The 125,629-nt window shown below is 37.4% G+C and overlaps 1 protein-coding gene across 1 annotated transcript; it reads right to left on the minus strand.

Moving 5' to 3' along the window:
• Nucleotides 1-57,639: 57,639 nt before the first annotated feature.
• Nucleotides 57,640-114,553, minus strand: LOC140236823 (uncharacterized). The gene is made up of 4 exons (XM_072316760.1): nucleotides 114,460-114,553; nucleotides 86,490-86,570; nucleotides 59,908-60,032; nucleotides 57,640-57,762 (listed from the first exon to the last, which is right to left on the minus strand). The coding sequence occupies exons 1-4, from the start codon at nucleotides 114,551-114,553 to the stop codon at nucleotides 57,640-57,642; spliced, it is 423 nt and encodes a 140-aa protein (XP_072172861.1).
• Between the last annotated feature and the right edge of the window lie 11,076 nt (nucleotides 114,554-125,629).

The raw sequence follows: 125,629 nt of genomic DNA on the forward strand, positions 1-125,629 counted from the left end.
AGCATTGGATAAAATTTGTGTAAAAATCCGAGAGTATTAGTCAATTAATGTCAATGATGTTTTACTACTTTGCAGGAAAAAAGCTACTCAAATGCCATATGTCCCACTTACTTACATCTATGTTAGTCTTTAACGAGGTGCATTTTCTTCAGTAACTTCTGCAGTATGTAATTGTTTACCTGTGGCTGGTCCAGTAGCATTTATAACTAATTCCAGATTAAATTCTTTGCACGGCCGATCTTTTAAAACAAATCAAAGGCAGTTTTCCCCTTATGTGTTTTTATGCCTCCGCCACGAAGTGGTGCCGAAGGCATTATGTTTTCGGGTTGTCCGTCCGTCCGTCCGTCCGTAATGAATTTTGTGGACAAGGTAACTATTGAAACCTGTTGAGGTATCCTAATGAAACTTGGCATGTATGTGTATTAGGGGGTGAAGTTGTGCCTATCAACTTTTGGGTGCACATGCTCAAGGTCAAAGGTCAAAAGGTCAAGTTCAAATACATAAAATTTCACTATTTCCACCATATCTATTGAATGCCTGAAGATATTTTCTTGAAACTTAGTGTATACATGTATTATCCGATTAAGATTCTTTGGTGAAAGTTTGGGTCATGAGGTCAAAGGTCAAAAGGTCAGGGTCAAATACATAAAATTTCACTATTTCCACCATATCTATTGAATGCCTGAAGAGATTTTCTTGAAACTTAGTGTATACATGTATTACCCAATTAAGATTCTCTGGTGAAAGTTTGGGTCATGAGGTCAAAGGTCAAAAGGTCAGGGTCAAATACATACAATTTCACTATTTCCACCATATCTATTGAATGCCTGAAGATATTTTCTTGAAACTTAGTGTATACATGTATTACCCAATTAAGATTCTCTGGTGGAAGTTTGGGTCATGAGGTCAAAGGTCAAAGGTCAAAAGGTCAAGTAAAAATATTAAAACTTCTTTTTTTTTTCTCCGTACCTTAGAAAATTGTTCAAGGTATCTTCATGGAACATAGTATATACATGTACTGACTGGAAGTGATTATCTAGAGAATGTAGGGTTCATGGGGTCAAAGGTCAGGGGTCAAAGGTCAAGTGCAAGACTTCAAAATTTTACTATTACCCTCATATTTATGCAATGCCAGCAGGGTTATTTTTTTACACTTGGTGTATGCGTGTGTAACCTAATAGAAATTCTCTGGAAAGTTTTTTTTTTCTTTCTTTTTTTGCCTCAAAGGTCAAAAGGTCAAAGATCAAGTGAAAGTGCTGACCTAACTTTTTCCTCCATATCTCGGAAGTGGCTCAAGTTACCTTGAAACTTAGTACATATTATGCATGTTCTACCTGAAAGTAATTATCTTATGAATTTTAGGGTCAAGGGCCAGATGAAAATGGTAACAATTTACTATTCAATTCAGAAATTGCACTTTTTCTCCACACCTGTACCTTGAAAATTACTCAATGCCTAAATGTATGAATGGGTCAAAGTCAAGTTAAAGTCCTTAAATCCCTAGATACATGCTCTCTTATTCATCCAATTAAACCTACGTCAAGGAAGGTGAACATTCAACACATTTGTGACAAACTTGTCATTCCAATATTTTGCCAATTTTGTGAAAATGTAATCACACAGTGTCCACATGTACTATCTAGACCTATTGGGAAAATCATGCATTATGGCGGAGGCATACCAGTCGCCAAAGCGACATTTCTAGTTGTCATGATGTGTTTCAACAGAAATTAAGGAATCAATTTTTCAGTGTTTATTTATGCCAAGTTCCACATTCACCGGGGCAATTGACAAGAAAAATTATGCGAACTTACCAAAATTTATGTGATATCGCTTTATATTATGCTACACATATTCCGACATTGATATGGGTTAGTTGGACTACAACAATAATTTTTTATATGCATATGAGAAATATGCATTCAACGTTTTTGTAAGAAATCTTATCTATAGACAACCTCTGTGGTAAACGCGACCTTCACATTATTGCATATGTCATATATTTTATGTTGTTTTTATTTTTGCAAATTTGGCTTGTCAGGTGATATTTGCATAAGAAACAGCTTGCGAAAATGTCGCCTCCCAGGACAAAAATAGGCTAAATATTGTCCCAAAAGGTGGGAAACTTCCAACTGGAATAGTGATATTTTTATTTCTTATATCTGTCGCTATGTTGCCTGATCCCAAGTTCAACCTCTCACAATGGTAATCCCTTCAGGTCAAGATTTGTGAAATATATGGCATGTATGTTCTACCAGCCAATTTTGCCCATAAATGTGTAGCATTGGGACAATTTTTCATTAACTTTCCAAGTGATTTTCCTACCTGCCCTTGATTTTTAATCCAATAACTAATAGCATTAATTGATGTCAGTCAGAAGTCCTGTTTTGCAGTTATTCCTGTGGAAATCTTAAGTTGCGATTTAAGAATATTTAAGTTAACAAGAAGAATTAGGAGGATACTCGTCTTCTGACATGTTTGAACAGCTATACATTCAGGCATGTGTGACAATCTGGATTCATCTTGCAGGCAATTTGTGAGTACGAAATAAGTAAAGGCATAATTGATAATATCGTAGGTATTCATTGTGTAACCAGTATCATCAAATGATGTCTAAAGCGTGGCAATAATATAAAACTAACACACTAGTATGTACCATATTAACAACCGAATTCATCAGTGAAATGTAGTCCTTGCATTTATACCTGGAGTTCCTTAAGTGCTAATCACAGGCCCAATTGATTTTTAAGCCCACAGCCCAGAAATTGTCATACTCAAAAAACTCATGTTACATCAGAATTATACAATGCTAGAATTCACGAAATTCTTGTAAAGCCAATTGGAAAAAAAAAAGTGTATTGCATAATTGTTTAAGCGAGCAATGCAAGAACAAGACACTTTAATCTGAAATAGTTGTTGAATATACTTAAAAAGTTCAAATGACAACTTACAGAATTGGTTTAACCTTCATCAGCAGCATGATACTGTGCCAGTCAGTGAATTCAGTATTGTATCAAAGACCAATTGAAGTAAAGCCTTTATGGAGCCGTGGAATGATTATCAAAATAAATTTTGAAAAGATAAATTACATTGATAGACCAAGTCCCCCAGCATCAAATAAAATACTGAGAGCATCTCATAATGGGCTGGATATTGACACAGACTTTTCAACCATTCTGATTTTAGAGGAAAGAATCTGAATTCTGTCCATTCTCCGCTTTTGTTTCAAGAAGAGTTTCCTAGTTTTCTTGATAATTTCACTAGAGACTCCTATGGGAACTGCTCATTCCAAACTTTCTTTCTTCTTTCATTCTTCTTAGTTTTGAGCCAGATCATCCCTATTTTTCAGTCAGATACAGTAGGTTGCGAGGTCTGTCGATAGCTTCATTACATCTGGCAGACTTGAGTGTCTGTAGACTGAAAAACAAAAGTAGGTCATAAGTGGTAAAATGTAGGTGATACAAGTTCACTATAACTCCACAGATCTACACTGAGTATTGAACTACGTTGGGGGGATTCCCTTCCCAAACTAGGGAAGGCAGTTCCAAACAGCGTAACTATAATGTATGCATCTACTTAAAGTCTATTGCATTTGTAGGGCCGTGGCAAAGCAGGTGAATTTATTGGACACATGGCCGCAGGTTTGCTCATGCAATATGAAAGAGAAGGATCCTGGGGTTATGGTGGGTAATTGGAAATGGAAATGGATTGTGGAAAGGATGGTGTCAGATTAGGGGCTTCTGAATGTTTTATGGTCAGTGTGCTGCTATTTATGAACTGAGGGAAGCACCATAATACATCAAATCGAATTGAATTTCAAACTCTGCACAGTGTATTTCAGATGTTAACACTCCTTTTGTTTTCTGTTTCAAGGTATCTTTCTGACTTTATACAGATGCATTTACCATTTGAAGTGATAAAAAAATCCATTATCATTGTTGACTCTGTAGTGTACAAGCATGTGTTTTAAAGGAGTATTCACAAATACTTTGTACTCATGATGGCAAAAATGAATAATCATTGCAATGCTCAGTTTCATAACTAAGAGTTAAAGAAAAGGTCTTAAATAAGGAAAATTGGATTAATATTAAGGTTATTCTTCTGATTGATGACTCTGTATTGATTTTGATTAAATAAGTGCACATGATTAAGTATAACGTGATTATTTTGTATGCACTTGGATTTGGAAGAATGGTTCTTTTTTTTTCTTACCATCCCAATATCTTTAGACAGGAAAGCCATGTGTCCCATGCATAAATATTTATTAATTTCTTCTTTTTCTTTCAGTGTTAATTGAAGTAGAATTTGTTCCAAAGAGAAAGTTACTATAACAAAAACTGAGTTATTAAATCAACAGATATGCAACAAAGAAAACTGAGCAAATGGTCAGAATTATTTATAAGAACTTTATGATTGAATTAATGTCACTGCTCGGGTGTTTTATTGTGATGATGTTAAAGGTAAGAAACAACACAAGAAGCAAAACAAAGTCACTGTTTAGTAGCTTGGTCGCATGACTGTCCCAAGGTAGATGTAAACATTTCCCCTCTGTCATTCACGTAAATGCGTTTCGATGCGTTTTACGCTTTGTTTTACGCTTTGAGTTCTTTCGGGGAAACATGCTATATATTAAATCTAGGCAGTGTAGGGTCGCACTTATTCACATGATTTGGGTGCTTTTTCAATAAGACTATTCTCCTAATTATGTGTGCATTATACCAATTTGAGACTGTCTTAAATTGAATTGAAACAAAGAAACGAGGGACAGTCCTTTATTGGAGTCGGCCAAATGACGGCATCTGAAATCATGCGCAGAGAATCGCGCATGACTTTGTAATGTGCACTTGCAATTTAACTCTGTGTATGCTCGCCTCTTGAGTGTTAACCTCTTCTTGGTGACCCTCAACATTTTTACTTTCAATAATTGCTTCACGTGCCGTCACTATTGTGAGTTTCGTAACCCAACACTTCTTAGATCAGAATGCAGCGTCTTCCTACGAAAGTACTCAAAACGTGATGAGGCTGTTTCACCCTGAGTGGACGTTCAAAGTCGAAGGCTTTAAGATATCAGTACTGGCGGGTGGAGTTTTGTCCAGGCCATAAATGACTTTCCATACTTGGAGGCACAACAGAAGGATCATCAACAATACCTTTTTGCTTCTTTTGTGGATCATTTTATTCACACACTTCTTACCCTAAGAGCTGATCCAGTATAATTTTACGGTATGCGTACTTCTCTGAAGAGAACTAGGTGATTGCCTTTATGTTTATTATGTAAAAAGTGATGTTTTAAAAGTTCATTATACATTGTATGATATGTAAAGTTATCGGAGTTAAAAAGTTGATGTTCACACAAACAAGAAAAAAAAAACAGTGTTCTGTATTCTTCTTTCGTAGTAAAACTGTTGCTGTATTATGACTTGCGGTATGTTGGAAGTTCGAGAAAATGTTTGCTGCTTCCTAACTTTTCTTCCTCCATTGCCAAGCAGCTGTATCCATGATGTGCATAAAGCTATTATTTCAATGTGAATACACAGTGATCACGCTGTTCAAGTTATACACGAATGTGAATTTGAGAAGCATGTTACTCAAACATCAGTTTAATAGGTTGAAAAGCGCTTGGATGGCCATGGTGCAGCATGGTGCTAAAAAGGATGGGTTATAGGGGATAAGGGAATGAAACACAAATATATATGTAGATCTACTGAATGCAGCAATACAAGTGTATATTTGTAGAACACATCATTGAAACACAAGAGAGCGATACAGTATAAAGTAAAATATATATCATTTTTCTTTTAAGTAATTTTCATGAAAAGTATGAATTCCTTGGACTTGTTACTGACATATTTTTAGGGTATATCATTCCCCCTGCATTCTGAAAGAGGTGGATCAAGTGCGCTTTCATTATGCTAAAGAATGGGTATGTGTTGACTTCCTTTAATTTTCTTTATATCGTCATGTGGTGATGTTACAAACTTTTATAGTCTTCTCATCCAGCTTTTGCGGCCGTGATACTTATAAAAGTTCTTGACTTTTGAACGGATTATCTGATTTTCCTTTAATATAAACTCTAACTGATGTGTTCTAATATTGCTGCATTCACTTCTCGTATTGAAACTGATGCCTCCTCTGCAAGGATCAGTGCCATCACGTTGCATGTAAGGTTGTCCATCAGTATAGGCCGCACGTCATAATAAGTTTCCATCCATGTGTGTATACCAGTCATACAGAATAAAACAAACAAAAGATAAACATTATTCTCATAAAATAAGGTGTTAAAGTAGGGCCTACAAACTAGAGTGAGGTCGAAGGAGAGATGTTTGACAAGCCCCCATCATGTAATAAAGAAGTGTGTATGTGTGCGCAAGCTTGTGTGTTAGTCTATGAGAATGTTTGTGGGGTCTGAGTGTGTGTGTGTGTATGTGTGTATGTGTGTGTGTGACAGAGGAATAATGATGGCAAGTCAGAGGAGTGTACTAGTGCTGTTGTTTCTATGTAGGTTGCAATTTATTTTCTAGCTTGGTCCGTTGTGTTCCTTTGAGAACATTGAGAACACCATTGATTTAATCCTTTAAAGTTTAAGGCGAGGGAGGGGGCATTGTGCCCCCCCCCCCCACCATAATTTTCAGTTGCCACTCCTTTGCCCTAATCCAATTTCAACCAAATTTAGTGACTTTTCCTGAAATCCTATTTTGAAAATTTTGATATATGACTAAGCTATGTTTGATATTGCTAGTTGCCATGACAACAGTAAACTGACAACCATGTCAGTCAGATTTTGCATAATTTTTCTGTTCCAATTCCAATTAACAATGTAATTGTGGGTGGAATGAGTATTTCTTGGCTGTGATTTGCTGAAGAAGCAAAATGTCAGGTATTTATGGTTGTGAATGGCTCTGAATTCTTTTTCTTAATATTTCCTCTGTTTTTTATGTGACATAGGCATCGAACAAAATACATATAATAGAGATAATTGACAAAAGAAAATTTTCCAAAGATGAAACAATAAAGTATGTAAATGTTGGACAAAGATAGCATGTAAAAATCTTGTACAATGGGTTTAAGACATACAAAAAATACAGACCTGTGGTCTACACTTTATTTCCTTCTCTAGTGCAGTTTATAGTGTGAACTGCTGATCAAAGCAATCCCGTAGAAACTCACATATGAAAGTTTGCATGATGATGCTGACTCAATGAAGAAGAAAGAAGCAACAATGGGACATCATTTTCATCGAAAGAGCTGCAACCCTACGTGACACAAGTGATGAGATCGAGGCAAAAATGTTTGAAGAGTTTGAGCCTAAGTATTCAGTTATCCTCTTGTATATATGATATCTTCAATAGACAATAGGCGCTAGCATTTCAGTTCGAAACGGAGAGTGCGAGTGTGTGGGGTTTTTTTTCAAAAGATATAAAAGAGGTTACAATCAAATGTAGGTTGAGAAAGAAAGGGTTTGCGGTATCATCATGTGTATTTCAAAAGAACTGCTGTTTAGTGAAAGAAGATCCTAGGAGATAGGACAGGGGAGGATGGAAGCGAACGCAGGGAGAGTGTATGGAAGGATAGTGGCAGTCCTAGGGCAGCGGCGAGCTGGAATTTGAGGTTGACTTAATGGAGATGGGATCGGACAGGAGACAGGGACCTTTGTGGTTGTAAGGATGAGAATAGAGTGAGAGTCAGTTGGAGGGTATGGAATTCGATGGAAGGAGAAAGATGAACCTGAAGGGAGGAGGATGGGGAGAAGAGAAGGTTGGAAAATCGTCGAGATAAGAGAAGGAAGTGATGTGAATTTCGAACAATGTGCTTGTATCACGAAATGAAGCGAGAGGAAAAATGCAGCCAGTACTAAAGCTGTGGAGAATGCGGACTATGGAACGCGGAAACGAAAGTACGAAAACGTACGAAAAGGGATTGGTTCTACCGGACTCCTTTGGGGAAAGGGCTGTGGCAGAAAAAAAAAAAAAAGAATAATTAAAAGTGTAGTCTTGACGAGGACTCTTTTGGAAGACGGAATGTGGGCGAGAACCAAAAAAGAAAAATATGTCCTGGGTTTATGAAAGATAGGAACTCAGCAGTTGGATAGTCCCTTCTTTGTAGATAATTGTAGCTAGGTAGTTGGTGTGTTCCTGAATAGACAGATAGATCCGTCTGTCCGGAGGAGTCCTTTATTTTTATTGACGATAACACTATTCCGTAGACATAGGTATAGGGGGATCTGTGAAGCCAGACGCAGTCTCCGCGGAACATATCCCCGACGACCAGATAAGATACAGACCGATCTTTCGGTCAAGGTCCTGAAAGGACCACGGGGCTGTGAAGAAAGAAGGAAATAGAAGACAAAAGGAAAGAGGAAGTCGAAAAGAAGTTAGATATGAGAAAGAAGTCCTGAAAGTAGGCTGATGGGTGATCTTCCTGGGAAGTCTTGAAAATAACTGAGCAAAACATCTAGAGATCTAGTGCGCAGGATATAAGATACTCTAAGGACTTGACGTTTCGATGACCCCTTCGTCAGACTTCAGCGAGGCATAACCTTAGTGCAGGCTAGCTATTTCCGGAGGGTGCGGACTAGAAGGGGGAAGGGAGGCGAGTGCAATTTTACTAGTACTATAGTATTCTAAAACTTTTTGGGCGGACCTGGGTACTGCGCGTCGATGGTGGCGTCTTCTTTGGCACCAAAGATGGCTATAGTTACCATCTCTCTCGCTTCGTTCGTGATTGTCATACGATCATTCGCAATCCACATCTTCATCATTTCTCTCTTTTTATCTCCTTGATTTTCCAACCTTCTCCCTCTCTGTTTTATGTTTCCCCTCCCACCGACTTCCGCACCGTTTGCTTGATTCTCATTCATTCTTCCATACAAAAATTCCTGTCTCCCATATCATCCCGTCTCCATTAGTAGTGCAACTTCAACTTCCAGCTTTGTTTCGTTTCCATCCCAGAAGATGGCTGGATAGCCCCTATTCAGCTGCAGTAACTGGTCTTTCATGGCAGTGGCGTAACTACGGGGGGGGGGGGGCACGTGCCCCCCCCCCCCCCATCCGCTGGTTAAAAAAAAAAAAAGAAAATAGAAAAAAAAAGAAAAAAAAACCTACCAAATGGTAATTCAAGGGTTAGTTAACTACTTTTGAAATCGGCATGAAAGGATGATCAAGAAAAAAGATATTTTTCTAAGATTTCTTTTAACCATATAATTAAAGAGGTATTATAGTGAAACATTGTTCAAAAAGCCCGGAGACGTCAAAAGATTGTGATTCAGTGTGATTCCTGGTTGGCAATTTGAATACAAGCAGGATGTGCGCAGTGTGCTCAGAACATCGGAATGACAAAAAGAGTCGCTGCAATGTTGCGCAATGTGATGTTTGATAGGTTGTACACATTTGCTATCAAAGCTTGATCATTGATTTTGCAGTGTTGCTTTACATACTAGTCTATATCAAAATGCCTTGCATTGCCAATAATAAGACTTGACCTTGGCTATTTCCTAACTTTTCCATCTATATGAAACACACACACTCACAAACACAAACAAATTAGGGGATGCTCTATATAAAGCGCAGATTTTGGACATCCTTCTCCCGCTTGGTCACTTCGACGCCCCCTCGCTGGTCATACCTCCCCCAATCATGAACATAAACCGACACCCTTGACTACCAGTGGCGGATCCAGGGGGCGCAAAAGCACCGGGCGCCCCCTCCCTCCAAAGCGAAAACATATATAATGTAGCTTCAAAAGACAGTTTTTGGACTGTAAAATGTCAAAATTTTCAAGCTCGCTCGCTTCGCTCGCATTTAATCGTTATGCAATTCTCCTGATGTTACTGTCAGTAATTGCCAGCAGTTGTGCCCGGTGCGCCCAGGCCCTCTCCATAATTTCCAAAGCGAAAAAATATAGCTAAAAACGGCAGTTTTGGGACTGTAAAATGTCAAAATTTTCTACTTCTCCTGATGTTGTTGTCAGTAATTGCCAGCAGTTGCGCCCGGTGCGCCCCCTCCCCTTAATTTCCAAAGCGAAAAAATATAGTTAATAACGGCAGTTTTGGGAACATAAAATGTCAAAATTTTCAAGCTCGCTCGCTTCGCTCGCTCGCATTTAATCGTTATGCAATTCTCCTGATGTTGCTGTCAGTAATTGCCAGCAGTTGCGCCCGGTGCGCCCCCTCTCCTTAATTTCCAAAGCGAAAAAATATAGCTACAAACGGCAGTTTGGGGACTGTAAAATGTCAAAATTTTCAAGCTCGCTCGCTTTGCTCGCTCGCATTTAATCGCTATGCAGTTCTCCTGATGTTGCTGTCAGTAATTGCCAGCAGTTGCGCCCGGCGCGCCCCCTCTCCTTAATTTCCAAAGCGAAAAAATATAGCTACAAACGGCAGTTTTGGGACTGTAAAATGTCAAAATTTTCAAGCTCGCTCGCTCCGCTCGCTCGCATTTAATCGCTATGCAGTTCTCCTAATGTTGCTGTCAGTAATTGCCGGCAGTTGCGCCCGATGCGCCCCCTCCCCTTAATTTCCAAAGCGAAAAAAATATACCTAAAAACGGCAGTTTTGGGAACATAAAATGTCAAAATTTTCAAGCTCGCTCGATTCGCTCGCTCGCATTTAACCGTTATATGCCATTCTCCTTATATTACTGCCAGTAATTGCCAGCAGTTGCACCCGGTGCGCCCCCCCCCCCCCCATGAATTTCCAAAGCGAAAAAATATAGCTACAAACGGCAGTTTGGGGACTGTAAAATGTCAAAATTTTCAAGCTCGCTCGCTTCGCTCGCTCGCATTTAATCGTTATGCCATTCTCGTGATGTTACTGCCAGCAACTGCCAGCAGTTGCGCCCGGTGCAACCCCCTTAATTTCCAAAGCAAATATATATATATATATATATATATATATATTTGTATATATATACATACATATATTATTATATATAGCTACAAACGGCAGTTTGGGGACTGTAAAATGTCAAAATTTTCAAGCTCGCTCGCTCCGCTCGCTCGCATTTAATTGTTACGTTATGCAATTCTGATGTTGCTGCCATGAGGTGCCCCCCCCCCCAATGTCTTGACCCACGGTACGCCACTGTTTCATGGGGTCCAGTTGGATGTAAGGCGGGACCCATTCTTCGGGTTCAACACCCTGCTCTTTGCGATGAATGAATGAGGCGGGATCTTTTACGTGCATGAGTTGTTACTCTCTCACACACGGGACCTCCATTTGTCCTATCCGAGGGACAGAGTGTCTTGCCTCTTGCTAGAGAGGACGGTATGACATGGTATGATTACACACAACATTGCTCGGTGGGACTCGGGAATCGAACCCGGGACCTTTGGATGGTAAGGCAGACACGCTTTGTTAACTCACCGCCCTCATCACTCATACACTCTAAAAACATCCTGGTCAGAACTGACCCGGAAAAGGGTTCGTTGGGGTCACACTCCGTTCCAGGTCAAAAATGACTTGGAATTTGGTCATGAAGACCCAGAATGGGGTCACCCTGATCCAATATGGCTCTGAATGGGGTCATATATTATGATCCCATTCCTTGTCATTTCTGACCCGGAACGGAGTGTGGCCCCAACAGACCCTTTTTTCCGGGTCAGACTGACCCGGATGTTTTTAGAGTGTATCTCATACCACTCACTGCTCATCGTTGTCATTCGACTATCACTACATTATTAATCTCCTTTACACTCTCCCTATGTCGATTGACTCCTACACTCTCCTCTTTGTAGTGTCTTCTTTCGCCAAACAACAGTCCTTTTCAAACACACACATAATGTTACCGCAAACTTCTCTTTCTCAAAGCGTACATTTTGTGTGTGACATCTTGTACATCTTTTGTCACACGAAAGCACTCGCACTTCTTGTTTCGAACTGAATGCTAACGGGTATTGTTTATTGAAAATATCATACCAGGACATCATAAAAACAACTCGAATGCTCACACCCTTAATCAGACATCTTGCTATTTGTCGCTTGCGTTACTCGTGGGATTGTACAGCTCTTCTAATGAAAATAAGGCCAGCATCAAAGTTTCTCAAAATGCCACCGTTCGGTGCCGTGAGCTTAGCAGATAGTGGACGGTGGACGTTCTGTGTCGCCTTCCTTGCAGTATGTTCCTCGCTTTTTATGCCCTGTGTTGGTGAGTATAGTTTCTTGATGATATAGTAATCAAATACATGTATGTGTTAGCTGGGCTGTTTTTGTTAGTTTGTGTGTGTGTGTTTTTGTTTTCTGTTTTTGCATGCCTTTCAAGGATCTTTAAATAGGAACACGCCATTACATCCACTCCTTCAATTGCCAAGTATCAAGTTATACACCGTGGCCAGAGGAATTAAAGGATAAAACATCTTGTACAAAGGGTATTATGCACGAGGCACGTCTCGAACACGTCAAACTCGATCCATATCTATTCTGGATTCTTGCACACGAACAGATCTTCACAGTGGGGCCACTGTGCACCGGCATCAATCAGGACGTTGACTGTCAGTCGGAGGTCTCGAGTTCGAAGGCCGTCAAGTGCCTATATGCACTTGAACAAGATTTTTTTTTTTTACCCACCCTTTCCCTCTCGACCCCGGCGAATGGGTACTTGACAATGCCACAGGGTAACGATAAAGACAGGGCCCCTCTTGTAGCGCAATGTCTATACTGAGGAAGTTATTATCAAGTGGGTAAAAAAAAGACCATAATAATGTTGTTAGTGTCGAAAGACACATAGAGTTGTTTGACGCTGTCCTGCCAGAGAAAGAAATTATACTCTTTCATTGATTAAATGTTGTGCTTTCAAAAAACAAGGGTCAAGGAGGAGATTTTTTTGTAACCTTTAAGAAAGCACCATCGTTGATAATAGCACAGACAATACAATTAAATATCTCAAAGGATGTTAATAACAATTACCCCTTTCATTGTCATTGCCGTGATTATCATGACAGTAATATGTACGGATATACTATAGTTAATAATGTCGAGGTAATCGCAAACATTTGCAAGTAATGTTGTCGGTATCATCATGTTGTTGCTTTCCAGGTAAGCAGGCTGCGGTTACAGTTTTAGCGAAAGGATTTTCCTCAGTTGAGATTGGCTCACTTCCATACATGTACCGGTGCTACAAAAGCTTCCCCGATCGGGGTGCCGAGCTTCAGTTTGGAGTAATATCGCTTGCCACATCCAACAATCTTTCCACCGCACCTGTGAATTCTACCCCCTACGCCAGAGAGTTCGCGCCCTCATCCTTTCGGAATGTTAGTGGAGCATTCTACTGTCGCGCTCACACGGAGGGGAGTGACGTCACGACCGTGTACACATTCTTCAGAAGAAGCGATGGTATACAGTACTTCTACATAGTACGTCCCTCTCCCTGTTCCCGTATGTATGGGGCGCCAAGTGTCGCATGGCCTATTTCGTTACGTAATCAGTCATTTCGTCGACGAAATTACCATTTCGTTACAAAATGACTGCATTTCGTTATGAAGTTATCCTTTCGTTTCGAAATGTTGTTTTTTTTTCGTTAAAAATGTTGTCATTTCATAACGAAATGAACATTTCGTCAACAAATTATCATTTCGTGGCGAAATACAGTCATTCCATCACGAAATGAACATTTCGTTAACAAAATGGTCATTTGGTCAACGAAATGACTGGTTTCGTAACGAAATAGGCCATGCGACACTTGGCGTCCCATACGTTTGCCACTTTCTCCAGCAACGAATGCCTTGCCCTTAGGCCTACTAGGAACATTCACGGCATCGCACCTTATCCCCCTTTTTTTTTTTCTTACCTGCAGACACCAGTCGATCTTCGGAAAGTTCGTTTTTTGACCCTTCGTTTGATTTCTTATGTTCTTATTATTATCATCATTATAAAAATATGATGAAGCAAATCCTAACCAAATAATTGGTTAAGAGCGTATACGTGACCAGGCATTTATTTTGCCCTACACGTAATTTTGCATTTTGATTAGCAAAGTAATAATGACCGTCATTCAAGGTTGTTTTGTTTTGTTTTACTTTATTTTGTTTTTGTCTTTCTAAATTGATATTACCTGGTACTTTTTTTTCATAAGATGTAGAGCGATTCCCAAGGTCTTCAGGTAAAAATATGACCTAATTTAAAGCCCAACAGTTAGGGGAAATGTATCCCACAGATCAGTCCATTCAGTGGACTCGGCATATAAAGCAAGAGAAACTATCGGAAAAAAAAAAATCTGTTACAAATCGAGATTGACACTCCACATATCAATTTTGTAATTCATACTGACCTTCATCCTTTCAAATTCATGAAATTTTTGCGTCGACAAATTGCTCTACAGGGAGTCAACAAGCATCGAATTCAACACTTTTTATATAGTAGAAGCCATGATTTAAAAAAAAAAAAAAAAAAAAAATCACAAGCATGCATACTAGGACAGAATTCCTCCTGATCACACCGGACAGGCGTTTTACCCACTGTTTCCACTGTAACATTGTTTACGTCGATGTAGGACAATTTGTCAATTAGTCTCGACAAAAACAACTCGACGAAAGAATTTCATGAATTTGAATAATTTAACATTACCCGCTGCATGCTATCAAGGTTTAGAACCAGCACCGGCTGTCGGACAAAAGTGGTCTAGCGACGTTCAATAAATTCTTATATTTTCACAACAGCTTTTTTCAACTCCAGAGATGGGCGTGTCACTCGTACGGTCAACATCGGAGATACGGGAGTGACCATCGAGATGGTAGAAACGACAGAATGTCCGAAAAACTTGATCACATGGAGAAAGGATGGCAGGTTGCTGACGAAAGCAGTCAGCAATGTTCTTCTCTTTCCTAAGCCAATTGTTCCAGCAGACGAGGGTTTATACGAAATCAACTGTAAAGACCCGCGGGAGAGTGGCAGAGGAACATTTTATAGGCTCATTGTCCGAGGTATACAGCGTACGTGTACTTCTCTCGCTCCCCTTTCAGAGCAATTTTTTGTATAGATTTAAATCTTGATGATGCACGAGTTATGTATGGGGTGCCAAGTGTCGCATGGTCCCTTTCGTTACGAAATCAATCATCCTGGACCGTATTTGACAATTTACATTTTGTAGTAAAATGACAACATTTCGTTTAAATACGAAATTATCATTTTGTCGACGAAATGAACATTACGTCGACGAAATGATCATTTCGTAACTAAATGACTACATTTCGTCGACGAAATGACTGATTTCGTACGAAAAGGACCATGCAACACTTGGCGCCCCATAGGTATGGATATATGACACGGGACTGTACTTTACTGATCTGACCTCTCACTACAGCGCAGTGTAACTAAACGATAGGTAATGACCATAGACTTGTACGATTACTGACGACATTTTTTCTATATTCAAAACGTTAGCATAATTGACGTAGATACAATCACCTTCAGAACTAGATAACGTGCCCTATGAGAATTGAAAAAAAAAAATTCAAAGTAATATGTATGCGTCTAAAAAAGAAAATAACTAACAAGGATCACTCCTCTGTCGTAAACTTTCTTACTGCGGTATAGTCAATGCTTCTCAATGAAGCCAGTGTAGTATGGACCCGATTGCGTATATATATATATATATATATATATATATATATATATATATATACATACATATATATCTATATATATATATATGGATATATATATACATGTTTTATATTCCATTTGATTTCACAAAAAAGAGAGAATTCGTTTAATAAAACAGCCAATTTGAGATAAAAGTACACAAATGTATAAATACATATATTAACTTTTAGAATATGAGACCCGTACTATAAAGCAAAGCTTATGATTTATATTGTAAGTAAAGCGCTTTCGACATTCATTATGAAATATATATATGTCAAAACTCTGAAGTCAAATGCCTAATGTTTTCATTTAAAGCTACATCGATTATGTAATGGCTCTCAAGTCCACGTGAACTCTCTCTAAAGGCCCGGTCCCACTGGCCGACGGACACAAAGCGTATGCAGAAAGGACACAGCGGACGAGCAAAATTTCGGGGATGCCTTCATCCGCTTTCATCCGCTCCAGAAATTGACAAAATTGGCGAAAATTGGCGGTAACAGAACGGAAATAGAACGGACGTGGGTAGTATGTAGCGGGGATGTTAAACGGATGTTCATCGGAAGCCTAGCGGATGAAAGAGGATGGAAGGGGATGACAGCTCCGAAGGGGTTACCGGAGATAATTGCGAAACGGACGCATAGCAGAAAAAGCGGATGCAGAGTGGATGCAGAGCGGATGCAGAGCGGATGCAGAGGGGATGCTTTCGAAATGCTTTATATACGAGATGCATACGCTTACATCCTTTCTATTAACGTGCTATTAACGATGTAAAGACGTTCCACGTACCATATCTTTCCTCCCTCTTTCCGTTTTTAGCTGCAGCGGATGTGAGTTGCGAGGATGCCCAGAGGATGCAGAGAGGATGCAGCGGACGTTTAAGGGATGCCGCGCGGACATACAACGTTTGTTGCTCGTATGTCGCGGATTTACATCGTACACAGCGGAAAGTTCATCCGTTCTAAAAGTTTTAAGCAGCTTAAAACTTTTTGCGCGGATGAAATCACAGTGGACGGATGCTCGATGGATAGAGCGGATGAAACACGTATGCGATGGGTACACAGCGGATTCGTAGCGTTTTCCAACGGATGGCAAGATTTTTGGTACGCTTTGCATCCTCTTTGCATCCGTAAGTGCACTGGGACCGGGCCTTTAACAGATTTATTATCGGGAGCAGCATTCAGATAAAAGTTAAAACGACAAAAGTGACCACAGAAATGTTTGTATGTGAACACAAGAATAAATATACGCATGAACATACATGTATGATTATGTTCATGAACTTAGGCAAAGAGACAGACATACAGACATTCAGATAAAGATACAGACCTTTCATACTCCTAGATTGCCCCGCCGGTAAATGGGGCCCGCCCCTCTGTCACGGGGTCTGTGATAAATGCTACAACGGAGGAATATGCGACGACAAGTCTGGTCTCTGTATATGCCCGAACTCTTTCCTGGGACCCAACTGCCTATACAGTAAGTGCTTAATATTTGTCTTCCATTAGGAAATAGTCATCCAACATAAAAGATCAGCTAAATATTTCTTTTAAGTATCTGGTAGCTGTGACAACCAATAGGCTACCTCGCTTGGAAAACAGTTTCGTTGAGTAGGAGGGGAAATCCAGACAAGATGCTAATTTTAGTCTGAACAGAAAAAGTTATCAGCTTTGCAAGCACAACAGTGAAAATCTGATCTAAATTCCATTCACATCAGGAAAGTCATGGCACTATAAAATGTTGCTAATTTGGGCAAGGCAGTTTTGAACAATTCAACTGATATCAAATTGCAAATTGACGAAGATTTTATTTTCAATGATAAAAGTGAGATCTACAATGTTATTCCTTGTTTATTAACTTCAATAATAACTATATTTGATTCTCTCCTACTGGAAAGAACACATTGTTACACAGTGTGAATCAACATTCCAGCGTTGGTAGCCTAGATCTGCTGTAGTAAGTCGCATGAGAGAGAGAGGCCTTCGTGTTCTCCACTGAATCTGATGTCAGAAATCTTATACCCGTTTCTCATCACATTCTGCATGTTTAGTTAATATTTTGTGGAAGCATTCATTTCTTTACTTATTTGCTTATTTGTTTGTTGTTTGTTGTGTTCGTTGTTATTGTTGTTTGTTTGTTTTGCATTGTATGCTTTAGCAAACGTTTTCTGTTAATCTTTCCCAAATACTAAGCCTACTGTCAGGTCGATGTGCTGGCAAAGCACCATTTATAGGGATAATTGTGAATAATCATTCCATCACCGATGCTTATTTCAGTGAATTTAGGGAAAAAATCATGCCTGTAGGAGTTGATACAAAATTCGGCCGCTCATGCAGAGTGGAGCTTCGAACTGGAATAATGCTTTTTCTTCCTAGCGAAAGCTTTTGCTCACAAGCAATTGTTTATTTTCATGCTTACAGATTCAAACGAAAGGCCACCACACGCCATTACTACTTTATATGCATACGGTCCATGTTCCATGGGTGTTAAAAGTATGGGAGAGAAAGGCTCTAAAACATTCGAAGACACAAAAATAGATATTGTTGACCTTTTACCATAATTTACATGGTAGTTTCACATCCGATCAAGAGGTCGTTATTTAACAAAATTGATAATTAATTAATTGATTATGGTCTCTACGTATTCAAAATATGGGGGCGATACGGCATTACAATATTTAACAAGGTTTTATAAATGAGATACTGCTCAGTGGCTGAAGGGGCCTAGAGCAATCATTACCCCTGAGCAATTACTCCGGACCCTTCCCCTGGCCCTAATCCTAATCCTAATCCTAATCCTAACCCAAACTCCTAACCCTAAACCTAACCCTAACTCTAATCTTTACTCTAATGTTTCCATTTACCAGAATTTAGCCGGGGGGGGGGGGTAATTGCCCTCGGGGGGTAATTGCCCTAATACGGGCTGAAGTCATGACAATTAGGAAAAAATGGACAGCTATACCCCTTTCCACACCCCCCCCCCCCACACACACACACCTTTGGCAAACTTCCAAATATTTCATAAAAAGTGAGCATCCTGCCTCATCCCCCCCCCCCCCGCGCCCACCTCCACAGAAGAAGTACACAGCGATGACGTACACACGGTATACAAGACGTAAGATATCGAGTTTTAGCCATTCACATTTCCCTGTTTATTTTTTCCTATTTTTTTAATGAAAAAGAGAGAGAGAGAGAGACAAGCATCTCACAAAAAGTGTGCACCAATTTGCTAAAGTTCAGATTTAAAAATGAAAACTCTCCCTCGTGTGGAAGGGGAAATCCCCCTCCCACACCCTCTCCCTGCTCGGTCGCTCCGCACCCTGTCACGAATGCTCAAAGTTTTGCACCCACCCCCCCCCCCCCCCCTCCCCCAAATCACGAAAACAGATCGACGCCCAATAGCTACTTCATTAGATTTGGTGGTAAAGCAAAGATTTTAGGCTAGCTTGATTTTTGTGCGTTAGTTTTATTGCACATACAGGTGTAACTATACGCTCTTAAAATATTGGGTAAATTTAGTTGGGTAATAATTGTTGGTTGGTATAAAAAAAAAATCATCATTCTGGGCAATTATCGCCCAATTGACATTGATTGAGCTCTTAGGTGATTAAACTAACATTGGGCAATTATTTTTCATTGAATATTGGGCGAATATTTACCAACAGAATTGGTAATGGAGAGTTGGGTACCTAAAGCATTACAACTAAATGGCCCTATATATGTGAATGAAATATCCCTGGTACTAACTAGGTCTAGGATGTAGGCTAAGCCTAGATGTTCTTGTAGGTATAGGCTTTACAACTAGCTGTAAGATTATGATAGGTTAGATGTGAACAATGTCTTGACATACACATGTTCTGGTAAACACCCATACATCAAATAATTCAACACAAAATTTTTGATTAACCGAAATTCAACTTACTAAACAGTTGGGCAATATCTAATTGGGTATAATTGGTTGGGCAAATGATTACCCAACTCAAAATATAACCAACGGTTGAGAAATTGCAAAGTTGGATAAAGTCTGATTGATCAACAGGTGATGGGCAATTTAATTTGCCCAACCACATAGCAAACTCATTACCCAAATTCAGTTGGGCAGATTTTAACCAATAGTTGTGTGGACAGTATGTTGCCCAGTGTTGGTTAAAAGTTGGGCATTTTTTTTTTTGCCCAATTATTTTAAGAATGTAGTTTCTATGTTTCGAACCGTATTTTGATGTATTTTGATTATTTTGATATTGTATGATTCAGCGATACGGCTTGTATTTTCTTGATGTGAATTATATGAAATAGATTTAATTCAAATACATACATACAGGGCATCAATTAGCCTTAACTGTGGGTAGGGAAATGATAGGACATTGTCCATCACCTACAAGTCATGTAACACTTTTAATATACAATTTTTCTAATATCCCATGCTGTGACGCACAACTTATTCTCTGTTGCTTCTCTTCTCTGTTGCTTCTCTTCCCTTCAAGTTGCTGATTTGTTTTACATAACATAGGCACATTTATGTATCAATTATCTGCCAACGACTTGCCTGACAATTTACGCATATGTTTCAGGGGGAAAAAACCCTATGCAATCCATGCTTACTCCGCGAGACAAAAAGATTCATTTTACCTTCCACGTTCTCGCACACTCTTAAGTCAGAATACGATTGTTTTCACAGGACCCAAATTCTGGAGACATCTTCCTGGAGATTTGATCACAAAAATTATCTTCTGTGTTCATTTTCAAATCTTCAAGGAGTTGGCACAGAAAAAAAAAAGTAAGGGGTTTGCAGGTCCACTCAAAGCTTTTAGCCTGAAAATATCACAACATATCCAATAAAAATGAAAATGAAAATGTGATTCTGCAATGACGTTCAAGATGTGCGAGAGCATGTCCACTGGAGGGGTAAGCATGCAGTTACGGGTGATGCTTTAAAACCATCAGAAAAAAAAAAGTTGCGAGGATTCTTACAACTCGGTAAAGGGGGGCATTGTTGCGAGTGTTCCTTTCTAAACTGTGTTGTGATTAAATATATAGATATAATGTACCACATCATCTGTCATCAAGTACAGTATTATTTTCTCGTTTTAAGTCTGTAGGTCTAGAAACCGCTTTGGCCCAAGGTGCGAGTTCAAATGCAATGACACCAGTGATTGGCGGGACAGCTGCAGTGAAAAGATGTTGTGCCTTCCAGACCCTTACGGATGCACGTGCCCCGTTGGCGTTCATGGTCCGCTCTGCAATACTCGTGAGTTGTACTGTAACGTCCCTCTTTATTTTGTTCCGGTGAAATTGTATCAAAATATAACTGCATTTTACACAACTGTATACACAACAAACGGAAAAGGTGAAGTAATTGGTATTATTACGCAGTGCTTGAAATAGAAATAATGGAACTATGAAACTTTGCCTTCAAACCAATTAGCATCAAAGATGACGTTTGTATTGTTTTGTTAGTACTCTGGGGCGTTTTTTTTTTTATTAATCAATACTGGAGCAACTTACGGGTTTGCTGTGTTTATACTCTTCAATGCACAGGCGTAAAATGCACCAATCTAAAGAATGGCACATTGTGACTTGATAGCCTGCGTTCAGGTTTAGCTCTGACTCTTATTCATGAATGTATTCTATTAATGCATAATATATATTTTATGATGACATACAGCATGTTCTCCCGGTACGTATGGTCCAGGATGCTCCCAAACGTGCCACTGCCAGTCGGGGACCTGCAGTCGTCATGTGGGGATGTGTAAAGGCGAGAATACTGACTGTCAGGCGGGATGGACCGGCGACAACTGTCAGAGTGAGTGATTATTGATCTCCACGTGTACACGTACATCACTTTCACTTGCCATTGAACTGTTCTTTCTGTAAAGTAGACTTAGATTTTAATATGTAATATAGTCTGCAGGATACAAGCACTCCGATGTAGGGGCCGAAGTCGGCAGCGTAGCAGCACGCTGACTGATGTCGAGCCTTAAGTCAGCGGCGTATTAACAGCACTGGCCGATGTCAGGGCTGAGGTATAACCAGGCTCCTATAATTAGCTGTCGAGAGCAAAGCACCGTACCGGGCGTATGCTCCCCAATGTAAAAACGGTGAGCAATGTCAGGTGTGGAGTTGAGATGTACTGCAGTTTTGTGTTTTTGTGTTTTTTGTTTTTTTGGTGTTTTTTGTTTTTTTTTTTGGGGGGGGGCGGGGGCGGTGTCTCCCAAGCCCATTTATTTCACAAAAAATGCATCAGTCTTATAAGATCAGTGGTCGCCATGCCAATACCTTCCATCTATCTTTACCGAAGATCAGTGGTCGTCTTTACTGCTTGTTACATCCATGGTCTTCGCTTGCGCATCTGTTCGGACCTACTAGTAGTATCTTGCACTGTGTGTTTTCTGTGAGGTGTGGTGTGTTCGTCGTATAAAACGTACATGCCATGCTAACATTCAAGCGACCTTAATCATGTCGCATCATGCGAAATTTCTTTTTTTTTTTTTTTGAAAAGATTTTATTTTCTGCATTTCATATTTTCTTTCAGAATAACAAAAATAACAAAGGCAGGTTCAATTACACAAATACAATTCTGAAAATTATTGACATATTACATAGTAAGTCATATTTTGTATGTAAAGACAAATGAAACGTTAAATAACATACAAAATGTTTATATGGCCAATAATGACTTAATTCACAGTACAATATATAATATATACATATGATGCAGAGGGCCGCCGTTATAAGCCGTGCTTGAACAGACGGACAGCCAGAGTTAAATTACCATTTTTTATTGTAGTACTTGAACACTAATACAGATGGGCCATGTTAAAGTGCGTGTAAATCCAGTTTTATACAATTACTTGGTAAACAGGAGTGGTGCCTGTGAGTGCGTGTGCAGGTGATGAAGCGCGAAAGTGTTGATGGTCAGCACTTCTAAGAAAATGATTGGATATGTTATAATATGGGCGAAGGGTCAAGCAGCAAAGTAAAAGAAAAGGAAAAGGGAGTGGACCAAATATTGCCTTGTTGTTGAGTATAAGAGGTACATGTTTAATGATTACTGTACCGTATGATATTGTGCCAAGAAATATTTCTTTGTATTTGCCTTAAAGGAATAGAGAGATGTGCACTGTTTTATGTGGAGAGGGAGTGAATTCCAAATATCAGGCCCGTTATGCCGAATTGATTTTTGAGCTAATAGGAGTTTAGGGTTATTCAAATGGAAATCATTACGATGGCGCGTGGGGTAAGCATGGACATCCCTGTTAAGGGAAAATGCGTTGTGGAAGAGTGGGAGTAGATTTTGCGTGTATTTGAACATAAATATTGCTGTTTGAAATTTGTGTATATCGTCAACTTTAAGAACTTTTAAAACTTTAAGAACTTTAAGAACTTTAAGAACTTTAAGAACTTTCTCGTATGAGCAACGTGTTGTTAGCTGTGATCGCATCAGGGAGGTGGGCAACCTCCCTGATAGCATCGTTTATTTCACATACATCATGCGAGCGCTGATCTCACGTAACAATAGCCCTTTGACAAGGCCCTCTTGCTGTAACCGCGGCGAGCGAAGCGATCCCAGCCGAGCGCCACCTGTGTGGTCCAATGGCCACAGCGCGAGGTACCCCCACAGAGTTCTGTGGGTACCCCACCCTGCTTGGCTGTCTTCACCAAACAGCGAGAGGGCCTTGACAAAAGGCTCATGTATAACAGCGCAGCTTCGTTTGCGTCTGTGTTTTGCCGTGGTCTTTTTCGTATCATTTCGGAGCGTCGTTCATTCCCATCACTCCGCAAATAATGGCGATCGCCATAGAGAGTGTACTGTAGTCTTGTCATTGCCACCCTTGTTCGCAATCTGCTTTATTTTTATAATTATCAGTTACCCTCTTTTCAAGATAGAAATCTGCTGATCTCTACACGATAATGAATATGCCTTCATATGATATAGATATTCAAATATTTGTTTCGTACTTTTTAAAGAGTGTTCTGAGAAGGGAGGCAGTTTGCTCCGAGAGGGGGTGTCCAGCACGAGCAGGGGCGGGCGTGCAGCTCTGGAGGCACTTTCCACTGCTACACCTGCAGCGGAATTGACAAATTGGTGACATAGCCTATCCAATGTATAGTATATCATGCAATTGTTCCTTCATTGCCTGTTATCACGTAATCAATCTCTCCAGCTCATTAACCTACTATATTAATGAGGCTCAAGTATTTGCATCGTTTAGATACAAGTGTGAATTCAAGTTTACTATTTCACTGTCTTAAAACCGCGACTTGAAATGGCATTAGCAATGATGCAAAATTATCATGCCATTTTGGTGGACTATACAACTTTTTTTCTCTTTTTTTTTATTCAAATAGATCTGTCCATTTTTATCTTCTTGCATAGTCCCAGAGGAGTGTGACAAAGGCTACCACGGGCCTCAGTGTACCGACAAGTGCATTTGCTCGAAGGGAACACCTTGCAACAAGACAACGGGGCAGTGCATTTCTGATCAACAAACTTCTGATCAAGGTTGATTTATACGAACACTATTCATTTACAGCTACATGCCCTAGTAGATAAGTTTTGATTCCTCTATTTCTGTGTCTACAATAGGCAATATATTCTGCTGTCGTACACTTCTGTGTGTACATGTATGTTTTATTATATCCATATATGTCTGATATTTACATATAAACATACATGTTTATTTACTAACATAATTTCGTACTGCTAAGAACCTGCCTCACAGTACAGTACTCCAGTCTCAATGGTACTTTGCGATCAAGGTATAAAGTTCTCTAAATTTTGACGATGAGCACTGACTCTACACTTTGCTAACGCTGGCCATTTCCACTGTGCGAAGTGAATGGTGAACAGTTCCACATTAAATTATGTGAATGAATGATTGGTGAAAACAGGTGGTGATTTAATACTGTTCACCCTCACTGTCCGAGTGTTGCCCAGTGTGGCATTGTCAATGCTGAAGTTATACTTTGTAGAATGGTGAATAAATTCACACTGCGATAGATTATGATCAATGCAGCACTAGCGTAGTGGTAGTCACGTTTGCAAGCTGTTTCGATGGAGAACAGTGCCTTGGTGTGCATATTCAAAGTATCCATGCAATGTAGATGGATGCCCCTACCCCCACCCCCCTCCCCCCCCCCCAAAAAAAAAAAAAAAACTTTCCAAGCCAAGATTCTGTCGATGACATTTTGTGAATTATTGCCAAAGTGCAAAATTATGTGATTAAAGGGATGGAACAGTATTGGTGGAGATGAGAATTGGGCTTTTAAATTTTTGTGAGATACCAAGAATACATTTTTGATATAGTACAGAGCATACCATTTTAAGAGGAATTCAAAGTTTATTTGATGAAAATCGGGTTTGGAATTACTGAAACATCCAAATATAAAGTAAAACAAAGCGATCGTAATAAAGTGTGGGTCCCACACTTTATTGGAATCGCTCTTTTTTGGATATCTCAGCCATTTCAAAACTAACTTTCATCAAATTATTTCCTCATAGAATTACATGCTCTTTCATATTTGATAAGATATTTCTCATTGTCTCACCCAAAAATGTTAGAAACCTGAAATTAGGTCTCAACCAAAACTAAACTATCGCTTTAACGAAAGAGAATGGAATGCGCTTTCCCCCTAGACTCAGAGTGCATGTTTTCCTGCCAAGTCTATGGTTAATCAGATTAAACATGACAATGTTATATACTGGAAAAAACGCAAAGGGTGATGTTTGAACGACTTGTAGTTCGACTGCTGGCTAAAATGTGTTGCGTAACTCTTTGCGAATGGCTAAACAGGAAGGAAAGAAGGGCATTCATTGTTATATCCATTCATTATGACGAGTTCGTATGGACTCACTTATGTGTAGGTATCCCAAACTTAATTAATACCGACAAGAGAAAATAATCAGATCATACTCGGAAGAGACTAATGAAGATATTCGCTCCGTATTCAAAATGATATGAATAAAGTATTAGTATAGTCAGTTTATTAAGGCGTAAATGTTTATGTTATGAGGTTTTCTCACCTTGACCTGCAGGAGTTAATTATATGTGGTTTCACATCTACTACGGCATCGGTTTGGCGATTGCTGTCACAGGGAGTCTCGTTGTCATGACATGCGCATGGTAAGTTATCATGCAATGATAATGTGAGTATATATATGTATATATATATATATATATATATATATATATATATGTTGCGAATTCACGTATTGGCTCCAATATAACGAAGAATCAAGAAATAAACTAGTAATGCATTATTTCGCCAATAAAGAATGAGTTAATTGTACTAAAGATGTGTATATTAACAAAGATGTAATTGCATTTTTTTCATCTACTTCTCATTCGTCAAATTCTCTTGTCAAATTACATTCTGCAAGTATTACAAATATCCTGTACATATGCAATGTATATAATTTCTTTGTTCATTTGATGGAAGTGAAAATAAAGTTGAATCTTGAATCTTGAATCCAGTTTATTTCTAGATTCTTCGTTATATATATGTATATATATATATATATATATTATATAAAATAAATATATATATATATATATATGCATATATATATGTGATATATACACACACATATATATAAATATATATATATATACATATATATATATATATACATATATATATATATATATATATATATATATATACAACGCAAAATCACTCTGTTCAAATGCATGTAAATTGGTTGCTTTTCTGCTTTTGTGTTTACGTTCCAAGCCCTTGAAAGAGACCGGTAACTCGGTCGAAAGCTCGGGAGAATAAAAGGCTATTAGTGAATATATTGCAACGTCTTCGAGCAGTCATTCCTCCGTCACAACTATATATAATATATATATATATATATATATATATATATATATATATATATATATATACATATATATATATATATATATATAGAGAGAGAGAGAGAGAGAAAGACAGACAGAGAGAGATACATATATAAAAGAAACGTATCCACTCAAAATAAAGGTATTATCTTAATAAAAACATAAGGTATGGGTCGTGATAACAATGTGTATACGTATAGAAAGTAAACACTATAAAGCATGAATTGTCTTATGGTTTGTTTGTGCTTTCCCTTCTATCATTTCCTTTCATTTCTTGTTTTCCTTCCTTGCTACATCCTTGCGGGACACATAATTTTGCGTGGCTATCGTCCGTTTTGGAAACAAAACAAAACGAAAATGTCGCCGAAGTTGTAGGAAGAAGGCCAGGGAGCCGCACATCAGAGCGATAGCTCTGAAAGTGATACCGCGTCGAGATGAATGCACCGATGTCCACTACAAGGTATCCAATTTCCCCCCAGAGGAGGAGGATGCGGACAAAGTCTACGAAAACGTCTGCGATGCGTCCTACTCAATGCAGTGAAGTTGAGTACGCCCGCCTACATCGTTACGCGGATCCGTTTGCGCAAAGTCGACGCCTGATGTAGCACGCTGTGTTGTGGAGTTTCAACGAATGGCTCATGATGGACAGGACTGGTGTACATAGGCCTAAAGCTAGCTATTCTCCTCACATTCCTTATTTTGAATCATTCTCTGATCTCAAACGTAGGTAGTCCTGTCTTGTATGCACACAAAAAAGTCTAGAATATATGACGCGGTAGTTACAAATTGTAGTTATTGATATTACAACTGACGAGTTTGAATGCAAAAAGAGATAAACGCCATTTTTTTCAGTGGTATACTACACTCGTTGCATGACAAGAAAAATGTTTGAACATATTGTCAAAATTATTACATTTGTCTTTCAGCAGATTCAACGTCGAATATCTCACATTGATGAAATGGCTATATCGGTTTTTGCATTCAAACACTTTTACTTTAAGAAACTTAGCGTAGATTACTCTTCTTAATATGCTGAGGTTATTCTAATTCCATTTTATTTTCTAATTATTCTAAGTTGTATGTACTATGAAACTGATTTATTTAAGTAACGGAAATTCAGATTACAGTGTGTATATATTCCAACTTTTTTTTATGTCCATGGCTACTGTTCAGCCCCACAAGCGTCGATTTTCGTATACATACGTTTTCTTTAATGTATACAAATTAGATATGAAAGTTAAAGCTTAAAACCCGTTTGATACGTAGAAATATTAACCTATGGATGATGAGGTTTTTGATGAGTTTTTTTTTTTTGTTGTTGTTGTTGTTGTTGTTCTTTTTTGTAAGTTTCCAGAATCATTAGCAAGCATAATGATAATAATCACAATGAGCAATGCAATTATTTCTTCATATTATGTATTATGTGTTAATCAAAGTATGTGTCGTTGCTGGGGCGGCAGGACCTCGTATCTGCAATGTCAAAATGTTCGGGAGAGCAAAGGGGACATGGCGGCTGGGGCACCCACATCCAGTGGGATGGCCTTTCCTTTGGCATGCCGTGGTGGCCTTATTTTTGGGGTGGGGCAGCTGGGACTTCGATGGGACGTCGCTTGACTAATTGTCTGACCAATGGTCTGAGAAGGTAATTTTCACCAGAATTTGAGTTATGGGGTCTTGTCGCCCTAGCGAAAACATAGTATTGTGAAGTATTTTCAAATATAACACAATCTGAATTTTAAACGCAGAATGGATGTTTATTCTTCAGTTGGTAGATTTTTAGTATATTTTTAGATAGATGGCTACTTTATATCATTGTCATTTGAATTATAATGTAAATAATAGTGCATTGATTATTCCGAGCGTGATAATTGTCGATAGGCATACAATCCTCAATTTCATTCGGAAGTTTGTTTCAGGTCTCATTTTAGTTTTGAATTTCGCTATGAAACCGATTTCTCTCTCTCTCTCTCTCTCTCTCTCTCTCTCTCTCCCTCTCCCTCTCCTTCTCTCTATCCCACTCTCCTTCTCTTTCACACACACACACACACACACACACACACACACAGACACACACACACACACACTCTCTCTCTCCCTCTCTCTCATCCAACTTTGCACTCGGTCCTGCAGCTTTCATAGGCATTATGTGCGCTACATGTATATAGAATGAGCAAAATGTGTTATATGCATCTGATTTCAGTACTGGCGTTGGTTTATTTTGATTTGTTTGTTTTTGTACGTTTCCAATCAAAAATTGTAAGATGTACATTGGAATATATACATGTGTAGTGGTATATGTCATGTTCATTCTTTTTATAAAGGTCAATAAATTGGTCAATATTAAACATTGATATTTTCTCTTCTCCTTTTTTTTTACTCTAAGCATCTTGTATTTTTTGTAGGCCCTATATATTTCAATGTTCTCATACTGACTCGTGTAAAGTATCTGTAATAAATTCAGCCTGCGGGCTGCTATGGATGTTACCCAATAAAAATATCTTTTCATTCATACAGTGTCATTCATGTTTTCATTCATTCATCCTAATTGACGCATTCAAGCGATGGAGGAAAGATATCTGAAGAGTTATAAGTGTTCATTAGAAAAGCATAAGTGTTCAGTTTTATGTCCTCTTGTATGATTACTAGGACTATCTTCAATATACAATACTCGTTTGGATTCTGTTCGAAACAGAGAGTGTGAGTACTTTTTGTGACAAAAGATATATAAGAGGTTACAATCAGAATTGTAGGCTGGGAAGGAGAGGGTTTGCGGTATCATCATGCGTATTTTAGAAGAACTGTTGTTTGACGAAAGAAGACCCTATACACAGAGGAGAGTGAAGGAGCGAGATAGGGAGAGTAGAAAGAAGGATAGTGACAATAAAAGTGCAGCGGTTAGCTGGAATTTAAAGTCACACTCGAGTGGATTCCAGCGGATAGGAGACAGGGACTTGTGATTGTAAGGAAGAATAGAATGAGAATCGGGTAGAGGGTTTGGAAGTCCAGAAAGGAAGGAGGATAGAGGGGATAGAAGGTTGGAAAATCGTGGAGATAAGAGAGAGAAGTAATAAAGATGTAAATTTCGAACGATGTGTAGGCGTACATTGATTCACGAAACGAAGAGAGGGGAAAAACAGCCATACAGTATTATGCTGTGGAGAACGTAAACTATGGAAAGCGGAAACGAAAGTACGAAAAAGTAAGAATTTTAAAGTGGATGGATCCTGTCTGTACCCTAGGAAAGGGCTGTGGCAGAGGAAGAAGAATAGTTTAGTGTAGGACTCCTGTGGAAGATGGTATGTGTGAGAGAGACAAACATGTCCTAAAATGTAAGAACTGAGAAGTTCGTCCCTTCTCATGTAAACCACTGTAGATAGTCGGGAGCTAGGAACTCGGGTGTTGGGGGTCGTGATAGGATTGTGGAACCTAGTCTTGTTACCAGAGTACGCTTTCAAGATTACTGACGCTCTCTTAATTACAATGAAAGAAGGTCTTGCAGACTTTCGGCAAGGGCAGCAACTTCGTCGAAGCGGAGGAGGCATTTTCTGGAAGGACTTCAGCTGGCAAAGAGTCTGGAGACCAGACTATGTCTGTAGATGTAATTAGTGCTATACGTGCTTGAGATTCTACATGTAAAAAAAAAAAATGTACTAGTTTCTGGCACCAACAATCAGTGCCGTATATACGACACTGCCAACGATGACTGTAGAGTGGGCGTCGTGGGTGAGGTGGGATTGCTGCCGTGGGAAGTGGGGTTTGGATATGAGAAACAGACCCCCCCCCCCCCCCGCCCGCCTTTCTTGCTTTTTCGTATTTTCGATCCCGCGTTCCTTAGTCCGCGTTCTCCATCACTTAACATCAGCGGTTTTCTCTCGCTTCGTTTCGTGATATGATATAGGAAAACCTACTTTATTATTATAGTATTGTCATACGATTGGTCGATTTCCACATCTTCATCATTCCTCTCTTTTATCTCCATGATTTTCCAACCTTCCCCTCCCTCCTCTCCGGTTCATCTTTCCCCTCCCACAGACTTTCGAACCCTTTGCTTCATTCTCATTCATTCTTCCATACAAAAGTCCCTGGCTCCTATATAATTCCGTCTCTATTAGTGCAATCTCAACTTCCAGCTAATCGTTGGCCTTCGACTGTCACAATACATCCTCCTTTACACTCTCCCGATGTCGATTACCTCCTACACTCTCCTCTTTGTAGGGTCTTCTTTCGCCAAACAACAGTCCTTTTAAAATACGCATTATTGTTCCTGCAAACTTCAATATTGCTCAACCATCAACCTGCATTTGTTTGTGATCTCTCATTATCATCATATCTTTTGTCACGAGAAAGTACTCGCACCCCCTGTTTCGAACTGAATCCTAACGCCTATTGTTTATTGAACATTTCACAGAAAGATATTATAAAACAGCACGAATGCTCAAACTCTTCAGACATTGTGTCATTCGTCACTTGCGTCACTTAAAATTGTAGCTCTCTCCATGAAAGTACTTTCGGCATCAAAGTTTCTCAAAATGCCGTCGGTCGATACTGGTATCTTAGCAGAAAGTGAACGATGGCCCTTCAGCGTCGCCTTTATTGCCCTGTGCTCCTCGTTTTTTATGCCCTGTGTCGGTGAGTATAGTCTCCTGATGATAGTAATCAATTAATACTGCATTAAAGATAGCACAGTTAGTGTTTAATGGACAGTGTCTTTATTATTGTTCAAAAAAGTTGTCTTTGATGAAGGCATAACTTTTGATACAACACATTCAGCGTTGTTCAGATTAACTTATCTTTTACATGTTATAGGAATCGGGATATCGATGGCAGCATAAATAGCAGAAATCTGGAGACATTTTGAGAGGTTTTATAAATGAATATGATGCTTCAATGAAAACTTCAATTCTTATAATTATTAACCAAGTATTATTGGCACACAATAGTAGTAGTTGTCATTTTTTTCTACTTTTCAATCATCGATCTACAAGTAGAGAATGCATCGGAGTTAATTGTTCCTAGCTTTATTTCAAAACTCCTACCTGTTTGATTTGTCATAAACAGAATATCACATACCTTTTGATTCGGTTTGGTTTGGTTTCAGAAAAAAAAAAAAATATTTGACATACCTTGTCTGTTTAGATAAAATAGCTCGTTCTTCTGATCATTCATCAAAATCCACAGGTATATTTTTAAACCTTTTGCTGTTCTCTTGGCTTCTAATTGTATTAATTGTCGCGTTCTGGGATGTGTGAATAGGCCTTAGACTGACTCAGAATCTGCCCTGCTGACAGTAAGCAATTCTGACCATGTGTCATAAAAATCACTTTGTCACTTTGGTATATTTTCCTGAAAGCATGCATTAATGTGTATGTACTTCGGGTCAGGGATGTTCGGCTATTTTATAAGGAGTCGATTATCTTCCCTCTATCTAATTATGAAGCTTTGAATTACAATAATTAGGTTTTTGTAGCCTGTTTTATACCTTCTGCACAATCATGATTTGGACTGTTTTGAATCAATGCTACATGTTGCATGAAAATGTGCACATAAACCAGCGATAACACCTACATGTACAACTGTACTTTGAAGCTTATATTGATAACTCTTGCTTAGGTGAGGTGATTATTGCAAGAGGAGAGATAATCCGACAATTTCTAACAGTGGCTGCTAAACGAGATTATGTAGTTTTGGTTGAGAAGGGGTTGCAGGTTTTCAACTTTTTTGTGTGTGAGATCACGAGAAGCCGCGTATGAAATATGAAATATTCATATCTTATTTGATGAAATTTGGTTTTGAAATGGCTGAGATATCCAGAAACAAAGAGGTCCTAATAAATAGTGGGACCCACCTTTTATCATACTCTTTATTAAGACCACTTTGTTTTACTTTGTTTGGGGATATCTCAGCCATTTCAAAACCGATCTTTATCAAATAGAATTCGAATACCTCTTAGAATTGTATGCCCTTTAATATTTCATAAGTGGTTTCTTATATCATCTCGCAAAGAGTTGAAACCTGAATCCCCATACATTTTAACCAAAACTGTATCATCCCTGAAAGAGTTAGAAGTGAACTTGAACAGACTTCTACTGTGCATGAATTTCTGGATATCAGTTGCTATAAGGAATCTCCTACTCTAAATATTGCGAAGTCTTGAACACGAAATTCTGAATGAGTCTATTGCATATATTTGTTATCAACTCTTCCATGGGGGTTATTTTCCCCCGCTTAGATTTTTGCTTTTATCAAAAAGTTTACAAGATTTTTTACGAAACGTCAGAAATGGACAACGAAATAAGTGAGTAGAATTTTGGTCGTGATCCGGATCATTATTTTTGAGAGGATTCTCTGCATGGGGTCAGTTGTAACATTTTACTGAGAAGTAAAACCTCAAAGAAAAAAAAAACAAGATTGTACAAATATATTTTTTTCCAAAAAAAAGTTCTTCGTTGTTTTTACATTCTAATCTTCTTGAAAAAAAGTATGCTCAGATTTCACCCAACTTGACAGGTGTTATCGCTGGAGTGTTGAATTATATTCAGACAAATGGGCACAATTCCACACTTTAGGCAAAAATCCCTTAGATTAAGGAATCTTTTCAAATCTTTCTCTTTATGTGAGAACCAGAATTGATGAGCCAATTTAGTGCTATCAGTAAGTACATTGGTGACTGCAATTTTAAGTCTGTTCATAGCATTTCTGGGGATAGGTGGGCAGCGACCAAAGTTTGGAGTGATTTTAATTGTAATTGTATTTTTACCAGTGTAATAGGATATAAAGCTGTCCCCTGCCCCCTCCCCCAAGTTTGCTATGTTCTCAGCATAATTATTATAGTCTGCAAGAATGCTTGGAAGGGGAATTTGCGATATCTTAAGCTCTATAAGAAAGCACCATTGTATCTAATAGCACACGTAGCACAGGTACCTCAAAGTATTGTTCATAACAACCAATTATCCTTTCATTGGCATTACCGTGGGCTATCATGACAGTAATATGTTTGCATAAAATAATTCTATAAATACTTTGTGAAGGTCGGTCAACGTTTGCAAGTAATGTTATCTGTATCAATCATCTTGTTGCTCTCCAGGTAAGCAGGCTGCGATTACAGTATTAGCAAGAGGGTTTTCTTCAGTTGAGATTGGCTCACTTCCATACATGTACCGGTGCTACAAAAGCTTCCCCGATCGGGGTGCCAAGCTGGAGTTTGGACTGATATCGCCTGTCTTATCCAACAATCTTTCAACTGGGCCTGTGAATTCCATCCTTACAGCCAGAGAGTTCGCGCCCTCACCCGTTCAGAATGTTAGTGGAGCATTCTACTGTCGCGCTCACACAGACGGAAGTGACGTCACGACTGTGTACACGTTCTTCAGAAGGAGTGATGGTACTTTTTTTTTCAATTCAATTCAATTCAATAGTGTATTTATTTCCATCATCAAAAAAGAAAAGAAACGGGGAACATGATCCAAAGTGGTACAATTTTTCAGTTTGTCTTACATTCGCCTGATAAGGGCATTTTTTTTTTTTTCAAATACAATATATGCTTTCTTCACTGTGTTCCCGTTTGCAACTTTCTCCAGCAATGAATGATTTCCCCTCAGGCGTAGTGAAATGGTCATGGCGATGCATCTTATCCACCAAATTGCTGATTGGAGTTCCTCTTAAGAATTCAATTCTTGTCCCCTTCAAGACCCAGAATCCACAATTCGCTGACTTCGTACTGTGCATTTTTAAAACTGTTATCTACTATAAATTGCTAGTAATTCGCTAGTTAGAGTAAAAATTTTTCTCATTGAGGCTTTTGATTTTCATATTATAATCGTGCCTCTCAGAATTTCCAAAAGCCTTGGAAAGACATTATGCGTACATGTTTATTATAAACCTAATATATCATATATATATATATATATATATATATATATATATACATGTATATATATATACATGTATATATAGGCCACAAATGGCTAATATATAATTGTATAATATTATAACATGTGTAATATATAATATATAAATATATATGTATCCTTATGCTGTAATTTATGTCAATGAATGGTTTAAGTGTAAAACAACTTCTAGCATGCATAAAACAAATATTCAGGGTACTTCCTTATACATGTCTATTTTGTTAACATATCTTAAGCAATTAAATCTCAGTTTCTAAGTCATATATCATTTATACTCTTCTCCTACAGGGTCTGATTGTACTTGCGTGAATGCACTCTTCATCTTGCATCTTGTGTACAGTCTCCTAGCCATCTGTGTTGTGTTTTTAATTTCCCGTTCTTCAATATTTTATTCCACAGTTCCGTATTATGTAGTAACGATCATTACAACTTCAATGTATACAACGACATTCAAGTCATTCTAATTTTGTTTTGCCCATCTAAATCAATATTACCTGGTACTTTTTTTACTTAAGATGTCGAGGGATCCACAAGGTCTTCAGATGAAAATATAACCCGATTTAAAGCATAACAGATTAAGGGAAAATATAGCCTAAGATGAAATGTCCAATCAGTAGTATAGACTCGGCATAACAAGAAAAAAAAAAACTGGCATTCCACATTTCAATGTCATAATTTCTTTTTGACCTTAATCATCAAATTTCTTTTAAATGGTTCTAATATTTTCACAACAGCTTTCTTCAACTCTAGAGATGGGCGTGTCACTCGTACGGTCAACATCGGAGACACGGGAGTGACCATCGAGATGGTAGAATCAAGAGAATGTCCGAAAAACTTGACCACCTGGAGAAAGGATGGCAGTTTCCTGACGACAACAGTCAACAATGCCGTTCTCTTTCCTGAGCCAGTTGTTCCAGCAGACGAGGGTCTATACGAAATCAACTGTAGAGGCACGCGAAAGAGTGGCAGAGGAACATATTATAGGCTCATTGTCCGAGGTATTTCTCCCTATTCATACATTAAACAGTAATGTCGACTACATCGTGATGATGCACGAGTTATGGATATATGACGCAAGACTCTTCTAGGATGCTGTCGCAGTAACTTTTGCTTTTCGCTTTTGCAGTTTCCTTCTGTTTTGTTTTCCGAAGAATTTTGTTCTCCGGACGTTGTCGCGACGTTGCCGCGGTAGGGTCTCTTAAAACAGTGCTACTGAGAACACAGCTTGCAAGAAGTCCATGCTGCACAAGGCTATAACTCATAATGAGCTACCGCTGCTATAGGGTTTCGCATAATTTCGCTCAATTATTGTATTACAAGACAGTTCGCGTATTCCTCTCATGTGAACACGTCGTAAAAATTATTTATTGTCGTCTAGTCATATCCATTCCCTACATCTGTGAAAACGTTCTCATTTTTATGCCATCAGTTGTTTCGTAGAAAGTAATATCAGTATGAACAAATTGAGCTCAAAGTTTTTCTTCAATTACTTCTTATATTTTCCTTTGCGGTAGGCTAGATAATATGGCTCTTTATAAAATTCCCCAAGAAATTACCGCCCGACTAAGTTCTTGTCCTGTAAATGAAAGAGCCCATTTGCCTCCTTGCGAAAATAGTCGCTTCAAATGCAAGTAGAAATCACAAAGCTTACATTAACAGGTGACCCGTGAAGAAAAAGAAAACTCTCTCCTACGGAGACATCAATGAGCTACTGAATTACATAAGGTGCTCCTAGAAAAAAAAAAAAGGTCAAAGGAAAGATTATGCGTCTAAAAAAAGAAAACTAACAATGATCACACCCCTCTCGTAAATTTTCTTACTGCGGTATAGTCAATGCAAGTCAATGAACCTAACGCATGCATGGGCCCTATTGGATATGTCGTAAGTTGAGCACTCTCAACATTTAATTTTGTGAAGAAAATTTGCTATGGGTTAAAGATTAGTCACAACTGTCAAAGGCAAATGCCTCTTGTTTTCTTTGAAGGTAAATGGATGCTGGCTCTCAATTCCGCATGAAGTTTCTCTAGACAAACACTGCGTGTATCGTTATATTATACAAATGATGCACAGGATAGAGTGTGTTAGTGAAGGTGCGGCGCGCTCGAGAGTATTGACAATGGTGCGACATGCACGAGGCGCAGCCGAGTGTATGTTTGCAACCGTTGTCAATACTCGAGAGTGCGCCGCACCTTCACTAACGCCACGAAATAATCCTGTGCATCATTTGTTTTATAAAATGGGTCGAAAACTAACAGCATTATTCACGTACCTTTGTGGGTCAATACCAGTCAGCTACATGTAGCACTCGCTCAAAAGTCAAGATGTCCGAAGATGTTCGTCCCAAACATTTACGCACGTCGCACTCGGAAATCCCGCACATAAGTACTGTACGTACGTAAGAATATACGTACGCCACGTACTGTTACGCACAAGAAAGGCCGCCGGCTGTTGTGGCAGCCCGCGGCCTGAACTAGAAGTTGTTTACAGGATTGACAGCGCGTATAGTAGCGCGTGACGCACTTGTAACAACTGATTGAGTGCGCACTACGAGTGTAAACATTGTGACGTACGTCAGGCCAGGGAGGTGGAAGAGAGACTCTTCTTAGTGCATACCTGAAGAAATTAATGCACGCACACGTGACTCATTTCAGCGCTTCCAATTGGCTACATTCTTGAACCCATTTTATAATGCCTTTTATTATTTGATACGCAATAAGGATGCACTACCTACGAATTAAGACCAATATCTATAAACTAAAACACAATGTTATGATCACATGTAACTACGAATTCCACTGCGTAAATTGTGTTATTTCCAACTCAAAAACATGACGTGTTTATGACTTTGGGAGCCTCTATTTCATTTTATTTTATTTTGTTTAATTTTATTTCTTTTTTTTTATTCTATTTTATTCTATTCTACTTTACTTTATTTCATCTTATTGCACAAAATTTTGTTATAACAGATGATGCAAAAGCAACATATGGAGTATTTCAGTATTTTTCTTTTTCATTTTATTGTGGAGAGATTTGTCTTTGGGGCAGCATTCAGGTAAATGCTAAAATAACGAAAAGGACTGTATAACGAAACGTTTATGTGAATACAATGTATAGCGTGTATGAACTGTATAAAAGTATAAAACTGTTCATCCTAATAGCTGAGGTAAAGTGACAACTATACAAACACCTAGATAAATAGATATGGATGTAGACTTATATATTCCATATTCCTAGATTGCCCTGCCGGTAAATGGGGTCCGCCCCTCTGCCATGGAGTATGTGATAAATGCTACAACGGAGGAATATGCGACGACAAGTCTGGTCTGTGTATATGCCCGAACTCTTTCCTGGGACCCAACTGCCTATACAGTAAGTGCTTTTGATATCGTCTTGCATTAAATAGAGAGAGAATAAAAAACTCTTCATCGAGAAAACTCAGCCAAGTGGTTCTTTATGGGAAGTGGTGGGTGTGACAACCACTTAGCCACCTTACCAGGGAAAAGATTCGTTAAATTAGAAGGAAACTCCGGACCAGAAAAATCTGGCCAAACTGCTCTGTGACAGTTGATATAGAATTGCAAAAGAGAGATTTGATGTTTTTGTTTTTTCTAATGATTGGGTTAAAAAATGACTAACACTTCTGCTATAAAAGTTTAGAATATAATGTTAATCCTGGTTGATTATCTTAAAACATGATGATTAGACGTATTATATTAGGGTCTGGGGGATAATTGAGTTGGGGGGGGGGGGGGGGGGGAAAGAAGATTTTGTGTAAAAACTATGCCAAGCTGTAAGGCAGTGACATCATCAACAGTCAAATTGTCTGTTCAAGAAGTGTTTGGTGACAATTCAGGGAAACGTGACACGTTCATAACTTCTTTTTACATTAATCCATTTTTCCGAGAATTTTCATTGTTGTTTTTATAAAATTTGGTCCTGCTTATTGGAATAACGTTTAACTTGTAGGGAACTCTCTTTTAAAATCTTCAGCGCAAGAACAAACAATAGTCTCGAATACAAACGAAGCTTTTCCATCCCCCTCCCTATATGAAAATGACTGAAAACCATCCACGTTCTAAAAAAAAATAAAATTTTAGTTGTAAAGATGCGAAGATTTTTATAACTCCATAAAGAGGAACACTTCGTTTACATCCGGGAGCTTTCGAAGAGAGCAAAATTGCCCCCCCCCCCTCCAGTAGAGCGAAAGGGGGAGGGGGAGAAAGAGAGAGACAGGGTGGTGGGTGCATGTGTGTTTAGGAGTGTTCCCTTTCTAGACTGTCTTTATGAATATATATATATATATATATATATATATATATATATATATATATTAAGACAAAAAACGCGCATCGCCTCATGATGAAATATTTTCTCTTTCTTAAGTCCTTTGGTCTGGAAATCGCTTTGGCCAAAGGTGCGAATTCAAGTGCAACGACAGCAGTGATGGATGGGACAGCTGCAGTGAAAGGCTTTTTTGCCTTCCAGATCCTTATGGTTGCACGTGCCACAATGGAGTTCATGGTCCGCACTGCAGAACGCGTGAGTAATCATACTGATCATATGCTGATGTGACATCCCTCTTTCTTCCTGTGCAGTCGTTTCAACTGGTGGAAACGCACATGATTCAGTTCTCCCTCTTGCTTCCTGCCAGTATATTGACTGATCCAATCCGCCTTATTCTTTTTTTTTTCCTCACAAAGTTGTATCGGAACACGATTTGTGTTAAGGCCAGGGTTAAACCCTCACCCTCGCACCCTCCTTCACCCTGACATATCTATCGACACAGTCACACACCCAATCATACACACACACACACACACACACACACACACACACACACACACAACATACCCACTTTCACACATACACTATACAGACATCGTTCTTGACCTTCACAATCTTTCTCGAAACGAGCCTTTACATGAATTATGGATTCAATTGATGTGTAAGATATTGACCAGAGTTTAGCGGCTCACAGCAGATATTATGCATCTCTGGTTTTACTGACAGTTTGAATACTAGTACTACTTCACAAATTGAACCAAAATCGTCATATTGTAATCATGCGCTAGACAGTCATAGATTCAACATGCAATTCGGCACAAACCCAATTAACAATTACAGCTTATTTCAGTAGAATGACAGAAGTTTAAACACGAACTTTGAGTCTTTGGAATTGCTTCTTTCCACTCTTCAAAATCTTTATTTTTTTTTCTGCAGTAGGTATAGCTAAAGCATGGCTATGCCAATCTTCCCTAACCTATTTTATATTGATGATTATAAATTGGTTCATTCTGATCGTAAAACGGGTAGAGATGGAGGGGTGGTCATTAGTATTCACAGTGCATTACGGCATGCTGAACTGCAATCCAAGTGATATCTTGTGTGAACAAATAGCAAAACTTTTTTCTGAAAGCAGACAAACTTCTCCTTTCCTTCTTTCCTTTCTTGTATCCTATCTCTACACAAATCACTCTTCCCCTCAATTTGTTTTATGAGTATGTATAAGGGCTGTAAGGAAAACAATCTACACTTCAACTGTAGCCCTTCTGTTTTATTCATTGTACCACATATACACTTTTGCTATACAACATTGTAAATCCAACGGAGACAAAATTACTCAATGTAAACAATATATATATATATACATATATATATATATATATATATATATATATATATATATATGAACTATCCAAAATGTGTGTACATGTACAATTATGATGCAGAACCCAACACATCGATTCAAATCAAAGTTATAAATACACATTCCTACTCTTTATATATATATATATATATATATATATATATATATATATATATATATAAAGGAAATCGGTTGATTGAGGAGATAAGTAATTCCAGAACATCGAAATTCTTGTTGAGACTTCTGGCGTTTGCATGAAATAGGGTTGAAAGGATTATTAACTGATTGAAGTATACCTACGAGTAAATCTCAGACGAATGTGTCGGAAGGTTTTTTCGGCTTATCTGAAAAAGAACTCGTATGAAACTGTGCCTCGAAAAATTTAGTGTAAAAGATGAAATGATTCCTTTATAGAGCCTTGCGAGTTCGTTTTGTTTCGTTGAAACTCTCCGGTTTTTCCCTTTATAACTATTTTGATTTGATTTGATTTGATTTGATTTGATTTGATTTGATTTGATTTGATTTGATTTATTCACAAAATGCATATACAGCCTGTACATACATTATTCACAAATATGTACATAGCTTGTACATGAAACATGTTATTATACATTATATATTATACAAACTATTGTAGCGACTTATTGTTTTACCATTTCCATTCCTGATATTAGAAAATATACACAGGTGTATCTAAATTCATTCAAGCGCTGGGCACAATAAGCCTAGTTGATACCGTTTGCTGACTAATGCTAGTCACATTGGGCGAAACACAATGGTTGCCATCATTCGCCCGTTTTCTTATTTGGGTGAGCAGGGGATGAGAAAATATCACTGCGGGGTCTTCCCACGAGACCGACACGAACAAGTTATACAGCCCACGAGTTTGAAAACAGGTCCATGAGTCATACAGCTCACGGGTCATACAGCGCATAGCATGGGTTCGACACTAAGCAAATAAAGCCCATGAGTTCGACACTAGTTAAAAACAGTCCACGAGTTTGACAGATACAACACGGAGCTTAATGTGTCGGTCTCGTGGGCCCAGATAGCTTAGTGTCGAACTAATATGTTGTATGACTCGTGAGCTGTATAACTCATCATGGGCTGTATGACTTGTGAGCTGAATGACTCGTGGGATGTATGACTCGTTGGATGTATGACTCGTGGGTGTCGATCTCGTGACGTGCACCCATCACTACCTGGTGTATGTCTAAAGAATGCCATTTTGTGCCTTGATTTATTGCCTCTAAGTATGACTCTGATTCTTATTCATGAATGTATTCCTCGATTTCTTAATATGCATAAGCTGTATTTGCTGATGTATTACCACAGCCTGTCCTCCCGGCAAGTATGGTCCCGGATGCTCTCAAACGTGCCACTGCCAGTCGGGGACCTGTAGTCGTTATTTCGGAGTGTGTGAGGGCGAGAATACTGACTGTCAGGCGGGATGGACCGGTGAAAATTGTCAGAGTGAGTGATTATGGATCTCGTATACACCGCTTTCAGTTTATTCGCATCGTTTAGACGCAAAGACGAATTCAAGTTTACTATCAAATTGTCTCAAAACCACGACTTGAAATGGCATTAGCAATAATGCAGACAATGGTAAAATTAACATGTCATTTTGGTGGACTATACAACTTTTTCTTTCTTTTTTAATTACACTACATCTACCCCTTTTTATCTCCTTATAGTCCCAGACGTGTGTGACGACGGCTACTATGGACCTCAGTGTACCGACAAGTGCATTTGTTCGAACGGCACACCTTGCAACAACGCAACGGGACAGTGCATTTCTGATCAAGGTTGAGTTATTCAAACAGTAATTATGGTTTATTGTAGTGCTACATGCACTAGTAGACAAGTTCTGATTCTTCCACTTGAAATGGCATGAGCAGTGATGCAGACATTATAATGGTAAAATTATCAGGTCATTTTGGTGGATTAATCTACAAAACTTTTGTCTTTCTTTTAATTACAATACATCTGCCCCCTTTTATCTCCTTGTAGTCCCAGACGTGTGTGACGACGGCTACTATGGACCTCGGTGTACCGACAAGTGCATTTGTTCGAACAGGACACCTTGCAACAAGACAACGGGGCAGTCCATTTCTAATCAAGGTTGATTTATACAAACAGTATTCATGGTTTATGGTAGCGCTATATGCACTAGTAGACGTAAGTTCTGATTCTTCCATTTTTGTGTCTACATTAGACAATATATCATGATAATGTGAATTGTACGAGTAGGATTTGTGTCTTTCTTTTTCATCCAAGCTAAGACACAGGGACGCCAGCAACGTATGAAACAATATTTTCACATTGTAGGAACTATTGCCAAACGGTACCAATCAGTGTTGGGATGACATAGCACAACTGTAGACTTCTGTATGTATGTTTTAATGTATATGCATATCAAAATGTGTGTGTTATTTACATATAACCATAGGCTTACATGTTTATTTTCCAACATAATTTCATAACGCAAAGAACATGATTCACGGTACGTCAATCTGAATGGTACTTTGCTATCAAGGTATAAGTTATCTGAATTTTGACTGCTACAGCGCCATCCACGATGAGCACTGACTCTACACTTCAATTCGCTCTTTATCATTCTCAGATTCCAACTTTCATAGATCGACCCCTATGTTCTATATGTTTGCAGTATTTATGTATGTCTCCTAGTTGGATATCATGTATTATTTGATTTTGTTATATTTGTTCATCGAGAAATATGAAAATGAATTGAAATTGAAATTGAAATAAATATGAATATATTAATATCTTGTCAGTTTATAATGTGTAAATGTTTATATTGCGAGGTTTTCTTACCTTGGCCTGCAGGAGCTAATTATATGTGGTTGCACTTCTACTATGGAATCGGTTTGGCGATTGCTGTCACAGGGAGTCTCGTTATCATTACTTACGCGTGGTAAGTTAACATGCATATATATATGTATATATTATATATAAATATATATGTATGTATATATATATATATATATATATATATATATATTATATATATAAATATATATATATGTATATATATATATATATATATATATATATATGAGAGAGAGAGAGAGAGAGAGAGAGAGAGAGAGAGATATTATAATTCATATTATTATCATTATTGTTATTATCATATAGCTATCATATCATAAAAATTATTATCTTTTTTTTGGGGGGGGGTTCTAATAGATTGAAGAGTGAAGTCACAATTTGAGTTATGCTTTGAAGTGAATATTGGAGTATTGTTTAATTTATATCTTGTATTTTAATGTGATATTTCTATTATTGGTCTGTTTTGATACTTTTGATATGTCCATTGTATATGTGTACGGTATAAATTGTCCTATAGTAATTTTCTTCTATTATTTCCTTTCGTTCCTTGTCACCCTTCCTTGCTACATCCTTGCGGGACACATATTTTTACGTGGCTATCGTCCTTTTTGGAAACAAAACAAAATGAAATGTCGCCGAAGTTGTAGGAAGGTCAGGGAGCCGCGCAACCGAGCGATTGACCTCAGAGCGATATCGCGTCGAGATGAAGAGATTGGCAGCTTCTACGAAGTAGACAATGATTTTTCTCCCAACGAGGAAGCGGAGAAAATCTACGAAAACGCCTGAGCTGCAACGCTCTCCAAGCAGTGAAGTTATGTTCGCCCACCCACAAAGCAGATCCGTATGCGTGAAGACGCCTGCTGTGTTGTGGAGTTCCAACGACTGACTCATAATGCTGTACATAGCCTCTATTCGCAGCACATTACTTGTTTTGAATCGCCATCTGAATCTAAAACGTTTAGTCACTGTCTCGTATGCAAAAGAAAGTCTAGAAAACTAGCGTGTGACGTGATGGCTACACATAATTATTGTTATGATAACTAATGAGTTTGAATGCAAAAACAGATAAACGCCATTTTCAAAGTTTTTAGGCAATTTCATCATCAAACAGAGAAATATAAATGTTTTTCAATGGTAATACGCGTCACATAATATAACAGGAAATATGTTTGAAGTTTTGTTAAAATCATTGTATATCTTAATTATTTCATTTGGTTGTTGTTGTTTTTTTCCAGCAGATTCGATCTCAAATATCTCACGTTGATAAAAATGGATATAGGGTATAACGGTTTTTGCATTCAAACTCTTCAACTTTAAGAAACGTAGCGTAGATTACTCTTCTTTGTATGCTGAGGTTATTCTAGCTCAATCTTATTTTCTAATGACGATTATTGTATGTAGTATGTATCATGAATCTGATGTATTTAATTAAGTAATGGAAATTCAGAAATTTCAGTGTGTATATATTCCAACTTTTTTATCTCCATGGCTACTGCATGTCTTTAGCCCCATAAGCGTCGATTTTCGTACATTTTCTTAAATGTATATAAACAGTGATGGATCAGATAAAGTTAAAGCTTAAAGGTCCTGTTACCTATGGGAGCAGTGATTTTAAAGAAAAAAATAAAGATATCACATATAGATTGTGTAGGTCTTTTGTATCACAAAACATCCTACCATATAAAATGTTCGCAATAAAGCCTAAAATATGAGGAGATATCCGTATTTTTCTCAATAAACCATAAATGTAGACGGTTTAGTCTGGAAATCTTTTTTTATTATAACTATTATTCACATTTTGTGTATTTAGCAATACTTAATATCGATTATATAGATTCAAATTTTTACAGAGGTTGTTTCTATCCGTAAATCACGTTTTAGAGTTATTTTAAAGCATGAATGCTGGGGTTTTGTTTCATCTGTAAATGGTAAATTATGCCTTTAACGGAGATCTTGTTTGGCTACTATAAAGTGTTCCCCATTACTGACAAACTGGTAAAGGCATTATTTGCCATTTGCATATGAAACAAAACCCCAACTTTAGTGCTTCAAAAACAGTTCTAAAATCTGAGCTAGGGATAGAAACAGCCAACGTAAAAATGTTAATCTGTATGATCAATGTCAAGTGTTATTAAATACTTAAATTGAGAAAAATAGTGCTATCCCTTTGTATTTTAGAATTTACTGCGAAATGCTTTTTATGTAGGATGTTTTGTGAAACAACTGACCTACAAATATGCGTCAAATGTGATAACTCGAATATTTGAAGAGTTTGTTTGCAAAACCGATAAGTCCATATTTGTCAAATGGAGATATTTGCGATTAAAGGTCAAGAAAAATAAAGAGAATAATAAGAAATGTTTTGCTTCTTTTGACAATAACTTCAAAAATATACCTTTATATGTAGTGACCAATGTATCATTTAAATGGAATTATTTTGTACTTTATGACAGAGACCGTACTTCAAAATCTTCAAAAATTGACTTATCGGTTTTTGCAAACAAACTCTTCATTTGTTTTATCACTGCTCCCAATGCTACTCAGTACCTTTAAGTATGTCAAATCATCAGTAGGTGTAAAAGTAGCACATAATCTAAATCGCACTCTTTGAGAGAAACAAAAGAGATCATCTTATAAGGAGGCTGTCATTGTAGTGTCAGGTACTGAGCGAACGTCAACGTAAGTGCTAGGACAAAATTAGTGTTTTGTTTCCTTTCACGATTATTATTCCCTTTTACAATCATCAAGTTGCATCAGACTTTATTTGCTGGCCTTCCGACTTTCTCATTTCTTTCTGTCATTTTACCAACAAAGTGAAACGCAGACTTTGCTGTCGCATCCATCAGTAAATATTTTCTTAAATTGTGTTGTGTTGTATTGTGATAGATTTTCTTTCTTTCCTGTTTTTTTTTTCTCTCTCTCTCTTCTATACGAAAACATTTCCCACTTCAGGGAGCTTTATTCCGGAACTTTTCTTGGGAATTAACTCTGAGTTATCTAAAGCAACGTGATTGGACTCTGTATCAATGAGCTGTACCAGACCCTATGTTGTAGGATTCGATAACAGCATTACTTCATCTAAGCAGTATCTAGCATACTAGTATTTATGTTTTAAAACAAAGTGGTCCTAATAAAGTGTGGGGCCTATGTCAATCATTTCTTCTTCTTTTTTTTTCATATTGCTTAATTTCATGAACTGATACATGTATGCTTTTCTGCATTATTTCTGTTGATGATGGAAATAAATTCAGTTATTTTACTGAACTATTGAACTGAACCTTGGTGAAACCATATTAACCTTGTCGTAGATGGCGTACGTAGCTCCTCATACCGTACACAGCAACATAGACCCAGAGACGGCGTGGACACCGCGTTTTTTCTTCATGGTGGATGTCATGCTTGATATACGTTTATCAGAAGAGCTTCATACCATTTCGATATTTTTTCTGATACTCTGTTTTATCATGCCTAATTTTGTACATCATTTCCGTTTATTCGGCATTCGGATTTCTGGTGAGTGGCATTTCGCCATTAAAGTTCTTTAGCTTAAACTCTGTTGAATAACTCCAGTATATAACATTAACTCTTGCCACTTGTATCACCACTTTTGTTTAACAGCACATAGTCTTCCAGCACAATTTTCATTTCTTAGTTCCTGACAGCATCTTAATTCTTTAATGATTAACAGCACACTAATAGTTGGAAGGAATTTTTTTTAAGGCTTAGGATATGGCATTACAATGATATAATTCTGACGGGATGTGTAAATGCAAATAATATGTTTGAATAATAATAATAATAATAATAATAATAATATGGTCTTATTTACCCAGGGTAGCCTCTTCAGTGTTGACACTGCTCTACCAGAGGGCCCTGCTATCATTATTACCCTAGGGTTGCCAGGTACCCATTTATACACCTGGGTCGAGAGGGACACAGTGGGTAAAAACATCTTGTCCAAGGATGTAAGCACTATGCGGGATTCGAACTCGGGTCCTCCGATCGGGAGGCGGGAGTCTTATCCACTATGCCACAGCGTCCCCGACAGGAGAGGATTTGACCATTGAATTTATGAAAGAAGGGCTCTATGTGAATTATCCGGACCGGGAAAAAATCTTTTATAAGGAAATCTTTCATCGAATCAGATATTATACTTGCTTTTTCACTGCAGATACAATACGAGCTAAACCTAATCGGGGTCATCCCACAAGACCGACAACCATGAGTCACACAGCCCACGAGTCCTACAGCCCACGAGTCCTACAACCCACGAGTTAGACACTATAGGCAAATGAAGCCCATGAGACCGACACTAGGTAAAAACAGCCCACGAGTTCGACGGATACAACACGGGGTTTAATGTGTCGGTCTCGTGGGTCTTGATTGCTTAGTGTCGAACTCATGGGCTGTATGACTCGTGGGCTGTATAACTCGTAGGCTGTATGACTCGTGGGTGTCGGTCTCGTGACGCGCATCCAACTAATCGCACCTTTATCCATACCTCTCTGAAGAATGTGTTGTAATAAGTTCCTACAACGCCTTCCGCAGCCCATACCAAAGTCCTTTGTACGCTTTTTAGTAATAATGGTTTCTGTTGTGGCTTTTGTGGTACGCCCTTGCCAGGTTTGATTGCAGAGATCAAAATTAATAGTGGATATAATGAGACAAACGACAAGGATAACAGTGATGTTACATCGTTATTTGTACAACACATCTAGCACTATTAAGCGTGATATCATTATAATCATCATAGGCCTACAGGTATCACATCCATTTAGCAAAACGGGGGGTTGATACACAGCCGTTCCTGGCATCTGTTTTTTATGCTTTCTGACGTAAGTGAAATGTAATTGGGTAAAACTAACATCAATGTCACCAAACTGTCCACAACATTAAAAAAAAAAACCAGAGATGTTTGTCGTGAACTTTGTGAAACCATCCCCTTACTGCAGCATTTACAAATAGGCTGATGTTATCTCAAGAAAATAATCTTGTTGGTATTTTAGAATGATACTGATAACCAGAAGAGAGAGGCTCAGCAAAATGAAAGTGATAACTGTGTGATATTTACTTCTTGAAAGTGGCATTGCAGTTGTTTGGAATTTTGACTGTTTATTTGCCTTCTCCTCTTACTGAATTTTGCTACTTTGAGCGATATCAAAACTCTCCATTGTGACAAACGCTTGACAGCAAATGCCATGATCTTTGCATAAACTTATTTTCCTTCTAATAGACCTGTCCTTGAATATTTATTGTAACTCTTCAAAGCTCATTTTTTTTTTGTAATGACAGCCAAACGTATGAAAAAGCGCGTTCTAGAGCGATCTTGATTGGTTTTGCCGCATCTCTAATTCATGATGGACTTTAAAAAAAAAAAATGATGTGAGTGTGGGAATAAGGATATGTTTGTATGTCTGTGTGTATGTGTTTGTGTGTGCCTGCCAAATCAAAAGAGTAAAGTGATTGATGAACAGTGACTTTCTCCCACAAATAAGATTTCCGTCAAGATTTTTTTTAAAGCAGAAAACAAAGGATTCTAAACTTTTCTGCATGCAAGAGTATCAAAATTCAAGGCATGATCCGATTAATAGATGCAAGAGTATAGTATGCCCGAAAAAGACTATACATAAATGCATGAGAATTGATTAGAGGATACTGATCCGCAACGGGTTTAGACAATACATGAATCTGATCGCTACAGAATCACCCACATTTGTATTAAGTTTCTTCCAATTTGCATCTGTATATCATTTTGTTTTGCGCTGCAAACATTAAAAAAATTGTATTGTCAAACTGTTGGAGATGTTGCTGTTCTGAAAAAGGCATTGTTTACCATTGGGAGCAGTAATTTGAAAAATGTTTTGAGTTATCACATTTTAATGCATATGTGTAGGACAGATGTATTATAAAACATCCTACCACATTAGAATTTCGCTATAAACACCCCCTAAAACATAAGGAGATCACTAGTTTTCTCAATAAACCATAACTGTACACCCTTTATTCTAGAAACAATTTTGGTGCAACTATTGCTTACATTTTGTATATTTAACAATACCTTTATAACATTGACTATACTGATTTACATCTCTGCATTTGTTGTGTCTATCAACAACCCACATAACCTTGAACTATTCTGAGGCATTTAAACTGGATGGTTGTTTCATCTGCAAATGGTAAATAATACCTTGAATGTAGGTTACTTTCCAATGCTATCCTATAAAAGCTTCGACGTGTTACAACTTCGTTCTACCCTATTTTCAAATACCTCACACAAAAATAGTGTGAAAGGTGGTTACCAGATAAACATTATGGTTATAAGAAACTTGAAGCTGAAATGTTGCTAAGCGAGTGCGAGATTGTGGACAATTACAGTAAAATACAGGTTATAAACTACATTCTTTTCAATAACTGTTTACTTGACATATGTATATATATATATATATATATATATATATATATATATATATATATATATATATATATATATATATATGTATATATATATGAAACCTACCCGAGCGTTCACAAGTTTTGTGTTCATACTTGATGTGATCTCGGTCTTGTTTCAGTCAAATTTATTGCTTTTTTTAAAAGGAATTAGAGAATAACCAGGTGAAACGATAAACACAATAGGACGGGTTTCACGTCTGTGCGTAGCCTACTATGATGTGTGTTGAGGATAGATGATGTTCTATTTCTTTATGTGTATGCTGCCTGGTTAGATTGTAATCTATCGGTGTAAGATGTAACCCCCCCCCCCCCCCCCCCCCCCAAGAATGGGCAGCTTTACCATGCAGGAATATCGGATATAAGATAGTAAAATAGGCTAAACATCCGTCCTGTTTAGATCAATTTTGGCTGGATTTCTATTCATTACATAAACAGACTGGAAATGCACATTTCCATTACTAATCCCGTGCATGTATTGTATAGCCTGACATCCGTACTTTGTACACTTGTTCCAGCAGATTCCAAAAGCTGCATTCGAAAATACGTTTAGTTGTGCACGTCATATATTTTTTCGACTTTCTTGAAGATTTGAATAAGCGACTTTTTGCAGAAGAATTTACACGTAGGGACATTGAGAAAGACTATAATTACCAATTACCGTCTTTAGAATGATAAAATCGCTTTCATTTTCTCTTTAATTTTTGCAATAATTTTAGTGGGTAAAGTTGCCTGGTTCAAATGGAATTCGTCAATGCATTCCCAAACATGAAACATATCAAATACCATCGAGTGCACATGTTGTGAAATATGAAAATACTTTAATGATGGGATTTTATACCTTATTTGCTTTTCTTTTGCTTACTCTTCTCAATTTCACGATTATGTACTTACCAAACGAACTTATATATTTCGGGAAAAAAATTCCTTAATTGTTATTTTTGTATGATTAAAGGCCATTGTAAGGAACACACTATATAATTATTGATCTCTCCATTTGATATCACAACACGGCGGGAAAATGAACATGATTAGGGTGGTAAAAATAAAGTTGAATTGGAAATTGATCACATTTATGGTGAACATGCATCCGAGAAGAGCAAAATAAAACAACTTCACGTGTTGGCTCTCGTTTTTTCCTGGAGCTCCAATGAGATTTTATTTATTTGACCGAAGAAGGCACATGAATGAAATGTAATGCGAGAAAGAACATTCGTTTTGAAACTGTACAACGCAAGCATTTTGGGTTATCGAATTATCGTCAGTTGAACAAGTTTATTCCAAGAGACAGTCATCTGCCAATTTTTTCTTGTCAAAAGCTTTGGCCACGAGGCAGAATCATTGGCGTCAAGCTAGTTTGTCTTCGTTAGTTTGTGTAAAAAAAAAAATGGCTATGCTCCTTTGTATAGCATTATCAACGTCGACTTTAACGAAAAAGAATGAGAATGAAACCTAGAATTGTCAGTCTTGTTTCATATCTATCGTCAATTACTAACATAGTGGCTGCAGATTTACACATTTCGTAACCTTCTCTCTGATGACATTTCTTTATTCGAAGCATAAGATATTCAGAGAACAAAACAAAAACCAAGGACAAAGCTTTCTGTGTACAGTTCAACATTCACGACACACATTACAGATAAATTACATTACAATAATTATCAATAAGATTTACAAACGCTTTCATTTTATGTGCGCCGCATGATCTCATTAAACGTGAAATAACAAGCAAAGGATTTTTTTCTTTGTGTCTGACAAAGAAATATCGCAATGTGGAACGATATCGCAGCCATTCAAAATTTCCTTAACGATGGATCCCATGGAGCAAATGAAGCAAAAAGGTCGAGACAGACTGAATGCGTTACAAGAAAAAAAAAATCGAAACATATTTGCGAAAGCATGTCGCGAAAGCATGTCGCCGACTGCCGCTGCAAATAATGCACACAATTGTTGGTGAGTATTTGACATCGCTTGTGCTCATAATGTTGATACAGCTCCTGGTGATGTACAACAGTTCTATGCACAACTTAACAAAATCTCCCTTGGGACTTCTCTTTTAATAGCAAGCAGTGACTGCAGCGAAATTGATTACAAATGCAAGGTCTGCTCGCAAACCGGTTGAAACCGTTTGCGAGTTCACAGAAACACTGATCGCTATAGTAGGGCTACGTAAATACCAATTATGGAGAACTGATTACCATTATACTCTGATAAAAGCTGTCATTGTCGTCTAGACAATGGGTCTGGCCAGGCATTAGCTATTTCATGATTGTTGAAAGCATCTTGACGTCCCAACGCACGATGTTGACGTCATTATGGTCATGACTGGCCTATTAACCGACGATTACTTTAAAGAGCATTGCATACGGAGAGACAAAATTTACACAAATACATTACTGAAACGTTTAATCTGATGCCCACATAATTATTGAAACGTAATAGCTGAAGCAAGGTATATCGCTTTTGTTCCCGAATATTAACGTCTTTTTACTTTCGTCATAATACTTTCTCTAGCTAGTGAGCACATGAGCAAGATTTGTTTTAAGCAGGCTGTCAAGTAAAACAGCAAATCGTTCCGGTATATTAGTATTCCTGTTCAGTGCTTATTATCAGCAGATAATTGTACAAGCAGCAGTGCCTTTACAGTATGCCGCCTTTCACTAGCTATAACTCTTTTTCAAAAGAGGTCTTGAATATTTACAGGGATGCATTAGCATATCAAAGAAATGGAAATAAAGAGTCCTCCTCGCTTTAGATGACGCAGCTCTAGACTACTACATGTTCTCTTCCCAGCACAGACTCTAATGCCGCCAAATAGGCGCCATAGCTTATGAAAGAAACAGCGGTTTCTCCTCGCAGCGGAGTGTTACATTGTACTGCATGCAGCATGAATTTAGTACAAAGTGTTTTCTACAACCAACGACGCCAGCAGCTGCACGAGTGTCCTGGAGATCATCAGGGTAGTGCGTGCGCGTTTCTGTGAGTACTGCATACAGACATTTTCATGCACTGAGATGTGACATCAAATTGCACTCTGTCTTTGATCATTAGTTGATCAGTTCTTCAAAAAAATAAACAATCAAACAGTCAACTAAGTTACACACTATGACCCTCATAGTTTATAATAATTCGTAGTTGAAGACGCACGCTGATTTAAACACGAATTATCGCAAGCCCTTATCACAATTTGATATCGTTGTCGATATCATTGTCTTTCTGTTTATTATTGGTGTCATCTCAAGCGTTGCTACAACCATTGTTAAAACTAGCAAGTTTGGTTATACTAACTTAAAATGTTTATTTGGACAATATCACTGTTATCACCATGGTGTTATTTTTCTCCACTTATGCTGCTCTTCATGAATATAAAGGGTGTGGAATCAGGCGTTATCTATATTAATTTCATTCTAACGTTCAGACCAATTTGGGAATTGCGAGGCTTTTGAATTATTGCCTTAGATATTATGCCTTGTCATTTTTATGATGTAGGGAATAACATTTGTTTTTCAGGGGGTGAAAACGTATAAACCTTTTAATTTATTCCTGATGTCAGATTAAGTTGGTTAAGTCGGTATCGTATTCTTGTCAGATTTAACCATTTATTGGGCTAACGGGAACTCATTCTGTTCCTTGGAAACTTAAAATGGTATCAATGATTATGAAAGGTTTATAATATCATAGGTACAAACGAAAATACAAATTCGCGTTACACGGAGAAATATAATTACTGATCAAATCTTAATTTATATTGATATTAAAAGCTTCGTGGGTAGCTTAAAAATGTCATCAAACGTAAAAAAATAATCTATCCTTAATTTCTTAACAATGACTGCTATACTCTGTCTTCAATTATAGACAGGAATCATAGTATAAAAGATTGATTAACCGTAGCAGCATGTTTGAAGCGTTGATACTACTCAAGCATCATTAATATTCTACAGCAAGAGAGCTCAAGCCACCGTAAAGTCATACGTTTGTCTCTTTTCTACTATGCAAACAATTGCAATGCTGTGGAGCTGATTTCACTTGTTAATTACCATTTCACTCCAGCGTACCGTACGTTTACATATCTGTCAGTTTGTGGAGAGCTTTGCCAATATGAATTGGCCTTTGGACGCAACACGCATTCTAGGAATACTTCACATCCGATGCAGATGGCAAAACTAAGCTACAAATCTGTTTGCAGTTGTTTTCACCATTTGTGCCAGAATTGCCGAGTCTGCAAACCCCTGGATTGGAGTATCATACGGATAAAAGTAAATTAGAAAAGAGGATTATATTGATAGTGGGAAACAAATTGCAAAGATGAGATGCGTAGGCGACCAATGGTGCAGGAGTAATAAAAAAATAAAATTTGATCTTAATAGTTTGTAGCAGGGCGTCGAGATCAAATCTTTTGACTAGAGCCATTCGCTAATTAAAAATTAAATGATAACGACACCAACCTTCACGTCAAACCTCTCACTTCCGTGAATATTCGAAATGACATCATTACTTATGGTCTTAATACAGGGTGAAATGAGTGCGTAGAGATCGAACACTGTTCTTTTTTTTTTAAACTGATGTTGAAACAAACAAGATTCTGCCTGAAAAGGATACAGAATATTTGTCATTCGTATGACAGAAATGACTGTGATCTGTCCTCATAGTTTATACAAGAAGGGTACTATGCCATTTCAATTTACTTTTCCAGAAAAATGATGGAAAACAAATTTAACGTATAGAAAAGATGAAACGCCAGTTTATCACTGCTAAACATCTATTTACATCATTGGCCACTTCGTTCTATTCTTTTGTTGCTTTAAAATGATCTGGCAAGATTTGACTAGTTTGACAGTAGCTGCAGTGCACTCACACGAATGAATATTGTATTGACTCTTAAAACGCAAGTTAATCTACATAATTATGAACATCAACTCGTTGTCTTATAAGCTGCATGTGGTTCAAAACCGCAATCACAATTCCTACACAGTTTCAGCCCGAACAAGAACAAAGAATGAACTTTCGGCAAGTGTGACGATATCTGCCAGAAAAATTTCGTTTCAATTCGTCATTCCAAAGATTTGTTGTTCCGAAGGTTCGTTACTCCGAAACTGGAAAAAGATTCGTTATTCCTAAGGTTCGTTAATATAAAAAACGAAATAACGTTCATACAGTATGCTCCTTCTTTTCATTTTTGGACTAATTATATAAACGAACCTTACTTTATCTTTGGATTAACGAACCTTCAGAACTACGATGAACCTTCGGAATTACGAACCTTGTGTCACTTTCGGATTAACGAACCTTCAGAATGACCAACTTTTTTTTTTTCATTTTCGGAATAATAAACCTTATTTCATTTTTGGATCAACGCACCTTCAGAATAACGAATCTTCGGAATAACGTCGTAACTTTGCGAATTAACGAACTCATTTTCGTTTTCGGATTAACGAACATCCAGATACAAGGAATTTGTGTGTTTCGGAATAACGAACATCACCCGAAGATCGCATGCCTCAGAAATGAAATGGAAATAGAAATGTTCGAGCACAACAAGTGTTGGTGCAGGGTGTCATGTGACTGTAATATTGAACGTCAAAATCTAAAACTTCAGAATTGATATTATGATTATATACATAATAAAATGGTTTGGTAATAGGGGCAAAGATTCAGAGAGCTACGGTGTGCAAAGACATACAATTAGAGGGTTTAAATGTTTAAAACAATACGTAATTAAAGCGTAGTCGAGTCATAATCACACAGGAACTGTGCTCTTGAAATAATTTCTTTAAAAAATATCCCATCTATGACTTGCTCTCACGTGTCATAAACGATAGTAACTTTTTTTTTTTTTCGTTCCATGTTTGTCAGCTTTTGTTTTGTTTTTTCTTCAAACAACTATCTACTGGTCTATCTACATCCTGCTGTACATCCAACTCCACAAGCATCGGCCGGTGTTTGCTGTCGCCCCATTGGATGGCAAGCTTGGTAACGGAACTGAGGAAAAATCACAGAAAACCAAACAAAGCATATGAGAGCAAGATATGGACTTATTTCCATTTCAATCAACCTACAGACATTTATTGGATATAATGGTGAACGATTACGATTATTCTTATTATTTTGAAATTCCACATTGTTTATGAGATGGGTGGCCGTAAGTCATTTCACTGGTTTTATCATAACAAATTTGATCAGGATGGCTTGTTCATTATGAGTTGCTTTTGTTTCTTTTATTTAGGTTTCGAGAAATTATTATGGTACAACATTTTTGGAATTATTGTACAACATTGGAATTATTAGACAACATTCCAATGGTTGATTAATATGAAAGAAAAAAATAAGGTCAGCAGAAGCATGAAAAAAAAATCGTCAAATGGCCGAAAAATGTCAACAGATTATGAATCAAAACATCCATGAAATCACATTTCAGAATAAGAACATTACAAGAACAAACAAACACAGAGATTAAAAAAAAAAATATGTCGTCACCATCACAGGCATACATATTCGAAGAGTACGGAGATGCATATCAGACCATCGCCATTTATAAAATGACTGACGTTTTAATGTTCTCTCATCTGGATTCCTGAATGTCAAGTACTGTACGACGTACCATTCGTTATACTTGAACGCATCACGGAGAAATATGACTCGTACAAATGCCTTGAACATTACTTCTTCAATCTGTCTCCAGATGAGTCATCTTCGTTCAGATGAATGAGCAAAATGACAACCTGACGATTATTAAGTTTTATGAAGTGGCTTACAAGCTTATGAATGGCGCGCATAACTTGAGGTCTTGCTTGTTAAAGATGAGACCAATTTTGTTTGTTTAATTGTTTGCTTGCTTAATAAATCGGCTCGTCACCTGTTTCAACTTAAGTGGACGAAAAGCCTCGCATGATCTTGAAATATGTATGCCATTCCAAAATCTGTATCTTAGCGTGAAGGATCTGATAATATGCCGGTTGACGAATAATTCAGTCACCAAGGTGGCGTGTTTTCCTTCGAGGCACAATTATTATTGCTCTGTTTATGTAAGGTTCCTCAGTTCTTTTCAACACTCTTATAGTGCACGTTTTCTTTCTTCCTTTCTCTTATTATCACATTCATTGTTCTTGAGAGATAAATGAAATTACCTCCTGGTTCAGCAGCCTAATTAACATAGAAGTACGATATGATATCTATATGTTTCTATATTCCATATACATGTATATACTTTTTTATCGTGAATTATGCAGTTTATTTTGTGTAATTTTCATACACTGAAATTAAGACCATTTCAAAGGCAACGAATGGAAGAACATGAAGTGAAATTATTTTTTAAAAAAAGGGTCATGCGTATTTATAAAGCATTGCTTATGATACCGTTAATATCACTACGGGTAAACGGCTTTGCATTATTTTGTAAAGATGAGGGTATTATTAATGACAGATATATTCTCTCACGAAAAGGTCTGTAGTGTCTCTCACAAATTGATAATGAACAACCCAACAACAGCTAGAAAGTAATTGCTACTTGTTTGGCTTCGAAAATATCATTGTCCCTAATACTTCTCTGAATATCGATTGATGAAATTTTGTGTCAAGTTACTTTTAAAACAAATCTTAGCTCAAATGAAAGCTGGCCAAAGTTTTTCTTGGGAACATCAACCGGGCTGTTTTTCTACCCATATGTATGAACAACAACAAAAGAAGAACACTCCAATTTCCTTAATCGTGTTAATCGTAGACGGTATCAGATTTCGAATTTGTGGCGGACTAGGACGCTTAATCGCAAGTGCATTCACAAATTGGCACACACTTGGAGCTGAATTATCTGCAGCGATTTAATGAATTGCGATTATACGATAACGGATAAGATTGGCATCTGTTTGCTAAAGCGTTTGAGACTTCACAACTACAGCTACTACTGCCCGCGTACCCGTTTAGGAGCTGGTTACTCCTGCAAATACTGCGATCGTTATTCATTTTAATGGCAAGCAGAAAGATAAAATCTACTTTTCTTCCATGCTATAGTTTCCATAAAGGCTGACATTCAGTTATATTATCAAGCAGCCATGTTCGGACGGAAAGATAAAAAGCAACATGACCCTTTGAAGTCACAAGACAAAAACGAAGGTAGAAGGTAGAATGTTTTTATCTATTTTTTGTTCTGTAGACATGCTAAAGGTCTCCTGATTTACAATACACATTAATTCGTAATTTGAGCGTGAATAAACGCACCAGTGCGATGATATAGATACGTAAAGATGTGTAATCAAACCTGCTTCACTGACTGACATTTGTGGAAAGTCTTCCTCTATCGATTCACGCTTCTCGTGTCCATAGCAAGTGACTGACACCTCCCTCCAATAATATACTTACACCATGGCCTCCGCTACTTCCTCAAGATATTCCTTAAGGACATTAGACGCTCGCTCGCCCTCTGTTCGGTGGCTTCGTTCTCACCATCGTCTTCGTACGGTCTCATCGCTAACCTCTCAAGCTCGTCTTTTTCGAACTGTGGACGTCGATGACAAGGGGAAAGAACATTGAGTGTGTCAGGGGACGTCGAGAAGACATTATTAGTTCAGATATCACAGAACTTAAAGTCACTGGACTGATTTAAAGATACACCTTCATATCCCCGTCTTCATGAATAAAGATGGTGGATGTTCGTTAATCTGAATATGAGTCACAGTAGAAGGTGCGTTATTCAACTAACCTTCGGAATAACAAACTGTAACCAAAAAATATTGTGTGTACCCTTTCATGCCTTTAGAGAGAGCCGTGCTGAAGCTGATAAATTCTCTGTTCTTGGGTATTTTGATATTGGTATGTTAGTGTTCTAATTTCTCCGACTTATGTTATGCAATACAGAATAAGCTTATACTACTTTGACAACTATGAAAGTTGTAAGTTGAAAGAAAAACACGGCCCAATTATTGTCAGGCCGCAGTAAATGTCCGTGACCCCGAAAAGCTGGAGTGTGTGGCATTTCACATCCATTGTTTCCTGTTTGATACAATTTTTCCTTAGTACACTACTAGAGATAAATGTAACGTTTCAAAATTCAGCGTACTAATATTATTTGATATGTTCATGGAACTGATAATCTAATTTGTGCTCTATATCATTTGAAACCATTGCAAGGACAAGATAAATGATATCAAACTGTACATTATGGACATTTTAATTTTCGTCCCAGCTATCGGATAAATGATGGACCAAAAGGTACCTCGGGGTACCGCTTTGTAAGACGCCATCTCGTGTTCGTAAGACGTATATTTTACACACTGCCATCTGGAAGTCAAAATTTAGCATTCAGCAATAATGATCCCAATGGCAGTTCAGCCCTGTTATAACATTTTACCGTGATTACAATAATGATAATACTCGTAGTAAAAAGGGAAAAAAAAAAACACTGCTGAAAACTGTTTATCCAATAGTGGCGAACCAATGGAGCAAAATGGAGTCAAAAGGGGCCTGAGCTTTCGATCCTATAGCAGAATCTTCGTCAGAGGCAAAAGGACCTTGAGTAAAAGGACCCAGTGTGTAAAAAAGGACATTGTGTAAAAGAACCCAGTGTGTTTTAAAAAAAAATGTTTCTTCTGTCTCTGACGAAGATTCTGCTTGAATCGAAAACTCAGACCCCTTTGACTCCACATAATAATCATAAAAACATCTCTTCATTAACTTGTTTTTACAATTTTTAACAGTAATACAGAACGAGATTATTTCAATCCGCTAACTTTTCCCTCAGTAAAAAGTTATGCATAGTGTGCTGCTGCTGTCTGTGTGTGACACTGAGATTTCTGGTGCAGTGTGTGTTATGAGCGTGATGAGCGAAGTTGCGGTGCTGTGATACTGCTGCGCTTGTTGTTGCAACAAAATTTTCTTTCACAGTGCACTAGAAATTACTTTCAACCTTTTTTTTTTTCTTTGGTAACCCATCAGGGTACTGGCCAAAAAGAACAAATAAATTATTCAACAAAATGGCGGATTTCTATTTCGTACCCGAGGGTGCCAAACACAACATTGAATGATGAATAAATTTGTCTCAATGTAGACTGATTTTTTTTTTCTCAGTCATCATTTTGAAAACAAGCAATGCATATTTTCACACTCTAGAGATTTTATGAAACTGAGAAAGGACTGGCATAAAGATTGATTTCATCGAATAAGAAAACACTGAGCAGCTCCTCAACACGTCTGTTGTTGAGGAGGGTGCGATACCACCTGGCAGCAACACTCATGAGATAAGGAAATTCCGTTAATTTGGATTTTAGATTTACCGGTAATTTAACGATAGGACGTTAAATCCCACACAATTCTTATTTCAATACTTCACTCTTTAAACTGCGATGCCAAATCCCAATCCATGAATGAATTTGTTAGCTTTATTCATTTGTTTTCACACTTCATGGATGAGCGTCGTGGATTGATCGTGTACGTCTTATCCCAGGAAAATTAGATTTCCGAACCGATCAAAAAACATGCTGTGATTGAATACCGTAACCTTGACAAAAGCAAAATCTCAAACTATAATTAACCATATGTTAACACTGTAGAAAGAGCAAGCTGTAATCGGTAATCACTGTAATAGGAGACAAGGTGATGCAACATGAATCGATTCTTGAAATTCATGAAAACATGAAATACGTACCTTTAATAACCTGAGTACATTTCCTAACAAGTCACTCGTATTTTCAATCATTGTCATCAGTGATTCTTCCTCTTCGTCCATCGGCTCGATAACTTCCGTAAAACTCGTATCCTCCTGATTTTTCTCTGCAAAAGAATTGGTTAAGACAGGAAATATGTCAAAGCATTACATTGCTTAGCGGGTATTGTCGGGGGCAGTTGCCAGAATGTCCTATAAAATTTCGCGTCAGAATCGCGAGGGAGCTGTTTCACAAAGAACTTAAGTCGATATTAAAGATCAAGATTAACTTAAAACTATGAGATGCTGTATGCGTCTTTATTGATATCCTAGCTTCCGAATGACAATGAAGGTTTGGGACTTTTTACATGCAGGCATTAATATACAAAATAGGAAAAGTGGCAAAGGAATCTTTCCATAAATTTTGATAACAATTTGAAGTGGATTCTAAAAATATCAAATGAAACCAAGGAGGTATCGTACATACCTCCTTGATGAAACTGAACATGGGAAACTAATAGCATACCATAAAATGAAGTTAATTTTTAAGATTTTTTTAATTCATTGTAAAACACTCCCGCACACACACACACACCATACCTCCACCTTCCTCTCATAAGCAAAGTATTTTCCTGTCCTCAAGTTTATAGACCAAGACAACCTGACACTCACGTCGCCAAGTAAGTGAATACATTAATTTGACTACATATGTATAGTCAAACCTGTCAATAGCGGCCATCAAAGGGAGACGAAAAGTGGCCGTTGTCGACAGGTAGCCGCTATAGGCAGGGTCGTTTACATGGCTTTTCTCCTCGGGGGAATTGTATTTAGTGGTCGCATACGACAGGTGGTTGCTGTATATAGACGGTGGTCCCTATAGACAGGTTTGACTGTGTATACTCACGAGATGAAAGTGAAATATCACGTTTTGTAAATGTTATTTTACTCTGAAAATGTCAAACAACTTCCATTCATATGAACCCTTTCATGATATCTACGTATAGTTTTGCACATGAAGAAACAAAATGACTCATTTCACATTTTATTTGATACTTCTAATTGCTGAAGCAGCAATGTACTAGGATCAAATGTCATCAAGAGAAATTTATGGAAGAAAACATATTTATATTATATCATACAAAGGAAAAATAGTATCATGAATATATTTTCTCAGATAATCCACACAATATACCTGTAACTACGTGATTTACAACGTTAATAATCTGTTTACAACGACTATTCTAAATGACGGAATTAAACCTGTAATTTGGAGCAAAATGATTTTGAGGAACACCCGTAAGCAAAAAAAAAAAAAAAAAAAAAAAAGAGAGAGAGAGAAAAAGAAAAAAGAAAGAAAAGGAATCGTCTGCATTTAGCATTTAAAAATACGAAAGAAAAATGAAAGGTCAAATCATTGTTTATTCTCTTTTTGAAAAGCAAGATGATAAAGTAAGTCAATCACGTCAAACCTCCGGGAAACACTACACCATTACACTATCATGGCTCTGCGTCTAAGGATTTCAGGAGAGTATACCCTCTTGCATGTCAGCGATATTGCATCGCTCACACAGAATTCGTCTTGCACCTCGCCTGTGCTGTGATATCCGCTTATCGCACATGAATATAAACCATGATTGCAATACAATGCATATTCATGTCTTTATAGCGTTACCAGAGATATTCCCTTTGTGGATTTCAGCATGCCGTTTCTCAATGTCTTTTTTTAACATAAAACGATCCTTCGGTATACTGCTTTATAGATTGATTTTATCATTTTTTTTTTAAATCTTGCCAGAGTTGTCCATGGTTACTCACGCCATCTCGCCTTTTTCTGTTTATCATTTTCAATGTCCGTTTTTACGGAATCTTGATGATATTATGCAAGTTCAAAATTTCTTGATTGTATTTCATCATACTATTAGAAACCCTATAAAATCTTTGTCAACCAATGATATCAATGGATCTTAAGCCACATGTCACTGATATGTCTGTAATATAATGTATATTAGATAATGTGTGAATAGCAGAGAGAGAGTTCATGCAAAATGAATGGGATGAAGCAAGCCTCTATGCCTCTCGACTGAAGATTCTTGGCGTCAAAAAGGAAGGGATGAATCCTCAATGAACATACCCTTAATGCTCATATAACAAGTTAACGTTTGCTAGAAAACAAAGTTGTATATATCTTATATTCATATTTATAGTAGAGCAGATAAGCCGAAGAATTGTGCAAAATTTGACTAAAGCATGAAACTTTCACCATTGTTAGTACATGCTATAAGATTAATTTTAAGATCGGGAGGTAAGTCTGAATTGACCTCTGATGACCTCTAGAGGTCAATGACCTCAAAATCTAAGAAAATTGATATTTTGCGTCATTGGTTAATGATAAACACAGTAATGATGTACTAAAACTTAATATTTCTCACAGTGAAATTGTCTTTATGTTCCACAGAGCCCTGACAGGTTTCTACCTTTGACCTCTGATGACCTCCAGAGGTCAATGACCTCAAAATGTCAGAAAATTGATATTTTGCATCATTGGTTAATGATAAAACACAGTAATGATGTACTAAAACTTAATTTTTGTCACAGTGAAATTGTCTTTATATCCACAGAGCCCTGACAGGTTTCTATCTTTGACCTCTGATGACCTTCAGAGGTCAATGACCTCAAAATGTCAGAAAATTGATATTTTAATGCGTCACTCATAACTGAAACACGATAATTATGTACTAAAAACTAATTTTTGTAAGAGGAATTGCCTCAATGTTCCACTGAGCCTTTCGAGTCAGATTTCTACCTTTGACCTCTGATGACCTCAGATGACCTATGATGAGGCCAATGACCTCAAAATGTCAGAACATTGATATTTGGTGCAATTGGTTGACAAACATGATTTAGATGTTATATTCATTTGTATTACAATTGAATTGTTTTCCTATTCCACAGAGTAAGAGAAATTACTCACGTGTCTCTACCTTTGACCTCTGAGGAAGGTGACAGGTCAATGACCTCAAAATATCAGAATATTGATATTCTATGTATAGTCAATGGTCAACTTTGTAATACCCGATGTACAATCATTTATGCTATAATAGAAGAATCTTGTCATTCCATGGAACATTGGTCATTAGCCTGTGCATTATATCCAACTTTGACCTCTCAGGACAATGAGAGGTCACTGAGGTCACATGTGTAGGCTTACCTGTATTGATGTTTGGCTTCATTGGTGTAATCGTAAATGCTTAATCATGTACAAATCACGCCCTGATGTTTTGATCAAAGTATGTATGCATATTCCACAGAGCATTGGTTTATAGTAATAGGTCTCTGAAATGTGAGAGGTCAATTACTTCAGAAATAAGCTTAAGTTTCTTGAGTGATGGCAGTGACCTCAAATACAACTGTTATGTTTGGGTTAGTTATGTAGACTAGCAAATATAGGCAAATATGGCCATTATCTCGAAACTCGAGGAAAACAAGGCCCACGAGACTGATATACAGAGTGTTTAATCTATTCAGTGTAAGTCTCAAGGATCTTTTCCCCCATGTGTCGGACTCATTATGGGACTGGTTTGCCTAAGTGTCAAGCTCATGGGCAATATTTGCATAGTTTCCAGCTGGTGGGCCTGTATTGGCCAGTGTAAAGCTGGTGGGTTGTTACAGTATGACTGCGATGAATGACTCATGGTCCTGGAGTATACAGTCCACAGCTGCGACATCATGGACCATCTTGAAAACTTCGACATACTGTGAGGCCCAACATGCATTCCACATGAAGCAATCCTGTGTATTGCAACTAGCTATTGCCATCCGAGACCTACCCAGGGAATAGATAAGCATTCATGGCAAACCATGGAGAAAGCGGATTGTGCAAAATATTTTGGAGTTCCGATAGGAGACTCAGCTGGAATCAAATCGCCACAGCAGCTTAAAAAGACTCTCTCCAGACGAAGATACGAGTATCATAAAGTTCAGGTGGTTTGCTACTCCATGCCGCTCAGGACTGTCCTGGAATATGCATGCATCATCTGGGATCCATTCACCCAGGTGAAACATCATGAAGTTTGGAATGATCCAGAGAAGATATGCACTCTTTAGCTGCAATGACCATCATATGCAAAACAAGCAGTGTTACAGCCACACTTGAAAAACAAAACAAAGCAAAACAAAACAAAACTACAATGGCAATCCCTGTAAGAAAGTACAGCTCAGGCAAATTCAGCGATGATGTTCTGTATCAAGAACCCCACAATATTCACTCCGCAGGAAGTTGTGGCTCTATTGCTGCATTCTTCAAAAAGGGCAAATGACCAAAAATGTCAGGCATCATTTTGCAAGAACACAAAGTAGGCCTACTCCCAAAAAAGGTGGCGGCTACTCTCGGCCACTGTCTCTTGTATCTCTTTGAAACACTTCAGGAGAGAGATACTCAATATTCAGCTATGTTATTAAAGATACATATGTCTCTCTTTTTGTTTTTGCATTTGTTTGTTGTTTTTTGTTTCATATAGCTCTTTGGATACCTTCTTTAACCAATTAAGAAAAGGCTCCATGGCAGAATATTACAAGATTACACAGTATAATGAAGAAGAAGAAGAAGAAGAAGAAGAAGAAGAAGAAGAAGAAGAAGAAGGAGAATAGGAAACGAGATCTGCTGTCAGTGATGCAGAGCCAATACCAATCAGTTCCATGGCAGATCTTAGTCGGCACTGCAAAGGTTTGGATGTCTCTCTCTGTTGACAAAGGATATTCTAAAGCTCCAAGTAAGTCCATTGGGTGGTTTACATTGTCTGGGCATAGAGGGTTGGGTTGGGTATATGAGGATATGATGCTTTGTTATAACAATTAGGTCTGAGATATCTATTTTTTATGTTTGTTTTGACCATCCCGCATGGATCTCCAACGAAAAGGAATGATAATGTGTTAGACCCAGCCGCCACCGTGTTTTTTCAATAGATTTTGATATTACAGTGTAGTTGAGAAAAAAGTAACCGCTCATTGTCCTAAATGGAAGTCAAAATTGAACTGTGTGTGGAATACTCTGCATACAATTTTGGACACACACACACACAAAATGCATTTTTTTAAATATAACTATTATTTCATAAGCAGCTGGCCATTACAAAGCAATGAGACCAGACATCAATATTCTTACATTTTGATGCATATCTTTCAATATCCTCCAGGGGTCAGAGGATCATCGCTAATGTTCATGTGAAATGAGTACACGCCTTTTGAATTGCTCACTTTTATTGCTATAGAAATACACAATATGTGCATCATGTCAATCATTAAATATTGCATCAGTTTCATTTTCAGTCTTGGATTATTTTTTCTATGTACAAATAAAATCGTGGCAAAGTAAACAACTTTCACATCAAAATATAAACGAGAATACTAAAAAAGAAATTGATGTAATAACGTGCAAGGCAAATACCAGGCCTACATCATCTTAAGGTATACAGATGAAGGAAATCACCTTATTGATAAACAATTAACTTGACTGGGATAGCGACCACTGAACAATATTGTTTCTTAAAACTCTTCTTTTCAACAAGTGGAATAAAACACATGCACATCCTCCGCTTCATTCCTTTGAACCATGAACATATGCTTTTACATATTTTCCAAGTTCCCCCCCCCCCCACGTGAAAACAGATCGACACCCCTTGCTCTGTGCACATACCCGACTTAGATAATTACCTGAAAAGTTCTGCGGAATGAGTAACCACTTTTTTGGTAACAGAAATGCATGGTTTGTAAGCCCTACATTATAAACAGTTATTAACTATTAACTATCGCAATATCAATATTAACATCCTCACATTTCATTCGAGGTATTTGGCCTTGTGTGATTTTCATAGGAGAACGGTAATGGCTCGTTAATAAACAGGGCCTACGAGTGCTCTCTAAAACATCATCATGTTTACCATTGATGATGCCAAACCATTCTGATACTTTGAGGTCACTGACCTCTCGAGATCATCAGAGGTCAAAGGCAGAAACTCGTCTGTGTGCCTTGGAATATGAAGACGATGTCATTGTACACAGATATGCTTGTTTTGTACATCTCTACCATGTTTGACCTTTCACCAATGATGTCATACTTCAATATTCTGATATTCTGAGGTCATTGACCTCTCAAGGTCATCAGAGGTCAAAGGTAGAAACCTGTCTGCTCTTCAGAATATGAAGACAATTTCATTGTAAGACAGATATGCTTGTTTTGTACATCTTAACAATGGTTACCATTAACCAATGACATCACAGATCAGTATAATATTTTGAGGTCATTGACCTCCAAAGGTCATCAGAGGTCAAAGTTTAAAACCTGTCAATGCTCTGTGGAATCAGAAAATGGTTTCCCTGAAGTATAGATGCCTGTTTAGTGAATCATAACCACATATATCATTCACAAATGTCTAAAAACATCGATATTTTGATATTTAAAGTTCATTGACCTCTGGAGGTCATCAGAGGTCAAAGGTAAAAACCTGTCAGTGCTCTGTTGAATCTGGAAATGATTTCTCTGTGGTATAAATGCATGTTCAGTGCAACATAACCACATATATCATTTGCAAATGTCTAAAAACATCGATTTTCTGATATCTAAAGTACATTGACCTCTGGAGGTCATCAGAGGTCAAATCAGACTTACCTCCCGATCTTAAAATAAATCTTATGGTATGTACTAACACTGGTGAAAGTTTCATGCTTTAGTCAAATTTTGCACAATTCACGTGATTTTGAGGGCTTATCTGCTCTACTATTAGTATTTCTCGCCTTTTAAAATCGCTAGTTTTGATCATTTTTTTTTTATATCTATGCAGGCAAACTTACAGAGTCCATCCATTGGTAATCGAACCCTCCCGTCTTTTGTATCTCATTTGTAGTTGGTCATAACAATTAATCAATCAATCAGTAACCACGTCCTAAACATACGTATAGTGAATTAAAGAAAATTTCCAGAAAATTAAAGAAAATCTGCAAAACAGTATAGTAGAGGAATAAGATTCACTGTTAGTCGCACGTATTACACTTTGTGACAGTGTTTGAACATGTGTGATATCGTTTTCCTCCGCATTGTGTCGACAAGGGGCATCGCTCTTCAAAGATTAAATCTTGCTTGGCTTTCACGTAAACTTGATGGATTTATCACTTACGCAAATACAGAAAACGCTTTCATTACAAAAACAGTTTGTAATTCCCAGAGAAGTATGTAAGAAGAAGTACTAAAGACGTGAGTGTGTTCACAAATGGAAGTAGGATTAAAGGAAGTAAAACTTGCAAATATGAGGGAAATGTTAAGCCCATGGTGTAGGAATATAGAAGTCCGACGTTTGCTCTTTGTTTGTTTTGTATACACGATTTTCTTTTACGATCTATACCGACAGATCTAGATGGACTTTGGGTCTTCAGTAACTTGTCATCAGTTTCTATTAGGCGAGTGTTCATAAAATCAACCAAGATCAATTACAAGACGCCAACCTTGCTACCAGTCAACCGAGTTGAATGTCCGCTATAATCCTTCCCAGGACATTAAAGAGCGACGATAATCTACAAGTCGTCCAGCGCAGGTTGAAAGTTTAAAAAAGAAAATGGTGCTCATTACTCATGACATCACAAGACATCGAAATCAAGAGTCCCGGATGCAACAGTGTGGACCATCATCCTATAACTTTTCATCTCCGTCTATGAACACGCTGTCCTCCTTTAATCATTTTCTCGACCCCGCCCATCTTTTCTGTTTTTTTCTAAAGTCATCTTTTTTTCTTCCCATCGTGAGAGATACACTCTCCCTTTCTCTCACTCCATCTCTCTCTAACTTTCTCCCTCTCTTTCTCCATGAACGCATGAGAGGGCATAAGTTCCCTCCGAAATTAAAAACATGACCACTTTGTATTCATTTAAGAAGGCTGTAAAACTTCACCTCCTTAAGCAGTATTCCCCAGGATAATATTCTGATTTCTTTATTGTTATGCGTTATAATCAAATATATATATATATAGGTACTAGTGTATATTATGTATATGGGCATGTATGTATGTATATTATCATGTGTCTTCCAATACATAGTGTACTGTGCACACTTAACCGCGATATATTTTGTATGTATGTATATCATGTGTCTTACCAATACTGTGCACATTAACCGCGATATATTTTGTTATTTCATGTCAGATAACCACATGTAAGAATGCTTTGTATCCATTTATTACCATTTTCATAGTGCATATTCGGTTATTACTACGGCAAAGGCAACTGAACGTGTTAAATTTAATCGCAGACGCATTTGTCATCATTACTGTAAAGTAGCTGTAAAGTACTTGGAGTGGTACACATACAATCTGTAATTTTCCCTTCCCCTTACCCTTCCCTCTCTCTCTATCCCTTATTCTATCCAGAGTAGCTAAGTATAGGGTCTCCATACCGTCAAGCCCCGGCTTATTTTGGAGACCCTTCTGTTTAAGTTCCCTAAGCTGTTTGTATTTGTCTTATTTTGCACTAAAATATGTGTTGATGTACTGTTTGTCATAAATGACTTGTACACAATCATATCTGATGTAACGGAATTCAGCAGAAATCAAATCAAGTTACTCTCTCCTTTCAGGCACCAGTGAACTCAAGTAAGGTCTTGTTCACTTCACAAACCATGCATTTAATCGAAGAAATTTGGACCTCTTTCTTCATTGAACCTCTTTGAGTTCATACACGAACAAAAATAAAACAGATACACCTTCGTCAACTGTGATTAGTAGAAATATGAAATTTATTATTTTAAGGCCATGTTTCAAACATTGCAATTATTAAAGACATTGAGGCCTTTCAATTAAAAAACATATGTTAGCTGCGTATACAATCAAACGGATTCTTTAAAAAACAAAAAGATATGACCGCGCAAGGTAGTTGTTTATAGTCAATTTATGAAATTGATGACTTACAGATTTTCTTCTGAATTTGTTCGAGAGATTTAAATCTCTGAACTCTCATAAAATATTTCAGTGAAAATCAAAGTATTACCTTCAAGGTATGATATTCATTGGAGCCCATGAACAAGTTTGTCAGGCTCTTCTCTGTAATTATATACAAAGTGTGTCTGTAGTTGCCCTAATGATACTTAGTAGTGAATACATGGATGCACATTATTGTAATGTTAATTATGCAATAACAATAACATGACTAACATTATAACAATGTCGAAAATATGCGAGAAGCTCGAGAAAGAGAAAATAGATACATCGAGTTGTCATCTCCAAGCGGTGCTTTTGACCTTTTTATAATCTGGCACAATAGAGTGAGTTGATTAGAATATATTTGCGCATCTACATGCTTACTCTCTGTGTTTCAGAAATCTAACTAGAGCGGAGTCGAAAGACTAAAAGTCAAGCATGGGAACAGAGCTGCCATGACGTGTTACGGAGGAAGATGCCACGTCTTATCGAATTCAGACATTCTGCGAAAACTGCACTGCACTGTGCAAAGAAGACCAGCCAATATTTTCTCAAGTCACTTCCCTGCCAAAAACACAAAAGTCCAAGTTTATTATGATTGCAATCAGGCCACGGTTCCTCCGGCAATATCAAATTTGCTTATTATCCAGCGTCAGGATTCCGTCGGCGGACTCGAGCAACAAAACAGGGCCGCCCAGAACCACGCGCGCTCTCAGGCTAATAACGTCAATATTTAAATGCAAACGAAAAAATATACACACCTAGTTCCGGTTACACTTTGTCTTGGCGATCGGGTGGTGTTAGCTCACGTGTCGCCTTACGGTGACATTGAGTCCTAATCATTTTGAATAATCGCTTATTAACTTCCGTCAAGGGAAAACGTTTGGCCAGCGTTAGCTTCTCGCCACGCAAGATTTGCGTCGGTACGTTTCCACGAATTCCAAGCATGCTAATGCCATTCCATATAAAAAGAGACAGTTTGAAATTGAACCGTCTTGCGTAGTTTGTCGGTATCCTCAAGAGATCGAAGATCATTAAAATCATCACAAAAATACTCACTTTAGGCAATGTACATAAATGATGTCTAAATTATCGTTAGAGTATAGTTCTCTGAGGGAATTTTTGTTCTGATTCCTGAGTAATTATTGTATGGACATGTCCTCCGGTCATTCCAGGTATATTCTACAGGTATCTTGAGTCTTCTGGCTCACAAATCCTAGTGTGACTTTCTTGCACAAACGGGGATTAAAGGAAAATTCAACCCTGATATTATGTTGCTCTGTATGAAAACAACAAAAAGTCTTATATAGAAACAGATCAGTCTGTGAAGATTTGGGAAATAGATATTTAAGACACACAAAAAGTCGTGTAATGTAAAAGCTTAGTGACTGAGAACAATCGCCAACTTGGTGTGTTCATGAGGCAGTTATCCATTGGATTTGCACACACACACACAAAAAAGAGATCCAAAGAAAAAATGTGAAACACGTAAGTGTTACTTATATAATATGGGAGTAATACGTTTTGCATCTTCTTCCCTAGCAGAAGTTCTGTCTGTGCTCAATATTTGAGAAATAGTGAAAATAAGTGAACTGTTGTGTACAAACCAAGAGAGAGCCGCTTAATATTAAGATTGCACAGTGACTCTTATTCTCCTAACTTTCACATTTCTATAACTTTTTAAGTGTCTGATTTTTTTTTCCAAACATTTTCATTGATTTACTTCTGACTCAGGTTTTTTTTTTTCATTTAAAGCAACATAATATCTAGATGATAGTTCCCTTTAAGACATCGGAACATCTTCCAATAGTCGAGCCCTTTCCTCCCCCCCCCCCCGTGAATTTGAGAATACTCGACCTAGATATGTAGTTCACTGCTTAAATTACCTTTTTTTTTTCCCTTAAAACAAAGGTCTCCTTCCATATTGCAATAATCAAAATAAGATCTTAATGCTGCTTCCAAAAAAACACAAAAGACAAAGAGAAGGAGGAAAGGAAGAAAAGTATGTGAGGAAAAAAACATTTCGTTATGTTGTTGTGGTCACACATAAGCGGTTCTGCTACACAGGAAACATTTCTGTGTGTGTGTGTGTGTGTGTGTGTGTGTGTGTGTGATTTTCGTGATAGAACTGTTGAAGGTAAACCAAGACATATCTGCGCATAGTTTCAAGGTATGATCATGTTTCCTCACTACTAACATATATGTACGATATTACACTTTGATGCTCTAACCCCGCTATGTTCTGGGTCCTGAACAGATAAGCAAACAAGATGCATGGTATTGTTTAAGCCACCCTTTGATATATTTGTATTGTAAGTACAATATTTGTAATGTCATTTTTGTTCATGCTTCCTTACGTTTTCTTTGGCATTCAGGACAGACAAATTTGCCCTAGTAGAATGGGCAGGGAAAGTTGTTTCGAAGCAGTAACCTGGCTTGTATATGGCTGGCTACCGAAATACCCTCACTTAAAGAGAAAATCCTCTTCAAAAATAAATAAATTTCAAAAGGAAGAGAAAACATATTCCCTACAGAACAGCATAAAGATGAAAAAAAAACCCAGATAGAAATAAGGTAGACATGACATTTTGAAATGTCATATTTTTTTTTCGGAAAGCATTTCTTGAACAGTCTTTATGAATATTCAAATGAGCGAGTTGGATAATGTCATTTCCTCACAATTTTTAATGTATTTTATATAATATATGAAATACGGAAAATTGTCATTTCTAGCTAATATAATCATGCTTTCAAAACAAGATATCTCAGAGTTCACATTTGTTCTTTTTTATTTTTGGTGGTTTTAAGGCAAGATTTATATTTATACAGCTAAAATGTGAGATTTTTGTCATCTCTGTATGTGAAATGAATAAGAAATTGTGAGAACATGGCATCGTCAACTTGTTCATTTGAATAGTCATATACTAAGGACTGGTCAAGAAATGTTTTCCGAAAAGGTAACATTTCACAAATGTCATATTTTCCTTATTTTTCATCCAATCTTTGTCATTTTTGCATGGTTCTGTAGAGTACATTTTTCTCGTTCTGTAGAAGTTGTCTGTCTTATTTTTGGAGTGGATCTCCTTTTTAAGTGTGAGGTGTGGTGTAACAAATAACTAAAAGCACAAAGTCTTATCACCGTGCCACTTTTACCAAGATAAGCAGATTCCCTCATTTAGGAAGGAAGGTACACCAAAGACCCAAATAAAATCAAAGAGAAGATTTTATAAGGATTGCCTGTAGACCTTCTTTTGTCCATGCGCGTAGTCTGAGCTGAAAGAGCGCACGTGTTAGGGGGAAACAATTTGGCACCCCGTGAGACAGATTCAGCGAATACTGTGAAGTTGTGCCATCAGGCCCCAACGTCTTTCTATAATAGCGCCGTCGGCCCTTTAACAGCATGCATGCCTGGCGCTGTTCAGGGAAGAAGTTCAGCGGTGCTTACGTCACTGTCAAAAGACGAGGATTGGCAGAAATGCTTCTTCTTTTGTCAGAGCTGATCTGGCTGGATACCACAGATAACGTCACGAAACGTCCAGCTGCAATTCATTAACAATTTAACCCTTTTCACTGCCATGGCAGGACGTCTTCTTCCTTACATTAACTCAACACGAATTACCCCTGCCGACCCTTCCCCCATTCCCCTTTACACACATCCCCTCGATTTAATTGCCGTCATAATTATACAACACTGTTGTCACCGGAGGTAGCGCGATGGCAATTCCTTCGGAATGGACGTTCTTCGGTTAACCCACCTGCATGTTCCCTCAACATCCTCTCCTGCTGCAGCTCGCAATCTCTCATCGAATTGTATTGTTATCTCTCTGATTGCTGTCATCTCACCTCCTCCACCTCTCCTCCCTTCAAAGTAACTTTTATTCATGTCCCCTTTAAACCCTCTAAGGACCACCACATTCAGTCGCCGTTGATATGTCACAAAACAGGTTGCCGACGGTAATGATACGCTGAACTCTGCAGAGAACGTAGCCAGTCCTGAGGGAGCAATTATCAAGTAAAAAGCTTTCATCCGTCGCCTTCTCCGAGAAAACTACTGAACCTCTACAGGAAGAGAAGCTTTCTCTTAGTCCCAATGGCTGCTTCTGTACTTTTCGTAGTTTAAGGTAGGCACATAAGATTATACAGATGCAAATTATTGACAATCCATCCATTATACTGAATACTGGTGTTGGTCACATTTAATCATACATGCACGCAGACAATAATTTCATTCCATCATTCAAGAGTGAAATAAAGAAGGATCATCATTCTCTGTTATTACCTAAAACGTTTGAACCTTACAAGAGCATGTGTTGTTTTACAAAACACACCAAAATCATGTATTTCAGAACTATATGTTCCCTATTTATTTCCCATCACATTGCTGGCTTGAACATCAGTCAGAGATAAGACTTGACGAATTTGAGATTAGATATGAATCTCTTTGAAATCACAAAGACATAATGGGGAGGAAATGGAGGCAAGTCAGAAACAATGCTATACTGAATCAACAGAACACAGGCGACACTGCTATCTTCGAGTTCTGACAAACACAGCGAATAAAAAAAAAAATGCCCCAGAAACATACCCGTTTTTCTTGACTTCCATTATCAACGGAAAACAATACACGCTCCAAAGTGCAGCCACTTCAATAGATTTCCCACCCTGATGGTATCTCCCCGACTCGCGTAATACGCGCTTCTTCATTTCGTTTCAACCATCCAGTTAGCGGACGGAAAATACAAAAAAAAAATACGGCGTTATACAAAAAGGGGTTAGTCTCTTCCTTTTCTCGCAATTACACAACCCTGGAAAAAAGATGAGGCCAAATAAAGATCATGAGCACCCATTTCCCTATCAATTACAATCCTATTAAGGCGTGATCTCCTCTACAATCCTGCCTATTTCATGTCCAAGGAATAGACGATGACATCAATACCGATGACGCCCTGGAATCCGGGCACGCTATCATCTGTCAATCCGCTTCTTAAGGTCACATTGGGGGGGGGGGGGGGGGAGGAGCTGAAAAGTTAAAAAATTTCACAAAGGCGCCGTAAATAAGATAACGCAGACATGCGTGCCAAAGATACCAACGTGAAATCAGTGGGCATACATTTTGCACAGTTGATAAGAAACTGAGGGGTTGCATTTTGAAGTATCACTTTGCAGCAGTGAAAACGTAACGCGTGAATGCGTTGCAGCATGATTTTAAATAATTGTTCGTTGCACGTGACGTCATAGAAACTTTCGTACGGTTGACGCAATAGCGTTCTTTTCATTTCCTTCTATTTTTTTTTTGTGTGTGTAAACCCCTTTTCTCTACTCTTTGAGAGAAATAAAGTTATGTTTCAAGGGCATAGGTTTCCCCTCAATAATGAGGAACTTTAAGGGCGTAATATAGTTACTTCATCTTCCTTAAGGTCAGCCTTCGTCATGTTTTTGGTTCAGCAGAAAAAAAATCAATACCATATTAACATGAAAGTAGAGAGTAATAAAGAGGCGGCGTATGTATGTAAAAGTCGGAAAAAGCATGGAGAAACATACCATATTCATGATAATAGTGAAAGTATATATATATATATATATATATATATATATATATATATATATATATATTATGATATATAACATTACATCATATGGGCGTGTGGGGTTGTGGGTGTATATACTCAATATTCTAAGACTTTAGAACTGTTGTGAGAAAACACTCACTGTGAGCTACCTTATTTCCCGGCACTAACAAAATTTCAATGTGCTCTTCTTGACCGGATACCATTTTATTATCAAAGCGTATATTCAGTGATATAACGGCGATTACCCTGACTTTGCATGCACAACAAGCTAGCTGATCTTTGCTCTGGCAATCTCTTAGGTAAAGTATCTAACTTCCTCTTCAAATTCGAGTGATTAATTATTCACTGGAATTGAGGCGACAAACCGAAACGAGTACGCAACCATCCGGTTACTATGATAATTATTGTACGTCGGCGGTTACACCCTTACTGGTCAACCCTTCATTGCCTTTGTTGCTGAATGGCTCACACACTCAGGCCTTTCATTATTCTCTCTGTCCTAGACCATTGTCCGAGTCTCATTCAACCATTCATGTTTTCATTTAAAGGGATGGTACAGTTTCGGCTGAGATGACGCTCTAGGTTTTTAACGTTTTATATGATGACTTTTTTTTTAGATGAGAAACCTCTCATGAAATATGGATAAGCACGTAATTCTGAAAGAAATTCGAAGTTTATTTGATAAAAATTTGTTTTGAAATTGCTGAGATATCCAAAACAAATCAATTCTAATAACAGATGGGACCCAACTTTTATTAGGATTGCTTTTTTTTACTTTGTTTTTGGATATCTCAGCCTTTTCAAAACTGACTTTGATCAAATAACCTTTGAATTCCCCTTATAATTATACGCTCTTCAACATTTCATATGCCAGCATGATTAGATTATTTTGATGTTAAGATGGCCATGGAATAATTCTGTTCCTTAAAGGTATCCTTTAAGACTTCTCGCACCACCGTCGTGACCGTGTAGTCTATATTCCAGTGTTCGTCACATTCATTCTGCATGAGATGGCCGACTTCGTTCATCCATTATTCTGAGAAGATGGAAATTACTCGAATCACAAAGAACCGGAACGTTTGGAAAAGTCTTTCATCCTTCTTTGGTTCAGGAAGAATGTATGATTGTTTCTCTTTGTGTTCATTCAAATTAGTGTTAAAGTTTATGTTAATTTAAATGTACGATTCGGTATTTCATATATAAATAAATCGCTGTGTATATTTGGGTTTAGATATATACTGTACAATATGCATTTATTACACACTCAGCAAAAAAAAAAAAAAAAACTTTTTCGAGTTCATAATTTTCATAGAAGATTTTGATGAATTTAATGTATCATATACCATATTAAAGCTAATCTAATTGTCTATCAACCTAGTAGGTCAACATAAATCGAAACTTGACGCATGAACGAACACATTCATTTGTTTTCAAAGGCACATAAGTAAAAATTGCAAAAATTGACATATTGTCTTTAATTTGCAAATGCCCCTCAAGAAAACAATAACAAAAGTCCATTTTAACACAATACGAGACATGAATGAAATAGCAAAAATAAGTTTTCGTTCTCTTTTATCTCTTTATAACCTCAAACAAAATCAAAGTGGAACCTCAAGGGGGAATAAGAATTTTCTAACAACTCAAACTTCGAATGACATAGGGAGTAAGGGCACAAATACGATTAAATGAACAAAAATATTTATTTCATTCATTCAATTTAGTTATTTAAGAATTCATAAGACAAATTCAAGAAACAAATATAATTTAAAATATTTCTAATTTGAGAAGTCAATCCAAAATCCTACCATTTGTGTCAATATTTCTTCTCCTATTTCATATGAATTTGGATTTGACAAAAAAAAAAAATCTCTATTACTTTTAGCCTTTATCGATATTTTGGGCTACAAAGACATTGTAGAGATCACAGGTATATTTTTGCAACTGAATTCATGTTTTTTATTGTGTTAAATTTGCCTTTTGTCCTTTTTGTTCTATGGAAGAGCATTTACGAATGAATGAAAACTTATTATTATTTTGTAATTTTTACTTTAATGCTTTGGGAGAGAAAATCATAGGTGTTCACTCATGCGTATAGTTTCCCTTTTATTGACTCACCAAGTTGATATCCAATTAAATTACCTTTCATACGGTATATAATACATTCACATTTAGCTAAAAATTTCATGAGAAATGTCAACTTGAAAAAGTGTTTACTTTCTTTTTTGCTGCGTGTATGTAATGTATATATTATGTATATATGGTACATTCATGTTTGAAGCAAAACAAATGATGAAAGATGAAAATTGACAGATTAATGAATTTTGTATTTACTTTTCGGTTATGATATACGTAGCAATGAATTTTATTATCCTGTTCCTGTTGGTGTTAGAAATTTAATTTGTCTGATCTACTCATCGATATGATTCTGTAACAGAGGCTCACGTGGCTAATAGAAGATATTTTTTTTTTTCACTGATTAGATAAGATCAACAAAGTAACCTATCTCAAACGTTGTCTATACGCGTTGGTATCAGTTTCACATTTAGATACAATGTAGATACATATTCCTGCTGCAAACATGAAAAAAAAACAAGACGAAAATTATCACAAACTTCAAATACACACAAAATTCCAAAGTGCAGTTGTTTTCAGACCACATGATTGGTTCTGCAAATTTCTCATTTCTGGGGAATTCATTCCTCATTCATTTGAAATGCATTTCAATTTCATTGTTAATTTTGGAAGAACCCATTTTGTTGATTAAAATGGGAAAAAAGTATTTTGTCTCTTTATTCTACCAGGTGAAATGTTTCGTCAGGTAAAGCAGTTCTCATAATACAGAAAAATGCATATTCATGACATATCTGAAATATTCATGAAACAAATGAAATGCAAACGAAGTTTGCAATTCGTTTGCAAATATTTCTCGCGGAAATTTTTTTTTTTTGTGATGCGTGTCAACAGAGTTCTGAAGGTATTTTCTTATCAATTATTGAGAATTAAATGGAAATGTGTATCCCTGCTTGATGAAATTTCATACATTATTAATCTTTCTATAACATTTAGCCTCAATGGATGCAGACCATTAATCTTTCAGATGCCAAACGAGGCGATAGAATTTATAGGCATGGCCAACAAGTTCATGGTTATTTGGCAAGTATATGCCCAATGGCAATTTAAAGTGTCCCTCCTATTAGAGCTGACATCACTCAACGAGCATGCTCTATTTCTGTAGAGTTAAGTGGAGTTTGAACGAAACGTTTTATACACGTTATTGAGCTGGCTTTCTCATGTACACACTGATCCTACATTTCTACTGGACACGTCATACCTTATTTCCTTTTTATTTTGTTTATTCTACATTCTAAGATTCGAGTGAAATTTGACATCTTTTTTAACGAGGTGTCTCCAGCTATCTGTTTGTGTGTATGTGTCATTACCTGACGAAATGTACCTCAGTCCCTGTAGCTTATCATGAAAACAATACTTAAAATTCCATTGTGATCATGTTGAATGAGAACCTTTTAACAGAACCTAATTTCTGTCAGTTTTCCTTGTTACTCTGTCGTTTCACTAATCGATGTTTTAGCCAAGTGAGTTTTGTCTTCTTCGCTCTTCAAGGTCATGGAAAGACACTGCAAAGTCATCGTGCAATTCAGTATACAAAAAATGACCACAGTTATGTTGTTATATATATAAATATAACGAGAGTAAAGAAGAGGCGGTAGACGTTGTTTTTGAATCCAGGGGTTTAGCAGCTGAAGATACGCGACTCACACTTACATATATATCTATATCTATATCTATATCTATATATATATATATATATATATATATATATATATATATATATATATATATATTATATATATAAGAGTACACATGTGCTGCACTAAGCGAAAGTGTTGGGTCTTTTTCTGTGATTCCACACTAATGATAATTGAGAGCAATGTTCATATAATGCTTTAAAATGAAATACTAACGCCAATACAATACAAAGCAAATAATTAGACAAAGTTGAAACCGGAAAGAACATGCCCAAGATGTGATTTATCATTTTCAGTTTAACATAGAAATATTGAAGACTGAATATTATTTTTAGCAAAAATAAATCAGATAGATACACACAGAATGGAAAGTACTAGTTATACAGGATTCATCCCCCTTGCTGGAAAAGGTACTTAAACTGTAGATCGTTTGGTGTCATATTATTTCAGTGCAAGATAGAATGCGTTGCTTGGAATGACCAAACTTGCTACGAGGCGGGATTGTTACATTTTCGCGGTGATCAAAATGGGAATGATCAAAGTTGTTTTTTATCACTGTATCTATGAGTCCCATTGTCTCTTTGTTTCGTTTCCAGTGCAGCGCGGATGATAGATAGAGAGTCTCAAATTTTGCTCAAGAGCTGCCAGGCATAAATTCGCTGTCGCCGTCGAAGAACGGATAAAGAGCAGGCATGGATATCCATGTGCGATGACTCTGAAATGAGATAGTCAGAATGCTCCTACACGCATCCCCGGCTAAAGATAGTCAGTTTATTCTGTGAGATAGACATCGAGCGGAGCTGCCAAGGGACTTGATATTAAGCCGTCGGCAGGCCCACTCAGGGCTTGGCGGAAACAGTAGTATAAGCGGTCGTTTGCTCTGCAAATCTCTCACACACACTTGCCTGTCGCGTCCAGAAAGGACGCACTAATGAATACGAAGTGATGATTACATTGTGATTTGGATTCCAGTGTGTTTCCGGTGACTTCTACCTCGTTCTCTCAAATTCTTGGATTTTTTTTTTCAGAAAAAGGAAAAAGAGAATGTTGATGTTTTCATTTCCTTTCTTTCTTTCTTTCTTTTTTTTTTGGGGGGGGGGGGGACGCCAGAAGGAATATTGTTACATCTGTCTCATGAGATGAAAGTTACATTCTTTGTCTGATGAAACTGTGCGTACTATATATAACATGCACATGTTTATGGCTCTTGACGTTAATCCATTATGACATTAAAAAGGAAAAGCAATTTGGTGTCACTGCCAAATGACCACTCTCCACTCGCAACGTGAAGAGTTCAAGCCCTTGCCATATCGTAAGTACATTAAAGGGGGATGATTAATTACTTTCAAAGCCTTTATTTTCTAAGTGACTGGTACTAATTTCTATCGTAAGATTTAAACTATCTATCTTCCTGTTAGCCTGTAACGCCAGCCTGTCGCTAAAAGTATTACAGCTTTTTTTTTCATGTCACTTCTAATTTGAATTTGTATGTCATTTCCAAAGTCGTGACTCATTACTTTTCAATCACCGACCGCCACTAAATTCAAATCGGCCGATGATTAGCTGACAGTCGATGAATTTAACTGTTGAAACGTTGTCCAACTTCAAATTCTTATAACAGTAATGTTATCAAATGCTCACATGCGTTAATGAAAGAAAAATGATCATGATAGGTACTCATCCTTTAATTTTTCAACTGCTGTATAAAGAAATAGACATTTCCAAATCCCCTTCAGAGCGTGAAACATTGATCATTGTTCGTTTCAGATAATTTATTTCACCTCAGCTCTTAAAATGCAAAAGCTGTCTCGTGTGGAAGAGAAGACATCCTGTCCCATACTATTGTCTTGCTTGGTATCCTTCCAAAGACTTAATACACTATGGAATTGTCACAATTCCAAGTATTCCACAAAAAGTGCGCAGCAGATCATTTGATTTCAATGATAAAAATGCAAAAGTTCCCTCGAGTGGGAGGGGGATACCCCGTCCTACATCCTTCTCCCGCTTATCCCCCGTCCTTAGAGTTTAGACACTTTGGGAATTGACAAATATATTCTAGACATTCCACCAAAAGCGTGCATCAGATCGTTGAATCTAAATTTTCAGCAGCTTCCGATTCTGAGAAGGAGTATGGTTACATCTAGTCGTTCCGAAGGTTTGTTTTCCGAAGTTTCGTAATTCCGAAAAAGAAATAAAGTTTCTCAATCCGAAGATTCGTTCCTCCGAAAGTAAAATAAGGTTCGTTTTTTTTTTCTAAGGTTCCTTAATCCGAAAACAAAATAAGGTTCGTCATTCCGAAGATTCGTTAGTGCGCACCTTAACCATATTTCATTTCAGACTGTCGAACCTTCGGAAGAACGAACCTTATTTCATTTTTGCAGTAACGAACATCTACGTATACAGAATTTGTGTGTGTTTCGGAGCAACCAATCTTTGGAAGAACAAACATTATTTTATTCATTTTCAAACTAACGAAATTCGGAATAACATTCACCAACCGGGATCAGCTCGTGTCTCTCCGTATCAGTAGATCGTGTCGAAAGCAGAGGATTCAGTAATTGTGGGAGGAGTGGTGGGCGTGGTTGGTTTAGGGAATACCGGAATACCTCACATTTGCTTCTGCTAACACTCGTTCAGTTCGAAATAAATCTACAATTTTTCAGGATTTTGTTGTTGATCACAATACCGATTTTGTATGCATATCTGAGACATGGCTGACTGACAACGACGATGCAGTCGTGGCTGACCTTTGTCTTTAAACATTGCCCCAGAGTTTCTGGTCGGGGTGATGATGTAACTGTTCTTTTCAGAGATTATCTCAATGTTGCTATTAATTCATTCGAAAAGTGCGACAGCTTTGAATATTTGACGATAACTTTCTCAAGGGAATCCAGCTGTTTGGACGTCGCAGTTATCTATACAGGCCGCCTGGTGGTCAGAGCTTCTCTCGTTTTCTAGGGAAATTCCAAACTTTCTGAATAGTAGAATGTTCAGAACTCCACCTTTTGTGCTTACTGGCGATATGAACATTCATCTGGGCAACACGTCGAACACTTTGAAGTTCAGCTCTCTTGTACAATTTGTCCCAAAATCTTTCGTCAAGCTTCAGAGACTTCAAATGAAGCAGCTCGCATAGTCACTCTGTCCAGCAAATGCACACACACAACACCTGTTTTGTAGTGGCTTCACTGGCTCCCTGTGAAGGATCGCATTGTTAAAAAAAAAAAAAAAAAAAAAATGTTGTTGCTGCTTTTCATCGTGCTTATGGTTCTGCCCCCGTTACAATATACCTCTCTATTGAAAGTTACAACCCCACAAGATTAGTACGATCATCTGCCTCTGGTTCCCTTGTTGTCCTTCAAGTCACTGGATCATGGGGAAAAGATCTTTCTCATGGATGCCCCCTAAACTCTGGAATAGCCTTCCTGATTACATCAAAGCGTTTAGATTGATGACATGCGACTCCTTAAAAAGGAAATAAAAACTTTTTTTTGGCTTTTGTTTAATATTTACTCTATATGTATGCGCCTTGAGAGGACTTGAAAAAATAAAAGGTTTATACATATCATATTATTACTATCATTATCATTATTATTATCATTAGTGTTGTTATTATTAGGCGTGAACAAACATAATCCTTTATGAAATAAAACAAAAACGCATCATGAGTTCTCTTTCAAAAAGCAGATAAGTCAATTTTGTCAGTCTTCCCTTACGCCAAATAAGCGTCATGATGCTACGATATTAATTCATTATGGATAATTTCTGTCATGGGAGAATGGCTGTATCAGTGTTGCAAAGAACAAACATTAAACGCGACAGTTGAGATCAACGTATGAACAGATGAACATCGCACGTGCAAATTGTTACCAGTTATGAATCATTAATGTTTGATTGAATTCTAAAGATAATGTGTAAGAGTACGCTCTAACTGACCCAATATTGCGTACATGTATCATACTTGCACAAGCTTAACAAACAGCACTAGCAAAGACACATCTACAAAAAGCAGTGCGAAAGTCCTCCATCCCGATGACTTCATCACCAGTACAGCTAATGCTAAATTCCATTTCATTGATGTAAATACGTGTCATTTCAAAGACATGTTAAGATTAATTTTTACCAATATCAATATTGATTAAGATATTACTCTGTATCAGTCTGGGAGTTATTAATAATATTTCCATTTCAAAAGTTTCAGACAATAACTACCTACAAGCCCTAAATGTATGAAATAAATCTGTATGATAACGAACTTTTCTTTAAAAAACAAGAACGAAACAAATTAAATCTTACTGTGATAAGGAAACTCAAGAAATGCAATTACATCAATGTAATTATCATTATTATCATTTTTATTATACAACTATACCTGATGTTAATCAGCTCTTTCCTTTGCGACATTTTTTAAATTACAGAGGTCGAACGCTTACTGACTGCCCTGATAATAAACTTATGCTATAGTCAATGTCAACTTGGTTGTACAAGGCAATTATTGGCAAAGGGTTGATGATGTCATACTATACGTAACAATCAGAGAAAGAAACCCTAGCCAGAATATTTTATTCATTGAAGATGTCTAGTAAAAGAAGGTATAAAGCGATCGTTCGTATCTTCACGTAGGTAAACCCTTTTTGCACCTTGATGTGGGATGAAAGAGTGAAGATGAAAGGAAATTGAATCTTGAAGAAGCCTACAATAAACAGCATCTCTCGCAACACAGGATCAAAGAGCATGACAAACTCACTCTGTGCGTCATGGTCGCTTAAATTCTAGCTACCATAAGCCACCAGGCATCATCGCTTATATAGTCTTTTGTCTTACAGATAGATTTCCTCAAAATGATCCCCACGACATATCTTCAAGCTGTGACGCAAGATATTTTGGAACAAAAAGTAATAATATTGCGCACATCGATTTGAATGAAACATGAATACACGTCATTGTGACTTCTAAATCTTCTACTCCTCACCGTTCTCCCACACAATGAGTTCCGCAGCTTCATTGGCTACGTCACTACTTCTGATTGGCGTTGCAAATTTCAACAAAGTAAAGAAGAAACTATTTGATTTAAATGTTGATAGCAAATGGTCATGGATACCTCTTTTTTTTTTCAGGAAACGAGGAGCGCTTGAAAGATTTTCAAACAGCCTCTCAACAAAAGTGCAATGATGATTTGGTGGGTTTTTCTTACGAGTTCGCGTTTCCACATCATTCTTGTATAAAGCAGTTGAAATTCCCATAAAGTACCTAATTGGTGAATCAAAATATATGATGGCAGTGGAAGCAAAGCGCCAAAAAAAAAAAAGAAAAAAAATGAAGCTAACATTGATTGGCATATTGGTCACAACATTTCAAAGTTTGAACCCTGATCAAAATTTGCTTCAATGTGTTTTTGCTTTGTGGGTATAAACATCGTAACATATAGTAGTTTGAGAGACATACGCTCCATTAGTGGCTCATTGTGCACAAATAAGATTTAATGTTAAAAAGTCCAAAGGTCAGGCAAATTCAATACTAACAACTCTTACTGATTCTTTGGAGAGCTGTTGGTAAGAACACGTGCCCTATGGTTTTCAATTCCTAGTTCATGTCCTTGATCAGAGAAAGCGCCATTAGGCAAAGCACAGGGGCTCACTGCCAAGTCCAACAAAGGGAACGAAGAAATGTCAGTCACGTGATTGCTTAATCTTTAGTCATATGGAAAAAAAATAAATAAACTTAGTGCCAATGTCAAATTTCCCTAAGTGGACCTGCGAACTATTGATATCGGTGATATCCTATTCATGCTAAAAGCAAAAAATCGTTAGTTGCATCAAACTTGATAGCTTTGAGTCAGTGGCAAATCACTTTTCGTTGAACGATTTTCAAGAAATAGTTACACTTTTCGGACTCACCAGCCAAGATCACAATAAAACTCTTAAAGGTGTGGGGCTTAAATCTAAAAAAAAAAAAAATTAAAAAAAGAGCTGCGTACATTTGGGTATTTCATTTTTCTTCAAAGCATTTAGCATTGACATCAACGTACACGGTCTATCACGGAACACCTGCTTTTACGCACCAAATTCACGTTGCACCAACTTGTAAAACATCACATTACTAGAATCAGTCAGTTCGTAATTATCTCAATTGCCCATTTGGACAAATTTCCTTTCTTTCTTTCTTTTTTCTCAACGGGTTGGACACTTCACTCGTTGTCAATCGACATACGGTATAGAGATGATAGCCTTGCCCGACGTAACAAGTTATGGCATTCATGCTCAAACAAAGGATGAACGTTTGCGTATACCAGGTGACTGGAATGGCCCGTCTATTTCATTGTGGGATATTGAATGCACGAACAAACCTTTGATGGTAATATCGCCACTTTAGGCTTTAATGAACATTTTGTTGCATTCAGTTGGACGTACTGGCAAGCACAATGTAAAGGAGCTAGTCTGGAATAATCATGATATCGCAGATGCTTATCTCAGTGAATCTAAAAATCGGCATGCCTGTTATCACAAATTACCTTTGCCTGTTATCACAAATTACCTTTGTCTGTTCATGCGCAAACTCACTCACTACGAACTGGCTAATGTGAGGACAACAGCATTTATTCCAATTATTGATCTACTTTACGGTTTAAGGGATTTTGCTTGTTGGTTTTGAAGAGCACGCTCTTTTCATGAGCAATCTTGTTTTGCAACACTTACTTCATTATATTGCACAGCATGATTGTACAGATAGCCCCGTGAATCCAGAATAAATCAATAATTTAATGGACTATAGAGCTACGTTTCATACCTTTGACAAAAGCAGTATGGAAAAAAAAGAGTGTTTCGATCGCTATCGATAGATTCCTGTTTGCTTGTATCTGTCTTTCTTTGAATGATTATATGTTCAAATTGTTCCCTTGTAATCAGATTCAGGAGAAAATGTTGCATAGTGTGTTTATTTCCTTTTAGGCGAAGTAAAATGTCGTCTCCTTCAAAGAATCTAGTGAATTGTTCAAAATGTCGCGTCCTGCCCATGTCTAACAGAATTGTATGGGATATTGTTGTTTTCGACGATGCAGATTTTACGGCATGTCCAAATTGACCTTACAGATAATAGGTTGTAGACATCTTATGGACCTGTACTTTTTAAGGTTAAAGTCTGCTATGTACCGGTAAGGACCATTACGTTACGGCATAGGGGAGTTGTTCTTTGGAAGGGTAAAAGGAAACGTATTACTAGACACAAAGTCAATTTCAGGATGAACATTAATTTGACTGGATTCTTAGCCTGGGTGAATACACGCAGAATCAACATGAGCCATAGCAATGTGAATCGTAACATCTGGGGGTTGGCGTGGGGTTGGGATGGGGTGGGGGTGTTCCCCTTGCCAAAAAAAAAAAAAAAAAACAGTCATGGTTTTCATGGAAGACCTTTGTAATCTTGACTCATTAGCTTATCATTAGAGCATTTATGAACCTCTCAAATCACTTTCAAGTAGCGGACGAGTCATTTGCATTTTTTATAACAAACTCACCAATAACGAGTAGGTCCTACTGCGACATCCCTCGGGCATGAAAACACAATCTTCGCATAAAAATTATTCGTACAAGAACTACAGAACTCAAATGTCTCATCCACTGACCAGCAAACTACATAAGTCGACACATATTTTGATTTTAATGAAATATGCAGATGTCACCTTAGGCGCACGATCAATATTGACAAAGACTGTCACGACATTTGCTCTGAAAAATTAATCATGACCCAATTTCTCTCCGAGCTACTCATCATTCATTTTTCCGTCCTACTTTTATCTTCTTGCATTCTTTCAGTTGTATTTCATGTATTTCATTCAATATGTTTTAATAGCATTTTGATTTGCCATAGAAATTCGTTTTCATAACTTTTTCGGTTATGAACTTACACGAGCACGCTTGTCTTAAAAGTACAATTCTACAAGCATTTTGAAACTATTCTCTCATCTGAATGAAAATAAAGTCCTGTACACTTCATCTGCTTGAATCAAAGAAATAAGCAGTCAAACATTTATGTATAAAGAAAAAAGAAATTAAATGTTCATACCTTTCCTGTCATTGACATTCATAATTACATTTCAAATTCAATTCAATACAAATTGAATTGAATTTCCTCTCATTAATATTGGTTATGACATAAAAAATCTCAGATCTTAGCAATAATCCTCATATTACAAAAAGATAAAAACAGTCCACTTTATCATAACCATTATTCAACAGCAGCACATCGATAACACACCATCAAAACTTGATAAGAAGTAATGTCAGATTACTTACTTTGCATGGGAGACCCGCAAGCTCTGCAGAAATTGTAATGCAAGTTTGAATATTTACTGTCTCTTAAACACATCGAACATCCTGGAATAGGAAAGACAGAAAGAGAGAGAGAAAAAAAGAGAAGTAATTACTGAGAGGAACACATGTGTTTTAGTTTGGAAAATAAGTATGCTATGTCGTTTTTAAACTGAACAAATTAAACTGGTCAGAGGAGACATGCATATACCTATCATGACGCTATATACGTAAACTAGCAAATGAAATAATTACATAAAATTTCCTCTGCATCGTTAGTGTATTACTGTTTCCTTCCCGTTTGTTTTCAGAGTATTACAGAAGTCAATGTGAACATATTTCACTGTCCATGTTTAGTTTCGGACAAGATATCAAGTGAATAAGTTTAGAATGTCTTGCCTTTCTTCGAGAAACTTGAGGTAGCATGCAATTGCCCTACAATTACCATTTACAGAAATAGATCATTTCTTTCTGTGAACTTCTCACCTTTCGAAATGCATTTTATATAATACATATACATACAATTTCTGTAGCGCTATTTTCCATTCTGATTGAATGCTCAAGGCGCTTTACACCAAAGCAAAAAGACTGAAAATACATATACCATAAAAGAAGAAGAATACAAAAAAGAAGACATGAAAGTCTGTCTTCAAAACGCACTGTCAAACAAATGGGATTTTAGGTTACTCCTAAAAGACGTTATGGAGCTTGAGTCTTTCAGCTCAAGTGGAAGTGATATATGAGGAGCTTGCTTCCAAAAGGCGCTAAATCCATCCAATCATTTTCAGTGGATTTAGCACCTTTTGGAAGCAAGCTCTTCGTATTTCTATTCCATTTAAGGATGTAGATGTGTTGGCTTAAACAACAGAGGCAAAATATTAGATGTATTAGATCTGCAAAAGATTGGAGAAGTTGTTTAAAGATTTAATGTTTTAGAGACGGTAATTTGATAGTATGAGTGGCAAGACGTTATTCCAATCCCCTGATGCCTTTTTACCTTGATAAGATAATATCAATGCCGCGGCCGTACATCTCAAAAGACCTCCAAATCTACGCTGGGGTTGGATTTTTTTTTTTTTTTTTAAGCGTGCGCGTGTTCCATTCATTTCAATATGGCGGCAAAGTCGGTTGCTTTGTTGATTTGAAGGCGTGCGTTGAAACTTTCGCCAGTGTAACCGTTCGTGCAATAGAATGCATTCGTTTACTGCCTTGCCTGATTAAGAGAAAGGAATATGGATGCGATGAATCCACGACATCACAGATTGCGCTGGCACACTCCTTTCTATCTATTCTGTTTGCAATCGCTCGATAACAACCGCATTGAAGACATAAACAGGGGGAAAAAACTCATGTCACTGATAGACAAGGTTTCGTAAGCGGCGTGCGTTTTGCAAATCTCAATTTCTCTCTGCCTTTTCATATAACACTTAAAATACACTTTCCTCTGACTTCTGTCCCTTTATTTCGCAGCTGTCCTTGTTTTCCTTTTGAATCAGCGATGCAGTGATTAGTTAAGTGCAGCTACAGGGTTATTTTTTACCTTTGGGTTTACTGTTAACAACAGAACAAAGAAAGAGGGGGATGAGAGAGAGAGAGAGACCCTCGCGCGCGCACACTCACACACTTACGCAAAAAGACATTATCCTCGAAGATGCGACTCTTCCTGTTATTTGTCAGCCGATAAACACAGGTGAAAGATGGTAAACTCGGTGAATAGATTCGTTCCTTTATTGTGATATCTTACAAATTGTCAATACACGCAATTAGTCAGTGTACAATCACTTTTCTGACATTTGTTTCTTTTCATTCAAAAAGTAATTGTGAGTAAATTCTATCGACGTTTTCTTGGCATGGTATTGCGTGCAGTAGTCAGGAGGAATGATGGTAATAATTGGCATAGTGAAAACATGAAAAACATGCTAAAGAGCGTTCAACCCCTTTCAAATAATTCCCCTGCTTTGTTTAGCCTCGTTCTCGCAGAAATGTCACAGTGTCATCGCTTACTGACTTTCAACCAGTGTTCATAGATCAGACACTCATAAGTTGCATTTGGTCATATACCACCCAATGCATCTTCTTATTACCACACATTACATTCGCCCTTCTTGTGTTTTTTTTTTTCTTCTTCGTCTTTTAAATAAAACTGAGTTGGACGCATCAGAAATGTCTTTTCTATAGGTTTTCTATCGTTTCTATTCTGTTCTATTCTATTCACACATGCACGCACCGAGTATATATATATATATATATATATATATATATATATATATATATATATATATATATATATATATACAAACATGTATAAATATATATACACGCACACATACACACGCATACACACACATGAACATTACATCTCTTTGCTTATCTCTCGTTCAGGAAAGCGGCCCTGGGAAGCGAACTGCTCAACCTCCAATTTTGCCCCTCACCCTTCGTTACGGTGACGACCACGCCGAACCTCGCGATTAACAAGCTGTCGTGTGCAAGACTTGGACTGCATTCCAAATCTGCCAGGTTCCTTAATTCGCTGGTATACTTTCACTCCAGCCATAATTGAATTAATAAAGACCTCCCTCTCATTTTGATTCTACATGCAGTTTCTACTCCTTCTCACCAGCTTTCGACTTGCTGGTATTCGTCTTGGTCGTTTCACCCCTATTCATTCCATTATAGCTTTTGCTTCTCCCACTATTATAGGCTTTCATCCCAGCATGGGCAATATTTCCGGGTTTATCAGTATCATTCCTTTGACTCATATAGGAAGTGACGACTTGCTGACCTGCTTACATATACATGAATTCTCTGCCGAGGACAATCTTGACATGAACAATAACGCGAAGTCGGCTAAACTTATCAAATGGAACAGGTAAGGACAGAGGCGACGGGTTAGTTGGAAAAACCGTGAGCGATAGCAAGTCATGATAATGGCAACTATCGTGGCAAACGAGCAACAACAAAAAAAAAGGGAAAGAAAAACGCCAACAAATCCACAGACTTCACTGACTGCTGCAATAGTAATTGATGTTATGCGGTTTTGTCGTTTGTGCATTGGGCAAGACAGAAACAGCATTTACTGGGCGCAAAACCCGATGTAGCCTATTTCAGTTGTGGAGAGCGTGATACCCGTGTATTGTCACTTGCTTCTCCAAATATCCTGTCAAACGTCTTTACGGTTGTTTGTAGCTACCTTGCAAGTATCAAAAGTAAGAATATTTTAAATTGTTCTGTGTAATGATCGTCTTATTGAGGTGTAAGTTACCTTTAATATGTCTTCCTCCATAAAAAATGAAGTTTGTGAGGTCGCAAGTGCAGATCTAATGATTTCAACAATTCGTCTAATTATTGTTCAAAAACGGTTTTTAAAATGATAATCTCTTTTGCTTTGATCACAATTTGCATAAAAATTTACATCTTAAGCGTGGTATAGGTATGTAATAGGTATATTATCATCATTAGAGTTGAATGAAAAAAAGCTAAATTGCACACGAGTTTCAGTACTTTGGTTTGCAAAACTTTGCCTTAGCAGTTCTTTTGTGACTTTTTAATTGCAGAGTACATGTTGATACGAATACTAGAAACAGTCAACTATCTTAACCCATTTGTTTGTTTGTTTGACATCGTCAGATTGATTTACAAAACTTGAATATAATTCAGTTCAGCATTAACCATTGTGTTCCCATTTTAGCATTTTTATCACTTCCAAATAACCCGCTGAACGTGGTTGGAATTATCATTATTCAAGATGCACAAAAATATGTTATCATTTTCAGCTCATTTCAGAGTCCAGAGACTGTTAACTACAACATAAAAATATCAGAAATGAAAAACAAAACTCATACATGAAAAAAAAAAAACTACCAGAAAAACAGACAATCTTGGTGATGAAACTACTCATTATTCAGAGTTATTTCAGAAAGGTTCTAATTGATATGCATTGTGTCGTCATTTGTCCTTGAATTCCCGGATGAAGGACACGATGACGAAGAGAGGTAAAAATCAAAACAATGGTTAGGACGAAATGTCATTCCAGTGCAGTAGAGTATTTTACAGTTTATATGGTAATAGTGCAAGATGTACATTTATTCACATGTAATGGCTCTTACATAATGTCAAAGAAACGATACCCCGCTGACAAAATACATCTCCTAATTATCAACATAAGAGTAATGCGGAAGATTAAAAAAAAGAAAATTTCACACACTCTGAAAATATTGCGCATTTTTGCTTTTTTGCTTTTTACAAGAGCCCTTAAATTAAACCTAGAGAAGACGAATAATCGTCATGGTAACTGCACACGCCCCTCCGATGATGCGGGGGATGACCTTTGGAACCTGGGAACTACCTCGGAAATAATCCGCAATATTTTAGAATTGTGTTCACAAATCCGAGACTGGACGAGGGGCGGATATTATGCGGATAATAGCAATGTCGAAATAGTATAGATTACTCGGGCCCCCTTCGATGCTACGACCAGCAAATAACAGGAAATGCGGAGATTGTCGGCATAATTGAGGATAATTATGAAATGGGTATGAAGGGCTTATCAATGCTGTCTGAAATAGCACCCACGATTTATAGATTTAATCCATTGCAGCATCTATAATTGCTTTTGTTCTCTTGCGATTATTTTCTTAAAGGCCACTGCAAACTATAATCCCCTTTCAATCATCAAAATATCCCAATTATAATTATCAAATAATATGCCGTGAGCTTTCGTTCGATGCTGGTTTACTTCAAGATGCACTTCATCAAATATTTGAAGTCGGCTGAGTGACGCTCCACTCGAGTTGTTTTTACTCGACTCGGACATAATTTGACTATCACTTACAGCTGAAACAAGATGACTTTGACAATCACTAATTCATTTTAAAATGCTTTCTGTCTATTGCAATTGCGTCTTTAGATCATGGCTATCACAATTGGATATGGCAGGCTAAAATATATTCCCAAAGTCTCTTGTCGGCCGCGTTATGAGAGCGAGATATTCGCGTTGCACATACCACTCATTTTTCTGTTACTTTCTCTATTCAACACTCTCTCGTCTGCCTTGTCTTCACTAAATGTTTTTCTCTCTAACATCCAAGGTCAAGGTCAAGGTGTGTTTGCATGTATGCTTTCATGCAGTCTGTCTTATACAAACGCAAATCATGGCCTTTCATTTTTCTCCTGTCTTTGACAAAGAAGTATACATTTACATACAAACACACGCACATACAAGGAGTTTCTCTGTTTCTCGGGATCTCTCTACCCTCTCTCTCTTTCTCTTAAACACACACAAACAAACACACACACACACACATACACACACACACATCTCTCTCAATCTCTCTCTACCCCTTCTCTCTGTCTTTTCTTTCCCCCTCCTCCCCCCCCCCCCCCCCCCACCCTGGCAGTAGGTAAATGCAGCTGAAATAAAGTCAAGGACGCTTCAAGCCGAGTGCACTGTGTACACTTGGACGTATGATTATGAATAACTTTAGCGTGAGTATGATACACACACTGGTCCTATCACCCTATCAACCCCATCTCACATCCACCCCTTTCCCCCTTCTTTCCTCTTCTCATTTCTCAAATCTGGAATTCCCAGCATGCATTGCACACACACGCACGCACCCCCTGCTTGCAGGCCGATACACCTCTCCAATTCCTAATAACAAACGCTCTTGTGACACCAATACCTCTTGACAAGACGTTATAGAGGAGCCTCGGTACTAGTCACGAGTTTCAAAAGTGCCCATATAGAACGTGATGTCGCTCGGATCCGATTTTTGCCGTCCACGTTTTAAAGGATCACACTCAGTGGTTAGAAAAAAAAAAATTCCCCGAGTGGTGTCCTTCAGAGTGATATAGAGTAATGGGTTCAGTTGCCTATAATAACTAGGAAATAAAATTGCTTCATAGGTCTATACCCTCCGAGGGCAGCGGAGGCGGCGAAACTCTCGGCTGATACCTGTAAGGTAGGGCCTACATGCATGAAGTGGTATAATGGCTCACTGTTCTTGTCTCCACAAGAATATGATGAAAAACCTCGCGAATACTCCCATTGTATCCAATGGACCCAATGGAAGTATTGAATAATGAAGGCCGTCAATAGGGGTTGTTCTTCCTTGACTATAGAATTCTAAATTTCTAATACCGTCAACACTTTCTAGCTTATCTCGAAAGGGCTGGTAAGCTGGCCAACACTGGTCTTACAAACTTGCTTTACAAAAATTTTATATATATATATATATATATATATATATATATATATATATATATATATATATGAGATACTGTCCGTCATTTAACAATTTCATTTGTTATGTCAGTTAGGTGTAAGAAACAGAGTAATTTTACTGATGAGCAATTAGAATAAAATATTAATAATAGAATGTCATTTATGAAAAAAAAATCATCGAAATTTCTAGTATCATACCTTTATGATGTTGCTGTTTTCATTAGTGCATGGCTGCACTGGTCACTGGCTTGAAGTCAACTCTCCTCACCAAATAACTCTAGTTTCCTTTATCGGTCGAACCTGAGTACCACTTCATTGAAATGCCTGTTACTATTGTTAATTGCGATGATTGCAGATATCCATGGCGATAAATTAAATGCTCGTTGCTGATTGGCTGTTTGCTTACTGATGCCATGGTAACCGCGCTTATCGCAACTTGCATGAGCTGCATCCCCCTTGCTTTGAGTTGGCGCGTTCGCCTGGAAGGTTCGGGGTCTCCTCAAGCAGTTCGCCTGTCACAGTCCTCATAAAAGCTGCTCCGTGATCTCCATAACGTCTTCGTGAATGGGCTCAGGGACATTCCAAATGTGACAGTTTTCTTGTATGTTTTATGATCATCTTTTTATTCTATTTTCTTATGTGTCTAAAAACAAGCTTACCATGGTGTTTATATCTCTTTTCCCCCTGTTCTTTGCATATGTTATATGTTTGTAATATTGTATGTATAATGCTTGTATTTCAAACCTGTGTGGATCCCTCTGAAAACCAGCCTTTGGCTGACGAACATGTTCCGCCCCATAAGTGGAAAATAAAACTTGAATTGAATTGAATTGAATTGATTTGAATTGTCTTCGACATCAATTTTGTATTTTCATGCATTTTTTTTATTTTGCAATTATATTCTGCATCTCAATTCAACGTTTCTGTTCGAATCAGTTCTGTATCAATGAGCTTAGGAACGACCGTTAGCGTTATACAAAAATGTTATTATTATCATTTTCTTTATTCTTACTATCGATACTATTATGATTATTGTTATCATTAATCATTTGCCTTTGGACAATTTATAAAAGTTAATGAATTGCCTTTGGGCAATTTATAAAAAGTTAATGAATTGCTTCTGATAAAGCCGTTTGTATTGGCATCGACTTTGTTTCGCTTCGAAATGTCGAATATTGTGTCCAATAATACAGTATTCATGACTGCATCTGTTGTAGTTGGTATATGATGAAATACTAAGCAATATAATCTATCGAATTGTGGTAAGCAATATTCGACATGATGTAGTACAGTCCCACACCTCTCCTACCCGGACATGTTGGGACCGGGACTCATCCGGATAAGGATTTGGCCGGATATGGGAGACTCAATGTTTACACGCAGCTGCCTGTGTACCCAATGGTAGCTGCGTTGTACATGTACATGTACATGTAACCTAATAGTGCTCAGCTATTGCAGGGTAACGTGACTGAAACACTTCCTTTGCAATCAAACCCAAATTTGGGGGTAATAATCAATCTCTAAATGTATGTTATTTGATGAAAATTTGGTGTGAGTGTATGTTAATTATGTTGGGAATAATTATGTATTTCAAGTGAGTTTGTGTATGAAGTTTGTTTGAGTTTGAAATCCTCCTTTTTTTCAGTAATTATTGATATAAAAAAGAAAGAAAAGAAAAAGGAAATCACGCCAAGATCGCATCCGGATAATAGAAAGTTCGGATAAAGGAGACCGGATAGGAGAGGTCGGACTGTTATCAGAAACATGTGTTGCAGGAATCCAATTGTGATGATTCATCAGTGTGTGTGTGTGTGTGTGTGTGTGTGTGTGTGTGTGTGTTTGTGTCTGTCTGTCTGTCTGTCTGTCTGTGCGTGTGTGTGTGCGTGATGTCACGGGTGTACATGCCCCTCTCGAATCATCAAGTTATGAATGTTATGTGATACCAATTATCAGGTGATCCTTCCAAACACATTAGTATCGAGAAAAAGCGGGGTTTTGCCTTTTGTGTGTATACTTTTGTGTGCACTTGTTGGCTGTATAACTCACTATTCTGTATACATAACATGAGTACCAGTTCATCCACCCTAGATGTGCTAGTCTACAACCAGAGAAGGGGCCCAGGTACCACAACCCAAAGCAAAGATGAAGTAAGCTCGAAACTGAACATGTTTTCTCTCCATCAAGACATGTAAACGCTGAGTTCACGGCTACTGTAACTACTGTCCGCCACAAGATACACAAGGGGATGTGCTCCATGGACCTCAGAGCATTCCCCCCCCCCCCCCGACCTTAATTGGTATAAAAACCATCCGCTCTAGCCTTCCCACGCCACATCAGCACCTACTTCCGATACACTCGTCACACGCAGGGCTTTGTAAAAATCGTAATGCCTGAAACAGCGTACCAGAAGATGTAATCTATTTTAAGCTTTCAAAAGAATGGTGCAGAACGAGTGGAGTGAGTTAATAAATCTTATTTTACTTCTCTCACAGCTTTAATCCAATCCTTTGCTCTGCTGTACCCAAAATTACTGTAACTCACGAATTGGTCCACACTGATTCGTCTTTTCTTGTGACCCGCAACCTTGTTACGGCACATTTTGGTAAATTGCACATATTGGTAAATTACCAAAATGTGCAATTTACCAAAATGTGCCGTAACTATGTAACGGCACATTTTGTTAACCGCACATTTTGGTAAAAGAAATTTGTTACCAAAATGTGCTGACAGTGCACCTATGCCTGACGGGATCAACTGTTACCAAAATATGAAGTTAAAAGTGGATTTGCCTGCACATTTTGGTAACTGAACTAAAAAAATCCATGGATGGGCTTGAGAGTTGATGCGGTCGAGGAGTTAAGGTGATATGGTCCTGCAGTAAAGACAGGCAACACACTTTTTTTAGCTCACATTGCGATCGCTTTTCGTTTTTAGGGGCCCCTTGGGCTCCTAGATGGGGGTGAAAGTTTGAGGGGTGGGGGCAAAGGGGGGAAACACATTTTCATCTTCTTCTTCAGAACCAGTGGGCGAATTTCAATCAAACTTGGTGGGGATCATCCTTAGGGGGTTGGGTAATAAGGTTGTTCCTGTTGGGCATATGACTCCCATGGGGAGCCCCCCCCCCCCCCCCCCGGGAAATAGGTAGAAATTTGTGCTCCAGGCCAAGAAGCATTACACGCAAGATATGTTGTACGTGGATATTTTTTTTTTACCAAAATATGCACTACCAAAATGTACCGTAACATGTTACGGCACATTTTGATAACTGCACATTTTGGTAATTTACCAAAATGTGCAATTTACCAAAATGTGCCGTAACAAACCTTCACTAAAACTTCTTGTTGTCACACTCTATATAATGATTATGGAGAAGTGTTCATAAACATAACACCAAAAGGAGTTGACGATGTGACTTGTTTGAGTCCCACACAGGCAAAGAGCTTCATGTTGATGTAGTATGGGCCTCTGGCTGACTAATTGCAAAACGACAAAGTGCAGTTCATCGATTCATTACATAGCCATAATTTGCATGTTAATGAATGATGTCGTCCTTGACGCGTCGTGAGCTCTGAAACGACCCAAACGTGTGTTTTGATATCTACAGCTGATTTCAAAATGCTAATCGCTTAGCAGATTGATAGAAATCATTCGGTGACTTAAAGGAGACCTCCGGATGATTTAATATCTACAGCTGATTTCAAAGTGCTAATCGCTTAGCAGATTGATAGAAATCATTCAATGACTTAAAGGAGACCTCCGTATGATTTTCGGATTTTTGCATACGAACATCGATAAAGTGGTAATATACTGGTTACACAGCTTCAGAAATTATATTGATTGGGATGAGGAATAAGAATGTTTTCAAAATTCATGGCAAATCACAGTGAACAAGGATGATGGCAAGTATAGCTTCACCATTAGAATGCATGAGCGGGGGCTCAAAGAAGCGGAACAAAAGAAGAAAGCATGGATAAATTTTACACGCAGTTGGACTTGTTAAGCATGTAGTATTGTAATGGAATTACATGTACATCGCTGCATCACGAGAATATATTATCAGCCTACTCTATATGTCATCATTGTATTGTGTTTTTGGTTTGTCAGAGCATCGGTTTATCAGCTCAAGGACCACAATAAATCAACAAGTGTTTACATAGCACAAACGATTTATGTAGGCCTATATACATGATGCGAAATTATATAAATCGTCCTCAATAAATGCCCCTTTATCAAATGTCATGTACAATTCGAGACACTATGTTTGCAACGTGATAAGGCGGTTTACCAAAGATGCGAATGTTTTATTTCCTGTACTTTCCTCTCGCCAAGATAGTTCCGTCTTGATACTAATTACCAATGGTTTCTCCGCTATTACGACGAAGAAGCAAAAATGACCAACAACAACAAGAAATAAAACCACATCTAAATGTGACATGGTTTGATAATCATTACACACACTTGATAAGAAGTCTGAATATTCTTTACGAATCAGGCAGGAAAATTTGGAACCAACCTCAACGTACAGCAATGGGATGTCGCCAAAGGTTTATACCGCGAAGAAGTAACATCTCGCAACTGTAAACGCATCAAATTCAGTGTTGTCCTGAGCTGTAAGGCTCATAGAAAATTGTACTTAAAATAGCACTGAATCTTTTCTTTCCTCCCAAAGGAACACACAGAATAGCCTAGTAATGAATAATAATCCACACAGAGGGACTTCATAAGAAGTGTCTCCATTGCAAGACTACCAGAGAAAAAAGCTGCAAGATACGATGTATTCAATTATACCCACGTATCTTGATGACCTTCATTTTCTGCCGTCTTCGGGAGTTACCTTTCAGACCTGCAGGCGTTTGTCTGCGCGTCAATTCAATCGTAGTCACTCATGTTCACACCCGCCGCCTTTTCACGGAAAAACGTATGGGTAACGTGACGCGCGTTTGGCAGCAAGTATTACAAGCCCATCAGAGAACTAACAAATATTCGTGGTGAAAATAACTGAAAAAAGAAATAGTTCATATGTTTCTCGCCGTGGAATTTTGAGGAGTTGTTTTCAATGATGCACGCGACTTAAATGCAACCCAACACAACAGGCAACTAGCTGGCTATTCCAGTGATATCAGACCAACATAATACGCGAAGTTTCAACAAAACTGAACATACTTTTTTTTCTTAATGAAAAGACCCGATTTTTTCACATGCTTTCAGGAAATAGTGCTGGTAACAATTACATTGCAAGTAAGAAGTCATTATATCATCACGTCACCAGTAGCCTCTTTGACTAGTACCCCAGTTTCTACCAAATGTCCTTTTTTTGTAATGAAATGATAAGTTGGATTGACCTAGATTGATTTAGTCTTGTTGTATCCTAGAAAGAGAAAATGACTTTCGAGAGTAAAGTGGTTGAATTTGCAAGATCATCAGCCAAAGACATTATCTTTAAATATTTTGTGTACCAACGAATGGGGGAATTTTAAGATGTTTTAAGACAATTCTAAGATAAATTTAAGACATCCTCACTTGAATCTATATAATGCGTATTAATTTTCTAAAACATTTTACACTATACTATTAAATGCAACTTACTAGTAGTTCCACATTTTATGTCCTATATATTCAATGCATCTTCAATCTTCCCCTATCCGTACCTGTTCTGTTTATTAAAGTATACATGTATAAATATTCAGGTCTAATATATTCAAGCTTGATACTGCTCTATCAGAATTATGAGATCGCTCGGGGCAATATCTACTAGAATATATTAGATAAAATCCTTTTACTGCAAAAGGGAACGTTCAGAATTGTTCTTGACGGCAATCCCTAAACTCATACCGATGCTTTGATTTCCGATCATAAAATGCTGAAGAAAATCTTGAAATTTTTTTTTTCATGTTTTTACGCATTTCAACTTGCTCAATTTGTGTTTAATAGTAACCACCTCCCAAAGATGTTTCACGATTTATTTCATCGAAATAGTCCCGTAAACTATATCCAACCCGATGATTCCGAATCCCATCTTTTCTCATTGACAGTCGTTACATACACAAAATTCATATGTTTATACTGGAACCAAACTTCAGAATAAGATAGACAACAGTCTGAAAGAATCTTCTTTCCATGACACTTAGATAAAGACTACTTTGTATGCAATTTTGTATGTATTTTGTCTTGTTTTTATGCAGGTCTCCTTTGTAAATCAGTTTTTTAACTGAAAGGACTACCCTGTGAAAATAAAACGGAGTAGATAAACGAATAAAATAAATAAGAAGGCACATGCTCTCGTCACACAATAGCAGATGATTGAATTACTTATGTAATAACATTCGTGTTTTTACCTGTCCTGACAAACTTTATTAAAAGGATGGCGTAGTTTAGGTTGAGATGGGGATTCAGCTTTTAATCGAAATATTGAAGAGCATACAATTCTAGGAGGAATTCAAAGTTTAGTTGATGATAATCGGTTTTGAAATTGCCGAAATACCAAAAAATAAAAAAATAAAACAAAGTGATCAGCCAATGACAGGTGGGTTCCATCTTTTACTTGGATCGCTTTGTTTGGGACATCTCAGCGATTTCAAAACCAATTTTCATTTTAAAAGATTCACCGTAAAGTCTTTTTACTTGCTATAATGAATTCAAGAAATACAATTCTTGCGTACTTTGACTTCTTTCGCTCCCCTTATAAGTGTTCTCGGGACTGATAAAGTGTCTTAATTACGAGTGTAAAACAAGCATGTGTGGTGAAGATAAAACTACTTCAAAGTTAATGTATTACCATTTCTAAATAAGAAAGGACTAATGAATATCAATTTCTTTGCCTTTACATTTTAACTTCATAGGGTGCAATTGTTACAGTTGAAAGATATGACATGTGAGACAGTGAAATTGTAGATTAATCCAGACAAAAATCACAAGAACATTATTATATAGAGTTTAAGTAGATTGCTAGCAATGCGGCTCTATTGCAACTTCCTCTTGAAGAAGATTATCAGCACGGAAGAGGAAAGTAGGGACATGATGACATCATTTTTGTTATACTGCTGCGATTATGTAACTATAATTTCTAACACAATTTCGTGATATCCTTAGTATATCAATATTATTATTACTATATACAGTAATATTACATATACTACAAGCAGTATTACAGTACTACAATCCACAGATCATAATTTTGATACGTAATATGGCTATGAATAGGATATTCATAATTTGAATTTCCCATCGAAATAATTGCAGCTGACATCGCATCCGGCACTCGGGCATAGTTTCACCATGTTTCTCCATTCACTGAGGAGGAATGATTAATTGATATTGACAAGATATTGAGATGTTGGACCAGACTGTTCATATCTATGACGAGTCTTCTTAAAGGGTGTGTACAGTTCTGGTCGAGGTGAGGATTTAGCTTCTAAAGTTTTGCGAGATATTCAGAAACCACTCTATGAGATGTCAAAGAGCATGCAGTTCTAAGGGGTATCAAAAGTTTATTTGATGAAGATCGGTTTTGAAATGGCTGAGATGGCCAAAAACAAGATGAAACAAAGAGATCCTAATAAAGTTGTAGCATGTCGCCTTTTATTATTAGCACTTTTTGGATATCTCAGCCATTTGAAAGCAATTTTCATCAAATAAACGTTGAATCCTTCTTAAAATTACATGCTCTTTCATATTTCATAAGAGGCTTTTCATTATCTCACTTCGGAATGTTCAAAACATGAATACCCACCTCAACCAGTACTGTACAGTCCCTTTAACCTCGTATTGACTGCATCGTTGAAAAGTTGGCTTCAACCATTTCATCGCTTTACTTACCTACACTATGAGATTTCTCCCATCGCAAATCAAAATTGTCACGCACATTATGTCGACAAATTCATGTTTGATATAGTTTAGGCATTGTGTAATGCTTTGTCAGTATTTTGCTTTCTAATAGCATACAGATATCGTACACTCATCTATCAGTGTCTATTTTTTCGAACAGTTTATTCAATTTGTAAGTGTGTATTCTGTCATGCAAATTATTTCCTTCCAAATCTTCGTTCTTCGGAAATTTCGACGCATTTGCATTAATTCTGTTCAATACGTAATGCTGTTGTACATCTTTATTCAAATACTTATGCTTTGTCTTGTTTTTGCATGATACTATTCCGAAATAAACCATGTCGTATCTAACGTTTGTAAATTTGTAGTTCGTGCCGCTGCAGAAATTCCAGATTAATTAATCCCAAATGACCTGAATGAATCATAAATCAAATTGAAACCCATAATATTAGTATACTGTTAGGAGTAAATACAGTGTAATTTCAAAATAAGTAGATGCGTTATGTGTCAAAGCCAAAAACGCTGGTTTAATCTGATTATAGTGTTCTAAGTATGCATCAAAGTGGGCTACATGTCAAGTCTGGGAGCGTAACCGAATGGAAACTAAGCTGTAATTGGCAGCTGCCTCGATGTACATCCGAACTGACACTTTTATCAGGGACTCGTGCAGAGCCCACAATGGACACCACATCGCATTAGCCTACTCTACGCCAGAATGATTCAAGTTTCACCCGCATTCATCGACAGCTTCATTGAAATAGAAAAGTGAGGAAGTCTTCTTTTTTTCTCTCTCTCTCTCTCTCTCCTCTTCCAATGGCTAAAAACAAAAACTCTCATGCATAATGGAAGATGCTGCTCGCTGGTGACGACCAGATCCGAAATTCTTTATGGCATTAGTCCAAATGAATATGTCTTCTATACGTGATTTTTATGTGTGTTTACCACCCATAAAAGAGATCTCTGGCTACCAGACGTATCTTGGCGTTTCTTGCCGAAAGCATGATGCGTTGTAATTTTTTTTTTGTAAGGTAATCCTCGTTGCGGCTTCCATCTTCATTAACTGCTGGCATTTTCCTTAACGGAGAAAACTGCGTCAGTCACAATTTGAAATTGAAATATGATGCCACTTAAAATCAAAGTTGATTCTCTTGTATTTTTGTATAAAAGGGTAGAAAAAAATCTCCTGGATAAATGCGCAGATTCGTAATAATGCAGGCATCATTGTTTAAAAATATTCGGTTTGCGGCCTTGGATGTAAATGGGTGCATAATATATACACCGAGATTACGATGAACCATGCCTTTACCTTTGAAACTACATTATAGCCATTTGCGAAGGAGAATATCATTCGAAGAGATATCATTTTCCCTCAACGCAATGAAGTAAACAACACGTTGGAGACACTTTGTTTAAGATTTGGAGAAAGACAAAATATCATGAGAAGGTCTTTTGATTACTTTAAGCCACTGACGTAATATTTATTTTGCGAGCCATATTTTGGTCATGTGACTGTCACGTGACCGTATGTTCATGACTCTGCTGAAGATAATCGCGTAGAGGGTGCAGTATTATGAAATAATAGCTCCACGAAAGGTAAGCAAATTTCTGACGAAACTGTCGGGGAAGATTAATGATCTTATTCATCTCTCGACAATTAAAGAAATAAACAAAAAGACACCGCAGATTCCCAGATAAAAGAAATGATGCTTGATACCTTTTAGCATTCAAATCAGCTCTGTCGTATCTTTTTACATTGTTTTGTGCACTTGAGCTTTCAAAGAAGAATTTACCTGAGACATACATATGAATTTGGTGAATGCAAAAATATTAGTGATATACACATTAGCGAATAATGAGGAAAATCGGAAAATCCGTTCAAACGTTAGGAAGGCTTAAAGTTTCGGTCAAACTCATGTGCCAATATCGCTGGATAAGAAGACTACAACACTTTGTGATGTCACACTAGTACAGCGATATATTAAGAAACTAAAAGGAGAGCTCGACAAAACTTTATAGCTTTGTTTTCATCAAAATATCAATTTTTTCGTCTTGTTCCTGACGTAAGTAGATTCCTATTATTTCAAAGGTGATGCCATTCTATGTCTTCTGAAGTTAGTTGCTCCTCCATTTTCCTAGAAAAATGAAAATGTGTGAAATTATAATCGAACAATAATGTCTCATCTCAGTGCTGAAGTATATGGTCATTATAATGATCTTCAGAAAAGTCGAGATGGGCCCTTTTTTTGGGGGGGGGGGCGTGGGGGGTCAAAAGAAGACTGATCCAGCATGAGACAGACCATGAAAAATCAAGAAAGAAGCAAACCAAACATTAACGTATTCGGCACACGAGTTTGATGGTAATTTAACGGAAACCCTTCATATGCCAGTATCAGTGCCTAGTTATAGAGGAAATACTGCCTCCGCATGGGTGCTTTCTACCAATGGTTTCTTGTTCGATCAGCTCGCGCATATTAGCGCACACTCACTGGGGCGTACTTGTGCACATAGGTGTCCCATTGAGAGTTCCGTGGAGTACTCTAGAACCTCTTCCAGAGTAACATTATCTCTGTCAGTACCCACGTTTGTGACACCATGGTGCCGGTCGCACCAGTCGCCATGTGCTTGCTTCATCAATCTGCATGGAGCAGCGGTATTGATTTGCTCTGTTCTCAAAACGTCCAACCTCTCACGCGCGCACCGCTACCGAAACGTTTGCACGTGGGCAAAGTTGCCATGGAAACGCATCCCTCGAGAGGAAAAAAAAAGTGCTTCGACTCCACTGATAGCGTATAGCAACTCACCCTCAGGATTTGCCTGCTGTTTTGATATCAGTCATACCAAATATTTCAGTCCTTTCGACCCTTAGAGCGCCACGTTGTACCGACGTTTCAACAAACACCTTTACCGACAAAGAGTTAAATTTGACATCCCCTCCTCAAACTTAAACTTTCGTATGCATGTAGTTTGAGGCCGTTATTATTCAAAAGTGACGCAACACAAGCAGCTCCCCAGTTTCACAAGCTCCTCTCCCCAGAATAAGTCAAGAATATAGACTAGGGACTGCTTATAATGGACGCGACCCGGAACAACCCCTCCCCCTTCCACCCCCCCCCCCCACCCACACACACACTGCACACAGACAAAAGAAAAACCGCTTTGTAGGAAATGCGACCTATCCTTATTGATGGCGTATAGGCATTTGTCAGACAGCGCGTATGTTATACGATTAAGTACACACCCTTAGCATGCTTATATCTAAATACACAAAGACACATACACACACACACACATACACGTATATCATAAAATTATGCATGTGTGTGTATTTCATCAAGCTGATCAAGATCATAATCACAACTTAAGAGGTATTCCAGTATGATTAATTTGTTCGATACAAGCTTTCATATAATAATTGTATAACAATTATGTATTTGCAATGTACGTATTCAAGCAGCATTAGGGGGTTGAATACTAGCTGATTCTCTTTTGTATCATGTAGTTGATACTTTGCTAATTTGATGTCCACATCGCTGAACGAAATTCGAATTGTGCACACGAACGGAAACAAATTAAAGTATCCGCATAATGTTTTGAGTTTGTTGCTTCATTGTGCTACGTAGCTATGGTTACTGCAAAAAAAAAAAATGGTTTCACCTATTATAGCTGTTTTTCAGGGTTTTTTTTTTTTTTTGATACGTTTGTCAAAACTCTGTCGCAATTTCTCAAAACCAAAGAAAAGTGAGAGTACTGCAATTTTACGCATATTTTCTCTCTCCATATGGCGGGTACAATTTAAATTTTCTATTGGAATCTTTGCGAGCAGAAGTTTTCGAGAATTTAAATCTGCATTTAAAAGAAAAAAGAATAGACCAAAGCATGTGAGGAATACCAGCCTTTAATTAGAACTTATCCAGCAGTAATTTGTTTGTTATGATATATCTAAACATATAAGCCTACTTTGATAAGAACTGTAATAATAATAATAATAATAATAACAATACTGATAATAATGATGATAATGATAATAATAATAACAATAATAATAATAGTAATAATAATAATAATAATAATAATAATAATAATAATAATGAAAATGATAATGATAGTAATAATGTTAATAACAATAATAAGTAAATTATCTTTATTCTAATACTGCTCTGTTTGATATGATTAATCCAAACATATCTTTCTATAAGAAGTGCAATAATGATAGATAAAGCAGTTATTATCATTAGTAGTGATATTATCATCATTGTGTTTGGTATAACATATATGAATACATGTTTTTATAAGAACTGCCGAGTATCATTTCGTGTAGTCTGTAGACGAAAAAGTTTATCTGACGGTTCTGACCACAAAAAAAAAACAAAAAATTAAGCCTAGGAAGCAGACTATACACCACAAGAATTGTTGTTATTTGTATTAGTTATAGGACTCAGAGATTCTAAATCTGTTTGGCAAGAAGCCAAATAAGATTTCTCTTCGTCTGTTTTCATATTTTCATCCGTTTACCGAAACTGAAAGAGTTTCAGAGGGAACTATCTGCAATGGCTAAGGAAATCCTCGGTGTACGGTATATACAAAAAAAAAAGAACCTTGGCATACAGCAAAGTTAATACAAAATTACGATCTCTGCAGCTACAAGATGTATTTTCTGCCAATTTCTCTGCATAACCGATTTCCATAAAATGGTATGAACGTTGGATGACCCAACAACACTTTGTATATGCATTGACTTGGTGGGAAAAAAAAGAACAAGAGAGAGGTAGAAGGACAGACTATAAAGGAAGAAAAGAGAGAAGATCTTTAACAACCACCCTGTCCAAGAACAAGAAGAAGACATGCCACAGTAGTACAGTGAGGTGTTAGCATTTCCATAACTTCCAAATGCTGTTATCTCCGTGGATTATCTTGTCGTAAATATTAGTTTCACTCACATAAGGGGCAAAACAGGATTGGAAATTCATTACTTTTGGAATCTGCGCAGATGAAAAGATGACGGCTTGTCGATCAAACGCGCAATCAGCAAGCCTTTACAAGACGTGACAGCTAATCTATAGGTGTATGTTTGAATGATGTTATTGACTAATCAGCATATTCATTAAAGGCTACGCCTGTCAGTGTGGGTATGCATCAATCTTAGATAAGATGATCACGCGGTTTAAGAACGTAAAGATGTTGAGGTTCCCAATATCATTCTCATCTTTTACCACAAAAAAAAAAGTGTTGGGGAGGAGGTACATGTATGCGATTTTTATTAGACTTCATCCCCCATAACCTGAAAACAACATATTTCATTCATCTGTATACTCATAACTACATATTGAACTGCACTTTCTGCAAATTTATACAGATGTATTACTTGTTTCTATGTCGGTCAAACCTCGGGCAAGCTTTCAGGTCATCAAAAGCAATCTTCGTTGCAAAGCTATGTGTGTGAAATATTGATAAGATCAAAATATCAAACTTGTATACTGTATTTTTATGTGCTTTAGCAGCTGGAAAAGAATGGTTATAATTTTAGCGTGGTGCCTGAAGGCTGAAGTTACAGAGAGCTATGAAATGAGGGATTTGTGCACTGTCTCTGGATTGTGTTCGGATCTTGCAAATCCAAGATTCATATATTGCATTCTTGTCTGGGAATTAAATCGCTGGAACATGACAATAATTCTCTAGATTAGACTCCTGCTTTGCTCTTTTTGCGCTGTCGTGTTTTTTTTTTTTTTTCGTCTCTTCTGTTCGCCTGCTTTGCTCTGATTTCTCCCGATACCTGACATATTCTTACATTTGGGGCGTGCTTCAGTAAAGCAGCATTTACTGTTAGGTGAAATTATCTGGGTGTACGGTTATTTCGTATAACATAGAAACGATAGATCCTGACTGGTTTTACAAAATTTAATGTTACTTAAATAGTGGCATATTTGCTTGACATTTTCCATATGTTACAGGCGGGTGACTATACTCGTCCCCCAGTGGGCATCATGTTGCGAATATAGACCGTGGGGTTGTCCAAATGGCAGAAAGTGCAGAAGGGAACTTCGGTCTTAACGACCATTTTTAAGGTCACATGTTCGTTGCCCGTCGAAGAGTATATTTTGGTCGATGACAGGATCACTTTCTCTGCATTTCTCCAGTCTCTTTTTATCCATCCATTGTCCAAGGCAATGACAGCAGAAATATCAATAAGGCCACTTTGATGCCTCTTTTGCTTCGTGATGGTACCTTTTTTGCAGGGGGGATTTAAAATTGGTCAGCTGCTTTCCCGGCTGCTTTCGGATCTCACACATCCACTCGACTGTAACCTCATCAAGATTCAAATCGTTTTAGAAACATAAACAGAGTGCCCTAGGTATCTTTGGATTTCCCTTCTGATATTGCTGTTGACACTCGTTTCTGTACTTGGTATAATGTCAGAAAAATATTACCAAGATGATGCCATTGCTATGTCAATATCTACGATCCCCCCCCCCCCTTAATCTTCCTTCTATATATTCTCTCTTCGCTCCCTTTATATCTCTTTCACTTCTCCCTTCTTTCTCTCTCTCTCTCTTCATCTATCTCTCTCTCTAACAAAGTATTCCTTCCTCTCCGCTTCCTCCCATCCCTCAATCATTCTTCTTATCATCTTCTGCTGCTTCATCTTTCTCTTCTTCTGTCTGTTCTTCTTCATCTCCTCCTCCTCTTCTTTCCTTCCCTTTCGTCTTTTATTGATAATTTTATACTTTTTGCTCATCCTCTTCCTATACATCCTCCTTCTTCATCCATATTTCTAGCTCTCTTTCCTGCTGTGGCAGCAAGCACCATAGGCAAACCTGTGTCCCACTCAATATTAAGTTATGCGGAAGACTTAGGCCTATTATGGCTGTAATTACCCTTCTGCCTTAAAGGCATTATTTGTCATTTGCAGATATAAAAAACAACAAAAATTCACAAACTTCAAAATAGTTCTAATATGTGAGTTAAGAATAGAAATAACCAATTTAAAAATGTCAATTAGTATAATCAATGTTCAGTATTGTTAAATATATACAAAATGTGAACAATAGTTGTAATAAGTTTGTTTCTAGACTAAACCGTCTACAGTTATCACAGTGGTTATGGTTTATTGAGAAAAATGGTGATATCTCCTTATATTTTAGGCTTTACTGCGTGCGAATTTTTAATACGGTAGGATGTTTTGTGGTAACTCGCATATTTTTTATTTACTGCTGACAATGGTAAGCAATACCTTTAATTCTTTCGGGTTTTGTGGGCATGAATTTCTGTCCGACCAGTATATACCCATATGAACTCTGCCTGGACTAGTACCACATTTTCTTGATGACCCGAACTCTTCAAATTGCAGAAGGGGCTTGTCCTACTGCACGTCGCATCACCCTTTTGCATTACATTGTTTTTTGGAATCAACTGTAACTCCAGATTAATCACCTTCGAGCCTTCGAGTTCACTCCGGTATGGCTGTTGCTTTGGCTAGTTGGCAAACACCACATTCTCATTTCATATTTGGAAGAAAAAAAAATAAATAAAACAGGAAATAATATGAAAACAACATGAAACTACAAATTTCTCCAGAAATGCATGGAAGGACACAAGTTTGATTGTTAATGTTTCATGACCCCGGAAGTGAAGTGAAAGGACCGGAGGGATTACACTGCAGTTTATACTGGTGAGTAATAATCACTTCCGTGTCACATCTGCGCCTCCAGACAAGACAACATCAAAGGTATAATCATTGCAACATATCTCCGCCCACCGCCTTCGGCCACAGGCAATGGCTGGTACAAGTAATTAATTTCTGAGTGGCTTACGAGGCGTCACACGAGGAGGGCTGAACAAATATAGCGAGTTCGTCCCGTTTACCCACACGACAACCAGCTCCGATTTCCAAACCCCAACCTTCGCAAGCAGAAAGAGTTCTTGCCCAAACCATGCAAGGTCAATGTTCAATATTTAGATATATTGTATGTACACCACCGCTCGCTTTCGCTTCCTGAATCGACTAACAAGCAAAAAATGTTTGTATTTACATATTGCACGTGCGGGAACTTAATCAAAAGAAACCGGGAGATTTGTGTAACGTGCGGTCCATTAAACGTGAGCAATATTGTGATTCCGTAATACATTGGGGGAAACAAACGGAAACCCGGAGGAAAAGAATCAGGTGCCACATAATCATTGCGGATACGTCACGTGTGGTTTTTCGACCAATAACGGGTCGATTAATTCCCGTTGTTTAATATTGAAAGGGATTTTAATGCTTTGTGTAGTTTCCCTCTTCAAGTCACACAGCGCTGAATTACAAAAACAAAGTCGTAACTACGTCATGAGTTTTTTACTCAACGAGACTTGTGAAAAGCACATAATTATCAAAACATGTCAATTCCACTAATGATGTTGATAGTCAAACTTATTATGATGGCTTTCACTGTGACGTTCATGATTCAGTTCGGCTAATATTGCGATCACTTTATTGAATATACTGAAATGAATTTTGTAAAAAAAAAAAAAAGAAATTGCTATATACAGCAAACAAAATGCTACAAAATGAGCAATGTTAGTCTTGATTCACTTTTTTTTTCACAGTATTTCATAGCTGGTAATGTATTATACTGAAGAGGTTTCACAAGACAATATATTAGAAAGCCATGAGATAAAACAACGTAAAAGTTTATTGTGCATGAGTATTCACGACTTTGGCACCCCCTCCCCTTACAAACACACACACACACGCACATACACACTTCTTTTGGCCTCCGTCCCCGCTCACTTTAATATCATACTCATAGACAACTATGATATACTCCATCCCTCGACACCCCATTTCTCCCTCTTCTGTTTTTATTGGCGAAATTACACCTATATAGAAGTGTCGTCAAAATAGGCTTATTTTGTCCATTAGTTTCGTTTGTTTGTCTGTTCATTTGTTTTGAAAACTTTTAGGTTAAATTCCTATTTCTCAACAAACATGCATTCGCAGTATTCACAGTTGTACCAGTAATTTCTAATCAGGCGGTTAGATAAATTGATGAGTATTTATTATTATTATTTTTATTATTATTATTATTATTATTATTGCTATTATTATTGTTATTATTATTATTATTATTATTATTATTATTATTAGCATCATCATCATCATCATATCATTATTATTATTATTATCATTATTACTGTTGTTAGTATTATTATCATTATTATTATTATGATCATTATCATTATCATTATTGGCTAAAGTCGTTCAAACAATGAATGTATGTCCGCAATTGAAATCAAGTCTACCTCTCAGTATGAAATGGATACTGAATATCGGGCGGTTTATTTTGCATCTTTTTTTTTTACTCGCTAACAAGAGCATACAACTGTAAAGTCTTTATCCAGTTTTTATTGGAGATTTGTGAAATGCAAAGAAATTTATGTCTGTGACAGCTGCTACATATTGCTTGTACTCGTGATTCAATCCATTTCTACATTTACTCATGTGATTCAAGCTTGTGTGTACCTGTTTTCGGTGATGGCCTATTTACTTTGGATGATTTAGGAGGGATGAAGCAGACTTGATGTAAAATTGTCTACAGTTGTCATTAATCTGATGACATGATTCAGTATATCAGTTAATAGTGCAAAAGCACCAATGTGAAAATCTGAAAATCTCGTACTTGACAGTATTTATATAGGAGCCCACAGTTACAGCCCTTAAAAGCAAATTCTAAATCCAGTTGAGAAGGGATAAAGGCGGGGTGGGGGGTCTTTTGCGAAAAAAGGGGAGAAAAAGAATAGGTTAGAAGGTCAAGAAGTGAGCATCGTGTTGCACAATGACCTAATGAAATAACACCAGGCATACGCAAGCCTTGTCAGAACGTCAAAGCTTAGCATTAATACTGGAGGCGGGGAACGGCGTGTCTCAGCAGACGTTCTTGCGCGCCAGAGGTTCAAAGCTATTATGTCCGCATGGGGGAATTGCACACGAACCGCAGCATCAGTTCACGGTATTATGAGTTCATGAACATTGCGCCTATTTGCACTAGACCTTCATGGTGGAGATTGGGGTGGGGGTGCTTTCGATCGTCCAAAATGTCAACGCCTTCGGCATGAGATCTGGTGAACATTTTAGCACAATAATTTATACATATTAATCACAGCATCGCCCTACTCCAGATATTTCAATTTTGCATTCTGAAATTATTGGAATATCATGCGGCGCTGTTGAGAAGCTAAGTGGTTTAACAAGGGCGCTCGTGGTGTTACTTCGTCCCCGTGTGATCTCACCGACTTGATTGGACAAACACTTGACAATTGATAAGTAATATACTTCCAGCCTTGTGTAATCGCGCGATTCGAATATAAACGTTGCGTTTCACCAACAATTAAGATTGCCCAAACTGTACATTCCACCGACTGGCATTCAGCTGGATTACAGTGATACACATTCATTCTTGAGAAGCAATCACCACAAGTAATATTATTTCGGCAAGAACTTATATACAGGAAATATTGGCAAGTCCTTGTTTGATATGAAATCACCAACAAAGTTTACTTTTACTAACGACAAATATACGTAACGAATTGTGTTGAATTGTCTTATGCAATTGCTATAACAGAGAACCCTTTCTATTACTGTTTTTATTACCATTGTTATTACAATAATATTCATCATTATTAGAAGTATATAAGTAGCAGTAGCAGACCTATTATCACTGTTATCATTGTTATCATTGTTAATCATCATCTTTGTAATGACCAAAATCGCTAATTGGAATATGCTAAGAAAGTCAAGGATATTTTTGATCTCAGTAGCAAGCGAGTAATGATGCAACCCGTACCTCACATGAGTTCTCTTTACAGATCCCTCCACCACACACTTTAGGAAGATGCGTGAACTAAGGACGTATCACAAGCCTCCTTGAATGAACCGAGCATTTTGACACAGAACACATATTTTACGTAAATGAAAACTTTGCAAACGAGCGCAAACACAGAGATACGCGTAGAGAGAGAGGGGGGGGGGGACGAATCGGAAACTGAAAATCGCCATAAAAGTGACTGCCGCAGAATCACTCTATAATGTTCAAAGAGTGGAAGTTATTACCATTCTAATCAACGTCAAACACTCGTTCTTAAGGCTCTCGCGATACGCGATAGCTTTACAACAGACTCCTTCACTAGAGTGTAATTATGAAATGAGATTAAACAATATACTAAGTTTATCATATTCTATGATATGAATGTACAGAGAACGCTCTGAAATAGAAGCACGATATGTGACGTCTCATGCAGGCATGCCAAGAGAAATAGAAGGAACAAAGAGTATACACATCGCAACGTGTGTGTGGGGGGGGGGGTCGGGCAGTCCTCAACAGAAAAAGATCAGAGGAGCTTTGAAAATTAACACCCACGTCACATACTCCACAAGAAACTCATTACTTCATGCCGGGTCCTTTAGTAAGAAACCAGATGTCACGTAGCCAAAGAGAACAGCTGTTTCGATAGACTTTGTAACAACAGAGATGATTAAGAAACAACGTGATTTCCTAGATTTGTAGCCACTTTTATACTCAGTAGTTTCTAAATGATTTCACCTGTGCTTGCCACTCTTGTAAGAGTACTGTATAATACATGTATTTCACATTTTGTAAATATGTACATTGTTCTCATAGCATATACTATTGTACATGTGTTGTACTCTCATACCCCTGAAGGGGGTCGACAGAGTTAATAAAATATCTATCAATCTATCTATCTATCTATCTATCATCTATCTATCTATCTATCTATCTATCTATCTGCAGGATATTAACTTACTCCGCATACATTTTGGTTTCATTCTGTTTTAATTCCGAACAATTTTATCCCTCGAGGTTTACATGGAGAGGCGTTAAGTTTGGCAGAACATGCATAGACACCACCGTTGCTCATTATTAAAGGGATGGTACAGTTTTGGTTGATGTTTTTGATGGTTTTTGAGATAATGAGAAACCTGGTATGAAATATGAAAGAGCATGTCATTCTAAGAGGAATTCAAAGTAAGTTTATTTGATCAAAATTGGTGTTCAAATGCCTAAGACATCCTAAATAAAACGATCCCAGTAGAAAGTTGGACCCATCTTATATTAACATCATTTTGTTTCACTTTGTTTTTGGATGTCTCAACCATTTCAAAACTGATTTTCCTAAAATTGTCTGCTCTTTAACATTTCATAAAGTAGTATCTGACAAAAGATTAAAAGCTGAATCCTCACATCAACCAATACTGTATAATCCCTTTAAAGCTGTCACTAGAACTGGCGCAGGTTTGGCGCGTGCTACTTCCATAACATCACCTGCAGTCGTCTGACAAACTATGATGGGAATCAGGACCATACGAGGAAATATCTCACGTGTCAACATAGAATTTTTTGCGAGCAGAGAGACATTTCTAAATGTCATACAGGGATCATGCTTAAACTTTTGATGACGTTTCGTGGAGTGTAAAGGTTAGATATACGAACGCTGATATTATAGTCTCCTACAAAACAATGGCAGAAAGACTGCTGAATAGTACAGAATAAAAATCAAGCACGCCTCCATTCCACCCCTTATTGTCAAGTGAGCTATTTTGTATCTTTATTGCCTAACATCTATATCTCCATTCAAATTGGATAAACTTGAACAAACAACAAGCGGCGGCGTATCAATCGATAGACTGCCCTACCGTAGCATTTCAGCTACTTGTCCTTGATTCGAAGTTATCTTTTCAGCAGTCAGCATCAAAGCTAGATAGATAGTTCACCGATTCAGACAAGGTCGGAGGTCTCTCCAGAATGGCATCTCGACAACGACGAAACAGAGAATCATTTCAAATCATTCATTGGGAGGTACTCCCAATACCATTAGGATCTTTTGTTACTGATCTGTCGGCGTATAAGCATAATCACGCCTTGACGACCCACGAAGTCTTTGTTGCCCACTGGACACATGTAAATAAACGTAAGGGGAGCACACCATCCTCTCATCGTGCTGACAGTAATTGCGCGCGACAAGTGCAGATAACTAAGTGCATAGAAGGACAGAAAGAATGCTTTTACCAGCGTCCTTAAGATGAAGGGAAGAGGATCGCTTTCTCTTTCTTCTCAGATTGTCTGCCAATCGAAACTGCACGAAGGTGATGCCGTCATACGTTGAAATGCCATCTGATTTTATCTTTTGTTTAAGAATAGCCAAGATTGTTTGGATGATTTTTTTTCTTCCTCTTGAGCATAAAATCATGGCAACATGTTGATTTCATATAGTAAAGTCACGTGTGGAATGTGCGTGCCATATTGTGCGCCTTCTGGGCATGGGTACCTCAGCAGAAAAGGATGCGGAAGAAGAAAGGTTATGACAATTTCCATTTTACTAAACAGTTCTGATAGCGACAATCATAACAGACGTCATTACAGTTTCTGTCAAGAATGATAGGAAAGATCAGAACCGTTGCAGGGCTCTTTTTAGAAACCCACGCATGAAAGTGCAATGAGAAAGGGGAAGAAAGGTAAAGAAACCATTGGGCATTGGAGGAGTTTGGCGTAATAGATGAATCACAATCTCCTGCACAAATTACATATCGGTATTTTATCACTGCCTCAATAAATTCTACGATTTCGTAAGAACGGTTGCCCATTTTTCAAGTGATTTACTTCATCAAACACGCAAGTAAAACTATTCTTCGTATCTTCACTCGTTTGATACTCTGCGAAGTATTCGTACATTATTCCTCCAGGCGTCTCCCCGTGGTATCTTTTGAGCTAATCGTGATCGCAAACCAAAGTGGCGTCGATTTGATGGATATAGGGAAAATAATGAACGACAAAAGACGACAACAAATTCGTAGAAGGGCCTCAACAGCTTAAGCAACAGTATTCAACAGTTGAAAGAGTCTTGTTGATAACTTACCACCTCTTGTTACTCTCGACGAACCCTCCGCTAAGAGAGCCAAGCACAGCGCCAGCCCAAGGAAGCGAACTACAGCCTTCGATACAGTCCTCATTATTATGGATATGCGTGCAGCAGGAACGACTCAGTACCTCTACTATCCTACGAAAGAACACGATGTGGGACCAGCCAACTCAACAGGTGATACCCCGGGCACAATCCCGTACACCGCCGCTCTTTTTCAGGTCGAACTTCGCCAGAACGCTGTATCGCCGCTGAATGCGTTTCCTTGCATGTATTCCGAGATTTAGTCTCTTCTCTTTCCCCACTCCTTCCTACCAGTCTTATCGTGGGCAGACGGCCTCAAAAACCACGATGGTGACGCTGAATCAGCGATTTCAATTAATATTCAAAACACACACATATATACTGGGAAGGTAGAACAGATCGTCCAATTTAAACAAAAGAAGAGATAATCTATGAAAGTGAGGATGTCTTATTGGATGATGAGTTATCGGGCGTGGGTCGGCTACACGCAGTGTGTTTGCTCCTTCCGAGTGATCGACGGGCCGAACTCAAAACGCAAAACATTACTGCTCTTTGATTTCTCGTTAGTTTGATGACGTCAGCGCGTATGTAATGCTCCGATTGGCTGGCGGCGTTTACAGCAGTTAGCATGCATATTCATGGTACGTCAAATCCTCTGTTTCACACCACTCACTTCTTAATGCACGTTTGTGATTTCAATTGACAAAGCAATTTCCTCTAGTTGTATCTCCCATACCTCTTAATATCTGGAGGCCATGACAAACCAATATTGGGCATTACGCGATACTATCTATTAATCTTTTGGCAATGGTGTCATAAATGATAAATGCGCCTTACGATCACTCGATTTTGAGCATGTTGAGAGGTGAACTTATTCTCGACATCCCTGGACAGAGACTTGAGATTATGTAGAAAAGGCTTGGGGAAATGTTCGGATTTCGTTGGTCTCGATCAGATTTACAATTGCCAGTCAGTAAATGAATAACGTATCAAAGACATCGCGATGAATAATTAACCATAATGGATCTTAACAAAATGATGTGAGGACTTCGCAACTTGCCGTTCACCCAATGAATGAAGACGCAATTGTCAATGTCCAAAAGTCATATTCAGCATGTGCCTTCGCAATCCATGTACGACTCGTAGCAGCAGAGTTCAGGTGGTAAATGGATGGTGTAAGACACGCATCGCTGCATTAACAACGCTGGTGGCGACGATCGATTGAAGCTATCAACTGAAGATATCAAAGTAATCCGCATCACCCTCCATCGAAATTCGGGCGGTATATATTTATTTCCTTTTTATCATTTCTAGTACAAATCTTCGATTTAGAAATGGGTGGACGAATGAATCATTTTTGTGGGCACCATTTCTCGAAATGTTATTCCACCTTTTTCTCAATTACCTTTCCAATCTTTTACGGTAACTCATTCGGCAATGACGACATTTGGTGCTCATAACGTGGTTCTTGCTACGCCAATGAATTCACTCATCTCAGCGCTGATACATGTTATTTATTTATTCATTCGGGGCTTATGAACAATGCAGCTAGTCGCATAAAGCCAGCATGCCTACATTGCACTTAAAATTCATAAAGATTTTCTTCATACATTTAAACAAAAATGAAATTGAAGGGGAAATGTCGCAAAGACGCAATCACTGTTACTAAAGTCAGCTACAATGACTTTGAAACTATATATACACTATATTACACTACACAAGGAATCAGAGAATATGGGAATTCAGCATTAAAGTGTCTTTCATTTGGTTGCCTGTGTCGGCATGTTCAAATAATGTTATGTGAACATGAACGAAAATACTTACATTTGTACATACTACTATGAAATATGTTGTCATGTACACACATATTTGTGTAGCTGTAATGATATATATATATATATATATATATATATATATATATATATATATATATATATGTATGTATATATATATATATATATACATATATACATAAACATGTTGAGAATTCACGTATTGGCTCCACGAAGAAATAAAGAAATAATCTGGTAATGCAATTTTTTTTTTTACCAATAAAGAATGAGTTTATTCGACTCAAATTTTCAGCGGCCTCCGCCTTCTTCAGGAGTCTTGGCAAGACTATATATATGATATATAATATATATATATATATATATATATATATATATATATATATATATGTATATATATAAAGAGGTTGATCACAAAACAGGTTCAGCACTATTTTCAAACATTTCAAAGTAGGCCTATGTCCATGACCAGATAGAGCAATACAAAACCTTTCAAATGATACCCCATATATCCCATATTTTCTTAGTATTTTTTTTTTTTTGCAGGTGTAATCGCAAATGAATCAACTTCACAAGAATGGAGTTGACAAGTTTTGCGACCAAACTCATGTTCACATTTGTTTTTACTCCATGCTGTCATGAATACTTCCCTGATTATTGAAGCTCTTAAAAGGTACTGTTTACCATTGGGACCAGTGATTTAAAAAATGCTCGAGTTATCCCATATGTGTAGGTCTGATGAATCACAAAACATCATACCATATAACAATTATATACAATAAAGCCTAAAATAGAAGCAGATATCACTATTTTTATCCATAAACCATAATTGTACACGGTTTATTCTAAATACAATTTTACTATAACTATTGTTCACATTTTGTGTATTCAACAATACTTAAAAATTGATAATACTGATTAATGTTTTTACATTGGTTACGAAATTGTTTCCATCCCTATCTCACATTTTAAATGGTACATGGTAAATAATGCCTTAAAAGATAAATTGCACCGTATATTTGGGTCAGAACCATCTCAATTATGATAATAATGATTTTTTTTTTTTGGCGGGGATGCACCACCGAATAATTTTCAACTTTTCCAGGGGCTTTTCAAACTTAATGAACTCGTGAATATGGACTTCAGTGGCACTGTGTCGAACCGAATTGTTTCCTTTTTCCTATCATGGACTAGCTCATTATCGTTGATATACCTCATTCGGGGTAATCCCCAGTCAATTCGCCTCTGCTCACTAGCAGGCCAACTTTATTTGAGTTTAATTTCATGACTTTTTTTGCGCGAGAATTGCTTTCCCAAATTATACTTATTCAGCTTTGGAAGGATTGGGACAATATTTTGGGCCCAAAACAGAACGAGAGCGCGATTCTGTCAGTGCTAGACACTTTGGCGAATTCTCCAGTAAGACGCTGCGTGATGTCACCATGTTGTAATAAACCATCCCAATGACCTTCGCCGTTGTGAGATTACGTAGTGACAAAGTGGTGATTTAGGAGAGGTTATAGCATTTTAATGCGGAGAAAGTGACCCGCTGCATGATTTCGAAAATACCAGTTCGATATCAACAAATCCAGTGCACTTCATAACAAATTCCCCCATTTTGCGCAAGGGCATATTCACGAAAATGACTTCCATATAAGGCACCAGTGGACATCCAACAGTATTTTTCCCTCCTTTTTTTTTCATACATCTGTCTTCCCTGTGGGGAGATTTCATGCATTGGTTGCTTGTAATGATATTGAGACGAATTTCGAACGCGGATTTGTAAAATCCACACGCACTTTACCCGTTTCAGCTAAAGTGCATTGCTGTCTACGGTGCGTCGTCGTTTTATGAGTGTTCGTATACCAGCCAAAACAACGTGTCCTTCGGAAGAATAGTAGGATGGCATTTTGCTTAAAAAAATGAGTCCTTGTCCCAAAAAAAAAAAAGAGGAAAGATAAAGACAAGACTGAAATAATGTACTCTTTGCCCTTTTCTTTGTCTGAAAAGGTGGTTTGTCAAAACCACGGAAATCTCAGTAAAGACTCTTACTTGTCCACGTGTATAGTTGACAGTTAAGAATATGTGTGCAAAAAAAAAGACAAAGTTTATTTCAAAACCTTCACTGTTAATGCCCGTTCCCTAATACATGTAATGTGTGTGTTTGTATGCATGCATGTAAGTGTGTATGTATGTATGTACAGTATGTATGTATGTATATATATATATATATATATATATATATATATATATATGTGTGTGTGTGTGTGTGTGTGTGTGTGTGTGTGTGTGTGTGTGTGTGTGTGTGTGTGTGTGTGTGTGCGTGCGCGCGCGCGCGCGCGATTTTGATGACTTTTCTCTCTTTTGTCTCACTTTTACTTTGTAGTTTTCCTATTAACATACACGGGGAAACACACTTACACAAATACACACATGATTATAAATGTATCTGTCTCGAGAGATACTGCTGGTGGTCAATCCCCTGTAGAAATGCAACCTGATGAGATTTTGATCACTTGATTGATATCCACCTTGTATGACCTGCGTCGGATCTAGAAGACGCTCCTGAATAATTCCCTCCAACCTTTGTCTATTATTTCTCCCTCCTTTTTTTTTCTTTCTTTTCTTTCTTTGCCATTTTCTTAGCTGCCCAGAATAAGCAATGGAATAATTCATTGCCTCTATTTTTACTCCTTTAGAGCTCAGAAGATAGAAAGGAGTGTGGGTGCACCACCATTTTCTTCACTCCCCATTTTCTGCCCGTGACACTCCAACAAAGCGCTGTCAAGGATATCAAACAGCGAAGAAAAAAAAAAAGAGGTAGATAAAGGGGCATCAGAGCCATCGAAGACATGCACAGTGTTTCATGCAAAGAGAGACTGCTCCATATAGTCTTTTTTGTGACGTCATTTTCTCCCGGCATTCCAATTTCCTCGCAATATTGTCTGCTCATATCTATCGTACACCCTTTTCGACATGTCTGTCCAAGGTCACTGCTTTTATGTTCGCGAGAAATGATGTGCTATTCAAAGCGGCCACAAAGCGATTGTGGTGAGTCAAATACTGGAGAAAATCCCTCCTGGTTCCAGCCGAGTTGACCAAAAAAAAAAAAAGAAAAAAGAAATCTCTGCAAAGACGGGCAAAGATACTCTCTGCGGTATCTATTCTTCACGGGAGAGAGAGAGAGAAGGAGCCGAGATGGGGGGTGGGGGAGATGGAGGTAGAGAATGAGAGGTAGAGATAGACACAAACTGAAAGACTGATGGACAGAAAATGGAAGAAAAACAGAGAAGAAAAGAGGAACAGAAAAATAGATGAATAAGAAGGAGACAATTGGATAGTGAGGGTCAGAGAGAAAAATACAAACGAAGCGAAGGAGAGAAGAACAGAATAAGAGGAAAGGAAAAAGAAGGAACAACATTACCACAGCGTAAGAGAGAAAACACACAAACAGCATGAAAAGATTAGAAAAAGAAGAAAGAAACAGAGAGAGATGAGATATAGAAAGATGAAGAACACATAGAAGGAAGGAGAGAGTGTGAGAGAACAGCACATACAACGCACACACAGAAATATAGAAAAGGGGAAGAAAGACAGAGAATGAGAGAAATAGAAGGGGAGGAACCCATGTAGAGGGAAAGAGAAACAGAAAAATGGAAAAATGAGCAGAAAGATGGGAAGAGAAGAGGGCAACACATATCCACGGAGAAAAACGGAAAAGAAAAAGAGAGAAACGAGTATATACTTGCACTGCATGAGGACAAGTCTTCACATCATTCATTTTTCTTATTGTTCACCCCTTCGTTCTCTTTGCCATTGGCGAGTTGCTGGATATGATAGAGAATATACCAATGGTCATACATGACGAGAAATGTCAACTTGTTTTTTCAAAACAGGATTATAATCATAGATTTTCTCATGCACCTCATATACCTCATGGTATGCAGGCAATCCGATTACGAATTTCGAAAAAGGAATTGCGCCTTTCTATGCAATATGACCAAGATAACTATTAGTTTCTCTCACTCCTTATATCTCCCTCTCTCCATCTCTCCCTCTCTCGCTCTCTCTCTCTCTCTCTCTCTCTCTCTCTCTTTCTTTAGGGACTGGTTCTACGCAAAACTGCGAACATAATCAAGTGGAATGATCTTTGCATCTTCTAACAACTGAATCTCCCCTGGCAGTTGTAGCGGAAACACCTTTCTTCATGAAGTTCCTGTAGAAATAATGTACCTCTTTTGAGGTGGACTGTTGTTCAGTAGCTGATATGACGATTCAATTCATACGGATATACAGACACATTCAAACACTCAATGCAACGTGAATACATGTCTTTCCTTCTGCACTGTGATTAGCATGTGTTAAAAACGCGAGTGAGGTTTGCCATAGTGGGGAGGGGTGGGGAAACAGGGGTGGGGAGCACAATCAATGACAAAACTATTTTAAGACGCCTTCGATCGATCTCGAAACAAACTTTATCTTGTTAGCAACTTAACTGGGCTGGTCTCATTGATAGTGCCCTAAAAAGAGTCACAATCAAATTAATGTCTCCTCATAGGAACAGATCTTGATTACGTTTTTAGACCCTTGCTGCTATGCAGGTCCCGTCATACTTACCTGATATTCGTGCAACCCGAGACATACATGTTATTTTCGATATAGACCAGTTACCATCGAAATAATTGTGTATATACACACACATTTATATAATTATCATCTATGTATGTGTGCAGTCGTTTACTATTGGCAAAGTACAAACATTGGTGCCCACCTTGCTTTTAGTGTAGCCTGATATGAGAAGTGTAAGGTAGATAGAATTGAATTAAATTGAGACTCAACAGAAGTTGATAGAAAAAGAAAATGAACCACAAACATAGAATTTAGCAGAATAGAAGTGACGAACAATGTGTCTTCTAGCCCGCGACATAAAATTGTCATCACTAGCAAAATCGCACGAACATGACACAGTACATCTTCTCAGCTACCTAAACACCAAACTCAACTTGAATTAAAGTTCATTCCTGTTTCCGGATCAATTTAACACGCAAGTGACGCAGATTGGGGGAAGAATTATCAGTACTGTTAAAGATTCCCCCCCCCCCCATCAAAAAAAAAAAAAAAGACAAACAAGAACAACAACAAAAAACTTAGAGAAAGAGAATTCCACAGCTATCTCAATCCAATGTATCACTGTCGATTATTTAATCTTCTCTCTGTGAATTTTGGAAATAATGATTTATGTTGGATTCGTTGTCAAGGTAACAGCCTCCAAGTCTGACGTTTATGTGCATGTGCAAATCCAACAGGTGCTATCGATCACCTCCCGTAGATACCATGTCTATGATGAGAATAATCTGTTTTACGGGTATTGTGAAGTAATCAGTCTGCATCTAATATATATGAGGTAAAGTTCCGGTAGTCAAGAGTGTATACTATATGAGTGTACACTAGAAGTCTGTTCCCGATGGAGCCCGAAAATCAAAACCGAATTGATGATGTTTCTACCCAGACGCGCAGACGTGAAACTATACCTATGGAGTGTGTCAAGGTGAGACGGTCCTTGATGGAATGCGTGCTGCACTTAAAGATCCACTTTTCAGGCCTTGTCATGACACTTGACTGAGACACTTTATTCACAGTGCCCCTCCCAATCCAACTCTACCCGCAGCAGGGAATGGATTGTTCCTGTAGTTGCATTGGCATGGGTGCATGCGCCAGAAACATTTTGACAGCCTTCCTGGCGTACGCCACATAAGACTAAGGTGGGTTATCCTATTGGCCCAGAGAAATTCTTTGTTGGAAAGTTCTTCGAGCTCCACCACGAGGGGGAAAGATGTGCATGCCGAGCAAATAACTATTATCATCACAATTAAACGCCGTTATCAGCAACGAAGGAAACTGTTCTTACCACTGGAGTAGGATAATGAATATTGTCCATTGGCAGTTTGGTTCCCACCTAAGCAGCATGTTGCATACGATTTTATTTTCGACTCGAAATAATATATGACCGGCGTGGGGAAATAAAAAATATGCTCGCGAACATTCAATTTCAATTCAGTTCAAACTTAATTCACATTTTCAACAGAATATACGAAGTAATATGTGAAATTGGACATGCATTTTAACGAATGATACACAGGAAGCAAAGATTAACAACATGTTCATCAATACAGGTGCTGAGTTATTGACAGTACAAGTCTATGCTCAGTATATCAAATATATTCATCTGCTTGTACTTGAATGAAGCCTTGTCTAAGGATATCCTTTCGATTTTATTACAGATGAGGACGTCTTACCAGAAATCCATTAAATAAATGGAAATTTTTTGAGGAAGAATTCCTCCAGCTAAAGAAGTTTTCGTCTTCTCTAGCAATAATCAGTAGACTAATCCATGTATCATAAAAGCTTGTGCTGACATTAGAAGTATAATAGACAACAAATTTCTCAACGGTATGCAAACTTTGCTCACGAGCATTTAATGTATTGTTTATGATAGTATACTTGGAAGAAGCCTTGTCTTATAATATCCCTTAGATTTCATTACAGATGAGGAGGTTTTACCAGAAATCCATTAAAAATTGGTGGGAATTTAAGGAAATATTCCTCTAGCTTTTCAAAGACGTTTTCAATTTCCCTAGTAATAATCTGTAGGCTGATCCAGGTATGATAAAAGCTTGAGTAAAGATTGAGGTTGAGTTGAGGTATGCAACTATTTAATTGCATTTTATTTTATTTCATTTCATTTCATTTCATTGTCATCAATACAAGACGTTTACATACACGTAAAAACACAATATCAGTATAATGTAGTAACAAAGAAAAACATTGAAAATATTGTGAATTATCAATACTGCGCATCACTTTCTGGTAATGCAGAATTAAAAATCAAAATTGCTGGAAATGGAAGAGAATTGCTGAAAAAAACAAGCCTTTGTTTTGCAGGTCTTCCCGTGAACAATAAACTAATAACTGAACTGAACTAATAACACAAAGGAGGCACATTGCTTAAATAAGAAGAAAAACACGTACACACACACATACGTACAAACACAAGGAAGCTCTCTTGTAATGAGAGAGAGAGAGAGAGAGAGAGAGAGAGAGAGAGAGAGAGAGAAATAAAGACATTAAGTAACAGTAAAAAAAAATTGAAGTAATAATCAACCATTTTCTCAACGGTAGGCAAACTATGAAAAATCTCAGCAAAATAATCTTTGGTACAGTTTTCATGCGTATAGAATTGTAGTTGTTGAAAACGATCAAACACGTGTTATGACCGATATATATATATATATATATATATATATATATATATATATATATACATATATCAAATGATAATTTGGAAGTCATAACGCAAAATAACGTAAAATTGCGAGTGTTTATCGTCATTACAAAAGTTGTGATAATACTAATAAAAGGTCTTTGGAAAATTACGATGACGATGATTATTATTACAATATTACGTACATTTTCACAATGAATAAAGTATAACTATCATTTTCATTATCAATTTCAACTTTCCTAGTCAAATTGTATATAATAAAACACCCAGTTTATCAATGTACACTAAACGAAATTCTTAGGGCTTTTCATTGATGATCACTCAAATTGGAATACTCGTCCTACATGCATTTATCTGAATAAACTCCTTTTAAAACATGCGTGGGTTATATATAAATTAATCTTTTCGAGTTCATCAAGTTCATCATTTAGGATCAATATCGATAAAATATTGATAATCCCAAAGAGAAGTATAGGATGTATTTGTGGTTGTACGCGGACACAAAGATCCATTTTTCTTAGTAAAATTCTTAAAATTGCATGGTGATTTCTATTAAACAAATAAAGAAGTTTTTGATGTATAACCGTTAATGTAATAATTGAGAACTGCCTTAGTCTTAAAGAAATTTATGAAAAATAGAGAAATACATAAATATTCAACTAGACAAAGGGATATGATTGTAACATACACCAAAAACTAGATTATGGTTTGATTACTATTAATGATGGCCCCAAATTTTGGAACTCCTTGAATATTGCAATACAAGTAACTGAAACGAACTAAACGTAAGCTGAAACTCTCTCTACAGTAATAGGTTATCTGGTGACAGCATGAATTGATTGATGTATCGAAATTAGTAGCATTCCTTTAGATTGCTTGGCACCTTTGTTGAACAGGTCCACATGGTTTCGTCTCCATTTTCTTATTTCTCGTACTTTATTTTCTCTCGCAGATTCAGGCACCCACACTATTTTCTACTTAAAGGTCCTTGTTTGCCTTTGGGAGCAGTGATTTAAGAATGTTCAAGATATCACTTTTGATACATAATATGTAGGTCAGTTGTATCACAAAACATCGTACCGTATGATTTTTTTTTAATAAAGCCTAAAATATAAGGAAATATCATCATTTTTTTTCATTAAACCATAACTTGAGAAGGTTTAGTCTGGAATCACTTTTATTATATTTATTGTTCATATTTTGTATGTTCAACAATACTATATCATCGATTATACTGGTTCAAATTTTAACATTGGTTGTTTCTATTCCTAACTCACATTTTAGAACTATTTTGAAGCACTAATGATGGGTTTTTGTTTCATCTGCAAATGGTAAGTTATGCCTTTAATGCTGTCCCTATGACTGTCTCGTTGGTGTTTTCTCTGTTTCATTTCTTTGTTGTATGTGTTTGTGTGTGTGTGTGTGTGTGTGTGTGCACGCATGCTTGTCCAGGTGTAATTGCGTGCGTGAAATCTGTATATGTGTTGTGAAAGACTATGTTCGACCTCTTTTATTGGGACATACCCCCACACGCTTCTTCTCTGTAAGTTCCCCCGCACATTTCTCAATTTTCCAATTTGAATATGACATATTCTAGATGATGTTTTAAATCCACTCTGTACAATGAAATATTATTTAGGTATAGGACTACATTGAATTTTCTAAATAAAAAAATTAGTATTCATCGATCCCCATATGTTTGTCACAAATGTAATTTGTGAATGAATTTAACTTAAAAAATGAGAATATATACGACCTGTCATTACGATTGAAACATCGCATTATATTGCTTGATTTTATATTACCTTTAGCATGGATTAGACACCCACAATACCAGAAACAGAAGCTTCGAGATTTCATTTCGTCTCGGTATTGAATGATGAGAAAACGATGAATGAAAAGCTTGCATAGTAATATTGAAATACATATATTAACGAAAATCCTGCATAGTAATATCCAAATACATATATATATATATATATATATATATATATATATATATATATATATATACATATATACATATATATATATATATATATGTATATATGTATATATATACATATATATA

This window comes from Diadema setosum, chromosome 13 (genome assembly GCF_964275005.1).
Source record: "Diadema setosum chromosome 13, eeDiaSeto1, whole genome shotgun sequence".
In the NCBI taxonomy this organism is placed as follows: domain Eukaryota; kingdom Metazoa; phylum Echinodermata; class Echinoidea; order Diadematoida; family Diadematidae; genus Diadema; species Diadema setosum.

Coding starts and splice junctions, on each gene's coding strand:
- LOC140236823 (XM_072316760.1), bottom strand. CDS start 114,553: ATGAGGACTGTATCGAAGGCTGTAGTTCGCTTCCTTGGGCTGGCGCTG. Junction 86,571..114,459: donor GTCGAGAGTAACAAGAGGTG/GTAAGTTATCAA, acceptor TTCCTATTCCAG/GATGTTCGATGTGTTTAAGA. Junction 60,033..86,489: donor TTGCGGGTCTCCCATGCAAA/GTAAGTAATCTG, acceptor ATTCTTTTGCAG/AGAAAAATCAGGAGGATACG.